At 46.6% G+C, this 141453-nt stretch overlaps 3 protein-coding genes across 3 annotated transcripts; 2 read left to right on the top strand and 1 right to left on the bottom strand.

The window, feature by feature from the left end:
* Positions 1-24898: 24898 nt before the first annotated feature.
* On the top strand, positions 24899-104933 carry GALNT10 (polypeptide N-acetylgalactosaminyltransferase 10). The gene is made up of 12 exons (XM_030229279.2): positions 24899-25152; positions 62391-62493; positions 63355-63493; positions 66541-66707; positions 82124-82309; positions 83825-84008; positions 84889-85006; positions 93039-93146; positions 94932-95153; positions 96400-96516; positions 98248-98397; positions 99180-104933. The coding sequence occupies exons 1-12, from the start codon at positions 24979-24981 to the stop codon at positions 99345-99347; spliced, it is 1836 nt and encodes a 611-aa protein (XP_030085139.2). The 5' UTR covers positions 24899-24978; the 3' UTR covers positions 99348-104933.
* Positions 104934-108326: 3393 nt separating this feature from the next.
* SAP30L (SAP30 like) lies at positions 108327-119916 on the top strand. The gene is made up of 4 exons (XM_050979692.1): positions 108327-108782; positions 110556-110678; positions 112297-112395; positions 114310-119916. Exons 1-4 carry the CDS (start codon positions 108597-108599, stop codon positions 114436-114438), a joined length of 537 nt encoding a protein of 178 aa, XP_050835649.1. The 5' UTR covers positions 108327-108596; the 3' UTR covers positions 114439-119916.
* A 7217-nt stretch (positions 119917-127133) lies between these two features.
* On the bottom strand, positions 127134-128257 carry HAND1 (heart and neural crest derivatives expressed 1). The gene is made up of 2 exons (XM_050979745.1): positions 127751-128257; positions 127134-127235 (listed from the first exon to the last, which is right to left on the bottom strand). The coding sequence occupies exons 1-2, from the start codon at positions 128255-128257 to the stop codon at positions 127134-127136; spliced, it is 609 nt and encodes a 202-aa protein (XP_050835702.1).
* Positions 128258-141453: the final 13196 nt, after the last annotated feature.

The raw sequence follows: 141453 nt of genomic DNA on the forward strand, positions 1-141453 counted from the left end.
CCCAGAGGCCACTGGGGATGAACCTTCCTGCTCTGGAGAGAGTCTGGAGTTTTTCATTAGTACCTTCTGTCTGCATCCTTTCTCTATTCCTCAGTACAGTTTAGCACTGGCCCTGGGAGAGCTGGCCCTGCCCCAGAGCTGGGGGATGAGCTCTGGGAGTCCCTTCCTATGAAATCTGCCTGTGGAAAATAAAAGTAGTGACACCCACCTGAGATTCATGGGCAACACATAACCCACAGCAGCAAGGTGTGACCACCACTCTGCAAAGTCTCCCTCCCCAGAACTGCAACCAGCCAGGCCAGCAAGACATTATTCCTTTATATTTGGGAGCAACATGAGACATCTTGTATGGTTTCCCTGCGAGGGACAAAGCAAGTAGGGCTGGGTTGGGGTTTTGGTTTGGTTTTTTTGTTTGTTTGGGTTTTTTTGTTTTTGTTTTTGTTTTTCATGGGTTTTTTGGGGGGTTTTTTTGTTTTTATATTTTTGGGGGGGTGAATTTTTTTGTATTTTTGGGGGGGGGGTGGGGGTTTCTGATTTTGGACTTTTTTTGGGGGGGGTGGAGGTTGGGTATTTTTTTGGTTTTTTGAGTTTTTATTTTTCTGGCAGAGCCACAATAAATGCCAGAGGAGGAGGGGGCCAGTCCTTGCAGGCACTGGGCAAAGTGAGGTGGAGCAAGGGATGCTGATGGAGCATGGCTGAGGCCATCTCCTCCCCAGGCCAGGTGTCTGCAGGACCCAGCTGCTGCAGGAGCAAAGCCAAGCTGGTGCAGCACCACTCAAAAATTCTATCAGGAAAATAACACCTCCAGCTTTAGCAGAGACTTGAAGGGAAATCTCAAAGGGGTGCTTGCTATCAGCAGTCAAAAAAAAAGAGGGCAAGGATGTGGGATAGAAGCAGAGCTGTAGGTGTTCTGTAACTTCCTCTTGGTATTCTTCTTTCCCAAACTGTTGGAGAGCTCAGTCTGGGCTGGGCATCTCTGTCCTTCATGCCACAGGAGAGTCATAGCAGCCCCAGGAGGAGCAGTGCCTGTCCTCAGCAGCTTGTGGTCAAAATAATAATTAAAAAAAAGAGGCAGAAAGCAATCAAAGCTCAGGTGAGTGAGGTGAATTTCATATCAGGTAGGAATTTCCCATGGTTACAGCTTGCTGGCTCTAATGCCACTCTCATAAAAATGAACATTTCTTCCTTGGGAATATTTCAAGATTGATGAAAAAATATGAGTTTCCTCTGGGAGAAAGGGTGGGAGAGCCAGAGCCATTCTCCTAGTCCCATTTCTGCCTTCAGGGAGAAAACAAAATTAATGGGCACCGGTTGAGCAGTCACATGTTGAGCTGAGAAGCCCCACTGAGCTCTCCTGAAGCTGTGCTGAATATCTCCTCCCATGGAAAATAAAAATCTGATATTGCATTTCAACCCAATTCAGGTACAAAAATCGCTTCAAAATCACATTTTTGAATATTGGGTGGGGTTTCATTTCCCAGCTGGCAGCAGATGCCTTCTGTCAGCAAGACTCTGCTCTCTGCAGCACACCCTGCCCAGCCTGCCCCAGTGTCACCAGTTTAATTAGCTGCTGTTCCCAGTGCCTGTGGCTCAGCTTAACTTCATGAGAACAAACCCTGCTGTGCTCCACAGGCTGCATTCCTGCTTGCACCAGGGAGAAATCACTGCCTTTGTCTCTGGCTTTTTTTCCCTAGCCTGGCAGAAATTAAAACTCAGCAACTGGGCCCAGTTGGATTCATATGCTTGGTCACTCAATCCTGTCTTTTATCTAAAGAGGAAAATAGATAAAAAAGGCACCTCAGGGAAATGAATCCTCCACTGAACCTTGATGTGCAGCTTTCCAGGTTGGTGGTGTGGGCCTGGCAGTGGGATTAATCCATCAGAGGGACTCATGGAGGGAAGAGCACCCTCAGCAGATGCAAGAGGGGACAGAGAGGGACCAGGAGGGCCCCGTGGAAGGCTGGCTGGCAAAACTGGGCTTTAGGCTCAGAGGGAGCAGGTTGTAATAAAGAGAGAATGGGAAAAGTGGTGGCAAGAAAGGGAAGAGCCTGTTCTTCATCCTCTGCTGGACAAGGAGGGATGGACTGAAGCACAGCAGGAGCACTGGGGCTGGACATCAGGGGAAGCCTTCCAGGACAGCAGTTAAACCTGGGGCAGGCTGGCTGGGGACAGGCAGGCACTGCCACTGTGGGCAGAGCCCAGCTGCACTCTGCTCTGGGCAGAGCACAGGGAGCTGATCCTGGCTGGACACACAGCTCTGGAGCACACAAATTGCTGAGGTTTCAATGGCTCCATTTCCCACTGGGCCAGCCCAGGGCCAGCCCCTGCCTGACTCTCTTGGGATACATTTACAGCCACTTTTTGTCACTTTGTCACCTGATTTCCCGAGAAGCAGCAGCACCCACCCATCATGGGGTACCCAGCTGGATTGGGCACCCAGGCACCCCTCCTGTGAAGGGAGCTGGATTTACTGAGCTGCAAGACAAACCTGTGCATCCCTGGCTGAGCAGTGTGCATGGCAGGGGGACAAGGACAACTGCCTGCAAATTTGTCATGGGCTCAGACAGCTGAGGGGATGGGAGAAGTACCTGGGAAAGCTTTCCTGCTGTGGGATTTTTCTTTCTTGGCTCCATGAACTGGATCAGGAATCTCAGAGCACTTAAGTGATCTCTTTCCCTTTGGATACATGACCAGAGACTTCTCCAAAAAGGTAGAAATCAGGTGATATTCTTTTTCCAAAGAAGAAGTGCAGCACAAATGGGCTAGGCTGCCTCTACCAGACTGACCAGCATCTCCCTGCCTGCCCAGCCACATCCTGCTCCTTCCCCAGGGCTCAGCCAGCAGCCAAACCTGCCCCAAGCAGAGCAAGCTCCCTCCCCGTGGCAATGAGCAGGGACAGGGTTTCACCTCGCTCTCAGGGAAGAGGAGGGGAGTGGGAGGGATGTGCAGGAGGGGGTAACCCTGCTGCTATGGAGTTTACCAGCTTTTTATGGTGTCTGATTTTTGTCATCTGCAAAGCTATCTGCTGCAAACGTCAAATTAGTGCTGTTAGTCCACTGCACAGCTCTTATCTGCGTCTCCCAGGATGGAAGACACTTCAAGATGATTATTGTTCCCCACTGCTCCTGAAATGAAATTGGCCCTCCCAGAGTGCTAAAAGGGAACCGAGAAATTGTTTGCCTGAATTTGCATGAAAAGCCCTGGAGATGCAATGAGAGCGGGTGACAAGCCCAGTGTCACCTTCTGCCAGCTAAATGACACAGGGAAAATCTCCTTTGTGTTTCTGCTTCACTCCAGGGCCCTGATTCCCCCTCCTGCCCTCTCCCCTGGCCTGTCCCCGAGCCCCTGAGCCCCCTGCATTCCCCTGGCCCATGACTGACTTGGGGCTGCCTGGTCTGGAGCCTGGAGGAGATTCTGGCACCTGAGGAAGGATGGTCTGTCCTGCACAGGGATCTGGAGCCTATTCCCAGCACAACAGCAGTGTCTGTGTGCCCAGAGCACAGCTCTCACACCTTCACCCCTGGCACAAAGAGGGTCCCCCCTGTTCTGGAACATCCCATCCTGCTGGAGCTTTTCCCCACTTTAGGAAGTCCTTGCACTGCAAAGAGTGACACAACCTCAAGTTCCAGCCATTGCAGCTTGATATTTTCCTTTGGATCCACCTCTTTGGCAGTGAGTAAGCAAAGTGACACCATCCCTAGGACAGACTGTGTGCTTCCAGAGCTCCTCCTGATTGCCACGGGACCACCAACCCAAACCTGCTGCACCCTGGATGGGGCAGGAGGTTCATGATGGGGCTTTGCTGGACAAAACCCCACAGCATCAAGGAAGGCAGGGCTGGGGAGGGGCTCCTGGCTGGGCTCAGGGCAGCATTTCAGCTGCCAGCTCCTGCAGTGCCCAGATGGGGCTCCAGATCCAAGGTTGGCCCAAGCAAGCTCATCCTTTTGTGTGTGTGCTTGCCCAGGCTGGGCAGACAGCTGGCTCAGGGAGAGCTGCAGCCAGCTTCCAGCAGGGAATTTGCTCACAAGTCACGGTTTGTGAAATTGTTCATTCCCACCAGCCTTGTGGTGTCTGCTGCCTTCTCCCTCCAGGGCTGGCTGTTCCTTGCCTTGGCTTTCCTTTGTACCAGGAGCACCTTTTGGGATTTCATACTCCAGGAGGAGGCCTGGAAATAATGATGCAAACAGGCATGAAAACTCAGAAACCCAAAGGAGAATACTGAGATCACAGAAAATGGGAATAAATGTGGAAATTCATGGTGTGCTCAGTTTGGGTTTGCTTTGTCAGGGCAGTGCTGAGCCATCCCCACCCTGAGGACTGTGGGAACTTTCTGAGAGTCCAGCTTCACTGGCTCCTCTGCTCCCAAAACTTCATCCCACATGGTTTTTCCTCTTGTGCCTCCAGCCAAAGGGCTGCTTGGGCACCAGCACAAGCTGCTGCATGTGGAAATGCCTGGAGATCCAGGGAAGAACTGAGCTGCAGAGACCTTAATCCACTTTGTTTCTCTTCTAATCCATGCACAAGGAAATGTCCTGGAGGCAGGACCAGCTTAGCTGGGACCTCCTCCTGAGTTTTCTTCCCCTCCCATCAGCAGGGGAAGGCAGACATAAGCCCCTGCCCAAAAGATGGGTGGAAACAACAGTTCAAAGATGGAGAGTCCAGCAGTGAACCCCAAAACTGGTCCCAGGGCAATGCTGGGACAGTCCCAGAGGAGCTGATACAGGGCTGCCACCACGGGGACAGAGTGGGACACCACCACATCCATTACTGTCACACACCTAACACCACCAGCAGCGCCATCCCCTTTCCCAGGGGACATCCCCCAAGTGGAGCTGTCCCAGCAGTCCCATGGGGTGTTTTCTCCAGGGCTCTGACTCCCTGCAGCAGGCTCTGTCCCTCCCTCCCTGCCCTGGGCCATGGCTGTGGGGTGCCTCACGCAGGTGGAACACAGCCAGAGCCACACAAGTGTCCTCCTGCTGCTGCCTGGAGAGGCTCTGCTGGCACATTTTCCCTCTCCCCATGCTCCCACCCCCAGCAGTGGGAGTTTTCTCACTGCCTCACCTCCCACAGCAGAGTGAAGGTGGGTGTTGTGTAACAGGAGCCCTCGGGAGGGGAAACTGAGTCACAGCAGGGCGGGCTGGGGGACAAGGGAGGGCTGTGAGTGAGTCCAGTTCACCTGAGGAGCCCTCTTGTTATGGGGGCTCAGGCACAGCAGGAGCATCCTGCATCCCTGCATCCCTGCATCCCTGCATCCCTGCATCCCTGCAGCAGAACTCGTTGCCATGGCGGGGAATAAACGTGCCCGGGGCGAGGCAGGAGGATCTGCAAACAGCCAGCACAGCCCTGGGAAGGCTCCTGTGCTCTGGCTGCCTGCGAGGGGAAAAAAATCAGGTGGAAAAATACACAGCTGGGAATTAGGAGAGATCTTTCAGAGTCAACAAGGATGGCTACAGGGTCAGAGAAGGAAGCTCGTGGGTCGGTGGTGAAATGAAAGCAGCGATCACAATGAGAAAATGTACATATGTATATATCTGGCCAAGGAAAACCAAATAGTGGTTCTTATGTTATGGAAGACATGAGATGCTAAGAATTCAAAAAAACAATGAAAATACCAGGGAAAAAGCATACCCAGAAGGGCTAAGGGCAATAAGAACAGAGTTTTTCAAATTGTATTTGTATTGTTACAGACAAATGCTTAATAGAGATGGCAAAATTGCTAATGATACATAACAGGCAGAAACAGGCAGCAAATATTTCTGTTTGGTACTTGGAAATGAGCAGGCAGCTATATTTGTCTCACGTCAAGCTGCTGAAGCACTTTCTAGTTCATTAATTATGTGGCCTTATTAAATATCATCTGCCAGGAATAAACACTGCAGAAGTGGCAGGCCAGAGTGCTCAGCTCCATGCCCTGCCTGAGCCAGATCCTGGAGTGAAGCCCAGAGCCAGGGATGCTGCAGGAGGAAAGGTGAGTTGGCTCCTGGAGAGAAAACAGGGGATGACCCAGATCAGTGCTGCCTGCTCAGCCTGGCTTTAATCCTCTGCAAGTAAAAGACAAGCTGATGTAAGATTCAATTAATAAAGAATTAAAGGATAGAAATCTAATTATTGCCAGTCCACATGGTTTATGGAAAACAATGTCTTGTCAAACAAAGCTGGCTCGTTCTGTGGTGGAGTGGTGTTGGGTGAACAGAGGTGACTGCACCAACCACAATTCCTGGGCTCTGGCTCTGAACTGGAGGGTGCCTGGTCCCCAAAACTGAGGCTGGCAGACTGTCAGCAAAGGCTGTGCAGCTGGGGTGAAATGTGGGGCTCACAGCTCACAGCATTGCAGGGACACTGCACAGGCTCACCCTGAGGCTGTGGTGACAGGGGGGGGCACAGGGACCCTGCTGCCACCCCCTCAGCTCTAATGGCTGGAGTGTCCCATGCTAACTGAGGCAGAAAAAGACTTTTGGTGGCTGCCCCTCCTGCAGGAGGGACTCTGCCTGTCCCCCTTGACAATGTGTGAGGTGAAATGACCTCACCTCCCCTCCTGCTCTTTGCACAGTCAGCCCACCTGCTGGTTTCCCCCCTTTTTCTTTATCTTTTTTTTTTCTTTTCATGATTCCCTTGTTGCTTTTCTGCTGTTTTATTTCTTTCCCTCTGTTTTAATCAGGGATAAGATTTTGGAGGCATAATAGACCCACAAACAAGGCACAAGGAAGGGGACAGGCACCTGTGCCATGTCCAACAGTGCCCTGCACATCTGTCACCCCCAGCACAGTGCCAAGGCACACGGGGCTCTGATGGGCACTGGGCAGGCATCCCCCACATGCCAGGACAGGGGTTTATCACTCATATTTCTCCCATGCTGCACATCACCCTGCTCTCACTCCCGAGGAGGAATTATCCTTAGAAGAAATGCAAAGATGTCCTACAAGGGCAGGTCCCCGAGTACCTGTCACCTCACCTCGAGGTGCAGCACCAGAGGGGGACTGTGAGAGATGTGAGCAGGCAGGGCTTGAAAAATCTCTTTTTCACTGGGAAGGAAATGGAGAGAACAGCTTCTGTTCCAGGCAGGGGAAGAGGGGAACATCGTGGGCATCCCAGCCACGAGCCTGGCTGGCCATGCTCTGCAGGAAGGCCAGGTCCCCGGGCAGGTGTCCCCTCCCAGGGCACTGTCCCAGGTGGGGAGCTCGGCGCTGCCTCTGCCCGGTTTTACAGCGCTCCGAGGCTCAGCCTCATTGCGATTCCGCGTCCTCGCGGCGTCTCCTGACACTGGATCATTTACAATGCCCAGGAGGCAAATACAATGACTCATTATTATTAGTTAATGAAGCATCCAAGCACTAAACCCACAGTCTGCCGAACGGATAAAGAGCTCCGGCTGAATCCGATTTAGCACGGCCGCATCTCGGCGGCTCCTGCGGCAGCGCTGCAGCCCCCGGCCCCTTCCCAGCCTGGATGGGGCAGGAGCAGGGAACAGGGAACAGGGAACAGGGAACCAGGGAGCAGGGAATAGGGAACAGGGAACAGGGGAACAGGGAACAGGGAGCAGGGAACAGGGAGCAGGGAACAGGGAGCAGGGAGTAGGAACAGGGAGTAGGGAACAGGGAGTAGGGAACAGGGAGCAGGGAACCAGGGAACAGGGAACCAGGGAGCAGGGAAGAGGGAACAGGGAGTAGGGAACAGGGAGCAGGGAACCAGGGAACAGGGAACAGGGAACAGGGAACAGGGAACAGGGAGCAGGGAGCAGAAACAGGGAGCAAGGAACAAGGAGCAGGGAGCAGGCAGCAGGAGCATCCATCCCCCTGCCGGAGCCCTGCCGGCTGCTCCCGCTCTCAGCAGAGACTGTTGCGGTGTGGTTTCAGGGTTTACCTCAGAAACCCGGGTCCCTCCCCTGAAGATTCCCTCCCAGGTGTGTCAGTCACCTCTCCTTTCCCCTCTCTGACCCCTCCCAGCACTGTCTGTCAGTCCTGGCATTCCAGAAGGGCACTGAGTGACTGGCAGATTCAAAGGATGCTCTCTACCCCAGGGGGGCATTGGGCCATCCAGGTGTCCTTTGTCCCTTGAGATCTCCCCTCCCTCTGAGGGGTCAGGGTGGGTGAGGGCAGGGGAGGCACGAAGGACATGGCACGTCCTTGGCTGGCAGCACAGATAATGCACAATTTCTCAGGCTGCATCTCCCTTCCCAGAAGAATAAATATTTGATAACAAATTACTTTGAAGATAATCCACTTAATCCTTTGCCATGTCTCCAGGTTTCAATATAATTAAAGCATGATTAATGTTCTAAAGAAAAGCTAAAACCCCATGCCTCTTCTTGCCCCTTCTGCCCCGGCTGCAGGGATGGGCTCAGCCCATGACAGGGATGATGAGGCCCTACCAAAATCACTGCTGGTGGCCAAGTAAAGTCCTAAACTGGACCTACACACGTCATGCATAGCTCAAACCACCAGGCTTGGAGCAAGGACAGGCAAGCCAGATGTGCTTCTGGCTCTGGGAAGGGCTGACACAGGGATGCACTTCCCAGGAGGTGCTCACACAGATGTATCCCTGGACTGGGAAGGGGCTTTTGACCCCATATCAGCTTCCTTCCAATTCTCCAGCAGCCCCTCCCTTTCATTAGCCCTTGTCCCCCACTCTGGGGCAGCTGCTGATGTCTCTCTGGTATCCCAGTTTGAGGCTGTGGTCTGCAGAGCTGGCAGGATGCTCTTCTGCATCTTCCTTGGAGTTGCTGGTGCAGCTCCAAACCAGGGCTTTCAGATCCTCAGCCCCTTAACCCCACCTCCATCGAGGCAAAAATAAATTATAGTGGTATCTTGGCAGGGATACACACGTGACAGAGCAGAACTGTGTGGGCTGGGGAGCAGCACAGAGGGGAGATGTGTGGGCTGTGCCCTGCTGATGGAGTGGGATCACCTTTCCAGTCCTCAAGCACTGAAACCAGGGTTGAGTCAGTTGATTAAAAATAGAGAGTGAGGGGAGGTGTGAAAGCCATGGGAAAAAAAAAAAAAAAAAAAAAAAAAAAAAAAAAAGGAGAAAAATAAAGAAAAGCCAACCAACCTAAGACAATCTGCATTCTCCTTCCCAAAGGTCCTGGAGCTGGGAGGGTGGGGGCCTGGCACTTGGGTAATTCAGAGCTGAAAGACCTCCAGGGAGCCATGGTGACACCTCCCTGGTGCTCCCAGACATGGCAGCACTGTCCCCATGGGGATGGTGGCAGCTCTGACTGGTCACACCTCACAGCACACAGCGAGGGATCCGAGGGGTGGGTGGGGGGTGCTGGCAGCAGGTGACACCACTGGAGCTGGAGGACAGGAGCTTCCCTCTGCTCTTCTCTTCCCAGCACAGCTATCAGGGACTCAGATATGCAGAAACACCACGAGGTGCATCCTCATTCCCAGCAGAGTCCCTGTCCTGGAGCTGTTTGCAGCAAACCCAGGCTGGATTTTCTGGATTTTGCTGATCAGTGTTGAATGAAGCTCCCTACAAACCATCACCACAATGTATCTGGGGCAGCACAGGCAGAGCCACATGTGTGTCCCCTACCATCAGGGAGGAGCAGAGGAGAGGAAAGAGGCATCCCTGGCTGCTGACACTCACATTCCACTTCCCTTGTGGCAAAGCAGCTCTCCCAGCCAGCAATGAGAGGATGGATGTTGCTGCATGCAGCTCTGCTCTTGGTCCTGCATCACTGGTGCCACCACCTTGTCATCCCCACGGGATTCCCCAGCTCTGAGCCAGCTCCTTGCAAGGCTGGGAGCCCTGAGGAGTTCCCAGCTCCAGCACAGGCTGAGGGCAGGCAGAACAGCCACAGTGGTAGAGCTGAACTGGGCTTCTTGTAGGAGGTGATCCTGTCTGGGGACACTGCAGCATACCACGGGCATGGAGCTTTGGTGCCAGGCAAGCCAAGCTGCCCGTGCCAGCCCAGGGAATGTCACACTTTGCCTGCACCCAACGAGGATATGGATCCTGGCTAAAATTAACACTGTGCTTTCACTGCTCTGGTCCTGGCAGGGCTTTCCCCATTGTGTGCCCTAGGACAGTTGTGTCTCCAGGTCAATCCTTTTAAGAGAAGCTTTGGAGCTCAGCACCATTGATCACGAAGTTAAAAACCCCCTTAGCTGAGGGAGCGTGGGAGAGCGGCACGGAGCTGCACTTATCAGACAGCTCAGCCCAATCAATGTTGGCTCTAAGGACTCTGGTAAAGCTGCACTATTCAGAATATGAGCTCCAGCTATTGAATGTCAATAGCTGGCCAGTGCTTTTAACCATCAAACACAGCAGGCATCTCGCTGCAAGTCAGGATGCTGCCCTGGAGCTGCTTCTGCAGCCGGCACGCGGGCAGGGACGTGGAAATCTGCTGAAGAGAAGGAGCCAGCTGTCGAAGCCTGCCAAACTGTCAATGGGAAAAGAGTTACACTGCTGAAGGATCAGTTATTCAGCAGAGATGGCAGTTTCATTGCTGGGATGAATCACAGAGCCGTGGCAGCCGTGGTGGGGGAACTCTGCCCGGCAGAGGCTGTGCAGCCATCGGGGTCTGTGCTGCTGGAAGCTCTCAGTGTGATGCTGGGCACCAAGAGCAGGGTGGGTTTCCAACAAAACACCAGCAGGTTTTGGATCACAAGCTGCAGGGTTGACATTAAATGGTAATGATAATGATGAGGAATAAAACTCAGCACGCTCCTGAGTGCTCACAGTGCTCAACAGAGTGCAGTCTGCAAGGCAAGAGGGCTCTGCTCCATGTGCTTTGCTTTTGCTGTACCCCAGGGTAGCCCTGAGGAAGGGAAGAAACAATTGCTTTCACAAGCCTTCCTTCCTGCCTCTTTCCTCCTTCTATTTTGAATTCGGACTCCCAAACAAAACTAGGCAAAGAAACTCTCCTGGTGGTGTCTGACCAAGCTCTCTGCAGCAAGAAGAGGCATCTTAGGAGCATCCTGCTGGCCTTTCTCTCTCCCCTTACAGGACCTGGACAGCCATAGTACTACGGACCAGTGGTAAAGGGGTTGAAATCAGCCTCAACCAGCACCTCCAAAACCCACTTGGCAGGAGCCCCAAAGTCCCTTCCCTGGCTGTCCCTCCCTGCTGTCCTCTGAGCCCTGGGATGCCCCTGAGGGCTGTGCCCACACTGAGGCACGTAAGGGTTCACCTGGGGCAATGCCAGCAGGCAAGTTTTGTATTTATCTCCCTTGAAAATATGTCCTTAACAGACAGTTAACATTATGCTTAAGTGACAAGGAATTACACATTTCATTTAAGAGCAGGCACAAGGAACAGTGTAATTCCCTATAGACTAATGGTGCATTTCTCCTCACAGACAGTCAATTAAATATTTAATCAGCACAATAGCCAGTTAAGTATTGTATATGGCCATAAATACAACCCAATACATTTCCATGCCACATTAAGCTGAAGCTTGTAGACACTTGTCTCCCCAGCATCAGGCACGACAGCTCGGTCAATGCATCCTTCGAAAGCAGATTCTATTTGTTTTCTGTCATATTAAGCAGGCATCATTTCTGTCCTGTCCCAGCCAATGCATTAACCCCTCAGCAGCACCATGTGAATCATCTGCATCAAATTGTGGACTAGGGGAAGATTCCTGCCTTCCTGCTCAGCAGCTGTTCGTGGGGTGACCGCAAATTTATTTGAATAATTTCTCTTCGGGTCACATCCTGGAGCTGCAGCAGTGGCTGGAGGGCCACTGCTCCCTGTGCTCCTCAGATGCTTTAGAAGAGATGAAAGATTCAGCAATTAAAAACACAAGCTACAAAAAGAAAGGGAAAGACAAGAATTCTGCTTCTCCTCATTTAATAGAGAGGGCTGAGGTTGGAAAAGCAGCAAAATTTAGGTTTGCAGACAGAGCATTGCCAAAAAGAGGAAGGGAGGGTGGGATGGGGCTTATAGAACCCTCCAAGGACACAGCAGAGCCCTGGGTGTGGGTTCTTGGAGGCAGCACAGCACAGGCTGTGGTCCCAGTGTCCCCCATGGGCAACTGGAGCTGGCCCCAAAGGAGAGCAGTGCTGGATCTGGGCTTGCAGGGACATTCCAGGGCAGTGTCCAGAGAGAGAAACATTAATTATTCTTTCCCACCAACTGGGAGATGTGTTCTTTCACCAGTGTCTTCTTTCAGGCTGGATTTCTGCTCTGCTTGCTTTCAGTCCCCACTTCCCAAGCTCTCATCGGCTCAATTATAACCGTAAGAATAAATCTATTTATGGTGCCTTGTTGCAAAATGAATCAATAAACCTGAAGCAAGCACAAGGCCAAATCCTCAACATCCTGAATGGTTTTGTGTCAGCTGCAGCAGGGGCTGCCTCCCACGCCCCCCCGAGTCTCTCAGGGGTGCTGTTTGAAAGCACAGGGGTCATTCCTGGGACAGAAAATTTAGCATATGGATTATTGACAGATGATTTTCTTTTCTGGCTTCTGAGCAACTTCAGATACAACTCAAAATCCTCTTTTTAGTTTTGGCAGGCACAGTGATCAGTGCTGCTAAAGCAATGAGAGGAATAGGAACCCCCTCTTGTGCTTGGAAAAGGGGTCTTTGCTTGATCTCAAGATTGCAAGCACATATCAAGGGCACAGCACCTAAGTATGGCAGAGCTCCCAAAAATTTGGGACCATGTAACTGGAGGGATGTGCCACAGTAAATCCTATAAAATGCCACTGTAAGTGGCTTTTCAAGGGTTGTGATCCACCTTTTGGAGAGCTGGAGACTGTGAAAAGGTGGTGTGTAAGGAAAGGTCAAACTCTGGGAGGGACACCAGATCTTGGTTCATTTTGCCTGTTTTAGAATAATTTCTGGAGAAATCTGTTACATTACATAAAGGTTTGGGAAAGTAAAGACTGTAACTCACTGGAGGCCAATGCACAGACAAGGCACCCCAGGCTGAGGGGGTCACACTTGCCCAGTGAGCTGTGGTGGCCAGCCAGGACTGTGACAAGTGGCTTCAGGACCTCCCAGAGCTTCATTCTGACACACAATTCCATCCTCAGCCCAGCTATACCAGCATGCTTTTGCTGACTGCATCATCTTGGCTGAAGCACAGTCAGGCTTTAAGCCACACAATGCCCTCAGTTCTGTGGCTCTTGCCTTAATTACAGCCTGAATTTCATCAGGAGTCAGTTTGATGAAATTTCTCAGGGGAGAAATGGAGCTGGGAACCTGCCCACAGGTGCCCCCAGCCACCCCCACGGGCTCCCTACTAATAAATCCCCTTCCATTAGGAAACAACAGGCAAGCACCAGGGGTGGTTTACACTTTTCTGTCTCTGTTGCTCTTTGTTCAACCTCTGCAACAGCTGCCAGGAGCCATAAATCACCAAGCACAGTCCTGGAGCTGGGGATCACTGTCTTGTAAAACAAACATCTTCCAGATTTTGTAGCACCTGATGCTGGTTACAAACTGTTGGTTGTCAAATTCTTCCTCTATCATTTATTTCCAGCCCCTCATCTCTGCTGCTCCTTGTCTGCTATATATCTTCTGTTTATTGTTATTTCTTTTCCCCCTTTGTTTTAATAACTCTTTTACCGTGGATTCTTGTAAAAACAGCTGCTCTAGCCAGTAAAAGAAAAAAATAAAAAAAATAATATCTGGAAACAGATGCCCTGGCATTGCTTCAGCTGTAATCTGTTAGATTTATAATTCCTCTTCAGTTCAATATTGATTCAGAATAAAGCAACTCAAAACACACTGGCAGCTCACATCTTTTTGTAGTCTTCTCCAGTCTTTCTTCTGCTCTGCCACAACATTTCTTTTCTCTTCCTCCACACAACTAAAATATGCAGAGGAACAATCCAGTCCAAGCTGATGAGATATACCCAGGTGCCTGCAGAGCAGAGGGTTTATGTCTGTGGAAGCTCAGAGGAAGGATGTCAGCTCATTTTTTATTGTTTTCATTTCTTTCCTCTTGTCCAGCATTATCTCCCTGCACCCCCTCAAGTCACTGCCCTGTATTTCAGGGACTCTGGGAGTCCCCAGAGCTCCCAGGGAGGCAGTGGCAGCCTGGCAGCCCTGAGCAGAGCACAGCACCTGCCAGAGCACCCAGCTGGGGCCATTCCCCTGGGCTGTGGGTGCAGGAGCCCAGGGAGTGGGCACTGAGGCTCCTGGTCAGCCTGTCTGCCTCTGAGCAGCTCCACAGGGGTTACTGAGTTCCCTGGCACCACACTGGGAAGGAAACACTAGAATTTCCCTTCCATCAAGTGCCTTGAGAGCCCCCACAGGACAGGAGAAAGCTGCTAGCACACAGCTCAGGTCTGGGGAGAAAAAAGCCCATTTGGGATGGATGTGTCAGACATAAGGCAGCAGATGTCCCTGAAGCCTGACTGTGAGTGCTTGAGCACCCACCCACCAGCACACACATTCCTTTTCACTGACCCCACACCAACAAGACTCTACCTAAGGGCTGAGTGGAAGGACAGTCTGAAGCCTAAAAGAGGAATCTGCTCTTTTGAACATCCTGCCTCTTCTATCTCAGTTTCTCTCAGGACTATTTGCTCTGAATGTTGGGACTATTTGTAACTGGCCAAGTCCAAAGTTCCTTCCTCATTCCTGAGAAAGCTCTGCCAGTCCCACCAGCTGTGTCTTCCCAGTGGAGCTCTGCTTTGGGTACTGTAAATGTATTAATTTCTTCTTTAGGAGGGGTGGCCTGAGCCCTCATTAGACTGTAAAACCTCAGATGATCTCCAGTGTCCCATCTCACCCAGATATGGTACCACCCACATTCTCCCCTTGGGATTTCCCACAGATTCTCCCCTGTGTTCTCTTCTCCTCTGGCTTTTCTTTTTTTCCTTTTCCCTCCAAGGAAACGAGCCCAGCTCAAGGGCAGCACACAAAGCTCAGCAGCCAGATGTGTCTGCACTTACCTACAGCCAGGCTCTAAGAGGCACAACTTTAGGCAGTATCAGTCCTATAATAAGGTGGAAAATGCCACTTCTAGCAAAGCCAAACCGCTGCAGGGAATTCAGTTTGGGGAAACAACTCCCAGGGGTCCCAGCCCAGAGCCAGGCTGTCTCAGCTGGGACAGAAGTTCACTGATTCCCCTGGCTCTGTCACTTGTCAGCCCAGAGCTGAGAAACCCTCCAGCAATCATTTGCATCCCTGTGCCTGGAATGGCAGAAATGCTTCTAGAAGTGTTCCCAGAGGCTCCCCATCAGCAGGAGAGCTGCTCTCCACACTGGGGTGTCCTGTCCCCAGCACAGAGCCTCTGTCAGACTGGGGGATTTCTCCAGGAGGGATGGGCAGGCACTTGTTTTTAGCAAGCTCAAAATCCATCTTCACCATGTTGGCCCAACCTGAAGCATGAGTAGCCAAGGAAAATGCCAGACAGGAGCAGCTTTGTGTGCTGAGAGTCCCTGTGGTCCCCAGCTGGATGTCAGGCACAGGCTGCTGGAACCAGCCAATGTCCCCTGCACTCTGCCCAGCCTGCATCCCAGCAGAGCAGACAGACAGCTCTGGAAAGTCACCAGGGAATGGCAGCAGGGAATGGCAGCGTGCTTCCAGCACAACAGCTTGGAATAATTGTGGCTGGTTGTGGGCCTGGGGGTGCACCAGAGTGTCAGCACATCTCCAGCAGGTCAGCAGGGTGACAGACACCAGGAATGCCTCCCTGCCTCTGTGTTCAGCTCTCAGCAGCACTGGGGGGGTTTGCAGCTTCAGTGCGTCACATTTTCTGTGCTGTCCTCTCCTTCCCAAGGGAACAGCACCAGGACTGAGCCCTTATGTGAGCTCTCAGGTCTGTCATCTGGAGAGCTGGGGCTTGTGACCTGTCTGAGGTTTGTCATGGCGTCCTTGAAGTCTGCTGGTGCAAAACAACTGGGATTTAACAAACTGGCAATCTCTGAGGGGGAAAAAAAACTGTTCTGTTGAAGCATTTCCCACCAGCTCTGTGGTCACTGTATTTTTCTTTCAGGAACTGATGCTTTGGCAGAGATGCACAACCCACACACAGTCCCCAGGGTGGCCTCTCCCTGCCTTGCACCTCCTGCCTCTCCAGCTCATTTCCAGCACATTCCACTGCTCTCCTCCACCACTGGTAGCCTCTCTGCCACTCAGCATTTCCAGGGATGCACAAGTGCACTGGTGCCAGGCAGGGACAGGTCCTGCCCAAGCCCGGGAGGGACAGCAGGATGGTGTGGGGAGAGCTTGCTTGCCATGTGCCAGGAGCTGGCAGAGCCATCACCAGCCAGTCTGGGATTGTCCTAATTTGATTATTTGTTGGCTGCCTTCAGGGTGCTAGAGGACAATGCACACAGCCAGGACACGCCTGTGGGCTGGAGATGGAGATTCATTAGGCTCACTGCATACCCCATTACACAGTTATGAGACTCTCTGTGCCTCTGACACAGCTCTCTAGAAGATTTGCAGTCACATTGCTCTTCCCTGGTCTGTCTGTATTTATTTCAGGGAAGAAAGGGGGAGCTAGGCAAGATGGTGGCTGGAGAAACAGTCCATGTGGAACCAGTCCCATAGGACAGTCCACACTTTTGCAATCTCTGTGCAAGGAGCAGGGAAATGTGATTTTCCAGATGAGAGCATCTCTTCTCCAGTGCTGGACACATTTACTGTGTTTTCCTTCCCTTCTCCCTTCTCAGACAGCCCAGCAGCAAAGCAAGATGTTGCTCTCTCAACTCTGCTTCACCCAGTTCCTCCCTTGCTTGCTTTCCTGGGCAAATCTATGAGTCAGCTCCAGGCTGGAATCCAAGAGTCCCAGAACTGACTTTCTTGCTCAGTTTCCAACAAATTAAGCAAGCAAACACCAGAACTGTACAGGAGTGTTCTGGGGCACAGAAGAACCTGAACCCCTTCCCTTTGTCTCTGTCCTGGGAGCCCCAATACCACCCCTCTGACCCTCTGACCCTACAGCTCAGGCCAAGGGACTTTTCTGCCTGCTATTTCCCCTCTGGGATATGAACAGAGTTCAGCCTGAGGTCTTCCTTGGGTGGATGAGTTTTCCTGTCTCCTCTGAAACTTTTTGATGTGTTTCCCAGGAGGGAAGGTCTGGGGGAATCCCATGGGATGTGCTTTGTCTTACAGGGCTGTGTACTGCAAGATGATGGCTATTAGCACGCTCAAAGCAGCTGTCAGTCATCTTTGATCCTGCTGTATCCCCTGGGAACGAGGCAGAAAGCTCTGCACAGGGCTGTGCTCACTGGGCTCACGTCTTTAACACAGGGCTGCTGAACTAACAATCCTCAGCAGCAGCCACAGCAATGGGATGTGACAGCCCCAGCCTGGGATGTCTCTGGTGCCTCTGCCCTGCAGACTCACCTGCCAAGCAACACAGATGGGGGACCTGCAGGATTTTGCTTCCCAGGCTTCCTCCAAAGGCAGCAGCATCCCTCCTCTGCTCCTGCTCCTGCCCCAGCCCAGCACTGCTCCTCCCATGGGGTCATCCCTGCAGAAGGAGCCCAGGGAACACTGAGAGGCTGTCACAGTGAGTGCTGCTGATGGTCCCAGGTCAATCACTGCCCCTCACACACACAGACACTTGAGGCTGTTGTTTGCTGCCCCAGGAGACTCATTACTGGCTGCCTCACGGGGCAGGAGGAGAGGGAGGAGGAGGATGGGAGAACTGCAGACTACAGGGGGAGGAGAAGAAAGGACTTTGGGATCTTCAGGATGAAGGCAGCACTGAACTTCACCTCTCCAAGAGCAAACATCTGGTCCAAGTAAGTCACTGTAGCATCTTCCCAGCCAAAGAAGGGGAAAATTCCTCCAAAGGAGAGGCTGCCTGTCAGAAATGCCTGTTGGGACAGGGCTCTCCAGGGAGCAAACTGCCTCTTCATTGACCTCCAGATAATCTCTGTGTACTTCTGAATATCAGAGTTAAAATGTAACAGAATTTCAGTTGAATTACAAGATTCAGCTGATGGGAGCTGTACAATTCCTTCCACAATGTCTTTGTGTGTCTCAGAGGCCAGAAGCTTTATCAGGCTCTGAAGAAATAGAAAGAACAAGAGCAACCCTGGGGATGTGAATAAGAAAACATGAGGTATCCAAACCTCTGATGTTAAGATACAAATTCATCTCTAAAAGATAAAAACCTGGCAAAATACACTGAGCAGCTGAGCAGCCCCATCCCTGGCTGATGTCTGCCTGCAACCACAGGGCAGCCTGGAGGAGTGAGGCTCCCTGAAGATGCAGAGGGCAGTGACTTTGAGACACAGCTGAAGGTCTGAGCTGACCCAGCAGGGCCCCTGCAGTGAGCTCCTGGTGCCACAGAGCTGCTGGCTCTCCCTGCTCATCACCAGGGATCAGCAGCACCACTCCAGGGAGCACCAGTCTCATCCTCTCATCCCATCCCACACCATGTCTGTAGCCACATTTCTCTTCATAGAGAAAAGCAAGGCACAATTCTTCCCAAGAATATTTCTGGGTTTCACATTTTCTGAACCTCAGAGAAAGGAAAAACAATTCTGATCTCATTTGCTGTGCCTGTGTTGTGCCAAAGTAGAATGCAATATGGAGATTGTTTACCCACAGTGATGGTGTTTTGTTTCCTTGGCCTACCAGGGCCAAGTGTGTGTTTGTGTCGGGATTGTTGGGTGACAGTCACGAGATTCTTGGCAGTTGAGTGCTTGGCAGATTCAGTTTAGATTTAATGTAATATAATGCAATATAATATAGAATAATAAAGTGATTAATTAGCCTTCTGATATCAATGGAGTCCGCCTCATCATTTCTCCTCCCATGGGGGTCAGCCTGTTCTGACAGATGTCTGCCTTCCTTCTCTGCTTCTCAAACACAGCTTTTCCTGCCTTTCTTTGTAGAGACAGAATATAAAGGACAGAGGTCCTGGTTTCCTTCTAGCTCTTGAACACAAGAGCCCTTGGAGAGGATCTATTTTAAGAGAGGAGAGCCTTCCCACTGCTGGCAAAGCGGCCCAGCAAGGGCAGGCTCAGTGCCGTGCCCTCCAGTCGGGCACTTGAGACACCTGCTAACAGCCTCTCCAGCTGCCAAATGCTCCTCCAGCAGTGCCACAAATCAGTGCCCCCACCACCAGCCCTGGCAGGATCCCTGGGGAAGAGGGGGGAAGGCGAAGCCCCCGCTGCACACCTTCTGCCCTGGCTCCTGGCACGGGTGGCAGCAATGCCACCTTTTCCCTGGAGTGGGCAAAAGCACCTGCAGGGGGGCTCAGGAGCCCTCCAAGGCTGATCATGTTGTGCTTTCAATCCAGAGGGCTGGAGAAGCAGATGGCTCCCATGGGAAAAGCTACCCAGGCTCCCCTTGCTGAGGGCAATCATTTTTTTCTCTGTATGAAAAATCCTGAAGCTGATTTTATGTCAGATGCAGAAGGCAGGGCGAGACCCCAGAGAAGCCACTTGGCACATTTTGTTGTGTGCTTAGAATCATAGAACCATTTAGGTTGGAGGAGACCTTTAAGATGATGGAGTCCAACTGTTAACCCAGCACTGCCAAGTCCACCACTAAAGCAGTCCCAGGCTTGTGCTCCAGGGTCACATCTCATTTTGGAAAGCCCCAGTGTGCCCACTCCAGCCTTGCCTGGTAGGTAATTCCCTGCTCTTTTGATTCTTCACTTGGGAAGTTTCTTCTTGACATCTGTTCCGAATTTGATTCTCCTCTATTTAGGTTTTATAGCCCTTTTTCCTCTCCCCTTGGTAATTCAGATGATATTATCCAGATAACTTAAGTTTTTAATCACTTCACCTAAATTTTCTTATAATCAGCTTTATTTTTCCCTTTCCATATTTTTTTTAGTGGTGGGTTAAGCACCTTTATCCTGATTTCCCCTTTCTACGTGGTTATTTTTTAGTGGTGTAAACAGAGTTTATCACACTTAGCAAATAATCTGTTAAAAGAGAGCTTGAGCATATAGGCATTCTGATCCCCTGCAGATCCACCCTAAAGAAGACTTTGGACCCCAGTGATGTTCCTGTAACCCCAGAATGCACCCAGCAAGCTGGAAGAAGAGCAGACCTATCCTCCAGGTTCAGCTCAGTGATGTAGAAAGGAATCCTGCCCACAGCAAAGCTGCAAACATCCACTGAAACCAGCTCTTCGTTGCTCTCACAAATGCACTGGAGAGCATCTTTAAACTCCTCCTTGTCAAAAGCCCTTGGCATGCCCATTTTAAGAGCTGGTACCTGTTCCAAGCACTAATGCTGCTTCAGGGAACAGAAAAGCAAGGCTGAAGGCTACGGTGTTCAAAGCTGCCTTAATTATTAGAGCGTGAGCTTCCAAATCCCTTGAGAAGCACAGGGAGTGTTGGCCTCAAAATTCACAGCCTGCTCAGAGAAGCCAGGGATCCAGGGAGGTTTGGGGACATCTTGACTGCAGTCTGTCTGCCTGGCTCCACCAGCCTTGGATTGAGTCCTGTTCATTGCAGCAGCTCTGAATTCAGAGCAGAGGGAGCAGACAAGGCTCATTGCCTATTCCAGCCAGAGAGACTGCAACAACATTTGTGGTTTTCATTTTTTTTTTTTTCTTTAAAATAAGGTTACTTGAGTAGACAGCCAGGAATAGACACTCTGTCTCCTCCTTCCTATACTGAGCCCCACTGATAATTATGCACAAACTGTCAGGGCTGCTTTGGAAAAGCAGTTCTAGAACTGAAGGAGCCTGACATGCAAAGCTTTGCCTGGAGAAGTGGCGTCCTCGGTGACCACCAAAGTCCAGCAGGGACAGCTGGGACCATTCAGACCCTGCACAAGGCAGCAAGAACTTTTTCTCTTGGCCACCAATGTTCCTGGAGATTGGGCAGCCTGGCCAAGAGGGGCATGGATTCATGTTACTCCTGAGGAAAAATATATTCCTGTGCAAAGGAAATCTCTGGATATGTAGGATATGAATCTGTTTGCAAAGTGGAATGTGTGAGGCTCCCTCCTTGCTTCACACTCTGCTCTGGTATTTATCCTCCCAGCAAGCCATCACTGCCTCATCTTCCAGGACTGTGCTTCAGCTTAGATATCAGCAATTTCCCCTGCCACAGGCAATCAGTGAAATTACCTGATTTAAGGCCAGAGATGTCAAAAATGTTACATTTTGGAAAACTCTTTCCACAGCTTCATTGCTTTTGCACATCTCCAGGCTGCAGACAGACCCTTCTTCCATTTTGCACCAGGCTGGAGGAGTGACCACTAGTGATGGCACCATTTTCCAAGCAGGACCCCGAGCATCTTCCACCAACCTCCAGCTTCAGCCACCCTCTCCTGCCCTGCACTGCTGGGCTCTGTTTGTCCAAAGTAAATTCAGGCAGATTTCCCTGTTGACCGTGGGGATTTTGCTTGCTCAGGTGGATCACCATTTTTATTTTATTTATTTTTCTACTAAAAGTCTGTTCTATGTGGATAAAACCCCAGGTCAGTCACGCCACAGGTAACTCCCAGCCAGGGCACAAGGATTCATGGATGTTGGTGCTGTCTCTTCATTTCTTGGGAGGGATGGGGAGAGGGTTGGATGCTCTCCCGCAGTGACAAGGTTTGCAATTTCTTTTTAAAAGCCTGTAATCATCTCACTTCTGTGAGCTATTCAGGCATTTACATTGTTTTTCAGCATCTTGAGTGCTGGCTGGAAGCAGCTCCAGGGTTTGGGGGAGTGCAGCAGGATGGCTGTGGGGGGCTGTGCTGACAGGCACCCCCATACTGAGCAGAGGAGGGCTGTGCTCCTGCCCACAGGTGAGCAGGTTCCTCAGCATTGCCTTTTATCAGGAAAGAAAAAAGGGGGAAAAAACCCCAACAAATCAATTCTGTTCACATGAAATATGACCTGAACTTCAACTAATAAACACCGAAGGATAAAGAAATGTCACGAAAACAAAAGTCCTGTTGTGACACAGCCATGGCTGAGGTTCATTCATTTTTTAGAGATTGTTTTTCCTTTTCTCCTCCTGGCTAAAAATGAGATTTTCAGAAAAGAGAAAGCATCACCAGCATACAAACACATATCAAAAAAGGAGCTGACTATCCCTGTGGGTGCAGCCATCTGACTCAGGGGACAGTGTGGACACAGAAGCCTGGATGGAGCTCCCTGACTCCATCCCCCACAGTGGCAATGTGTATCTGCAGCATCTGAGAATCCAAGGGAAAAACCTAGAAGGCTCTTGGGTGATATTTCTCCCATTTCCCCCTTGCAGATATGCCATCCCTCTGGCAGTGTTTTCTCCCCCTAACCTATGGTGTGAGGCTGGCACAGCAGTGGGAGCATAGAAAGCCAGCTCTTGTCTCACTTAGGACCACCTAGCAGGAGAGGGGGGATCCCATAACCATTCACCTCACTTGCAGGGATCCAAAGGACTCCCTGCTTTCCTTTAGCCACCCCTGCAGAAGCTCCAAGGTCAAAATGCAGCCCTTCACAAGAGTCAGTCCTTGCCCTGAGGAGCTGCATTTGAGACCAGAAGGCAGGAGAACACTGATTCCCTCAGTCTGTGCCATCTCATCTCCATGCTGTCATGCCATCTGTGGGCTTTATCCCAGGAACTCCTGTCACATCCACTCCCATTAGCATTTTTCAGTGCTCTCCTGCCCTTTCCCAGCACCTGCTGACCAAGTCCCTCTGGTCAACCCTGCTCCTCGTCCTTCATCAAGGCTTTTAATTTTCATGATGCTGTTACCCACTTTTGCTGCACTCTGCCCTGCAGCAGCTCAGCACACGAGCTACAAACCAGGCAACCCAGCTTGCTAGCAAAGAGAGCTTCCAGACAGGGATTGAGCTGCTGTGAATTTATCCTATATTTGTTTTGAAAAGATGCCTGGGGAAGGTACACCATTTCCCTTTCCAGTTAGAGGCTTAACAGCCACAGGCTTTCTCCTTTCTCAGAAATGTAAATCCATGTTTATTTTGCATGTACTCCATCAATCCCCAAGGCATTGCATCCAACAGGCCAAATCAGAGCTCTGTCTCCACCAAAACACTTCAGGAGAAAGAGGAGAGGGAGACATGCTCTACCTTTACTAGAAGAAACATCTATTTCTTTGGGACCAAGGCATCTGCATGGAGTATAAATTATTTTAATTGGTAAGCCCAATAGGACTCACTCCCTCTTAAAGCAGAGAGGGGAGACCTGGAACATCCATTTCCAGATGATCACTGAGGAGCAGCCAGACTTCAATTCCTAAGAGGCTCTTCAGAGGGTTTGATCATTCAGGATGCTCTCACATATACAAAATACTAATCTACCTGCAGCACCAGCCATAATCTGCTCCCAGTTAAAACTTGTGCAACTCTGCTGAAGCCAATTTATGAAGCAAACATTTAATTTAGCAAGCAGGCTCACAATCCCAAATTTAAACATATGTCAAGCCAGCTAGTGGCTTTGTTTTAATTAACTCTCAAACTTTGTGGCTGTCATTTCTTTATATAAATGAGGATGTTCTGCCAAGGGCAGCCTGCGAGCCTGTGTGCATCCCTAGGAAACCTCCTGCTATTTCACAGCCACTTTTCAAAGAGCTCTTGCAGAGGTAAGGGGATGTGGATGTTATTATAAGGGTCCATATGGCAGTACACTGGCACTGCAGCATTAAATCAGAGGTATTGTAGCTTTCCAGCCCGGATTCTCACAGTACCAGGTAATGTATACGTAGCTTTATTGTTGTACAATTTTAGTGGCTATGCATTATTCAGGAGCAGCCCGAGTCTCTGCACTGCCGGAGGTGATTCAGCGATGATAAAGGGAATAGGCTTTGCTCTAAAGCAGGAGTGAAGGGATTTCACGGGTCGCTATCTTCTCCACCCACGGAGAAACAATGGAAGCGTTAACACTTCTGGTAAAGAAATCAGCTGGCGACAAATTCTCATCGATAATTAAAATGAAAGTGCAAGCTGCCGAACATGTAGTTAGACTTAGGAACCCTAACCTGCTCTCTAAATTAAATGCTTTCCTTGATAATTTGCCTCTCGCAGCAGGCACTGAAATCTGCTAGAAGATGCCATCTAGTGGGTTATGGAAGTTTATTTAAGTTTAAATCCACTTGCTGATGTGGGGCGAGGGTGGCAAGAGCTGCAAATGCTGGGGTGCATAATGGTTTCTTTTTGTTGTCACTCCAGGAAATTCGGTATTCCCCTGCGGGGGTTTGCATTGGAAGAGAACTAATATTTATTTTCCCAGTGCCCAGCAGGGCAGCGGATTGTCAGAGCCTTGCTGTTGACACAGCAGAGCCTCACGGCTGTTCTGCTGGCAGAGCATCTTCCCGAGCGAGCGCCGGGGCTGCTGCTCTTCATCGAGGAGACGGATCCGCTCCCCGTTCCGGGGAAAGCTGTGTCGCCATTGCTTTTTTTCCCTAAAAACACCCTTCAAACACAATCCCGTGCCTCTAAATTATGCAGTTTTCATTATAGTTGAAGACAATTGCTATCCGGCTGAACAGCACTGTTTTTTAATGCGAACCAGGGATGAGGATGGATTTGAAGCGATGCTGCTGTCGCTGTGGCCGGCGATGGCATCTCCATCCCTGCTGGGGACTGGCTCGTTGTCCCCCGGTTATTGTGTGCCCGTGGGGCGAACTCCAGCCCCCTGGGGGCCACCCGGACCCTTTGGGGAGCATTTGCAGCCTTTATCCTTCAGCCTGCCCCGCTTCTCCCATCCCCGCTCCCCGCTCCCATCTAAGGGGTCCCTCCCTCATTAAGGCGTTTTAAGCCAATTAACCGCCGTGACCCCCCCCCCCCCCACCAACGGCCGCTTCGAATCCCGCTCCGCCCAGACACCCCGCCGTGCCGCGGCATCCTCGGAGCGCCGTTCTTAGAGAGTCATTAGCGGGGAGTCATTAGCGGGGATCATTAGCGGAGGGTCATTAGCGCAGGGTAATGAGCAGGGAGCGGGGCGGGGCCTCCCCGGGCGGTGGGCGGGGTCGCCTGGGCCCCGCCCCCGCGCGAGCGGAGCGGAAGTGCCGGAGTTGCCGCCCGGCGCCGCCGCCGAGCGCGGGCGAAAGTTGCGCTCCGGGAGCGCGGCGGGGGCGGCCGGACCGCGCTCCCTGCTCACTCCCCGGCTCCTCAGCCCCATCCCGCCGCTCGGACCGCTCCCGGCAGCCGCTCCGATGCGGCGGAAGCAGAAGCGGCTGCTGCAGGCGGTTGGGCTGGCGCTGGTCGTCCTCGTCTTCTTGCCCAACGTGGGGCTCTGGTCCCTGTACCGCGAGCGGCAGCTGGAGGGCGGCGGCGCGGCCGGCGGGGACGGGGCGGCCGCCGCGGGGGCAGCGGCCGGCGAGGCGCCGGTGAGTGGCCGGGCTGGGGGGGCTGAGCTGTGCCGGGGGGGCCGGTGGGAGCCGCTGGGCCAGGGTCGGGGGGCTCCCGTGGGAGCCGCTGGGCGAGGGTCGGGGGGCTCGCGTGGGAGCCGCTGTCGCACGGGGCATGTGCGGGGCTGGGCGCGACCTCTCCCATCACAGAAGGGAGAGAAGCGGCAGCCGCCCCCATAGGAGGAGGGGGCAAGGGAGGGAAGCCGGGGTGGGCTGCTGTGGTCCCCGGGAAGGAGCTGGTTTATGTGACCTGTGCCTGCTGTGGAGGAGGAGCGCGAGTACTTTCTTGGCAATTCACGGGAGGGTCTCCTTGCCTTTTTTCGGCCGAGCGTGGTAAGGGAATAAAGCAGGGTCTTTGCTTCTTGCGCCAAGGAGTGAGGCAGGGCAGCTCGTCCCAGCCGAGCACAGAAAAGAACGGCAATTCCGTTTCCCAAGGGTGTGCCTCCGTGCCATTTCTCTTTACCTGCCTTGGAAGGGTGTGGGAGGCAAACATCACCTGTTACGCTGCGTCCCCGCAGAGCTCAGGGCGAGGGCTCGCAGGGAGGACCAGGTGGAGCTTGCGGATTGTGTCAGTGGAGTGATGCTCCTTCGGGAAAAGCGGATAACTCTTCCTGAGAGGCAGAGGATGCCCGCCGGATATGTGGCCTGAGGTTGTTGCAACACATGGCTGCGTTCCTTTCTTGTCCCACTGGTGTAGTAGTAAATTTAACAGCCAAACCTGTCTGTGCAGCGTGTGAGTCAGGAAGGCTGGATCACACAAATTAGGCGTTTGGAAGCACAGTTTAGCTGCACTTACTTTTGTCTGTGTAATAGCTTTGTCCCCTTCTGGGTTTAGCTTTGTGCCATTAAGAATGATTGGGACTTGAAAGCTTGAAATGTCATTGTGTAACTATCAGTTCAGCTGCCACTCTGAAAGGCTCTGCTTGTTCAAAACCACTTAAAACTCTTAGTCGTCTAAATCTTTCCCTCCTTGGAGACTTCCTGCTGTAACTGCTCCGTAAAGGTGGAGAAACCTGCTGTGACAATTTCTGCTCTGAGGGAGAGAAGGCTCTCAAAGAGCTGTACTCAAACTGGGACTGAGCTCTTCTTTCCCCCAAGAAACGTTTTTTCAAATTCAAGCTTTTTAGTGTAAGCCTGGATAAAACCATGCTCGTGTCCCATGCTGTTGGGGAAAGGGATCAGCTGTTGCCTGTCGTAAAACATAAATTTGCAGCAGATCCTCAAATCTGCGCAGAAGTCCTTTTGACTTGATCACACAGTGATCATTACATGCCTGGAGGTCCTGATGTTACTGCCTTATGCTTGTATTTCTGTGGGATGCAGGGAATCTATTTTGCATGACTGGTAAAAACCAAGCCCTGCTCCATAGCTTCATGTGTTAGGATGAAATGAAGACCTTTGTAAAATTGTGTGTCCTCCAGGGGTAACGAGGAGAAAGTTGGTAATTATTCTTAGGAGGCTTCAAAGTGGCAAGTTGGCTTTCATGGTTTTGGTCTTCCAAAATTCTCCTTGTACTGTAGACTTTGGGTCAGTGTAAGCCAGGCAGCATCTCTGCTGATTTCTGTCTTTGCAGTGTTCTCAGTGTTCAGCTACCCTGAGCTGCCTGTGTTGTACACAATGCCTGCTCCATTTTTCTTTATGTCTCTGTAAAGTATGGCAGCTGTCAGTGATTTGAGATCTGCTTTTGTTTTGATGGTGTATGGAGCTGGGCAGGAAACGCCTGTGCAGCTCGCAGGAAAATTTGCAGTAAAGCCTCTCTGCGCTTGTGTAAATCAGAGTTGCTGGGTTTTAGGCTGAAGGCTTCATCTTCCAGTCTAATTAACGTGGAGTTATGGTCTGCAGGGGGTCTGTGAGTGAAGATATATTTGTGTTATGGGCTTATTTTTTGAATGATTTGGCCCTGCAATGATAGCTCCAGTTACATTGAGCAAGGGAAAACATAGCCTTAAGGACAACAGGCTGTCTTGGTAAAAATAATTTCAGATGAAGCAGGATAAAAACAACTCAAATGTGATTTTGTTTTTCTGTTTAGTTGTGTGGGTTTGTTTTACTGTTGTCATAGAGGTATCTGCCAGCTGACTGCAGAGGATTTTTTGGGCATCCTCACAATCAATGGCTCCAGCCTTCCTTCCTTGGTCCTGACAAGCATTCATGGGTTTTGTACTTAATAATCAACTTCTAGCTCGTAAATGAATATGCTGTTTGTCTGCTTGTTCCTGAAGCCTTTCGAAAGAGCTGACTTCTTAATACAAAAACTCCAAATGACAGGAGAGAATATAATGAAAAAAATATATTCAGAGCAGTCAGAAAAGATTTTCTTCTGTTTCTGGCTTTAATTTGCCTTTTTGTGCAGGCTAATCTTTGAATTGAGGACATTTCCTATGTACTTCAGAACTGAGCTTTTCAATGAAATCTCTGTCCAGGCTCATTCTTTCTCTTTAAATGGTGTCTGCTGTTTCAGTCAGTAGTTCTATCCCTCAGAGTAAAAGCAGAAGAGGGGAAAAGGTTTTAAGAAACAGCTGACTTAAAGCTATAAAACAATTCCTAGGACCTTGTCTTACTGCTAAAATTTTGAAGTTTGAAACCACCCAGGAGTTTTAGTGGTCGGTCTGTGCTGCATGTTACCTTCAGTAACATGGCAGTATGCATCACTATAGGTGATTTGGCTTTATTTAATCTTTCTGGTGCCTGAAACAAATGTGTCAGAAAATTAAGCAATCAGAAACGATGTAAATATGTTCTAGGGAAGATTATTCTAAACGGTTTCTGCGGAAGTGCCTAGGCAGCTAATTGCTTCTGTATTTACATGTTCAGGGGAAACATTATGGTGGCTGAAAATAGTGTCTTGCTTTAATAAGGATGGTGAGGTATCTGCTCTTTCCTCTGCCTTTAGGTTTGTTCTTTTGCAGCTCTGTGGGTGTTTCTCCCTCCACAGAGGAGAGATGGAGAGAAGTCATCAAGGTCTTGGCCTCAAGGTCGTGCTGCAGATCTCCTTAGAAAAGCTGAAGCTCTGAGTTAGTCCTCGCTTAACTGCTGTGAGCTCAGAAGTGGCCTCTGTCACTCTGTGCAGTGCTCAGCAGAGGAGATGATCTGGGAAGTTCTTTTTTCCTGGGGTGTATAACAGGTCTGGCATTAAATGGGGATGGTGGCGTCGTGGTACAGAAGTGTTTCTGCTGACAGCTGAGAAGCTTCTTTGACTTCGTGACTGTGCTGTTTGCTCATCACTACGTGTGTCTCAGTGTGCTCACGGAATGCAGATTGACTTTTCTGTAGATTCATCTCTTTCTTTTTTTAACAACTATTCAATAAGTAAAAACATACGATCTGTGGGTGTGGGGGTAGGAAGAAGCAGAAGGAATGCAGCTATTCCTTTTGTCTCTTGGATCTCTGCTGTCTGCCTCAGAGGCTGCCGAGCATCCTCAGCCCAAATGTTTAATTGATGTGGATGTAGCTTTGCAGTGTGTAAACCCTGGATGAGTTAAGCTGTGGGCTGGTGGCTTGTGTTTGGGCTAATGCAAGTGTTTATGTGGCTTTCAGTGCTCTGCAGAGCTGCTGCTCTGCTCTTCTGTGGTCAGGCTGGAGATGCACTCTGTGTGAAACCTGCTGTTCTGGGAATGTGGCTTTTGAGCTCGGAGAGATACTAAGCTGGAAGGTTTTTCTTTGAATTGCTGGCTGAAAGCACTGTAGCAAATTAGCTGCCTTCCGTGGCAGTGCGTTTTTATCTGATATGATGAATGCTTTATGGAGTCGCCCTGTAGCTTGTTGTAGCAGTAATTTGTGCTCTATAAATTAACTCAGGAGCATGATGGAAGTGTATAAATCACATCGGTGATTGTGTGGTGCCCTCTGCTGCCGGCCGGCTGGAGTGATGTGGGGTTCACCCTCCTGCTGCTTCCTTGGCAATGAGAAACCAACTAAACCAACTGCAAACTTGGGATTGGAAGATGCTTTGGGAGGGTGCTGCTCTTGGAAAGTTTGGGGAGATAAATTTTGGCTTTAGTGCCCTTGAGCCTGAAGTTTCCAGCCAGCATGGCTGAAAATGCAGCCCTGGTGATGACTGGGTGGGGAGTGATGCTGCTCGTGTCCTCCTCAGCTGAGGAAGAGGATGGGCTTTGCTCTTCGGACTTGTCAAGGTTTGTCAGCATTGTGGTGTGGTTGGCAAAAACTAATAAGGAAGAGCCTGTTAAACCTGGGGAGGGAGGAGAAGGGTTTGGGAAAAATTAGAGGAACACCTGTTCTGCTCTCTGCCAGCCTGAAGGGAATTGGACAGCCAGCTTGCTGTGCTTCACAGGTTCCTCTGGCAGACAGACTGGTCATGTCCTAGACCTTGCTGCTGCTCCTGTTGGGCGCCTGGCTCCTCACAGAGCTCTTGGGCACTGCTGTGGTGGCAGCTGTGTTTGCCAGGCACTCATCAGCTGATGTAAAGGGGAACTTTGAAAAGCTTGTGTTTGTAAATATAGTGTAAAACAATTGGCATCTAAGGACTGGAGGGCAAGTGCTACAGCTGAACAAGCCTGTTTTAATTTAAGAGTGATTGAATGTGGGCTTCTCTGAAGTTTATCACTTCAGTGAGTGCACTTGTGAAACGAGCAGGGTTACCTGAGCTAGGTAAGCGTGTCCTGCACTTGGGATTGGCAGAGTGAGCTGAAGTGAAGTGTCTAAACCATCTCACAGCTGTTAAGTGCAAAGTAAAATTTGAAAATATGTTTATAAAGAAACTGGAGCTTTCAGTGGCCTTCACTCAAGGTCTCATTGTGGTGATCTTTGTTGTAATGGCAGCACAGAGCTGAATGAACAAATGGGCTGTATTGTAGGTCTCCTATGCTGTGTGAAAATAAATGGTTTATTATACTTTGTTCTTCATCATTGAGCAGGTCCTTCTGTTAGTGGAAAAGTGGTTCTGTTTCACTGTTCAAACATGCTTCATATGCACTTAATTGCTGCAATGATGACCTTTCTTCGTGGTAGGAAGATTTCTACTGCAAAACTTTTTGGCTCCTGGCATCTGGACTGCGCTGTAGGTCACTGGTGAAAACCATAATCATGTGGTGATCTCCAGAGCCATGTGCTTTTCCTGAAAGAATATTAATCAAATTGCAAGAGACAACTGATTTAAGAGCAAACACAGTTACAGATTTCCTGGCAGATAACTACCAGGTATTTGACTTGAGAGGACTGAAAAACTAACAGGAAGTTAGTTACAGTGAGGAGGGTTGGTGAAATTAGGCAGAAAAATGTTATCAACCAGACTTTGTTATATAGTGCCACCTTCCAGTCCCTGTTTGAATACAGGTACAGGTGTTACTAGAAAAAGATAAAGAGCTGCAGTTTCCTTTCCTGTCAGTCTGTATTTGCTTCCTTGTGGAGCCAGCTGTAACCTTGCTTACGCTGTGTAGAAACAGACCCTGTCTAACTCTGAGGAAGTTGTATGCAGGTGTTAAAACAAATCTGCATGCTGCTCCTGTTTGCTTGCAGCCTTTTCCAGTGCCAGGTGAAGGCAGGCAGCCTTCAGCTTCCTTCTGGGAAGTACAGAGCTGCTGGGGTGCATTTGGAGTTGGTAGGAGGGATTCTGCTGTGTGCTGGAAATATCAGGAGAAGAAAAATTGTGCTGCAGGAATTTGTTTTGATTGCCCATGAAAGCAGCCATTTCAACCTGTGAGCTGGTTGTTGGGTGGGTTTTAGTGGAGCTGTCAGTGGTAGGTTTATATGGAGTGCAGTGTGCTGAGTTCCCTGGTGCTGCAGCAGGGTGTAAATGGTGTAAATGCTCATGTAAACAAAGCTGCTGTGGTATTTGCCTTCTGAGGACACTCTCTTTCTCTAGGGTCCATCCTGCTTCATGCTTCCATCCTGTTCACTTTCTGGAGTAACCTGAGTTAACAGTGCTTCTGTTCAGTAGCAGCAGGAATAATGCACAATTCTGTGTACACTCAGGGAGAGAGGTGGCTGCAGTGACTTTGTGAATATGAAATTTTTTATTAGTTAGAAGTCCCCTCAGGTCAAGTGACCTGAGAGTGTGTGTAGATTTATTTTTTTTTCCTGGATCACCATATATAGAAAACTGGAAAGGCTGAATGGGTTAAAAACTGTCTGCTGTGATGGCAAGCAGACATTAATGATTATTTTAAAAGTCATTCATATAAATATTATTTAAATGTTGCTTCAATCAGACTGGGCTAGCTTGGGAATAGTTACTTTCTGTTAATTTAATTTGCTCTCTGTTCCTATTCTGAAATCAAATCAGGAATAGCCTTTCTGCCTGACATTTGCACTTTGTCTTAGCCTGATCTCCTGTCCCTGGACAGAAGGATTTTGGTTAGTCCTAGTGCAGTCTGGCCACTTGGATATTCCTGCTGGATACAGCTTGGCCTGGGATTCCTGTGCTTCTGGAGAGTTGTATAAATGACATTCTGTCTTGCCTTCAGGCCCCAGATTGTTTGCAGAACCAAAAGCTGTGTGGTGGGGATTTTTAGCAGTTCAGGGATAGTGTGAAGCTGTTTATCATGTTTCACAGACTCCTGAACAAATTCTGGTGCCTGAGTTACTTCCAAGAGTGTAACAGTGTGATGCTTAATTTCTAAATGCAGGGATAATAGCCCCCACTTTCTAATTTTAAAAATTCATGTTCTGCTTTCAGACTGTCTTTTGTCTTGGTGGTGGTGAAAAAACTTCATTATTCTCTGTTCTCTCTTGAAGAGTGTGCTTGTGGTTTTCCCTTCAGGTCATGACTTCTTACATCTTCAGGGAGCCAGAATGTGCTGCTGGTCCTCCTTTATTCCACATGAAGCCTGGCCTCTCAGTGGCAGTGGTATCTTCTCTATCAGTGTAACCAACACCCGTGGTGGTATTTCCTGCATTTGTGTTATCCTGCATGGGTGATGGATAGGCAACAAGGAATGGAGTGTTTATCTACACAGCTTTGTTAAGAGTATAAGTAGTGGTGGATATCAAATTATGGCTGACTTGTCAGACTCTGCCTCTTTTGTTAGATTTACAGGGTCTGGCAAACGATTGGAGAAAGCTACAGATCAGTAAATCAATATGAGCACAAAGAGTTGCCAGGCAGTCCTCCTTTTCAAATGCCTGGGTAGAAGAGTAACTTCTACTGTGTCTGAGATCTGTTGGCAGCTCTGCACCCCCTAAAATACAAGAAACGAGTTGTTTGACATGTCTCCTTATTGTTCCTTGTATAAACTTGATAAAGCTTTAACTTGCAGCTTCAAAGAAGGGAGTTCTACCAGTTTTTGGTCCTTAAGTTTGCTTTTCTTTCTAAATAATTACCTCTCTTCCCTTTTGCAGTTCCTCCATTTTCTCTAATCTTAGCTCTGGGTTATAAGAGAGCTCCCTAGAGCATATATCTATAATTAAGGCTTTTAAACCACAATTACAGTGGAGCATCAGCAGTACTCTGCTGCGACCAATATCCAAGGGAGAAACTTCCTTCAGTAGAAAAGTTGTTGATTTTATTACAAACAAAATCTCTCCTGTCCCACTCACAGAGTTTCCTGATACTGCTGCATGCCTTCCCACTTTGCTGAGTTATCTTCCTAAAGCTGAGGACCATTAATGGCATGTCTTCTGCAGCTGACAAGAATAAAAAGGTTTTATTTTGTCCCCCTGTCATTTTCTGGAAACACAGGCTGCCAGCTCTACTGCAAATCATGTCCCTCATGAGTACATTCAGAGAACTGGAGGGTTTAAAATGGAAACCCCTTTTTAAGCAAACTCATGTAACTCATGTGGATATTTTGATTTTTTCTTTGGCCAGAAATAGAAAGCAAAGGAAGGGAAGGAGGATGGAGTCTAGGAAGGCTTGACTGTGTTGTGCTGCCCAGCTTGGTGGAGAAGCTCACTCTTAATGTCACCAAATAAGATGACTGTGTCTTCCAGTCTCAACTTCTTATTAATTTCTCAGCTTTAATACCTTTTTCCTTTGCAATTAGCACAAGCAGCAGAAAGCAACTTCTAAAAACTGTCTTTGAAAACAGTGAATGCTGACATCCTTCCCTGTTAGACTGCAAATTGCTTCTGCCCAGAGGTAACTAATTTCTGATCAAAGCATCTCCCCTCACCACTAATGTGTATTTCTCATGTGTGTGCCATGTGTAGCTGATCTAACAGTGACCTGACACCTTTCCCTGATGTAGCTATCAAAGAGAGACCTTGTCCTGTTCTTTCTGGTTGCAGATCACAAGGCAGCTGCTGAAGTGGAACTTCCAAAAGGCATATCAGAATTTTTTTTTTTAATACACAAAAAATGCAGCTGTTTACTAAAATAATGACCAGCAAAGGGGTTAAATTTCAAACAAAAAGAACTCCTGTATTAAACTTGGATGCCTGTAAATGAGCCCTGTCTTCCTGCTGCAGAACTATTTGGTCATAAAAATAAAAGATTCACAGGATAACAGTAAATCAGTCTGTCTCCTGCAAGAATTTTAGTTTTCTGGATGCATGGAATTTCTTGTTGGAATACTCTCCCTTTCAAAAAATTGGTTAGATTGGCATTTTTCTTTGTTAGTCAAGGTCTTGTGATGTTTTGGGACTTCACCAGATCTTATCTGTAAACACTGTCAGCTGTCCCTCCTCCACACAGAGCTGCCTTGCCTCAGCCCTCCTGAACTACTGGGGCTTTTTTACAAGGTTAAGTTGCTATTAAAAGTTCTGCCCTGCTTGATCCCTAAAGCCTGAAATCCTTTGCTTGCAGCTATGTGTGCAAGCTAAGGTGACTTTTCAAAGAAAAGTCATTTTGTTCTGTGTCTGCTTATGATTATTCAGAAGACCTAATATTTAAATCCCCCTAGTAGCCAGTCTTGGTTTTTCCTCAGTGGAAGATCACATAGGCTTGTTTTTCTGTAAGTTGAATTTATTTGTGATCAGATTCATTTGGGAGGTTGCTTTTATCTAGTTGATCACACTAGCAAGGAAACAATTTTTCTCCATGATGGCAAAGAACTAGGGTTTGGTTTTCTCCTTTCTTGAGCTTCCCTAATGTTTCCCAGCCTTCAGATGGAGTCCAAAGAAGAAATGTTCACAGGCATTAGTAAGCATGAGCTGCTTCTTAATAAATAAAACAGGTGAAACAGAGTTTGAGTGTTCTTAACACTTAGACCAAAGTTTTCAAAGATGTCTTAGAGTATGATGCTCCTTTGAAAAATAAGAGTCTTACTGACTTTGATCTAGAGTATGGTATAAAAATAACCACAACCAGGACTGGCATCCCGTAAGATTTCTTTTTGTTTGTTTTTTGGGGGTTTTGATAATATTTTTAAAAGAGTAAGCAGCTCCTTCACTTCTTCTCAGACTGACTTTAATCTTCACTCTACTTCCTTGGAAGTGGCTCTCTTTAGAGACTGTAATTTCAGCTCGAATAAATACAAGCAAAATATATTCCATCACTGAAGAAAATCAGAACCCCAAAAACTAGATAAATAAGACATAATGATGTTGTAAAAGGCTTTCATTGGGCAAGGAAGTAATTTTCTGTAACATTACAGAAGGTCACTTAAATTTAGCCTATGTTAGCCACTGTGTAACAGGCTTGTTCAGGATCTCAAAAAGAAGTGAACCCTGTGATTATCTTCTGCTTTCTCATTTATCTCCCTGGTGGCCTGTTGCCAGTGTTTTATGTGTGATAGCCAAGTAAGAACGAATAACTTCTTTTTTCCACTCCTGTGCTTGTTGGTTTTGCTGATCCACCAAATACACTTTGGGCTGTCACTTCCCTTTGCTTCTCAGGCTGTGTCAGAAATATTTAAAACTCCTATGGATATCTTGCTGCTGCATGCTGCCTAATTTTTTTTTTTAATGTGTGTGGCTGTTTTGGAAACTGATTCAAGGTACTAATTTAGCCTAGGAAAAAAAAAATCTCCCTTCAGAAAACCAGCATCTGCTCACAGGTCTTATTTGCAGCAGTGAAGAAGTTATATTGGTACTGTTAAAGTGTTTGGAGTGAGATTTCTCAAGATTATTTTGCTTGTTTGGTACTGAGGGCATGGAAGTAAATTGCAAAAATATCTGCAAAGTATTGGAAGACCTGGGATTTTTATGTAGAAGCTGGCAGAATGGTGCCTGGTTATGTGTATGGAGACCAGAGACCTATCCAGGTTATCATTTTTGCTGTTGCAGTTGATTTTTGGAAATGTGATTCTTGACCCATTGTGCCCCAGATTGTTTCTGATCTTCAGATGTGAATTGTGTGCTCTGCTAATGGGAGATGGGAAAAGTCTTATCTGCAGTGTGTGAAGGTCCTACTTGTTGTCCTTGATTTTGACTGCTGCAGAGAATCTCTGTAAAATCTGTATAAAACATAACAAGTCCTCATTCATTGCACTGTCATATTTTCTGCAAATAGGAACTTGAGCGTGCTGATTACAGAAAAAGAGTCCTTGGCAAAGCAATTACAAACTGACAAGAAAGTGTCTTGAATTTCAATCTGTGCCCACATCCTTTTCTGTGCATCTTGGCCAAAGCTGTTATCAGCATAAACTTACACTGGTCACCCTGGGTGAAAGGCCTGAGCTGTGGAAACAACTGATGGTTTGTGGCTTTTCAAGTGCTGATATTTTTATAATAAGTGGCTGCTCCTGGTAGAAATGCATCTGAGAAGTTATGAATTGTCATGAATACATGAGCAGAGAGCACTGGCATTGCTGATAAATTAGCTGGGAATTGTCAGTTGTGTAGTAGAACTCAAATATTGGCTTAACCTGAAAACATGAAATTAAATAGAAAAGAACAGATTTTCTCTCTGGATACTTGAAAACAATAACAAGTCATGTGAAAACTTGTTTTAGAAATTATTTCTTGAGGGTATGAGTTTTCAAGCCTAATGCAGTAAAGTCTATTTTTATAGTCCTTGAAAACAAAACCTGACAGACCATATTTGCCAGCACTTATATTGCTCTGGTGACAGTGCTTCTTTTTAGAGCATGCCAGAGGAAATACTCTGTGCTGGAGCATATGTCAGTGATTAGTGGGACCAGTGCTGCAGGATGAAGTGGAAGAAATATGGCTGTGTGAAGAAAAAGCTGAATGGACAGAACGTGAGAAATGTAGTGGTTTATGGGTCAGGTTTAGGGTAGGAATGGAAAATAGTTATTTTTAGGGATGTCTGTATGTAGCTGACATGCTGTCTTCCAAATCACTGAGGTTTAGCTGAGAGGATGACTGCTGTCTTTCTCTCTGTGTTCCCCTTAATTTCTTTTTCGTGTAGAGAACTGTTTTCCCTTTGAATCGATCCCTGTTTGCATTCTGCAGGTGTTACATAATGCAGGTATTTGTATGCTCAGGGTGAACTGGAAACCTCAGGAAGTGAGAGACTTTGGCACCCACCCCTTTTTGTGAATTTGTGGATTTAAGGGCTGAGGCAGAGAATGATGCTCAGAAGCCAGCTGAGTGTCTCCAGACCTGACACCCTGGCTCCAGTCAAGCCTACAAGGTGTGTGCTCATGTTTGGGTTTGGGGTGGCATTTGTCAGCTCCTTCTGCCCCCAGAGCCACCTTGGGAGGGATGCTGAGGTCAGAGCACAGCTCTCAGCCCCAGTTCTGCACCAGCCAGGTGGGACTCTGGCTGTTTGTGTTCCTGCTCCTGGGCTGGAGGGAGGAGGAGGATGGAGCCCTGCTGCCCTTCTCCAGGATCACTGACAGCTTTCACTCCAGAGCTGCAGTGCAGTAGCTACAGCCCTCAGCTGACTTTACCTGCCTGCTTTGACCATCCAAAATAAGAAATTTCTGTGTTCTTTGCAAGCACCAAAGCGTGCAAACAGCTCCAAGTGATTGGTGTGCAGCACCGAGGCAGCACTGTACATAAATGTACCCCAGGTGAAAAGCCTCTCCTACCCATTGTTTAAAGGGATGCTGAAAGTGCCCACAGACCCCACTGTGGGAAACACTAAGCTGGAAGTTGAGCTGCAAGATGCACAGCCTTGTGATTTTCAAGTTTCTTGTATATTTAGCCCTTGACATCATAGGTTAGTCATCAGTCAAGTGCTGTAAAAATGTTCTGCTGCCTCGCCCTGTTTTTCAAATCTTGTCACTTACATTGGAGTCCTCCAAAATTTTTGCTATTCAACATAAATGGGAAGAAAATGAAAATGCTCTGTTCCCTTTATCACAATTGATGCCTGTACTTGAACTTTGCCAGTGTTTGTTTATGAAAACTGCTTGCTTTCCCCTCTGAGATGTTTTTGTCAGAGCAGCTCAATACAGCTTGTATTAGGGGAAGTCAGAAGAGGTTAGAGAATCCCTGAAAACTGGGAAAAAGATAGATTAGATTGCTACATAGAATTACCTCACTGGTATCAAAATTAGGCTGCTGCTGCAAAGTAGATATTTGGCTATTAATATTTAAAGAAAAAATGCAAGAAGCCAAGCAACATTCAGTTAAATGCATGTTATAAAATAACTGTCTTCAGCTCACTACACTTGCGATTTACCTGATTTAGACTTTTTTTTTTGGCAAAGTTTTCCCTCATATTTAAGTGTTTTTAAAGCCATTTTAGGTCTGTTTTTTCTAAAAAAACCTGTAAAGTTCTTGCTTTTGAATAACTCTTGAGATAACTGGAAAAACAGAATTAAATTATTTGGGCCCTTTAGGGGAAAGTGAAGTTTTCATGAGATTTGATTTGTATTTCTGTAGCACACAGGAGACCTAGTCAGAAATCTGCAAGGAGAAAATAAAGCACCCAAAGGCAGACTGTTCCCATAAAGTAACCCAAACTGAAAGTATATATTTATTTTCCTTCCCTAAATTTGCTCAGTAGAAAATATCTTAAAATTTTGATTGTTTGCTGGTACTTGTACCAAAAAAAAAAAAAAAAAAAAAAAAAAAAAAAAAAAAAAAAAAAAAAGGAGCTTCTCAGCAGTGCAATAATTAGATTTTGTACTGTGTCACCAGTACTGCATGGATTTCTGAAAGGGACATCTGGATTTTCACTGGTGACTGAATCCAGTGTTTAAAGATCTTGGTGTTTTCAGTCTGATGTGGTGTCTCTAAGTTCTGTATTTGTTTCATACTTGAATCTGCTGGCTCAGGCATGAGATTTATGGATCCAGTTTCCTCTTCCTTCCTTTGTCAGAGCTGTGAAAGGAACTGACTTTGAAACCTTGATTATAGTTAAAGATCTAAACATTCAAGAGGAGCACCAGCTTACCTCTTTTGGGAGTCCCAGCCTCACAGTGACTTGGTATCTTCAGCAAAATGTTTTCAATCTCGTGGAAGCTGGATCCATTTGAAATGGATTCACATTGTGTCTGCAGATACAGTCTGGGGGTTTTTCTCCCCTTCTGGAGGGTGGTGAAAGCTGTGGCTCTTGGTGAAGTGTTATGGTGTTACTGTGGATTTGTTCATCATCTGCCCTCATCTCTGCTCAGGAGGTGGAAGAGATTATCAAAGGAAATTTCCTTCCATCCTGCTTAGGAACTTTGTCAGCTTAACATGAATGAGTTTGGGCTTGTGCTCAGTGCTGCTGGATGATGCAGTTAGGATTCTCTTCTGCCTTCCTGAACAAGAGCAGCATGTAGCACATCACCATTCAGTGTGTGTGCAACCTGCTTTGGCTCTGTGCAGTCAGCAAGAAGGGTCAGGATTTAAATAATGAGATCAGATCATGCACCTGGATCTTGTTTGAAATCACAGGGTGAAAAGCTTCTAAAGCCTCTGAAACCTCTCAGCAGCTCCTCAGAAGAGGAGACTGGTTGGCAGACAAGACCCTGGAAACTGATGGGTTATAGTGTACTCTTAACATTTAATGAAATGTAATCCAAGGTTTTAATTGCATGTCTGGGTTTGTGCATTTAATGTTGACTTTAGCAATTCTGCTTAGCACCTAATGAGGCTGAACTCTTTGTGTAACAGTGAACCTCCTCCAAAAGATTTTAAGATTAAGAAATACTTGAAAAAGCAGAGAGGGAGAGACAGCAGTTGCAAAGATATCACCTTGTTTCCTGAAGCTCCTTGAGTTTTAAGTGTCCTTTGTGGTTCAAAGTAATCTTGGCTTCAGTTTGTTATGAAAGTTTCCTCCTTGCTGGTCTGCAGAATGGCTTGGGAAACCACTGCAAGTGTGTCAGAGATTTCTGTGATCTGCAGCCAGAACAGTGGAAGCATCAAACAGGCTCTGTAGCAAACATACTGCAGAACAGCTTTCCAGAGGGATTTAGAAACATCCATTTCTTCATCTACTCCTCAGGCAGCATCCTAATCCCAAACCCAGCAGCCAGAGTGGGCTGTGATGGGCAAACACTTGGCACTAACTCCAGGAAAGCTGATGGGCTCTGTGTGCTAGAAGCTGCCATCCTGTGGATCTGACACTGCTTGACATAACTCCTGATCTGTGTTAATGGAATTGCCTGAATGGCCTTAGTTTTTCACTGTGGAGTCAGCAAGGGGGTGTTTCAAGTCTGTGGAGTTGAATATTTGCTCCCAAGGCTCCCAGCCAGCCCCAGGGTGGGAACTGTTCTCAGCAGGTCAGTGTGCAGCTGGTGCAGAATGTGGCTGCACTAAAGCAGCACTCAGAGGTGATCACTGTGTGTCCTCTCTCTTGCTTTCATGTGTCAGAATTGCTCTGGTTTCTCTCCTGGTCTGCAGCTTGAGAGGAAATGTCTGTTGTGTAAACATTTATCTTACAGTGTAAGGCAACATCCAGACACAGTGGTGTGGGTTGGATGGGCAGCTTTCAGGAAGAGAAAGGTTTCTCTGCTGTAACTTTGCTGCTCCATCCATTTCTATCATCATTTCTATTGCTGGAAGGAGACTGGCTGTACTTTGGAAAGGTTACAGTTGAAAGAAGTTACAAAACAGCATCCAGCAGGGTATAATCTCCTCTAAATAAGTACTTGATAAGGCATTTCAAGACATAAGCCTTCTTTAAAGAGTAAATGAAAGTTCTTTGGTGTCCAGACAAAGACCCTTTGGCCATCTGGACTTGACTTACTGTTGTCTGCTCATGCTCCTGGGTGGGGAAGTGCTGTCTGAGCTGTGGATATAGGGTGCTATGCAACACTTAAGCTCCCTTGACCTAATTCACTTGCTTTCTTGCTGGAGCATGGATTAGCAGTAGCTTGCTGGTGCAAAAGTAAGCAGCAGTTAATTCTTGTAAGTCAAGTCCTGTATGGCTGTGATTTGGGTAATGCCATCTTTGTGGGAAAAGCAGGGCAAATTCCTCAGATGAAGTGATAAAAGAGTGGCAGGGGTGATCCTGGAGGCAAATACCAACACAGCAGGTGAGTTGTGTGATCAGGTTTGGATGATGCTGCCTGCTTCTGACTGCTGCTTTCCCTTTCTAAGTCATGACTGATCTCAGCTCAGGCAGAACAGGCTTCCTTGGAGGCCTTAACACATTCCACAGGATTCCAGATTGTTCTGAAAATGCTTTCTAAACACTCTGTTAATTAAAGATTTCTCTAAGTCAGAATTAAGTTATTAAAATGTTCCAGGCATTTTGTAGAAGTCTTTTGAAAGCTGACTGTACATTCCTTTCAAAGTTGATCTACTGCCTATTATGAGTTACAAAGTAATATTGTGCTGCTTGTGGGTTACAGATAAGTTCAAATAAACAAATGGTTAGGGCTTTTTGCAGTAGTTTGCCTTTTCGTGAACTGACACTGCTATTGAGTCACTCTTTAGGATTTTGCAGTTGTGTGGTTGTGGTTCTTCAGCAATAATGGAAGGAAAAGTTTCATGTGCCTGGGAGGGCACTTCTAAAACCCGTGGGGATGGCAGAGCAGGTGGTGCTGCTCAGGACAGTGGACTAACAGCCATCTACAATGCTTTTGTTTTGTTTTGCAGAACCTGGGTCTGCTTCTAAAAGACTGGGTGATCATAGATGATCGATTTTGTATCATACAGAAAAATTGCACTGTGTGGCAAGTTTGCTCACTCAGCTGTGGTGCTGCTGAGGTAGTCTGAAGGTGACAAGTGCCAAAGACAGAGAAGCTGTGCTGTCCTGGGTCTGTCCCTGCCAAGCTCTGTGGGAAGAAAGGGTTCTCTGCCCCCAAAATAGCAGTGAGAGCCTCAAAGCCAAACCCTGTCCTGACTTTGGATGTATGTACTGACATGGATTGAGTGCTGTTGGTCTGGGTTTGAATCAGGCTTTTAGTGTTTTAAAGGCACACTGCAACCAGAAATATTCTGTGTCTCAAACTGAAAAAGCTGTGTATTGGAGGGAAGTGGATTTCTGTAGCAGTAAAGTGAAGCTTTTAGCTTAAAATACATGTTTGTAAGAGAGCTCTGGTTCTGCTACCTTTGCAAATTCAAGTTCTGCATAGATTGTTTTGCAGGTATTTTGGAGGAGCTTCAGTGGAGTTGTCACCTTTTCCTGGCTGGTGTAGTTAACTTCTGCAGGAAGATGATAATCAGTGTCCCCTTGACTCAGTGCTAGGAAACCTTGACTGCTGGTTCCAAGGTAAAGTCAGGGCGCTGGTGCCTTCCTGAGCCTGCAGTTTGCTTTGGCATTTTGCTGCTCAGCTCTGTGAAGTTACAAAAGGTTTTAAAAAAAAAAAGAATGAGTACCCTGTCAGTTTATATTGCTTTTGCCGGGACCCATGAGCAGCTGTGAAAGAGCTGATGAAGTTGATGTTCCACTTCTGACTGGAATTTGGAAGAGCATTTCAGGTTAGAACTTGGCCTGAAAACAAATGTGTGGTTGTAGAGAGCACCGTTGTCATGTGCATCATCCCAGAATCTTTTACAGTAAGTGAAATGTTAATTGTTTTCTGTTTGCTCTGCAGTCTTCTGCTGTATCAAAAGCTGTGCAATTATCTTTGCTTATTAGAAGTTCAGCAGTGGGAATGGATGACTGTGTCCATGTTTGCTGTGCAATTGCTGTTAAGTAATGGGGAAGCCTGCTGAGGGGTCAGTCAGCAAAAGCATTACTGGGAAACTGCAGCTATGGAGCACGTGGGAGCAGAAGACAAATCTTTAAATGTCTTTTGTGTTCTGAAAGAAGGATGGGAGGTAGCTCTTACAAACTCTGCACTGAGATCAGAGTCTAAGCAGTGAAGGCAGTGAGTGCATTAATCCATGGTGCTGAGAAAATGTTTCTTTTCCTAAGATAACAAAGTTTGACAGGGCTGTTTATCTCCCTTAAGTTTCACAGAAGGTATGAACGCAAAATACATTGTGCTCAGCCTCTTCTATCACTGTGCTAGATAATTCCTTTGTAAAACATCTTGCCCAGAGAGGTCAGGTTTTTAGCACAAGCCTTGCTCCTCTGATCCTGCTCTGGTTTTCAGAGTGTTTTGCTGCTGTGCCTGGTTTGTGAGAGGTGCTTTCTTCAGGGCAGCAGAGGTAAATGAAGTTTAGAGCTGCTTGCATTTAAAAGACAAGGCAGCATCATGGCTGTGTGAACAGTTGCTGCTCTCTGACCCACAAAACAGTTATTGGGAAGATGGAGTTTTTGGGGGAGGTTTACATAGTTTTTTAACCACTTCACTGCAATCTGGAGCACAAGTTGTGTTTGTTTAGAGGATTTCCATTTGCAGTACATCACTCTCCCAGTGCTCTTGGTCTGGATCTGGCTGGTGGGGTGTCCTTAGTGATGCTGAGCAGTGCTCAGAGGCCACAGAATTGTGCTGAACGTTTGCTATTTAAATTGAACATTTTGCCTACCTGTAGCACAATTATTTTTTTTTTTTGCTTTTACATTCAGGAGTGCCTGTTTAGGGCCATAGGAGCAGCAGCTCAAGAACCTTTGCAGCAGGAAAATCCTGTCACTTGTTTGAATGGCTTTCATTCAGAGGGAATGGAAGACCTGGGTCAACACTGAGTTCCTGACTGATTTAAAATCCCTGCTCTCATGTACTTCTTTTGAAGCAGTAAGCCACTATTTATTTGAGACGATGTTTAAATTTAAAACCCACAATGTAAATTACTTGGGAAGGGATGTCATTTTGTGCACCCATAATGGTGATAAGCTGAATAAAACAATTGCAGGAAACTTATTTCTGGGGGAGAAGCCAAGGGAGGTATTTTAGCCATGGCACTTTTATGATAACTTCTGGAGCTTGCTCCTCTTACCAGAAAGATTATGGATGTTTGACTGGTACAATCAAAACCAGCTGGATTTGGGGAATTTTAAGGGGTTGTTTTTTAAAGCATTTTTATAAAAACCCAAGAAGTCCAATTAGTAGAATTCAATTCATAGGAGTTTAAAAATTAATGGTAACTTACCTTATGAAATATGGATCACTTGAGACTAAACTAAGAGCAGACATATGGTTTTGATTTTTTTTTTCCTTTTAAACATGGGCATGGTGCTAAGGCCAGACAACTTTATTTTCCTGATGCAGGATAACCAGCTGCAGATGTTTTAGAAGTTATCGCTTCTAAATGGGCTCTGACAAATGTCTCCTGGAAGCCAGCAGCTCTAAATATTACATACACTGCATTCTGAGGAAATGTTGAAAATAAAGTTTTAGGAATTAAATGTTCAGTGTCTGAATCAAGAAAATTTACTTTCTGCCTCTCTCAGGGGGATTTGCTAGCTGAAAACATTATTTTGTGAGACAGGCACAGATGTTAGTCAAGGCACTCGTGGAGACTGGAGCAAATATTGCCACAGATGGTTTTGCAGGGTGTTATTTACTGGCCCTCTACTGCTAATACTGGAAGGTGGGCACTTGAAAAAGTACCTTAACATATAACTAAATGCTGACCTGGAATTTGTAACAGGTGTACAGCTATTCAGCATTAAGGCAAAAAATTGAAGTATTTATTAAAACTTATGGAAACGTTGTGTTTTGTGCATCAGTGAGCAGGGAATGGCCCTCTGCTACAGAAATTTTTGTGATATTTCACTTGCTCTGTTGAAGATTAAAGTAAATAGTTTTAAGTGAAGATTTTTTTTGTGCTTTTTGTCTTTTCTGCAAAGCTTTGAATCCTTTGAATCACCTAGAAAGACATTTCCCCATATATATGGGATACAAAATGTTGCTTGTGTATCAGATGTGTGGCTTTGTGGGGAGAGAGGGACCATGTGAGTATTGACATGGGAATTGCATCTGATGTCCTTGACTTGCACAATTCAGACAGCTTGATTCATCACTGCATAAACCATTCACATTCATTTTTCCATACCCTGAGAGAGAGTGGGAAAATATCTGTGCCTTGCTGTAGACACCTCATTACCATGTGATTCCATATGCAGCTCTCAGAGTTCTCAGGTCAGCACAGAAGAGGAAGGAGGTGTCCTGAGGGGACAGGCTCAGTACTCAAGGCTGTAGGCTGAAAACTGGGTAGTAGAAATACCTCTTCAGGCAGGCATGTGCCAGACAGGCACTGCATCTGACAGGGCTTGTTCATATGTCAGCAGTTCACCAAGCAATGGTGGTCCTTGAAATTTTGTTGGGTGTCTTGCCAAAAATCTTTATGGAATTTTAAAGGAAAATGGGAATTGCTGAAGTGTTATCATTAACTTTTATTTCTGTGTGTGAGAGCTGTTTTGGTAAAAAAAAATATTTCAGAGCATGGTATGTACTTATTATATGTATAAAAGGTTAATGATGCATCTAGTTTGTACCACACAGGGTGACCAAAGGGAATCTCCTTGCCTGTCTGTGTTACCCCTAAAGAGCCTTGCTCCAGCTTTGGTCTGGTTTAAATATAAGCCAGCTTGTGCTCACTGGAATCCCTGGAGTCTGCCTGGCACTGGGGAGCCATTCCAAGAGCAGATTAGGGCTGGAAGCATCAATGGGTAAGTGCTGGAGCAGGGACCTGCATGCTTTGCTGGGAGGGACATGGCACAGTGCCCTGGGAGGGAGCAGAGCCCAGCAAATGCAGGTCTAATGATTTGGATTTTGCTATTTCACATTAGTGTTTAAAACTGCTTAGATATAATCCCCCCAGCAAATCTCTCCATGCTCTGGGATGGTGAACATTGGCTGCTGCATGCTGATTTTTAAGTATGAACTGGTTACACTGAATTCTTGTGCAGCTGAACAAAGGCTCTCTCTGGTGCCTGGCAGAGGAGAAGTTTTCATGTCTGATTCTGTTTGTACAGGAGCATAAAATGGGTCTTTGTATCAACATGCTATAACAAATGAAACATTCAGGCTGAGGTTTGGTTTGATACTTGCCAGTTGTGTGGTGGCTCTGGAAAATCACAGAATGTATGTACAAAATCCTTGGCAAGGAGGAGAACTTGTACTGAGTTCAGAGTCCAGAGCTACTGGTTGCATGTGTTGAGTTGGACATTTTTCCTTGGCTTACAAATCATTGCTAAGAAAGTTTGTACATTGAAGGTTGATGTTTGTAATATGAATCTTTTCTTAGTGGTTGCTCACCTAAGCCACAAAGAAGTTTCTTCCTCCATTCACCCAGGATATTTTCACCATCTCTTGAGCATGCTCTGGTGTCCTGACACAACTCCATCAGAAAAAAATCTCAAAGATAGTACGTGCCCCCTCAGCTGCAGCTGCCTGAACATAATTATGCTCAGAGGTCCTTTTTCTCTACTGTGTGTGGAGCCTGAATCCCCCACATTGCAGATTAAAAGACAAGCCACAGTTCATTTTCTGAAACATCAGTCAAAAGCACACAGTATTTTTGTGCAGCTCTTAGAAGATTGATCTGAATACTCTGAAATCCATAGGAGCTATGAACTTTGGCTTGCATCTTCTTAAGGAAAAGAAAATGATCCTACCTTTGATGGAATCTAGCAGAAAGTTGGCTTCCATTTAACTTGAAGGAATTTGGGGTGGTTTCTCACCTCTGTGGTCTAAGTGGAAGATCTTGGCTTGTTCAAAACAACTGCTGCTTTTTAAAAAATGCATTTAAAGGAATTTTGGAGGTTAAAGTATTTGATTTTCCCTTGTCACTCATCATGTACTGTAGTTTCTTCAGACTTTCCCCCTCTTGGAGGAAATGTTCAGCTTACTGCAGTGAGAGCTGCTGCAGAAAGTGTTCCAGAGTCAGGAGAGTTCTTACAGAGAATAGAGGATTAAGTGATGAGAGCTTTTATGACTACATGAACATTAGGTTAGTTTTGGGTTTTTGGGGTTTGTTTTTTGTTTTTATTTTTTTTTATGCCAAGGTCTTTCTGAAGCTTGCAAAGAAGATTAAATATAACAGTGTTACTGTGGAGTTGATGTTTTAATCGGGCTCTTCTTTGACTGTCACTGAGATTGAAAATGTTAACACAGGCTTGATGCAGTTCTAGAAACTAAAGCAAGTGCTTGTTTAAAGTTCATAAAGGGAAGGTGGCTTAAATTGCAGCAACTCATTAGATTCAACTGTTTGGAGATGTTAAAACAGTTGTACTAAGCAGACAAAAATGTGTGGAATTTCTCACCTACTAATAATCATTTATTGATTCCTTTAAGGCTGGCACTGAGGTTTCCCTTTCCTTTTGACAGAAGTAACTTTCTGCTTGAAAAGGTTTTTAACCTCTTTGGTTTGATAAACCTAAAAGTTTGAGGGAGGTGGAGATTGATACATGTTCCTGTATGAGGAAGTCTAAAAGAGTTTGATTTTTGGAGTGGTAGAGATGGCAGAAAGAATAGTAAATTATTGCCTGAATGTGCTTTGCTGCCTGAAAAATAAGGATGCAGTAACCAGGGCCTGTTAAGGAGGGCTTTGACAGGGGCAGTCTCAGTAATAGAGGCAGTTTGATGATCTTGCCCCCATCTTCCAGTTTACTTTCCCCTCCTGTACTGTGCTGGTACAGCCCTGGATGGGGACTTAGTGCAACCAGATCGATGAGAGGAGCTGGATTTGAGACAAGAAAAAAGCCTTTAAACTGAGCTCTGCTTCCAAAGAGATGAGTGTAGAGCAGCAGTGTAATTCAGCAAACTGGGTTTGCTCAGCTGTGTGGAGTAAAAAGATTGTTGGTCTCACCCCTTCAAGGAATTTGCAAGGATTTACTTCAGACCATGGACAAAAGTGTCAGGATTTATCAATCTAAGATTAGTTTTACTTGAAAGTGCAGAGCAGCCTTGATTTTTGTTTTGTTATGCAAATTGGACACTAATTCCACCGAATTGCATGTACTAAGAATCTTTCTTTTTACTTTCTGGCAAGATTGACATCTCATCATTACAATAAGTGTTATGGTCCTCCCTCCAGTAATGTAATTTGTGAAAATCCAGTCCTATGTAGGCTCTTCTGAGCAGCTGTCCTAAATGGGATTACTGAAACATAGACATTTATCTGAGCTTTTTGCTTTTATAATTCATAATAGTCAACAGCTCTGGCTTAGGCTTTTTGGGATGGTGAACTTGTCCTGCCTCTTTGCACAGTAGTAAATTTATGGAAATACATAAATATTTCCTAATCTGGGAGCATCATGTGGACGCTTAAATCTTGAAGTCTCTTTGCTTACTTCAAGTTTCAGAAGCTGTTCTTAGAAGCAAAAAAGACTAGTTCACTTTATGTGTGGCCTCTGGAGTGTTTTGTAACATGAGGCATTGGAAAGTAGGTCTGGTTGAAGTCATCTGTGAAGAAGTACTGAGAGAGAAGTGGCACTTCTCTCTGAGGTGGATACTGAGGAGGGGTGAATGTGTTTCCTTGCTCTGTCTGCGTGGTGAAGTGAATTTAGATGCATCTGAAAGACCACTCTGCTTGGCATCTTGCTGTGAAATGCCAAGGCTGACTTTCACTATGTGTTAGATATGAATTATGAAGTGATCTCGGTCCATATTCAATGTGCATCTCTTAATAGCATAAAATTATTCAAAGTTCACTTGTTTCCATGCATGCATTTAATGTCTGGCATATTTATGATTCTCTTGCCTTTCTAGGAAAGGTGGCAACTTCCACATCTAACATTTAGCTTGTGCTTTGGGAAGGCAGGTGCTTTTCTTTTTTTTTTTTTTTTTTTATATTACCTTAAAATATGTAGCTTGTCTCCCAGTGGTTTTTGTGCTGACACCCAAAACTGGCACTGTATGTAATGGATTTGGGATTCAGACTAAATGTGTGTTGGGCAAAACACACTCACCATACAGCATCAGGTTTCATGATCTCATGGGGAGAGACTGCTCCCAGGATTAGGTGTGGCTGCCTGTGGTTTAAACTAAATAATCTGCCTGCTCATTACTGCTTGTTCTGGTAACCAGTGTGGTGCTTTTTTTCCCCTGAAGCTTGACAAGCAGCCATCCTGTTGCAGTTCCACCTTTACTTAAAAAGCCATCTTTCTTACCACAGCCTGTCTCATCCATGAATCCTTACCCTGAGAGCAGCACTGCAGAGGGGATGTTTTCCACAAGAGGTTAGTTGATTAAATGCTATGACAAATTATTACAGCTACTTGAAAGCAGTTGCTTCTGTCTTTAATTTTACAGTGTCAAGTTACTCTGTCTTACTTAAGTGCCAACACTCTCCAGCTGCCTTTTGTCAAGGTCATTGTACATGGCTCACCTGTAAATATGTTCTCTTCTCTGGGAGGGGAGAACAGATGTTTCTGCCTCCAAAAGATGCTCCAGGCACTTGCTGCAGGAGATGGTCAGCAGGCTGTCAGAAGCAATCTTTATGGGCAGGCTGGTCTTTCACAAGGAGATGTGTTTACAGAGCATGAAATGAACATTTTTGCACAGAAGCAAATAATTGCTTACAACGGAGACTTTAGTAGCAGATTTGAAGCGTGAATGATCATTAGTAAGGTCAGCTGGAGCACACACAATGTCCATCTCCTGAGCAAAGTCATTCAGGGCTTTTTAGCTGTTCTTTTGTGCTGAAAGATTTTAAGATATTGTAATGTTCACGCCATGAGCTTGTCACTTTTGATAAAAACTCGTGACAGGCTGTGTTGCTACATGTGTATATGTAGTATAGTTTCTTCCAAACCATTCTTGAATGGAAAACTATTTTTTGGCTTGCAGGAAGAGAGGAAGGAAGCCCATGCCCATTATCTCAGTCTTAAATTAATATTTAATAGTATTCCAGCATTGGCAGGGTTTTTAAGATTCTCTGCATGAAGTGTGTGGGAAGCAGGCTGTTGTTGCAAGCAAAAGGGATCTCTGTGAAAGCTTTCTGTGGTCAGGAGATGGGTCTGAAGGGCAGCAGCTCTCAGGCAGTGTTGGCTGCCCCAAAATGCTCTGGTTAATGCTCTCACTCCTCAGGTCAGAGCTCCTTCTTGGGCAGTAATGAAAAATGGTTTCTGAAGAATGGCTATTGGCAAAATTAACCAGATTGATTCTTCACTTATGACACAGATCAGGACTTGAACTTCAGTCTTCTATGGTAATAAGACCAGTTCATCATCAGTAATTGCATCTCTTTGTTCCCAGCAGCTTCTTCAGCCTCCTTACTCTCCTCCAAGGTCACTTCCTCACTCAACAGATGTGCAAGTCTGGCAGAGCATTTAAAAACCACAGGGCTTGAAGGAGATGAAGTTTTTGTTAAAGCAGTTCTGTTTGATTTCAGTTCACCACGTCACAGAATTGAGGAAGTCTGACTGATGTCAACTGTGAGTGCAGACAAACATCAGAGCAGGGGGAGCCTCTCCTCTCTGCACACCACAGTTGGAAATGCTGAAGGCTTGGAGTGCTCCATTTTCAAAACATCTGTGCTGCTTCAGGGAGGGAAAAAATTGCCAGTGTCACAAAGGCTGTTCTGAAAACCTCTTTAAAATGCTGTGTGTTACACCCATGATCTTCCCACTGCTTTTCTGTAGGACATCATTCTCCAGAGGGCAGTGGCCCTTCTTCCTTCATCCACGTTGTGCAGAACAGCATTAACCATAACCCCTTTCAGCAGAGTTATCCTTGTCTGTGCTGAAAGCCAATGAATGTGGCTCTTAAAAGGAACATCTGAGCATTGCCTGAATACTCCCAGAAAAACTGTCCTTGAGTCCAGGGAACACACAAAATTTAGGATACAAGTTGTGTCTCGCTCCCTGTCCCCATTAAAAGGAGGCTTTAAAATAGTTTATGCTGCTCTGTACAAGGCTGAACAGAGATTCACCTTCAGAATTCCTCCAAAGAGCTGAAGTGGAGCTCCCTGTGTGAGCAGAGCAGCCAGCCCTGTTTTGCCAGGGCTGTTTTTGCCATGAGGTGTTACACCATAAATTTTCAGAGGACTCCAGAGAGATGAACACACAATGAATTCGTCAGGCACTCTGTAACACGACCTGCTAATAGCCTGCCCTCTCTGAAACAGTCCCAGCATGGGAACTTAATTCTTTTTTCCTGTTTAATGAGACTTGGTAGAACAAACACCTAAGCAAATTTGAGGGTTTTGTAGCTGTCATTCTCTGCTGCATCTCATGTATAACCATGCCTTTTATTTCTTCATTGATTTTTTTTTCCCCCCTTTTTGTCCATGCTTAAGCAGTATTCTTTCAATATGGAGCAAGACTCGTAAAAATACCAGATATAACACATTCTAGTCAAATTGGGTGCTTCTTTATTCTAGTATGAGAAGCTACAAAAACTATATTTCAGAGAATGTCCTGCTGTACAGCAATTTTTCTCAGTCCCATGGAGCTTCATTATAGCGAGGTCAGACTATGCCGTAGAGAAGAGAATTTATATTTTATCATAGGGCTAACTTCTATGCTCTTGTAATGACCCTGAAGGACAGTAAATGCTCTAAATAATTCAGCTTCTTTGGAATTTAGTTCTGCTGTGCTATAGGAGCTAGAATAGATCTAGGAAAAGAGAAAATATTGTGGTATATTTTAATGTGATGCCTAAAAGATGCTCATGAGGATGTTTGGCTGTTATAACTCTATCCAGGAAGTGGACATGTGTATTCACAAGGGAAAGACCTCCCTTAAGATCCTTGTGGTGAAATGAAACTCCTCAAAGTCTAATTACCTCTTGGACCAGGATGGAATATATTAATTTCTCACGTAGTTGAAAAGCCTCTTCCATAATTCCATGTGTGGTACTTCTAATTTCATGGCTTGGCCTTTTCTTCAGCAGTGTGGAAAAGTGTGAGGGCTATTTGTAATGCATGCCTTTCCTTTTCTGCCCAGTCATCTCTGCCCTCATCAGCATCCATTATTTTGCATTTTTCTGCGTGTGATGTTTTTGTAAATATCGCAGGATGAAATTAGCTTTTATCAAACAGCAGGACAGAGTTCCATACAGTCATCCTGATAGAACAGCTGCTGAACAGCTGCATAAAAAATCATTGAAGTCTCACATTTGTGCAGCTAATGTCTTCTTTACCCTTTGAATTGTATCCTAAATTTTTGATGCTCTTTTCTGTGGCCAGGACTGCTTTTGAATTTTAATCCCATTCTCCAGTTAGCGACATCAGCAGATTTAACAAGCCTGTTTTCCATTCCAGTATTGAAATCGATTGATAATTTCTCAGGGTCTAGAAAGATTCTGGCAAAGATTATTTTGACACATGACCTGAATGTTTGCATCAGAATGTGTAAGTTTTGATTAGATTTGAGTGAATTCCAATCTGGATATTAACAATAACAAGACTCAGTGTGCTTAGTTTTACATCACTGAGTGACACCTCTCTTTTCTCTCCTGCCTGCCTGGTCTGCTTGTTTCTTCCCTTTTAATCCTGACACTGCTGTAGTTAGCAGCAGTTTGTCACTTTTAAGATGACATCCAGAAGTGATTTGTCACCTTTTAGACATATACCATGTTTTGTTGTCTGCATCCCCAGCCCTGCTCTTCCTCAATTCCCCAGAAGTGTTCAGCATTTTTCAGTTATTGGAAATACTATCTGCCTTCCACAGGCAGCCTAACACTGTCTACCAGCTTCTTCCCAGACCCAATTAATTTGTTTTTCCAGCCTCTGATTTCCCCTATTGCACCCAAACCAGGTGGGTGGTCACTATTGAGGGCATCTCTAGAAGGGACTTGATCCCTTCCTGTTCTTGGCTGAGCCTCAGCTGACCCCAGGGTGCAGGTGTGGACAGTTAAACCTTGGGGTGGCATAAAGATGTGTGATATTCCCAATTCCAGGCAGTGTTTGAAGGGGCTGGAGTGAAGCCTCGTGAGCAGCTTGCTTTGGAGAGGAGTATGAAACTTGGGAAGTGTGAGGAGATGATGCATACAGGGTGCCCAGGAACAGGAGTGCTGCAGGGAGCTCTGCCAGCTTTCCTGGGGAGGGAGGAGTGGGGAAGGGGTGCCAGACACTCTCCCTTGCTGGGTATGTGTGCTTGGCACTTCATTTTTTAACTGCTGACAGCCCTCTGAACACCTCTGTAAATCCAAGTTATTTTTAAGGTGATCAGCACTTGTCCATGGGATAACCTTCCCCCAGTGGTTCCTGGTGGGTTTTTTAGTCCATAATTGTGTGATATGTGTGTTCTCTGAGTCATTTTTGCCACCCATCAGTGGTGACCTGATCTCCTAGAAGAGGTTGATGAATAAATTTGGGATTTTTGTGCACTCTGATCTTTGAGAATTTGTGCATTTGCTGGGTGAGCAGCAGTTAAATAACTCCTTGGGAAGAAGAGCCCTGTTAAATGTTTCTTTTCAGTGCTGATGTTTTCAGTTTAACATTTAACATAACACTGTCAAGAAGCATCAAGTTTGCCAGGATGGTGGTAAGGAATTCACTTTAAAATCTTTACACAGCTAAAAGGGAAATAGGAGTATTCTGTTGATGAAAGCCAGAAAATTGTGGGTTTTCTGCATTGCTGCTAAGAAAAAGCTGTGCTGAGGGTGATGCTGTTGGTGGGAATCAGGCAGCAAACCTGTTTTGGAGCACCACCTGAAGTAATAGTAAAAGTTTATTGAAAACAATGATTTTTTTTTTTTTCTAAACTAAAGCTGTCAGAGTGGTTGTTGATTTCCCAGTGTCAGCACTGAAGGTACTGCCTGAAGAGTGGAAAATCAAACAGAAAAAGGCTTGTGGTTCTTTTTGCTTTACTGGAGTTACCAGGAACTATTTGGTTTAAGATGTGTGTATTATGTAGGCAGTTTAATTGTTCCTGGTAGCAGGAGATAAATGGGGGAAGAGTGCACTCTGAAAATATCTGTAGGCTTCTTGATGGCTTAAGTTCTCCCTAAAATCCTTTTGGCTGAGTATTCACTGTACACCTGTCTGCATTTCCAGGGACAGTTTAGGGTTAAGCTGCAGTCATGCTCTGCTGAGCAAGGTGAGCTGGCAGGGCAGGTCTGGGGATCATTCCTGTGCTGGTGGATGTTCATAGATGTTCTGCCATCCTCTGGTTTTGGGTCTGACTTTTCCACAGATAACAGTCAGATTGTGTCTCCTCTTAAATATCTAGAGATACTTCATTAATTTCATTTGTAACTCCTAATGATGGATCAAGGCTCAAGGAAAAAAACCTAAAATGCAGATTTTTTTTTCCTAGTAGCTTTCAAAATTCAGAGAAGAAACAGTTTCTAGGCATGATATGCAGCTTGCTGTGGGAAGCACTGTGCTGACATAAAACACATTCTCAGTACATGGCACACAGCAAAGTGGCAGCTACAGTTCTTATTCCAGTTTTTGAGTCATATCTGTCATGTAGGTTTTGTATAGATGGAATATATTTTTCCATAGTGCTGAACATTGGGTCTTTTTTTACCTTTTTGGAGATTTCAGAAGAGCATTAACCTTTCTGAAGCCAGTGTACTGTTCTTGCTGACAAATCTTTGCCCCTCACTAGGCATCAAACCTTCCATAATGTGCCCTTGAATTTTGTTTGTGTAAGTTTGGCAGCAGCCCAGTTTCCATGAGGAAAGGTAAATATCTGATCCACACTGTCAGCTGTTGCAGCCTGCAGCAGCTCTGTCAGGCTTATGGATGCCTTATGGTGCTCTGCCTGCTTTTTTGGGTAAAATCCTGAGCATTTCTGTTTACTATTATGAACTATAACTGTTGGCAAGCTTTCAAACTGCCTCGCTCATCTTACCTCAGAAAACATGTTCCAGTGCAGTCTCACTTGTGCCTTTATCACAAAGTGCAGAGTGTCCTGCTAGTAGACTTTGCACCTTGGTAAGTCCCCAAAATTAAGAGTTATTCTCTTGAAATGTCTGTCTCTGTGGAAAGTACTTAGCATTCTTCTTTTGCATGTCTAGCAGCTAGATTTTTTGTCCTGTCCTTGCTTCAGTGATTACTGGAGCATTAGCAGCCTTAACTTTTTCTCATAATTTGATTTCTTTTTTCATACCAGGACTTATACCAGGGTTTCCCAAGGACCCAATCAAGTGGTTTCCACTGAATGAAAGACACAAATTACCATGTTTTATCATTCAAAGAAATACTGTACATTTTTTTTCCTGTAAACTGAAAAAGTCAGATTTGCAACCACACATTTGCCAGCTCTATACACGCAGCACCACCTGAGTTGTCATCTTGTATTGGATGAGTGCTGGGAATTTCACCTCTGTATAATATTTCTGTCTTGAGGATATTCAGGATGCTCATTTTGATGTATTTTTAATGAGAATTCTGCTAATATTAGACAGAGTGTGCTTCTATGCTTGTGTATAAAATATTGGGAAGTTGTGTTCATCTGAGCAGTCCTTGATTGGTTTAACATTCCTATAATCTGATCTGGAGTTTATGGCTTGAGTACAGGGAATTCATCAAAATGATGGAATTAATAGGTTTTGTGTCCTGCATCTTTATTAAATCTTAATACAGATTATTTGCCTATTTTTGCATATGCAGCATAATCTGTAAGTCTTGCAGGAAAGTCAGATTTCAGAAACAGTGCTCCAAAGTTTGTCCTTGTAGAAGCCACTACACCTTGTGGGCTGTTCAGCTGAGTTCAATGGAGTGTGGGTATGTGCAGACATGTGCCAGGTTCTGCTTCAAATGGTCAGCACCAGCTTGCTCCCTCCTCCTGTGAATGTAAGGCTGTATTTAAGACAGCTTCAGCTAGCACTATATTCTGTGAAAAACAAAATGCATCTCTCTGGATTTTATGCCCATAGCTTTTGCAAGGAGTTCAGTCCAAAACCAGCTCTTGGACGTGTGATAAAACACTAAATGTGCCCTGGTTCCTTGGGAGAGCTCCTCTGGTTTTATGTTTCCAGCAGAAAGGGAGGGTGGGAGGGGTGGGAAGTCTAATCTCATTTGGAATGGCAGTTGAGAGATTACTTCTGTCTGCATCTTCATTTTGTATGTTTATTGTCCAAGCCCCTCCTGGCTGATGTACCTCAGGCAAGGTGAGGAGGGGATTGTCTCTATCAACCAGAGGCTAGCCAGGCTATGAGATACTCTTTGGGAATTTTATAGGGTGTTGCTGTACCTTAGAGCAAGGTCAAAGAAATGTTCCCATTGCTTGAGGGGAAAACAAGGTGGTTTACCCCAGCTAAATGCCTGCAGGAGCTTATTCCAGGGTGTTCAGGAGATTCCTGAGCCAGGCTCAGTGTGGGAGGTGGAGCTGTTCTGGAGATGGAAAGGGCTGTAAACGTTTTAGTGAGCAGAAAAGATGAGAAAGCTCTTGTGGGCAAATGAATTCTAAAACTAGGCCAGCTGGGGTTTTAACAGCTGAAAGGAAAGTCTGAGACTGAAACTGCTGTGCTGTCACAAGATGTGCTTAAATTCAGGGAGGAGAATGCTGCTTGGTGCTCTGTGCTGACCTTGGAAGGTGCTGTGCCCCTGCAGGCCTGGGCTGAATTAGTCAAACAGTAAGTTCAGAACAGCAGACATCACAAAACTACAATATTATATCAAGGTAAGCAAAGAACAAAGTGTGAGGTGTTTGGCAGAGATAGATGACTAAGCTGCATGTCATATCACTGTCCTCAGCTGATGTCTGCAGACTTTAATCCACTGATGATCCAGGACTTTTTGCAAGATGAATTTTTTTTTTTTTTTTTTTTTTTGTGCTGAGGGATTTTCAGCAGTTGATGCTGAATAAAACTTGTTAACTGAAGGAATTTAAAGGGAGGGGGGGAGTTTCAGTTCAGACAAGTACTGTTCTACCACTTGATCCAAAAAACTTACTGCATTAAAAAGCAGAGTCAGCTGAAAGCAGCAGGCTGTCCCATCCACTGAGTAGCTGGTGTTCTGCAAGGAACATATTCTTTAATAACTCTGCAGCTCCCAAATGTCCCTGGGTGTTCTGCACAAAAGGCTCTGCTTTGTGCCTTTCTGCACTGATCCCTTCAGCTGGTTCTGGTCCAGCTGTGGTTTCATTCTCTGACATGGGGGAAGGACTGATCCAGGAGTGCCCACAGTTATCTGGGGTTCTACTGCTGTAGGAATCAGGATATTTCCATGCTTGGCCTCCTCAAAAACAAATCAGAAGTCTGAATTTCAGTATTACTGGTGTTACAGGTGGGAAAGAAAATGACGGCCAAGGTATAGCATTGTGCAGGAAAAGTTCAGGTCTGGTTCAAACCTGTTGCTTGGATGTGAGTCCCAGCAAGCTGTGAAGATGAGCTTGGCTTTTTTGTCTTTGAAAGCACTTAAAAATTCTGCATGATGGGGTACCATTTAGTCCTGTGTGTCCTTATAATAGTTCCTGAAATGTTGAAGGTATGAATTATGTTAATGTACCTTTTAAATTTTTTATGGACTGAAATAGCTTCAAAAATTAACCTTTTGAAAACACTTGGGTAGATCACACAACAGGCTTTTAGCAGCCTTTTTTTCCAGTAGTGTGCTCCCTCCTGTTCCAGTAAATGAGGAGCTTTGATTGACTGAGGTTATGCTCAGCTTCCTGACCCAGGAGCAGCCTCCAGCTGATGTTGGTGATATTTTTATTTTTCATTAGCTCATCTGAAAGTCCCAGCTGTTTTCCTGCCAGTGGAAAGGATGGAGTGTGTTTGTGCTGCGTGAGTGCTGTACCAGTTTGTTGTTCAACACTTGCTGGTAGAGCTCTGACAAACCAAAAAAAGAATTTAATTCCTTCATGGTACAATAACACTTGCTATCTATTTATTTATGAAAGGGTTACTTACATTTGGCATGGATGGCCCCAGGATCATTAAAACCTGAGTTTGCTGCAGTGAGAGGGAGGATTCCTCCTGTTTTCTGCTAGACCTGGCTTCCCTCACATTTTGCTTCCTGAAACACTTCAGGTACTGCAGGTTTTGGAAGACTGGAAAGAATCTGCCTATGGATGTTTTCTCCTTCTGCTTTGCCAAGTCACAGAATGTGACAACTGGTTTGTTCCAAGGTGTGTGCTCTTGAGTGTTCCACCAAGTTCACCTCAGGTTGAAAATTCCTTTAATAAATAGAAGAATGGTTCTTATTTGCTGCTTTCCCTTTCCCTGTTATTTTTCTTGAATCATTTTGGCATCTTCAACATCTTGTTGCAGGATATAAGTGCAAGACAGGCTTGCTGAGGTGCTGGGATATATGAAGAGGTCTGGAGTGAAGAAGATGCCCTGTTTGACACTGTCTCCAAAAATCATGGGTCTGATTATATATAGCTCCTTGGTTTGAAAGAAAATAATAAATCAGCAAAACAAATGTTTGAAGAGGGTTGGAGATCTGTACAGCATTATGGTTAACATAAACATTTCAGCAAATCTTTTTTCCTCATGTGTAGAAAACTCTTGGCTTATGTCTCGATCTGCACTTTTTTTTTTTTTTTGTATTTTGGCTGCAGCCAGACGCACTAAATAGTGATTAAACAAAAAATTAAAATTCTGGTTTTGTGCATTTGGTGTTTGAACGCTGATCAATTGCTTTGGCACGTGTTAAGTAACAGTGTGGTAGACAACAGAAGGGGCTTATTTACAGCAATCTGTCTAAATCCATTTTCAATGTATTGCTTAATATGCCTTTCTACTTTAGTTCATTTTCAGTTTTTAAAAAATGAAGGCTGGAAACAGGCAGGAGAATAGTTTAAGATATTGCTGGAGAAGTAATCACTCCTTAGTGGTAAACAACTTTCAGTTCTTAAGGGAAAGAAAATGTGCTTGAGCTGAAATAGAACTTATGGGCTTGTTGGAGGAATTACTGGATGGAATTCAAAGGCTGGTGCACTTATGAAGCCTGACTAGATGATCATAATGAACCTTCACACTTTGAAATCTCCTTTTTACGTGTTGTTTACAATTGACCACTTAAAAAAACAGCAATATTTTTGCATAATGGGAAGCTAGCACAGAGCAGAAGTGAAAATTGCTGACCTCTTTTATAGGGATAGAAATCCACATCCATAATGTGAATTTATCCTAACCATGCAGAATGGACAGCTCCAATGTTCAAACAATGGTCACTGCATTCCACAGATAAAATGCACATGAGGGGGGATGTGGTGGAGGGTTTGGACAAAAATGTTCTACTTCCTGCTATGCAGTTAGAATTAGTGAGAAATTAGGATGAGAATGGAAATTGAGATGAAATACAGCATTACATGTATGACATAACTCCCCATAAATGAGATGCTTGTTTAAGAGTTAAAGAAAAAGTCAGTCCTAGGAAACTTGCTGTGTTTTGCAGATTGCTCTGATACCACAGTCTAGAGCATTTGTTGAAGGAGTATCAGCAAGTTATGTAATTTGCATAATTGAGTCAAATCCCATGCAGCATCCCTGAAGGAAACCACTAAAAAAAGCAACATTCTGGTCTCTGTATGCTGTGTCTGGATTTCTAGAGCCTCAGACATCTTTTACAAAGATGGGCTTGGGGGGGGGAAAGCCAGAAAGAAGGAGAGGAGCTTCCAAAATCACATCAATGTCAGCAACCTGCCCATTTTCCCAGTGAGAGGGACTTTGAGGACATATGTGCACATCCTTCCTCTGCCCTGGTGGCATCGTGCCTGCAACCTTACCCACAGCTCTGCTGAGAGAGATGGCATGAGATAACTGCAGTCAGGGAGGGGGAAGGCAAATGTTTTATAGTTCACACTGACTTTTTGGTGGTCTGAAATTAATTTAGTGTTGAAAGTGTGGTTTTTAACCAGAAATATGATGCTGATCTGGCTGCTGCAGCTGCACCTTCCCTCCAGGGCTGTGTGGATGGTGAGGGCTGGCAAGGTCACCGAGGCAAAGACATTGATATTCCTTTTCTAGCACTGCAAGTCACTTCAAAATGAATGTTTAGACACTGTTGACAGAACTTGTCAGTGACTCACAACAGACTTTTCAGTTATGGTGTATTAACAGCGACCTGCAAAACCAGTGTAAGCATTGTATGTTTGCTTGCAAGGGATACAGGAAGAAATATTCCAACCTCTTAACATTTACCCAGGCTGAATTAAATGTAATGGAGGACTCCAGTGTTGGATGAACTCAGGTAACTTCTCTGCCAAAAACCAAAAAAAGCTCCAGAGTGCAGCATGTCTGCCATGACCTGGAACTGTGTCTACCCTTCAGGATTCTAAAAGCCTGAGATGGAGGTTTATGTTGATTCAGCAGAGGTTCATACTGTGCTTGTCCTGTGTGAATAGGACAGTTTGGTGTCAGCTGAACAGGGCAGAAGCACCATGAGCAGTGCAGGCAGAGGAGCTGGTAATGACTCACCCTGCAAGTCCTCATTTCATTTTGTCAGTGCCAACCTGAAGAAGTGGTGCTCCTTGTTAGGCTCCAGACTGAGAGCAGTACAGAGCCTGTTCCCAGCACTTCAGGATCAATAACTCTCACTCTGTGCACCTCTGAAGTCCCACACTGCAGTTCAGAGAGGGCTGAATAACTGATGCATGTGCTTCATAGTTTTCCCTCTTGGTTAATTTAAAGTTTTCAAATTACTGACGTGTGTGGCCCTGACAGGCTTAGCTTAACCCAGCTCACAGATGCTTTTGTGTGTAAATTTATCTGGGACTGAGAAAAATACATCTATGTGCTCGACTTTCTACTGTCCATCTGCCTGCTTGGTGCAGTGGGTAATGCAGTGGCAATCTCTGTGATATTTTTTTTCCTGTTTTTGTTTTCCTTTATTTTAACAGCCCTGGAGGATGGTGTGCCTGCTGTCTCAGGGTTTAAATTGCTTGCTCTAAGGATGTTTACATGCACATTGCTGACCCCTCTGAAGAATGGCTTGAAGCTGTGCAGAAAATTTACTTCCCTGTACACATTATCCTGCACTGAGCACACAAACACAAGGCTCAGTCCAGCCCAGAGCCTGGGGCTGCACACACTGAGCAGGGATGGCTGCAAGTGCTTTTTTAATGGCTTTTGGGCTGCTGCTGTGGTGGGACAGCTGTGTGATGGTGAGAGATGCTCCTCCTGCCCCAGCCCAGTGCTGTGGCTTCCCTCAGAGGGGGGTGGAGATGTTGGTGTGAATCCTTTGGGGTGTATTTCAAACTCCTCTCCTGTCTCTTGGGAGCTGTTGTGGAGGAGAGCTCCAGATCCATCCCATGTGCATTTCAGTGTGTTTCAGAAGGAATGTGTCCTGGTTGTGTCCCAGCTGGCAGCTCACCCCCGCCGTGGGGTGGGGGTGAGAACTGGCAGAGTTAGAAGTGAGAAAACTCATGGGTTGAGAGAAAGAGTTTAAAAAGTAAAGCAAAAACCCCACAAAGCAAAACAAACCATGGAATCCATTCCCTGCTTACCACGGGCAGGCAGGCATTCAGCCTTCCCCAGGAAAGCAGGGAAGGTAAATGTCATCACTCCAAAAATGCCTTCTTCCTCATCCTTCCCCCAGCTTTAGGTACTGAGGGTGGCACCACATGGTCTGGGATGTCCCTGGGGACAGCTGTCCTGCCTGTGTCCCCTCCCAGCTTCCCATGCGCTGCCACCTCTGAGGGCAAAGCAAAAAAGCCTTGACTCTGCCTAAACCCTGCCCAGCAGCAACAAAACCATCCCTGTTTGTCAACACTTTCCAGCACAAAGCCAAGTCACAGCTCCACACCAGCTCCTGTGGGGAAAATGAACTCCAAACCAGCCCAAACCAGCACAGAGAGCAGTCCCATGGGTGCCTGCAGCAGTGGACAGGGGATGTCTTCAGAGGGAAGGGAGGTGCTTCTGCAATTGTAATTTTAAGTTGCCCAAGTCCCAGAATGAGATGAGATTTAACCTTAGCAATGCTCTGTTAGATTTTTGCTGGTGGCTCTGAGTTTTCCTCTTTTTCTCCAGGTTGTCTGAATTCCCTGCTGACTTTGTCTGGGTTTGATTTGGGGTGCTGGGCTCCCACAGGCCCAGTGGATGTTCAGAGGTTCAGAGTTGCACTGTGTGTTCTTCCTTCTGGGTCCAGTCCCTGGACACTCTGGCCATGCTCTCCTCTGCAGTGGTGGCTGGGGTTACCACAGCAGCTGCTTTTAAGGGATTTTCACATGTTTGATCCCAGCAAATGGCAGGAGGGACAGTGGCATTGCCAGTGACTCTCCTGCTGTGTGCAGTCAGTACAGAACACTCTAAACAAGAGACAAAAGAGACCTAAAATACAGAGATTCCAGTCCTGCCAGTTGTTCCTGGGCCCATTGTGATACTTGTGCAGAAGGCCAGTGCTCAGAAAGTTGGCAAAACTCTCCTGGCAAAGAGGTGCTCTGGTCTGTGAGAGCTTTCCAGGACTTTTCCTGGCAGAGGAGGAGACTGGTCAGTGAGCTGGCCTGGCAAAGAATTGTTCTTGTAAAACAGAGGCAAAAATGTCACAGGATGGCAGTGTGCTCTGGTGTGGTTGTTTGGTGGGAATGATTAGAAGGGGTGGCATTCTCACCAGGCAGGAATCTGCAGGAGAACAGTGGTGTTTAATGGGACAGCTGGAAAACCACAAAGCAGGTTAAGCAAATTAGTTTGATATTTATGTTTGGTGAGTTCGGGTGAGCCCTTCCATGACAGGAGTGTGTTGTTTTTCACCAGCTCAGCTGCTCTGGGGCTGCACTTGCCTTCTCCTGCATGATGTGAATCAATAAGGCTTTTGCAGTGCCTCTCATGACTCCTCTTCCTTTCAGCAATTGTGTGTCTCCATCCTGAGCAGTCAGAGGTGAGCTGGAGACATTGGATTTCTGGGGATCTTCATTTGCTGAATTGTCTTCAAAGCACCCATGGCTTGAATTTCAGGAACAACATAATGAAATAGAATCTCTAATTGGGTTCAGCAGCAAGAGTCTTAATAAATGACCTTTTAAATCTTATTTTGATTTTATTCAGGTGTGGTAGTGTCTCATTAATAATGATCCTGCAGTAGGTCTTCCAATACATCCGATTTAATTAACAGAAAGGCTGTAAAATGTATTGGAGGGGTTCAAAATGAAAATGGGAGTTTTTAGTAGATTCTCTGATTAAGAAATAATGTTCTGCATATGTGATGGTGCCTGGAAAAATATCACTTAACAGACAAAGTTCTGAGACAAGCAAAATTCACTTCTTCCCTCACTCCTTTGAGGCTAAAAGCCACTTGGTTGTGATGATCTTACCTAAAGGGAGATGTTTAATTTCCTCTTACAGGAAGGGGAGGCTGTTGAGGAAAGGTTTCATTTGTTGTGTATTTATTATATATCAATTTTTTTTCTTTAAAAGGCACCATATGTGAGGCAAAAGAAGGACCCTTACTTTGCTGATGGACAAAGGAAAAAGGACTGGCATAACAAAGAAGCCATAAGGAGGGACTCAGAGCGTGTAGGTATGTAAGATTGCTATACAAATGTTTTAATACAGATTGTAACTTTGGTTTTATTTGGTAGGCTGAGTGTAGAACGACATGTTCGACTTTAGGGTCAAGGTGATGTTCTTGACATGATGCAGCCTTAAAACCAGTTCATCTGTTAATCTTTTAACTGTGTTAATCCCAGTTTAATTCCTTTTTCCTCATCTCCACAATAACTATTTTGAGGTGCAAATGTATCACTTAAATCTTGGTGGTTTTATGACAGGTGGGAAATTGATTTTTAAAAAACTTACCCAATCCCTCAAAAACCTGTGCATGTACCTCTCCCTAAAAAGGGGAAATCCAGAAAGGGGGGATAAGAAAAACATTCTGGAGTATAACATTCATGCAAGTCCATTCCATAATTCTGGGGTTTGTCTTGCATTGCAAATAAAGCCCATTTTGAATGTCACAGCTTTACAGTGATGTGTTTGCAAGGGCTCTGCCCCTCAGTGCAAGAGCACAAATCCATCTGTGCTGAGAATTCCAACAGTGCTGAGATATTCAGACCACATGGATTCTTCCCACTGTGAAACCAAAGGCATTCTGTAGATCTTCCAGAGCATTGCCAAAACCCCTTCATCTGTTTCTGGTGTTAGGAGGAAGAATTTTACCTTGGATTTGCACAGCTGAGTGGTTTGTAGCAAAACTGCTTATCAGATAAAATTGTTAAATTGACGTGCTTGACCTGGTGCTAAATGACACAGAGCACAAAACTCATAAAGTAATGTTCAAAGGACTATAAGATGCTCTTTTTCCTGCTGTATGGATTGATTTCTGGCCCGTTAAGCACTAATTAGCAGCAATGATCTTTATTTACTTTCTGTCTATCCACAGGAAATGGAGAACAGGGAAAACCTTACCCAATGACTGATGCAGAGCGAGTGGACCAGGCATACAGGGAAAATGGCTTTAATATCTTTGTGAGTGATAAAATTTCTCTGAATCGTTCCCTTCCAGACATCAGGCATCCAAAGTAAGTATACAGTTTGCATTCCTGAGAGTGAAGCTTTGCAAGCCCTAAATCACCACCTCTACAGGAATGTGTTCTTTTTTATTATGGGCTCTTGTACCTTTGTTCATAAAATCCAATCTTTGCACAGTTGGGTCCTGCTATTTCCCTAATAAAGGATGGTGTATAGTAATTTAAGTGGGAAATAGAAGAGATCAAATCTGGGGGAAAAATTGTTTTTTGATTTCAAAAGACTTAAAATTACCACAAACTTGCAACCCTGCTCATAAAAAATCTTTAATGCAACCCTGAGGTTCCACTTATGTTGGCCACTAGCTGGAAATGACTGTGGAATGCTCAAGAGCAGAAAAGTATGTGAGCAGCTTCACTCAACTATGTATGAAGAGTTTTACCAGGTTTATGAATTATTTTTGTGGACATCTTCCTCAAAAAAGCAGCCTCATCAGGGTTTACAAGTAGAAACGAGTTCCAATTGAATACTGACTTTAGGGTTCATCTGGTTTTGGACATTATGCTGTTGGATGGTGTTGAACTGGATTTTGGTCAAGCCAGAAGTTTTTCTCTTGCAAAAGTGCATCAGTTAGGAGTTAGCCCTTGTTTATACAAAGCTGAGAGGTTTTTAAATACTGTTTGTGAGGTTCTTAATCTGAAAGCATGGTTAGACATTTGAATCTAAGATTCTTTTGTGTAAAGCTGTGTTTATCACACTTTAGTAAATCTGAATTCAACATCTCCTTTATTCACAAGATACAGGTTCCAGAAGTCAGGCTTTATAATTTGTTAACTGCACAATTGAAATATTACCTCTTCAGCTGTCACACCAAACTAATCAAATACACTGGCTTGACACCTTTCTCAATATAAACACATAAAAAAGTAGTGAGTGTAGCTCCATAAATATTTTAGCATGCAGCTGAAATGTTTAAACACAGAGATAAATCAGGTAACTGAAGATGTTTGTGGATCAGCCCATGCTCAAGTTTTAGGAAATACAGTTTGAGTTTGCTAATCTAAATTCTACCTGGCCTCCATTTACAGGGTCTGCCTTGGGCTCTGGGAATTTAAACATCAGATAATGCCAGTATTTTGTTATCTGAGGGTTAAATGTGTTACCTCACATGCTCCAGTGTTTCCTGAAATTGCCAACGCAGTGTTGCTAATTCTGCTATTTAAACTTTTGTGAAATGTGAAACTTCTAACTCCAGCCCCAGATAAAATTAGTAAGTGAAGTGAAGGGACACCAAGGACTTAATAGTCTGTGATTAATGGTGCTGCTGCAGTGGTTTGCAGCACACTGTAATTGTGGGGGCCTTGAGGAGTGGATAAACAGCAGGTGCCTAATGGGTGCTGGGATTAGCTGGGCAGGGAGCAGTTACCCAGAGTGGGGATGTGCAGAGAAGGAATTCAGGACTGGAAAGATCTGCTGTGCATTCTCTGTGGCCATTAAAAAAGATATACATTAAATGGTATGGTTTGTGTTACTGGAGAGGTTGAGAAGGGCAGTTTATAACAAAGTTAGGCTGAGACCTAGCCATAAAGTTACAAGTCCATAAAGAGTATTGCAGAAAGAAGGGAGCTGTGCTTTAGAGCCTCTTAAATGCAGAGAGGAGAATGTGTGCTGGGGAAAAATCCATCATCTGCCTTGCCCTAAGCTTTGGGGCCACAGCTGGGCTTCTCCCCAACAGCTGCCCTGGCTGGGGAAGGGCAAAGAAGCAGCTGATGTGTGAGATGGTTTGTGGGCTTTAATATACCAAACAGTGTGTCTGCTTTCTGTTAATTGTGGGACTCAGGGAGCTGGGGCACAGCATGTACTGGATCTGCCTGGTGCACACATACAATTGTTTGTTTCAACAGTCATGTCTTCCCCTGATAACAGTTCCTTTAGGCTCCTCTAGGGTTTTTAATATTAAATACTAATTTTGCAGGTCTTGTAAAGCAATTGTAGATACAGTAGCTGGAGGGAAGCAATTTTTCTCCATGCTTAATGGTTGAACTTAATAGCTAAAGTTTTCCACTTGTTAAAGTTAGTCAGAAAATGAGGATTCCAGTTTAAGAAGAGTTAGAAACAATTCAAGGTCTCTTGGTTCATATTGGAACAGAACTGTAGCTAGTAACTGTTGGAAGAAGGTTAGAGTGGCAATGCCAAGGGCTGGATGAAAGCAGTCCCTGCAGCTTCAGTTTGCATCTTGCATCTGTGCATTGCAGCCACAGCCTGCAGGCTCTTGGCAGCATCCCAGGACAATTCATTACACCCAGAATAAGTTACTGTCCTCTCACACAGGCACCAGAGTAACTTCCTGTAGGCACAGATGTATTGAGCTTGTGTAACATAGGTACATCCTTCTCTGTGCCCTGGGAAAGGTACCAGGGAAAAGCTGCTGCTGCCAGAGCTGCTCTCATTCCTGTCTGCCCTTCCGGGGGCCAGGGCAAGGAATTACTGCCTGTGTGCATGGGATTGTGCACAGTGACAGCCTCCCAGGGCAGGGCACAGCCTGCACAGCAGCCTGGGGGCTCTGCAAGGGACAGGGAGCAGCGTGGGACCTCCCTGCCCTGCTCCTGGACACAGGGCAGCTTGTTCTGCTGGCACTGTCGTGGTGCCCCCCACACACCTCCATTCACACAGCACACACTGGTTTGGTCTGGACACAGGGGGCTCCAGGGATGGAATAGATTTTTGGCCCCTACTGAGAGCTACTGGGTGTTTTTTAACTACATTGGGTCACTGTGTGGCCTTAGAGGTTACCTGTTTAACCAGGTTTAAAGTCCACTTATGGCCACTCCTGCAGGAAAGTAAACTCTACACTTCATACTGCAGAATTTTGTTAATGAAACTAGCTTGATACCAACCCTACAAGGCAAGAGTTTGTTGCCCCTATTTCAAAATCAAGAAAATTAATGCACTCTGCATCATTTTGAAGAGCAAAGAAGTTTACTAAGTTTATTTTACTTTATTAAGTTGCTTGCCAGTAATTAATACGGAAATGCTGGTGTTTTTTGGTGTGTCTGGTGTGTTCTGGCAGCACCTTTTGACTTGCTCTGTGTGTGTCCAGCTGCAAGAACAAGCTGTACCTGGAGAAGCTCCCAAACACCAGTGTGATAATCCCATTCCACAACGAGGGCTGGTCCTCCCTGCTGCGGACGGTGCACAGCGTCCTGAACCGCTCCCCGCCCGAGCTGGTGGCAGAGATCGTGCTGGTGGATGACTTCAGTGACAGAGGTAGGATGGTTTCATGTGACATCCCCACCAGCCTTCCCTACCTGAGGCACCTGTGCACTTGTAAATATGTGTGTAATGACCTGAGGGTTTTTACTTGCCAGCAGCAGAGCTCAGGGCAATCTTGCTCCGGTGCATTTGAAAGCAGAAAATTCATGTTCCATATTCAGGGTGTGCTGGTTTAGCTGCTGCTGGCATGGACTGCCCTGTGTTCTGGGCAATATCAAAAGCCAGAGAAGCTGGTTTAAATATTCAGTTAAGGGCCTGTGTAGCCCTTAATGTAAAATGTTAAATGTTGACTCTTGAAATAACCAAAAAAAGCCAAGAGATGGGAATAGCTCACTCCTTACATTCTACTTTTTTCTTTCTTTTTTTCTTTCTTGATGCAGAACATGTAAAAGAATCCTTGTTAAAAGGTTTCCATCTGGGACTGCCCATGATTTGGCTTTCCTGTCTCATGAATTTTGTGCTCCTGAAAAGTAAATGTGCAGCGTCCAAACCTTTTCTCTCCCTTGCTTGAGGGAGATGGAACTTCCCTCAATATTCTGTACTGCACTGCCTGATGCAGTCACTTTGGGTTGGGTTGAAGTGCTGTCTGCAGAGGTGCAGAGTCACTGACACCACACATCACCATGAATGGAGCAGCACCAATGTGTGCATGTGGTTGCTGAGATCTTTTTCTCTGAGCCATTTAAATGGTGCCTGATGCAAATTAAGCTGCACTTTGCATTTTGCACTCTTGCTGTGGTGGAAGAGGCAAGTGAAGGAGGAATCAATGCCTCTGTTGTGTAGATGTTGCATAGGTGGAGAAATCCCATGGGAAGTCCTCTGACTGGTGTTGAAGAGGGCACTGTGACTTTGAGGGGTTATGGTCAGATCCAGTAACTGTTTTCTCCTTTAAAGCTGCTGTTTAGCTTTATGAGCTGCAGAGTTCAAGCCACTGATATTACTCAAGTGGGACAAAAGAGGTTTCTGTACATATGCTAAAGGATTCATCTCCAGAAACCTGACATCTAGGAAGCTCCTAAGTGAGCTTGGAAACAAGTTTGTGAATATTTAGTGTTCTGCCCTATACTGGCTTCCAAATAGGCACTACCCAACAGCTGTAGTACTTGGCCTGAAGTTCTTCTCTCATTAGTTTGCAAGCAAGGCATGCTGCATTGAACAAATCAATGTGACATGAAATAAGTATTTCTTAAGAGAATTTTCAGGCTAAGGTGAGGAGAAGGAAAACCCACCTTCCTGACAAGGTCTTTTTATTGCTACTCAGTCTAGAAGCAAATTAGACAAGCTCATGCTGTAACCACAAGTGAGTTGTACAAATGGGTTTCTTTTCAGAGAAGTGGAAATAATGAAATCTAGTTTCCTGTGGGTCTGTTTTCCCTGTTCTTTAGATGTGCCCTGACCAGGTGAAAGAGAGCCATCCTCCTGGCTCCACCCCTGCTCCTCAGTCTCTACCTGTGCTGTTTGTCCAGCTCTCTCTTCTCTGTTCCACCTGCCTCTGATCAGACAAATTCTCTCCTCCCTTGGTCATCCATCTTTCATACAAAGGTTGCAAGAAGTAGCTGGGATTCATTTGTGTGCAGCATCTATTTATAAATGGATATAAAAGACTCCAGGTGCTGGACAGTAGGTTAAATTGTCAAGGGAAGAGAATAACACTCATGGAAAGAGAGTGTTAATAAAAACTGGTGTGGGGGTTCTCTTTGGGGTGGATTTTTCTTGTTCGTTTTTTTTTTTTTTAAACCAGTATTTTCCTGCTAGCACAGTTGATTTCTGCACACTGGGACAATTGCTGGTTAGGATAAAACATCTTTCCTTCAGTGCTGTCAGTTCTGTATCTGCACTTTTCTTCCTTACCCTCACTGGGGTTGGCTTGCACATCCCTCAATGGGCTTAAGTAGATCCTTAATCTTAGGGGGCTCATAAATCCTAATCACATGATCTTGACTTGAAAGGCTGATGGTTACAAATTTCTGGTTCTAATTTATCCACTGTTAAAACAAAAAAAACCTCCAAAACCTAAACAACAAACACTTCAACCCAGTAACTGAGAATTGATAGTTTAATGCATCTAACTGAAATCATGAAGGAGCAGAAGTTCCAGGAAAACTTTAACTTCTATGTTGTATGTTTGAAAAGAGCACATTCTTGGATTTGGACTGTTAGGTAACTGCTCTGGTTATCTGTTTCTTATGATTAAATTGGGCAGATAATAAGAACTCCATGTCCCAGCTGATGATCATCACAGCTGTGCCACAGAACTGGAGAGCAGTAAAAAGAATGAGAAGAAATTTCTTGATTTTTCTTTGCAAATCATAAATGATTGGTCCTCTGCATTGTCTGCAAAGTATTCTGTATTGTCCTCAAGAATTCTGTGCTTTTGTGTGAAATAACAGTCCCCTAAATTTGTAGCTGCATCTTTTAAAGTTACAGAATCACTTTTGGATGTAGTGGGAGTAGAGGCCAGGTCTGAGATCAGAGGGGCATAGTAGGAGCAGTAAATGTTATCTCCTTCCCTGAAAAGATCAGTAAATAGTCACCATAAACTGCAGTGAAAAGCCAAGGATGGAAAAGATAATCACTCAATAAAAATCTGTTATTAATTTTTTTATGGAGATGTTACTCTGACAGGATAAAACATTGGATATCTCTGCTGTATCTCATGCTGGCCTTTCACTCAAGGGTTATCTAAACAGACCTCCAGAACTTTAACTCTTTAAAGAATATTCCTCAATAGCTTGACCTTCCCTGGCAAGGAGACTCTCCCTCTCTCTCCTGCCAGCATTTCTTGTGTGCTGACCTGTGCTGGGGTTAAATGTGCTGGGGTTTGCCAGCTGCCCTTGAGGTGCTGCAATGTTTCTCTCTTGTTCTGCTGTTTCACTGCTTTCTGGGAATGGTGATGCTGGTGCTGATCCATCAGCCTCTTTCATCCCTGTGTCTCATACATGGAGAATCTTTGCTGCACATGAAGTAAAGAGGACTTTGGTAATAGAAGAAATAGTAAGTGTGGAAACCTGGCTACTGCAAGCAGTGTTTTTCCTGACAGATGTTATTTTCATATGTTTTTCATCTGGTTTTAAGCTTGAGTGTAAGGAATTTTTGGTGTGTCTACGAAGAGGGCTGGGAAGTTGGCTAACAGAGTGACAGGAGAGTGAAGACAGATTTCTGGGTTAGTTGGTGGCTGCTGTGGTCTGCAGCAAACCTGGGGGGCAGCTGTGGCTGTGCATTATTGGAGCTCCTGGACAGATGAATCATCATCTGGAAGTGTCAGCAGCCATTTATTTCTTAATTTGTTTGAAAGAGACAACTCTGTGACCTTTAGCAATAAACATTTTTCATCCCAAAAATGCTGTCCTGATGACAGCAGATCTTAACAGGGAGCAGCAAAAGCAGCTTTACAAGTCATGTTTTTTAAATGTTTCCTTTGCTTTGTACTTGGAAAGTCAGAATGTGCTGGAACAACTTGCTGTCTGGAATGGTTTGATTTTTTTTTTTTTTTTTTTAATGCCTGCAGTATAATGCAAATGGCCCAAATCTAAAAAAAGGCTAGAGCCTTACCTCACCCAAATTTTGTGCAGGATTCTGTGTCAGGCAGAGTGCTGTGGGAAAGGCTGCCTGTCCCTGGGCTCCGTGGGTGTGGTGGCTCCATCTCCTTTGCCTTGAGCTGCAGTTATTGTCACCTCCAGCAGCTCCTTCTGACACTTAAATCTTCCTCTGTGGGGATTCCCTTGGTAGGTTGGGTTGATTTAAAAGGAGCTGCTTTCCATCATGTGCCATTGGTCACAGCAGAGTGAATACTGCAGGGCTGGGTTTTACTTTCTCTACTGGTACTCTCTGCAGGCAGTGTAGCATTGCATCAGGACTGCTATAATGCTTTTTTTCCCCCACAAACTTGATTGGGAGCGATGTAAGAACTTTCTCCCCTGTTCAGAACACTTGTAGGAATTTTCTGTGCAGAAGAAAATAGGTTTTATTGAAGAGGGAGACACCAATTCAGCAAACTGTTGTTGGAAAGTAAGAATTAACCTGCCCAGCACTTGCTGCTTCTTCCTGCATGGTACAGAGAGCTGCCAGAGAGCCACAGGCTGACCTCCAGGGTGTGATGAACCTCAGCTCTTGCAGGGTGGTCCAAAATAATGCCTCCCCTTCTGGATAAGCAGAATTCTGAATTCAACTTGTGAATTACCACTCTGCAATTCCTGATCATACAAACTTCTAGCTGTGGCAGTCCACACTTCTAGCAGTGGATTTATGGCTTCACTTGTAATGTCTGTAGCTATTCTTTCAGCCTGATGGGTTAAATTAAACCTTTCATATGCTGGCTTGCAGGATACTAATTGCATCCCTCCAAGCCTGTTGTTACCAGAATGGCCCTAAGTAAACTAAAATGTTTTTTCCATGTATATCAGTTTTCTCCTGGGGACTGGCATGTGAAATTTGTTTGCTTTTTGAATATCTAATTACCATGCTGCTGAGTGGGAATTTGGTTGTATTCTATCATAGAAATGGGAGGAGGAGACCTGAAGTGGAATTGCAGGTCAGTTTGTAACACTGCAGGTTTTTCTGTCAGCTCTGATGGCATTTTGTTATTGATAGCTGGCCCCAAGTCACAGGCAGGCAGTTCATGGTTCTTCAGGGTCTGCTTCAGTCCCTGGGCCTGCAGCAGGATTGCTGTGCTGAGAAATGGAGCTGTTCTGCTCTAGTGTCTGTCTTGTACTAAATGAATTGTTGGTCTCCACCTAATTCTTGTAGCTTGTGGACACCTCTGCTGTAAAAGCTGTCTCTGTGTCTGCATGAACAGATGTAAAGCTGTCCTCTGTCTCAGTAATAAAGGATCAGCCCTGAGCTGGGGGAGCAGGGGATGGCACATCCCTTTGCAGGGTGCTTGTCAGAATGTTCTTTGCTTTTCACCTGGTACATATTTGGTAGCCCAGCACAGCAGTGGAACATCAAACACTCCTGGTGAAAGGCAGACGGCAAACTCCTCTGTTTTGGAGGAGAAGTCTCTTACAGGTGCAGAATCACAAATAGTTGAGTTTGGGAAGCAAATCTGGAGATCATCTAACCCAGCCCCTCTGCTCAGCTACAGCAAGTTTCTCCAGATCTTATTATTCACTCCAATTTTGAAAATCTCTCCAGGGATTGAGACTCCCTGATGTCTCTGGGGAGCCTGTTCTGCTGTTCAGTCACTCTGCCAGTGACCTAGTTTAAAAAAAAAAGTAATTAAAAAATACCCTATGCTTAACCAGCATTTCCTGTGCTTCAGTTTGTGCCCAAGGACTCCCAGGTCCTTCTCTGCAGAGCTCCTATAACTTATCTAGGAAACACCTGTAAAAGAATACCTCTAAAACAAACTAATTGTTTGCATTTATGTGCTTCTGGAGCAAGCTGATATCATGGATTTTTCAGCCTTTCCCCTAATGTCAGGCATGGTAGGATTTTTACTTTTTCACCCTTTGCAGCAATGGAAATTTAGAAATTATTCAAGACATTTGAAGTTTACTGTGTGCAGGAGGCTGTGACTTCATTGCTGAATGTCATTAAAAGAAACATCTTGTGGTGTACTTGGGGCTGGCTGTGTGCTCAGAGGAAAGGGTACACACCACACAGGGTTTATCTTATTTTATGGCTGAGCTTGACAGAAATCAGTGATTGTGGCTAAGAGCTTGAATTTCCCATAAAACTCACGTTTCAGCATTCAGTTATTTGCATATTGAGTGACAGCCTGTTCTTACTTGTTTTCAAGATTACTTTGGTAAAAATGACAGTGTTTTAGAACAAATGTTGTCCCTTGTTGAAGAAGAGAACTGCAGCATCAGTCATCTCCAAAGCATGAGTTACATGCAAAGCACTCTGTTGGTACAATAATAAAGCTGGATGTGGCAGCACTGAAAATACTGCAGTCTCCAAACATCAGGGTTGTTCTGGAAGTGTTAGCCCAGCTGGGCCCTCTGCCCAGGGTGTTGCATGTCTGTACAGTGGCAAGATGTGAAATCTGAGCATCCTTCTCAGAGCAGCCAGGCAGAATCTGCACCTGGCACTGGGAGGCCACAAAGCTTTCAGCCCAAGAGTTGGAATGGGTTTGACCCAAGATGACAATGACAAGCCCAAATGTTGGAATGTGTTTGACCCAAGATGACAATGGCATTTGCAAAGTGAACCCTCTGGCCTTTACATTAAACACCCCCTGGTTTAGGGAGTGGCTGTCCAGGAGGCTCTGTAAATGCATCCTTGGCTCCAGTGGATTTCAAGGAGACAATTTTGTTCTGAGGAATGTGTATGGGAACTCATTTTCCCTTGGGGGGTCATTATGGAGATTTTGGATTTCAGCTTCATCTTCCAAGACTACTTTGTTACCTTGATCCTCATCTTAATTTGTGAAAACTTTTTTTAGGAGTCTATTCTATTTTTATGTTCAACCATTTTAATTTTTTTTTAATTCCTTCCCTATCAGAGGGGAGACAGAACCAAATCCTTCTTTTTCTCTTGACAGATAAATCCCTGTGACATTTTAAACCTCTCTTTATATTGCAGTACAGATAATTCTGGAGGTATGGGATGATATGAATGGAAAACCAAATGTGAGTGAGGTAACTTGGCTGAACCATGAGCAGCATAATTTGGTCTGGAGGGCAGAAGTCACTGAGTAATGTAGTGAGGGAGAAGGCCAGGGGTGATTAATGTGTCATTTGGTGCAGCAGCAGGTATATAACAAATACAGCTCTGTTCCATTAACCACATCTGCCAGGCCTTAATTGAAAGAAATCATGTTCTGAGTATCTGAAATAGAAAAAGGTTTAATACTTGAATTCTTTTTGATCTTTAAATGGAACAGTAACAGATTTATACAGCTAAAGAGATTATCTTTTCATCTACAGGCACATGCACTGTAAAAGTAATTTTTTTTCCCTCTTAAATGCACTGAAGTGCATCTGGTTAGTGCATCTCAGAATATGGAGTGACTGTGCTTAGGACAAAGTGATGACAGCCTTTCTTGCTGAATTATCAATATTTTCATCTTAAAGCTTCTTACCAGAAAATATGGAGAAAAGAAGAAAAAGCCAAGCTCTTTTGGGCCAACTGTACTTTTCCACAATCTTTAAGTGTTGCTTTCAAGGTCTCTCATAAAAGTTGTGGTAAATATTGTCCCAAACAACTGACAGATTATTTTTGTAAATTAAGTTGCAGAATAAAGAGGATTTGTTTCCTTGTTAGAATTCATTGCAGACCACTTCAGATCTGTTTAGACTCATGAAAAATGAAGGAACAGCCAGTGAGACAGCTCTCCCTTTGGGTAAGTGGGAGTTTGGTTCTTCCTGGATGGAGAGATGTGACATTCTGTCCCAAGCTGCAGCATGACTCCCAGGGAGCAGAGCAGGGACATGAGTGTAGGAGTGAATTTGTGAACTCACCAGCATTCTTTTCCATAGTGAGCACCAAAGGGAGCAATAAAATAAAAGCTGGTGCAGACATCCCATTTTTGTTTATGAGAAGAGAGTAATTTGTTATTCTCCATTTCTGGCAGTGTCTTGTGAGTGTGGGATATTTTAGATAACGGTGACAAAGTCTGCTTTGGATCAGACTGAGATGTGGATGAAATTCAATTTTATGTTTTCCCTTCTCTGAGTATCCATTTTTAATGTGTCTTTAATGTCTGTACTCGTGTATTCCCTTCATAAAGGGATGTCTAAAACCTGCACTGTGCATTAGGCAATGGCTGGGGAACATTAAAAGTTTATTCTCTTGTGTTTTAAGTGTGAGGCCCTATTGTAGTTGTTTGCTGCAGTTTTGTTTGTGACAGCCTAAATTAACCAAGCATTTTATTTTTCATCATCTTATATTTATTTCTCTAAGATCAGTTGCTGTGGCTGAAAGATTCTTCTAGAAAGGAAATGAGGTGGCTCTAAAAGGTTGAGTGTACTGTGACCTCTTTCTCAGCTAATTATTGTGTAGTGAAGGATGTCTGGCAGTCTAAAGTTTAAAAAAAAATAAATAATTGAGGAGCAGAGTTTCCATTACAGCTCATTAAGTAAATCTCAGTGTATTGCTTGCTACTAAGAAACCCTACACATGTAGCTTCTGTTAGAGGAGCTTTGCAGGAAAAGAGCTTTAATTTCATTCTCCTCACCTTGAAGTACATGTCCTCATCTGCTAGGAGTCAAAAATCTAGATATCTGCCAGCTGCAGTGCAAATCAGCATTTTAATGCTTTACAGCTGCTTCTCTATAGAAGTTAATTAGAAATGTGATTCAAACACCCTCTGCCCATATATGATATCTATTACTGGTAATCATAGTTTCTGCTATTTAAACCTGCATTTGGAGTGGTATTAACAAAGCAGCTGTTCCACACAGGGACTTTGATAAAGGTGGAAACTTCTTCACTCTTCAAAAAGCATTTAGCTTCTTTAAAATTGGAAGCTAAATGCTGCTTCAACTGAAAAATAAAAGTGGATAAACCAAACCACGTTCCTTTTCTAGTTTTAATTGCAGTTATATTTTCTTAGTAAAGAAATGCCACACAATGCTCTCAGTGCAGTTCTGAGGAGCACTGCTGCCTGCTCCCCACAGCAGGGATGCCCTGATGGAGCACAGCAGTTTAACTCTGCTGGGCAGGGGGAAGCCAAAGCTCCAGATTTAAAAGCAGGGACCTTCAGCTATCAGTCCTGCCCTGTCCTCTGTCATCCAGATAAAATTAATGTGTTATTTGAGAATGGTGTTGCCCACAAGATGGCTTAGTTTGGTATCAGTACAGCTGTAAACAGGCCTGGATTTGTGCTTCAGGATTTAATAGATTTATTGACCTTTCTAGCAGATGTCACTGACTTCCTGTGATAACTGCATTTCTTGTGAGTAAAGTAAACCAGAGTGTTGGGAACTGATGGTGAAGAGGTCTAGAAGAAGAGTAAAGTGTGAGTTTGTAAATTATCCTTCTGGCATGGCAGAGTTTGTTACTGCAAGTCACTTGTTCTCCCTGCAGCTGTATTGCTCATTTTTTCATTTGCCAGATACATTGTTTTCTGTTCTCTGACCCACAGACAACAGGACAGACCTCCTTCTGCTTTGTCATTCATGGTTGGTAATGTTCAGGCATCATTGTAGCACTGAAGGATTATCAGTGTTTTCCAATATTCCAAGTTGGCTGCAACCCCAGAGCAAAAACTTTCTAGTTCTCTGCTATTAATTTTAGGCTTCATAGTTGTTCTTCCTCACTTAGACACTGGAGATCAGAGCCTGTGGGACCCCAAGGGGTGCATTCCTACCAAATCAAAGCCACTTTCAACTGAGTTACATCTCAGGCCTAATGGACTGTTCTCTAACAAGACAAAAGTCTGGAGCAGATTTCTCTGTCAATCCTTGTGGTCTTTCTGGAATATTTCCTTTTCTGATGATTTGAAAGCAAATACTTTCAGGCCAAGAAGTTCTTTGCCTCTATCATGTACAAAGCCAACCCTCTGAGGACTGGTTTGTTTTGGCATCTTCTTTTCTTTTCTTTTCTTTTTCTCCCCAGCAAAACTCAGTGACTTTTAAGGCTTTAATCTTGCAATTTTGATATGTTCCAAAATGTTGCAGTAAGAACTGTCTTAACACTTCATCTGCCTGCATCTCTTCAAGTGATGGCAAGTTTTGCCTTCCTGTTGGTCATGGGCTTTTGTTGGTCATGATACGCCGTGCAGAACATCAGTGGCAGCAGTGGCTGTGTCCTGGCACACTCCCTGGGCACAGAGGAGGCTTTGGCACAAACTTCTGAGATGCTTTTGCACCCCTCCTTGTCTCTCCAGTGCCCAGAAAGCAGCTGATGGGGTAGGTTCAAAGCAATTAAAGATTTTGAGAGTGCTGGCATTCCTTTGCTTAAACAACTGGGTAGTCAGAGCTGTGGCTGATGTGGCCTTAAGAGGAGTGCAGAGATTGCTTGGGTTGAAGGCAGTAATTTGGGACAGTAATGCCCTTCCTTGCCAGTCACCATGGCTACATCAAACTTGAGCTGAATATTAAGTGTACTGCAAGGAATTCACCCCTGTTTTGTAGCTACAAAGGCTGTGTGGGCCAGAACCTGCATCTCTCCAGTGTGTGTGTGCCAGCACAGCAGCTCTGAGGTTAAAAGCAATCAACAGGAAATCACTGAGAGTCACAAAATTCCCTCTTTAGATGAAATGTAGTCAACAGAAGAGGAAAAAAGCTAAGTGGGTGCTTTAATCTTGATACATATTTAATGAAATGGGAAGGGAGAAGAGTAAACTAATGAGAATGACTTGACTGTTTCCCCTGGGAGAGATGGGTTCTGGCAGAGGGGAAAACTGATCTTGTGTGTTGGCCAGGAGGTCAGTGGGCAGGAATTAAGAGGTGATGCACACACCACAGGTTGGCTGCACTGCTCCCAAGAGCAGGAGGTGTTTAAACCTTTACAGCATGAAGGAAAGAGAAGTAAATGGATTTTTCTGGATTTCCTCAGAAAGCAGCAGTTGGAACAGACTCCTTTACAAATTAAACTTTCCTGAGAGATTGAGAGGTTGTGCTGTCAGTGAGATGATTGCTCCCTGTATATTTCCCTGCTTGGAAATGCAGCCTACTAAACTTTCTTTGGGAAAACCTGATTTTATCACAGCCCAGGCTCACACCAGAGGTCTTTTCCCCACTAACTCACAACCTGGCTTATTTCTTGGGCACCATTCTTCCACTTCTGTGCACTTTATTGTGCCTGAAACAGAAGCTTGATTGGAAACCATTTAGAAAGAGAACCAAACTAGTAAGGTTTTCAGCAAACCCTTTTGATCTTTGTTCAAGACCAAACCATGCTATCTTACCATGTGGGGTGGTACACATTCAGCTGTTGTCCCATGCACAGAAACCCTTTCCCCCCTCAGTTTCTGTTTTTAAAGTTGTGCTGAGACCCAGCACTGATGCAGAATGGGCAGTGGAAACTGGACCCCCCCCTTTTGGAGTCCACCCCAGAACTGTAATCAGTGAAGCAACAAATATTAATTCTCTCCCTTCTCAAGCCTTTTCCTCTTTGCAGGAAGATTCAGCTTGGAAAGCTGTGATCAGCCTAATCAGTTTTCTATTACTGAGACTGGTGCTCATAGTACAATTTGTTAAATCAATTTATTATCCTCCCAACCAACTTCAGTGATCAGAGCGTGAAAACATTGAAAGAAAATTAAAACTAGTGGAAGTGCTGCCTGTTTGGATAACAGCACATTTTGCTGTTTCAAAGGATTACTCATCTGCACCAAAACAGGGAGAGAAGTTAATTTCAATGATTTAGAATCTTCTATTTCAGGGAGGCCTGGCTTGCACATTATGATGGATTCAGGAAGAAGTATAATTCGTTCTTAAATTGTTAAACAGCACATTGGGGCCAAGTAGCCAAGTAAAAATGAATGGATTCATTTGTAATCTTCAACAAGCATGTCTGTGTGTGGGAGGGTGGGGATGGCAGGCTGGGGTAACCTGTAAACAAATGCCAGATGCATGCTGGCACTTCAGGCTTTGGTGGTGGAAAGCAGCCAAAATAACCTGCAGAGAAGGGAAATTGTCCTTTCCTGCCTAAAATGGAATTCTGCAGATCCTCCAGTCCTGTCCTCCTGTGCCCTTCAGTGGGAGGGGGAGGTTCCCTGGATTTTCAGAAGGCTGTGGCTGTGGCAGAGTACAATACTGGAATGAAAAGTCAACTGGCTATGAGGAATTCCAGTCTTGGAAGGTCCTTGCCATGCTACAAAAGGTCACCAGACTAGAGGGATCTGAGGGCAGCTCTGCTTGGATGAGGCCAGTAAGAAGAAGTACATTAAGACCACCACAGAAATTTGACCTAGGGGAAAATAATGCCTTCTTTTGGAAAGTTTAGGGCTGCTTCTGTAAGGCAGGCTGCTTGTTAAAGCTCCTCTGCTGTCTTCACACAGCTTTATTTACAGCTCAAAGTAAAGCAAGCAGTGGTTCTTGACTGGTACTGTTAATGTATACACTGTACATCAGCTTTATTGCAAAGTGTGTTAGCAAGCTACCAGAATCGTTTTTAATCTGCAGATAATCTTACTCTCATTTATGTTTTTGGGCTGTGTTACTTTGCCCAGCATAGGCACAGCCATTGGAATCCATCCAGTTCACCTAACAACTTTCATTAAAGAAAATTGCCCTTGTAATAAAAATTACTCAGTGTGACAAGATTCCATAATATTTTTTTTAAAGCTTCATTAAATTTTGTAGCAGTTAACGACACTTGTTTGGGTTTTTAAAATTTTCTTTTAAAAGCAAAATTTGGCTTAATTGGGACAATATTTGAAATGGAATGAAATAACTATTTTCTATCTGTGTGCATAGAAGCCAGGCTGTGTGGCAGGAGTAGCACAAGGGTAAGGAAATAAAAAAATCTCTTTGAAAACCACATTTTACTGGGTTTTCTGTATTGTGAGGTTGCTCATATGTCTATTACTCGTCAGTTAGGCAAAGGAGATACAATAAGCTTTGCCCACTTGCAGTTCATGATAGAGAAGTCTTAATCTTATAAAATGCAGTGCCCAAACATGGATTTTTCTGCAGCAGTTGGGAGGAGCAGCTTGCCTGAGCATCCCCCTGCAGGACAGCCCTGCAGCAGTGTGAGTGCACAGGTGCTGCTGGAGCACCTGCAGCTTTTCCTTGTTCTCCCAACCATCAGGGACATGATTCCTGATGTGTGAGGCACTTCAGCAGTGCAGCAAACAGCAGGCTCCTCTCTGCAAGCATGCAATGCTTTGGTATGTTCTTACAGTGGAAGTGTAGTAAAGAAGTGCTGAAGAGCCAAACCCAGCTCTTGGGAATGCAGTGAGAAGTCAGAGGATTAGACCTTCTGCTGTCTCTTTTCAGAGTACTTCCCTAAGAAAACTCCATGGCTCCTGTGCCTTCCTTTCCCCATTACACTATGAAAATGGGGGAAATCTCCATTTTTAGCTGCTTGTTCATCAATAGGTACAAATCACCCTGTCCTCAGTCAGTGTAGCAGAGCAGCCATCATCATCCTCACAAGTGATGTGGCCAAGTCCAGTGACTCTGTGTTCACCTTCTGGGGTGTGTCAGACCAGATGCCAGGGCATTCTCAGGTTTGGAAGCAGGCTGAGCATGCTGTGCTTGTGCCCCTGGAGGAGTCACTTCAGCTGCCCTAGGTGTCACCACAGATGAAATTGCACCACAAACCAGAACAGTTCAGAAAGGCAGGTGATGCTAAAATGGAAATGATGAACACACATGTGGTAGGCAAACCTCTGGAATATTTCATAGTCTTATTTTCTCATTTTAATCAAAATAAAGAGCTGAAGAAAGGCTCTTTATATTTTCCATGGGTTTGGAGCTGTGGATTTTTTAAGACTTTCCAGTGCTTTTTAGATTTGGCTTGAATAATGTAAGTATTGTGTAGTCTGATCTGCCAAGTGTCTTCTGCTATTATCAATCAGACTGGGAAATCAGACTGAGAGTGTCTGTGTGACAGTTCCCTCCTTTATTATAACGAGCACCAGCAGCCACTCTGGTGTTTATCTTGTCTTGGGTACATTAAGTAAAGCCTGCATCCTGGTTTGGGCTTAGCTGATTTATGCTTGAAGTGAGGATTGTTTGTTCTCTGTGATGAAACAATCTTTTGTGACAAACTAACAATGGCAAGGGATGAGCTCTGATGTTAAACAGTGGTAGCTTTTCTTTTCTTTCCTTTTTTTTTTTTCCTCTTCTCGTTTTAAGTCTACCCACTGCCTCAGGAGGAAGGCAGCTGCACTAATAATATGTCTAGTCTCTGTGGAAGGCCCTTATTTGAAAAATCTGTAATTGAGTGGACAAAATTTCTGGTTGCTTGAGACGATCTATTCAGAAGAGACCTGAAAAGGATGAGGGAAAAGCACACTAGACATCAAGAAGTCCTAAGGGCTCTATTGAGAGGGAAACCTATGTAGATATTGTGAGACAATTACACTTGTCAGGCAAAACACTAAAGTGGATCTGTGAAATAAAATCCTGGGGAATGTTAAACAAAGCTTTGAACAGGGCAGAGAGCTTGCTGAGAATACCTCAAAATCAAGGAGGTCTGTTTGGGTGATGTTTGAAGGAAGGCACATGATGGCTGCTTCAAAGAGCAGGCACAGAGTGTGTGTTACCACAGGGCTCCTGACCATTCTCACAGCTGCCAGGTCAGCACAAGGGGGAGAGCTCATAACTAGGTTAAATTTATTTGCTCCTTTGCTCTCTTCAGTGAGCTGTTCCAATGGCCAGCCTCCCTGGTGCCCTGATCAGGGACACTTTCCTGCTGCTGGCCTTTCCAGCCCCTGCCTTTCGTGCCTCCTTTGGAAACTGAGGAAGATGTGCTGTACAGAGTAGAGAGGATGTGTTCCTAGAGAAGGCAAATGCCCTCACAGGGTTATTTGTATTTCAGTGATTGCCTCTAGTCAAGTTTTGTTGTGTGAGATTTTAAGAGTTACTTGTTTAGATGTAAGATATGAAGTTTTCTCTAGTGAGGCTTCTTTCCTACATTGGTTGCTGACTGCAGTGGGTGGTGTGGGGCATTAATGAACAATCTCTGGCACCCTCTGAATGGGCTTTGCTGTCAAAACTTCAGATGCCTGAAAGATCAACCCATTAGTGATGAGGCCAGCGTCAGCTCAGCCTATTTTTAGGTTTTTCTTTGCTGCTTCACTCTTTGATGTACAGACAGCTGTGTTCCCCTCTCTCGTTATGCAGACCAAACTTTTTATCTCCACTTTGGAACAAGCTGTCCCTTGTTTTGATCACTCAGTGATCTTTCTCTGCAGCTCTCCTGTTTGAATTCTTGTTAATCATGGTGACTGCCACTGTGTTAATTCAGATGTGGCTCCAGTCCATGTTCAGTTGTGTAAATATTTCCATATTTAAATGCAAATCTCCTCTGATAAGCATTTAAGGAAGCCATCCCCATACCCACTGTGGCTGTGCCTGCCTTGCAGCTTGGAGGAGTGTCTGACTAGGCTTTTTCCTGGTTTTTATTTATGCATGAGTAGATTGTTATGTTGTGTGTTTTGAAGAAACCACACAGAACTTAAATGCCCTGAGTGTGGTTTACTTCTGAAAACGAATTCTCCTGCATATTTTCTAAATTACAGTGGTTTTCCACAAGTGTCCAAGAACCCTGGCTCAGGGTCTGCCAGCTGTCTTTTTATTCCTTTTCCTCTGCTTCTTTCTTTCTCATCCTATACTTTTTGTTCCTTCTTTTTTTCCCCCCCTCCTCTGTTTAATTGCTCCTAAAGTTTTGGAACACCTTCAAAAGTCTCACTTAGGCAGTTAAAAGCAGTAAGTTTTATTCCTTTTCCTTGTTAGTGCATTTGTTACCTGTTGAGGCCACACTTCCAAAAGACATCTCCTTCTGGTCAAGCCAGCCTTTTCAACGAGTTGTTTGTTGCAGCTTTGCAATGTCTGCTTTGCCCCCAGAGCACCTGAAGAAGCGGCTGGAGGATTACATGGCGCAGTTCCCCAGCGTGCGCATCCTGCGCACCAAGAGGAGGGAGGGGCTGATCCGGACCCGCATGCTGGGGGCCTCGGTGGCCATCGGGGATGTCATCACCTTCCTGGACTCCCACTGCGAGGCCAATGTCAACTGGCTGCCACCTCTGCTAGGTGAGTGAGGGCATGCTGAAATTATTCCCACCTGCTGCTTTCCCCTCCTGCTCTAAGTGGGTAAAAGAGAGGGGAAATACCGTAAAAAAGAGAGAGCAAACCAACCACAAGACTCAAGTGAATTGTTGGCAATTTGTAGTGGTTAGTATGAGATTTTTTTTCTGTTCTGGAGTCCTGCACTGTGCAGTAACCTTGTCATATGGTTTTGTTAATTAAAGAGCAGAAATCAGATTCTTCTGTTTCCTCATTAAATGAAATAATTTGCATCTTGCTAGAAGAGTAAACTATCACATCAGCTTGCAGAGGGGAATGGCTTTATGATACAGAAAAGATCCTTACATACAGTTTTTCAGTAGCTTTTAAGGGTTTTATCTCCTATATAACTATATTTAACTTCATAGTCTGCAAGGCTGTGAAAAATACTTCTTGTGAATGAGAGCTGCTGGTGTGTATTTGTAGAACATGGGCACCCCTTTCCAAGGCAGCACTCCATCTTTGAGAAGGTGTCAGTTCCTTTCAAGGATGACTAATTGAAGGGACAGTGCCTTCTGTTTCTGGTACCTGTCTGCCTCCAGCCAGTACCAAACTCCTTCACAGCCCTGCTGCCAGTGACCTGTCAGAGCTCTCTGAGGTGTGACTTTCTCAAATAGGCTGTGGCAACAATAGTCAAGCTGAGGTTTAAGAAAGAGTCGGATTTTCTTGCAGGATTGATGGATTGTTATCCTGTTGCTTTCACTACAGTTTATATTTGGCAATAGTTGGAAACATTTGCAGCTTTATGAACCCCAGGGAAGGAGGACAGAATTAGCTCCAATGCCATTTAAATGAGAACACGAGGAGGATGCTTTGGTTTTTAAAGCACAGAAAGGATTTCTGTGAGATGTATTTTGGAAGCTGAAACATCATTTTATCACCTCTGCTCTGAGAGCTAACTTCCAACAAGAGACCATCTCAGTAACAAAGTATTTAAGGAATTCCAGATGTTTATGCAGGAATTTATCCTGTGTTGTATTATTTGGTTGGAAGAAAAGGTTGGAAGGGAGGAGGTAACACTTGCATTTCTTGAGCCTGCTGAGAGTACTTTCGCCATTAGTCTGAAATGCTTCCTGCCAGATTCTGCTGTGGCAATTAGGGCTGGGTGGTGCAGTGGGTTATTCCCTGGATCTGGATCTCACAGAAGGGGTTCACATCCTGGTCACTTGTGGAAATGAGGAATGCTCACTGAGAACAAGAAGTCTGGTTTTAGCCTGGCAGTCAGTTCTCTGTGATGGTGTGGCTGTGTCTTCCCATTCTGCTTCTGGGTGATGGGTGATGGCCTGGTGTTTTTCTCTCAGTGACTGCAGAAGTAGCAGATAAATTGATATAAATTGGAGCATCTGCTTATGAGAGAAGGAACAGGAAGAAAGGTGTGTCATTCTTGGACAACTTCATATTTTGGTGCTCTTTTTTTTTTGTAATTTCATGGTGAAAGGCACCAGCTGGTGCAGGTTTTCTAACGTGTTTCTCCCATCTTAGATCGCATTGCCCGGAACCGCAAGACCATCGTTTGCCCAATGATTGATGTTATTGATCACGACCACTTTGGATATGAGACCCAGGCTGGAGATGCAATGCGAGGGGCCTTTGACTGGGAGATGTATTACAAGAGGATCCCTATTCCCCCTGAGTTACAGAAACCTGATCCCAGTGATCCCTTTGAGTAAGTTACTGAAACTGCTAAGAGCCAGCTAATGAAATAACACCCTGCTGCAGGGCTGGTTTACACCTCAGCATAGCAAAAGCCAGAAGCTGGTGTTAAGCTACTTGCTTTTTTGGCAGCTGTTTGCTTTGCTGGTTTAAAAGAAATGCATTGTATAGTAGCTGTGAACACTCTGCTTTTCATTGCTGGCTTTTGCCACGTTAATTCCTGCAGAAGTTAACATTTCATTGAAAGCTCTAATGTGTAACAATTAATACGGTCATTTATTACTGAGATCTTTCAAACATAACTTAGTATCCCTACTGCTCTGCCAAAAACAACAAATCAGTGGTGGGTTATGTGTCGTTCCCAGGTGGGGGAAGAAGAAAACTTAGCAGAATAATTACAGCAATTTTGATTATTACAGTGCACTGCAGAAGAAAATCTGTGTTCAAGTTGTGCTTGCTGTTGCTGTGCTTGCCAACATTGAGACAGTTCTGCTGTCCTTTGTACTCTGCAGTGTTTGAAAAAACCAAACCAACAAAACACTTTTTGAGGTCAAAGACTCAATCCTACAACAGAAGCAGAGCTGTGTGGAGCATACAGGTCCCTTTGGCTGAGGTGGTGGCCTGTCACTTAATGGTCAACTCCCTGCCTGCTTGGAGGAGAGGCACTGGCAGGTTCTGAAGGGAGCCTGGTCTGGTCCTCCTCGTCTGCAAGTGGGAAATCAGTAGATAACACCAAAACAACTGTTTGATGCACTGATGGGGCTGTAAAGGCACTGGGAGCATTGGGTGGGGAAAAGAATATTTGTCAAATCTTGCTTTGTTTTTTAAATGTTTAGCTAGAGATCTTTGTCTTTATAATGTGTTTGTAATATGGAGTCTGGTTTTTCCTTAAGGTCTCCTGTAATGGCTGGAGGACTGTTTGCAGTCGATAGAAAGTGGTTCTGGGAGCTGGGAGGGTATGATGCAGGTCTGGAGATATGGGGAGGAGAGCAGTATGAAATATCCTTTAAGGTGAGCCATGTTCTCTGGAAATTCCTTTTGTTTTGAAAAGTAAGAATTTGTTCTGAGGTGCAGAATGTGAATGATCTGTCTTGTCCTTACTTTTGTGTGTGACTAAAGGTGAAAGAGCTGGGAGTAGTAAAAGGAGCAGGATTAGCTGGGGTGTGCCCATTCTGTGGTCACAGCTCCAGTGCAAGCACTCTTCCCAGCAAGGGTAAGTCAGCTGGTGTGGAGCCTCTGCCTCTGGGGCTACTTAGTGCTCACCCCTGGCAAGATGGTGAAATACTCTTCTCCTTGAGGGAAGGAGGATTCCAGTTCCAGGAGGACCTCAGTGCTCAGCTTGAGTTCTCAGAGAGAACAACTTTGTAGTCAATCCAGCTGACCCTGGCTGTGAGGAACTCAAGCTATTACTTACCTGGGAAGAAATCTTCAACAACTGGGGTCATTACTGTTGCTGGCAAGGACTTTGGGTCATTATCTGCCTGGCCTGGGGACAGTTGTGCCACTAACTGATTGAGCTTGTCAGTGGAGAGCTTTAAGACAGCCAGATGATGAAAAATGCATACAAAGAGTAACAAGTCACTGTAATGCACCAAGACTGCTGGTACCTGTGCTAGGTGGGAATATGGCACTCTGAAATCCAGTTTGGGAAACCCACCAGAATGTCCCAAACCCCTGAAGCCAGGTGCCCAGTCTTCTGTTCAGTGGGGGGAATCCTTCCCATAGCCTGGACCAAACTGAGTAAAGATGTCTACATTAAACTCTGTTTGAGGTTTCTTTCAGAGGTTGACTATTTGATTTTCCAGGTGTCTGGATGCCACTGATCTAAGCTAGCTGACCTTAGCACAAGGCTAGAGGATAGCAGGGATGTAGTGCACAGTTTGGATCAGCAGCTAAAATTCTGCCTGTCTCCCCTGACAAGTCATGGCTGGTATCTTACAAAACAGATTCCACAATCTCCATGCCTCTGTGCAGTTCAGGGGATATCAATCCTCAGCAAGCCACACTGCCATACACACATCCCATGTGCTGCTGGGCAGCAAACTGTGGGAGAAAAGACTGGTTTTGAGACAGCCTTTTGTTCCATCATTTCCCCACCAGAACCCATAAGTCACCCTGGATGTCCCTTGTCCTCTGTAACAGTGGCAGGAAGGGAGGGCTTAGGGGACCCTCTCTGGGGGTGTCAGTGTGCTTAGAGCCATTTCACCTTTGTGTTGCATGTAATGAGATTGTGTAAGGTACTCATTCTCTGCAGGAGGGGCAGCATTCAGGCTCTTCCTCTCTGAAAATGCTGGTTTCCAAGAGTGATGACAGTGGCTGGGCAAGCCCTTTGTCTCCAGTGCCACAGCAGTCAGTCACACTGCTTGATCTGCAGGAAATAAGACTGCTTCATTCATCTGTTTGCTTATCCCCTCTGAAACATGCTGTGTTTTATTTCAGTCCAGAGATGGTAATTTATGGAGGGATAAATTTGCTTTAATTAATCTTTGCAAAGACCCCCTTTTTTCTTTCATTGTGCAACAGAAAAATGAAGTTTTCACTGAAAGAGGCTCAGTGTATTTTCAGAAATTAAGATAAATTGATACATTCATCTGTGGCTGATAGATTTAATAATTCTGCTGGAATTGCAAGAATAGAAGGTTTGTTCACAGAATTTATGAAGCTATGCCATTTCCTGGTGAGCTTGGAGCTACGTTTTTACCTTTAGAAGCAGACTGAGATTTTGTAGTTAAAGGTGCATAGTCAAATAAAGTTCTGGCTTTAGGTGTGGGGTACCTGCTTTCACATTATTTATTATCTCATGGGAATTCAGATTCTAAGCATGCCAGATTTACAGCCCAGCTTTAACAAAGAATCTCTTCCTGTCCCTGGCTGTTGGGGGTGCAGGTACTCCTCTGTACTGCTGGCCTGTGATCATCCATTGTATTGGATCTGGCCTTCTTGAGCCTCACCAGGAGTACAGGACTTCTGGGGGAGAGGGTTTTTTGTGGTTTTGATTTTTTTTCCTCCTAAGCATATTCTTTTTTTGGCCATTCAAGGACTGTGCTTTCCTGGTTTTGCCTTTATTTTAAAATACAGGGCTCTGTTGCTGAGAGACTGGAAATAAACAAGTTTATTTAGGAACCTCTTGCCTTTCTTTTTAGAAATCATAAGTATTTCTGTTATCAGCTGTCTCTGCTTGCTTCTGAGCAGAAATTTTCAAGCAAGCCAACAGAGAAAGTATCAGTGTTTAACACCTCAGAAAATATTTAGCTAGAGGGTAGATCAAACTCTAGAAGCCTTGCACTTTGTATGAAACGTGTGCATGAAACATCATTAGGAAACATTGCATGTAGGAGGGACAAAAAATTGAGGTGAACTTTCTAACCTTAACTTCTGGTTTGTTGTTTTCTGGGTCTTAGCAATCCCTTAAACCAGAAGTTTCTGGTTCAGAACGGAAGGAGTTGATCTATCCCTTCCATATTCAAGCAGAAAAGGGGCACTGCTTCCTTCTCTTGCCCTGTCTGCATCCGGAGCAGCTCAGCACTGCTGCAGGTCAGGGGTTCCTGCTCAGGTCACCCCAGACACAGCAGGCAGATCACAGTCTGCACTGGTGGCTACAGGTGAATTCCCAGGTGCTGACCTTGAAGTGTGTTCTTGTATTTTGGAAAGAAGGTAAACAAGCATTCCCAGCTGTCTCTGTGGGGCATTTGTCACCTTTCCTTTCTGCTGCCTCCTGCTTCCTCTGTTCAGCAGGCTTCATTCCAGGGGGTTCTTTGCTTTTTTGGAGTCACTTCCTCACCTCTCCTCTCTTGCAGTTTTTCCTGGTCTTTTTTTTTTTCTTCCTGATTGTGGAAACAAAACTCAACTCTTTACCCAAAGTTATAATGGAGCATTCCTCTTCTAAACACAATTTAACAGCTGCCTACGTAACCACTTCTTTTTTTTTTTACATAAGTGCATTTAATTTGGAGCAGTATGTGTGAAGCATTTAAACTGTTCCCTTCTGCAAGTGCTACTTTGTACAGCACTTATCTATGCTCAGTTTTATTTGAGATGGTGTTGCCTATTTACCAGTATTTTTGTGGCTTCTATTCTGTTTGGCTTACATAAATCTTCACTAAACTGCTTCACGCCTCTCTTCCATAAATACACAGTCTCTGATTTTTTTGGGTTTTTTTGGTTTTTTTTTGTTATGGGGAAACAGAAGAGTAAAAAGGGAAATGTCTGACTTGTGTAGGCATAAATAGAGATGCACTTTGTATCTCAGATCTGAGTTGTGTGGTTCTCAGTCCTTTTTAATTGCATGCTGTACTTGAGGAGCAAAGAATGAGAATCCAGAATGTCCCTCTAGGTGATAAATCATTTCAGTTATACAAACGTTTGTCTTGTAATTTGGAGATTGTAAAGCCTTCCTAAAATGCAAAGGGCTCAGTTCAAACAAGCCAAATGGACAGTTTCCCTGAAAAGAACAATTAAAAGGGAGACAAAAGAGCTGGTTAGTACTTGTGGTCTTCAATTCTTGCTGCAGCAATAGGAAAAGAGCCATTGCACTTATTCTGGTCATTGTAGGCCAGTGCATTTTTCCAGATCCTTTTCCCAAGCCATAAAACATGTTACATATTTTCCAACAAATCCAAGTGCTGCACAGCTTCTGTTCACATGTCTAATGCCTGCCTCTCCTTTGCTCCATGCCAGCGCACATTTCTGATTCCCATTTTGCCACTGGGCTCTGGCAGGTGTGTAGTTTGGGTGCAGCTGCCAAGGGATCCCTTCTGACAGCATTTCTACTTGTGTTGCTGAAGTTTGTGCTGATTGTGAGCCTGCACTGCTTATTCCAGGCACATCCTCACTCCACTTTCTAGCAGCTCACGTTTGCCCACACTGGAACAGGCCAGGCATTCTGCTGCTTTTTTTTGTGGTGTTTTTTTTTTAGCCAGCACTTGCTGCTTAATTCTAAGGCTCTCAGCTGCAGTACAGGGTGGCTTCTTTCTCCCTTCCTATCTGGTGATGCACAGATCAGATTCAGACCATTGCCTTGAATTTTTTGCCTCTGTGCACCCTCTTCTTGGTTCAGGTTCCTGAGCAGCCTCCCACCAAGCAGCAGCAGGGAAGTGCTCCCCTCCACTCCCAGGAATGTGATTATTAGAAAGTGCTGTCATTACTCTCAAATGCTGCAGGCAGTGAGGAGGGGCTCTGCTGGTGTGTGGTGTGTGAGAAGGTGCTGTGCAAACACACAGATCCCAGTGCCTCATGGGCTGCCTTAATCTCTCAGAGAGCACCACGTCCCAGCAGCAGGAGCAGCTGATGCTTCCACTATAGAGGATTACAATTTCCCTGAGTTATTGCCCTTGTTTTCATCCTCTCACGTACTTTGTTATAAAGAGAACCCCCCTGACTTATCCTCTGTGCCCTTTTCTTCCCACCGTTCAGTGTGTGCTCACACAACCAGCCAGCCGCTCTCTGTTGGTCCATCCCTTGGTCTTCATTTCTGTTGTCTCTTGCAGAAACAGCTTTATTTTCAAGGCTTAACTATCCTTTGTGTTTTTTCCCTCTCTTGGGAAGCATTGGCTCATCATGGTGCAGTCTTTGGAAACCATAAACCTTGTATACCCAGATAATTTGTGTTCACACACCAACTGCAGCATTGTATTGTGTGTTTGAGAGGAGAGGTTCAGCTGTCTTACCTGACATTGTTTTCTGAAATTGCAGAAAGGGAATTGGATCAGCATAACATTCCCATGTAGAGAATAGGTGGCATATTATCTGCTGCTTTCACAGCATACTGACTGAATCAAAGGCTCTGGAGTCGCTTTATGAATATGGAGTTACAGCTCTCCAGGCTGCTGGGAAGATGGAAGCAATATCACCAGTGCTAGTTTATTTCCCTTGTGTAGGTTTTATTATTAGGGTGAGATTGTGGCCTTAGCTAAATCAGCTCTGTGTACCCGTTGACCTCAGTGTAGCCAGGTTTTCTCTTAATTCTAGCAGATCTGTCAGCTGCTGGATTCCAAGCCCAAAATGAAGATTGGCAAAATTGTGCCTGAGGAGGAAGAGAAATTTCCTGTCCTCTCTTGATGAGATCTGATTAGATTATTGTAAGAAGCACTGTCTGCCTGACCAGCTTTAATTCTTGTTCTTGCAGCGTAAATGGCTGTTTAAAATCAGGTGCAAGTTCAGGCTCTGACGTTTTCTGTCATGTCAGCTGAGGAGTGAGGCAAGATGTGTAAAACACCTAGAAGAAACAGGCCTAGAGAAGGCAGTAAGTGCCAGTCAGTGTTGTGGGGAAGGCATGAGGTGCTGCCCCACAGCCCAGCACCATGTCAGCTCTCTGGCAGCACGGTATTTTTAGCAGTGTATGTTCTGGTGTGTCATGCCTGGGAACTGTACTCTTGTTTAAAAACAACCAAATATCAGTAACTGAGTGGAAGCATTCCCTCAGCTAGCACACAGCTATTTTGGGTTTGCTTCTCTTGCATTTACTCTTTGACAGACCCCTAGATGCGATTCTCTGACCTTTAGCTCTGGCTTTCTAATGCTTTTGTTAGCTGTGTTTTACCAATGCATATCACGCTCTTTCCCTCTCCCCTTTCTTCCAGTTGTATAGATAAGGACTGGTAATTGTCTTTATGGAGGTTGTAATGAGTTCTGTCACCACACAAAGCAGCTCACTAATAAAATAAATCAAAGCAGCAACGAATGAATGGGAAGCATGCCTTTAAAATTAGATTTGTACTGTGGGTGCCATACTGTCACTTGCAGTGTGAGACAACGTTAAAAAGGCACAGAGGTGGCAAAGTACCTTGAAAGGGTCACTGAGCCCTGCTGGTAGGGATTAGGAAGCTTTGCATTTCCTCCACTGCAGCATTGTTTGCAATATTTAAAAGCGTGAGCAAGAAAAGAGCAAGTCAAACTGATGTTAGGTTTTACTTATTAAGCAACTCAGTTAAGGAGCTTTTCTGATCACTTTGCATGTGTTCATGTGATGTTGTCAACTATGCCTGGAGTCTTGTACCAGCTTGGAGCTCCTGGCCCATCAGTTCTGTCCAGCTTCCCACTCCTGCTGCCTCTCCAGCTCTGCAGCACAAGGACAGCTCTCTCCTCTCCAGCTGTACCAACTGCAGGGCTCTGCTGCTCAGCTTACACAGGGACATCATGTTCCAGAGAACTGGATTTGGGGTGGCCTGGCTGAAAGCTTTCCTTAGAGACAGGGCAGGTGAGGCATCCTTTGGGCAGGCAGCAAGGAACAGGCTGGTGTTTGCAGCCAGGCTTGTGTTACACCCAAAATGCAGCTGCTGTGAACCCCTCAGGAATCTTGCTGCAGGGTGCAGTGCAGGGTGTTGAGGAGTGTGTGTGTGTCTGTGCAACTGAGCTCTGGGCTTCTGCTGCTGCTCCTGAAGGTTTTTATGGTTCCCAGGTCTGTTGCAGCTCTTACAGCCTTGCACAAACCATTTCTGTCCTAGAAACACAAACCATGTCCAAATTCTTGTTTTCTCAGCCTGTTAATTTCCCAGCAGTGAAATCATGCTCTGGCCCTTTGCAGCCAAAAGCACAGTCACTGCAGAATAAAAAAAGCATTTCTAATTCCATAAGAAACTTCACAGAAGTTGAGTGCTAGTTTCTTTTTCATCTCTTCTGCACTAGCCTCTCAGGACACAGCAGGGACAAAAGGAATGAAATTCTGTAGGAGTGTTTGTCAACTTCCTTCTTGTCTCTCTCACCGTAACGACATGTAATTAAGTACCTTGAACTTTAGAAGTTGCCTGTGAAAAATATTTCTCTAACTGAGAGCAGCCCACCTCCATTAGGTTATATGCAGTCAGCAAATGACTGTAATTATTAGGGCCAGCAGACAGAGCTGAAACTCCAGAGGACTTTAGTGTCAGAGCTAATAATTATGCAGCTGCCTTGGCCAAATATTTCTCTTCCGAGCTAAGTATTTAATATTGTCACTGTAGAATATTAATGGAATTGCCTGCTATGTGTAAAGCTGTTGACTAAGCTCATTGTACAGTGAACTGTGGTGGCTCAAATTAGCCCCAGTGAACAGGGAAACCAAGAGCACTGCACCACCTGCCCAAAACCCATGGCCTTTGGGGCACTCCCATGGGATCTGGGGACAAACAGAAGGGCAAAGGCAGTGCCTCCCTTCAGGAATTCAGGAAGTCATTTCTTTGGTATTCTAAAGGGTATTTTTATTTAATTATTGAGTGGATATTTCTGAGAAACACAGAAATATTTCTTAAACCTAATGAGGTAGATTGGCTGATTTAGAAAATGTCTCCTTTTGTTTCACTTGGACAAAATTACTACACCCACACTACAAATAAAGAATAAAAGAAAGTTGTTGCAGAGTGCTGGCACAAAGTGAAGCCTTCTCAGATGGGGAAGGAAGCTTTTGGGCCCACTCTAGACATTAACCAAGCATCAAGGTAGTCATCTCCAACTAGCAGTGTGTTCTAGTGACTTCCTGAGGTCTTTTTTAAACTCTTTATGTGTTCACCAGGCAGCGATTTCCACTTAATTGTAAGGCTGCAAAAGCAATGAATGAATGTCAGCAATGAAACCATAAAAGAGCAGTGATAACCACGGGAAAAAGTAGCAGTTTCTTCTGATTTCTGGCACTGGAAGAGGCTCATGAATTCCCTAGAGCCTTTTGCATAACACATGACCACCTGTACTATGGAGATGGCCTCCCTTTTACAGCCTCGTTACACAACCCACACCCAGGGTTTTTTATGGCAGCCCAGTTTAACTGTTGTGGTTACTAATAACATATATCCGTTTAAAGCAAGGTGTGTGCTGTTTTCTCATTGCTTGGATTTTTTTCCCTGTTCTTTTCTGTATAGAAGGCTTGAGAGCTCTTTTGCTAAATCAAAGCTTGCTGAATGGCTCTAAGTGGGTTGTTAAAGGATTTGGGACTAAGGCAAGGAGGGGAGGGGATTTGGGGAGAGTGAACTTTAATGTAAAAATCTGGGTTAAGTTTTTTTCATACTTGGAAGTCTTTTCTTTTTCATTTTCCTCCATAAAGCTAAGACTGAATGTGTTTCTCTGCTGTTCACAGGTATGGATGTGTGGAGGTCGCATGGAGGACATCCCTTGCTCTAGAGTTGGTCATATCTACAGGAAATATGTTCCATACAAGGTTCCCACAGGAGTCAGCCTGGCAAGAGTAAGTGGCAGTGGCATTCCCCACAGCAGGAGTCTGACTGCAGTGTGACTGTGCTGCTGTCTATTCTCACCCCACAATGGGAGGCAAATGTAGGGGGTTTTGTCTGTAATTTGCACTTGTACAGTGCAAGCTGAGCAGTTTTGCAGTGGTGGATGTGTAGCACAAAGGGAAGAGAGCCCAGGGAGCTGCAGATGTGTGTGTGAACAGCTGCCATGCTCCAGACATCACCCACTGCTGGGTGCTGGGCAGGGACTTTGTGATCAGGCGCTGGCTATAAAAACAAGATATGGCTTTATTTGTATAATAACTTCAGTCATTTTATAGCTGTGCTCTCTAAGAGCAGCAGGCTTCAGCATGGTGATTGGTTTTGGTGATTGAAAGACCTCTCAACTTCAAGCATCACAGACTACTGAATGGGCAAGCAGTAATTTTCCACAGTGGAATGTTCTGTGCCATCTTATTTCTTAATCTAGTGTAGCCCAAAGAAGAAAGAGCTTTCTTCTATCCTGCACTGGGTTTCTCTAGCTAATTTTCAAATTGAGGAGGGATTGCATTGCCCTCTGGTGGGAGAAAAACATCCTAGGAGCAGGAAGGCTGCAAAACTAAAAACCTCAGAGAGGTGCCCTGCTGTTCTGGAATCTTAAGGCTTGCACAGTGTTACAATGCTTTAATGGCCTCACCCCAGTTATAGATCTGGATTTATTCCTCAGCCCAGCAATGACCTGTCAGAGCTACAGAGCACCCTCCTGTCTGTGGCATCTCTTCAGGAGGGAGCTGTACTTCTTTTGATTCATAGTATTTTGATTTCAAGTATTTGGCTCTTGTGTACTCCCACAGTGCTGGAAGAAGACAGCAGAGAGGCAGGAAAGGCTGTTTCTTGGCATCTTAACAGCCACCTTGAGGTAAACACCTGCTCCTGTTGTGTGCAGGTTGCACTTGGGGCAGGATCAGCACACTGCTCACTCTTAGCTTCCTAACTTTTTTGGTAGTAAATGATCACTGCTGGATGAGCAGCTTCAGGTGAGGAGTCACAACTGCACATGGCACATTTCCAAGGGGCACCAAGAATGTGCCTGGTGTTGCCAGAGAACAACTCAAGCTCCAGCACTCTCAAGGGCACTGTGACAAGCAGGTTGTCTTGAGTGGGTGGTGTTTGTTGCTGTCTTGGAGGTGCACAGGGGATTAAGCTTTACAGTAATAGATGAAATGTGCTGCTGCCACAAGGTAAAACCCTTTGCTTCTGTTCTGAAGGGTCATCACCTGAAAGCTCTGTATTCCTGAGGTATCTCAAGAGTTTTACCCAAGAAAATGGAAAAATAGTGCTAAGAAAGAGTATTGTGAACTAGAGCTTTTCAGAAGGGAGTACTTCAAATCCCATTCCTAGATGGATATAAAAGATGCAATAAGAAGGATTTAAGAAAGCAGCTTTTTGTCAGAGACCTTTGAATGTCCTGTGGTATTTACCAGCATCATGCTCTGACTAGTTTCCTTACAGAAAAAAGGAAAAAAAAAAACCAACTTTTGATTAATGTTGTTTTTCTTAGCCACAAGGAACTAGATATAATGGCCAAGTGCCAGGATTCTGTTTTGACCTCAACTGAAAATATCTTTCTAAAAGTCCCTTGGAACTACAGAGTAATAAAAATAATCTTTGTCCTGAAGCTGGAGAGAAAGAGTGGATGTGAATGAAAATCCTTTCTGAGCAAAAACACGCGAGCTGCTCTGAATGCTAATGGTGGCTTGTGCAGCACTCTCAGGTTGTTTCCCCTCTCACTCTCCCCCCAGAACCTGAAGAGGGTGGCTGAGGTGTGGATGGATGAGTATGCAGAGTACATTTACCAGCGCAGACCCGAGTACCGGCACCTCTCCGCAGGCGATGTCACCGCGCAGAAGGAGCTTCGCAACAACCTCAACTGCAAAAGCTTCAAGTGGTTCATGAACGAGGTCGCCTGGGACTTGCCAAAGTTCTACCCACCAGTGGAGCCTCCAGCAGCTGCCTGGGGAGAGGCAAGTTTGTGCTCTGACATCTGCAGTTTGGTTTTTTAAGGCTGCCCATGTGCCTCAGTTGCTGTGAGTAAGGTGCGAGCGAGTGTTTAAAGATCTGCTTGATGTTTCAAAACCCCAAACTCCTCTACCATTGCACTGGCCTGATCAAAGCAGGCAGCTGGGCAGGCAGCTGCTTCTATTAGTGCACAGCTCCAGCAAGAATAGAGACTTGGCTTGTTCTGCATGTTGTGTATCTAGTAGAAACAGAATATGCCAGAGGGAGGATTAGGGAGAGGCAGCAGCTGAGCAATAGTGAAATCTTGTATTTCCAAAGGGCTTCACAACTGTGTTGAGCTACTCTTGTCCTTAGCTTTCCCAGGTGAAAGGCAGGAAAACCATCCATATTTTTGAAAGTCAGCTGTGTTCTGGGAGTAGAACCACCACAGGAGCTAGGCTGTGAATTGTTACACACAACTCTGATGGCTGAGTGTTTTGGGTCGCTCAAAGAATCACTGACAAAGGTGTTGGCAAAAGTAGGTGTAATATAAAAGTGAAAGCATGACAAAATTTATTGGTAAGGTTCACTCTACTACTTTACAGAGGGTTAAAGCACACAGAGAAAAAGCAAACTAAAATCTAAAATCAATTAATCTAAAATTGAAATCAACCTGTGTGAAGACTGGGGATGGAAAAGGGTAAGGATAAAAAAGAATAAGGGAGATCCTGTCATGGAGTCACAAGGTTCAGAGTGGACCCCCTTACTAAACCTAGCTCTGAATTCAACCAACAGTTTAAGCCGAACAGTTTGACAGCACTTAAACTTAACAGCATTTAATCTATAGCTTAAGTTAAACAATTCAACAAAAGCTTCATGTAGAATTTACTGTAGCACAAGAGTAACTCACAAATCTAAAGTACTTAAGAATCCGGAAGAGCAACATTGTACAGTTGCAACAGCATATTCACACTGGCACAGACTAAAGGGAGGATGTACAAGGTACAGACCTGTGAAAAATGGCACCACCAGACAGCCCAGCCCACAGTGGGCTCTGCAGTCCTGTCACTGCGAGGTTGTGCTGTGTGCTGGGGGTACAGCTGGGTCCCATTTTGAGTTCTGTGCTTTCTTCCAGCTGTTACTGTCCAGCTCAGACTCATAGTTGAGAGGAATCTTAAACTATCTTCATACAAATACTGCTGCAATTTGAGACTCTTTGAGCTTTCTTTCCTGGTAGGAGTAGGAGATTCAGTGATTAATTCACTATTTCAGATCCGCAATGTGGGAACTGGACTGTGTGTGGATACCAAGCATGGAGCCCTGGGATCCCCACTGAGGCTGGAAAACTGTGTGAAGGACAGAGGAGAGGCAGCATGGAACAATGTGCAGGTAACAGCCTGGGGAATCATCAGCCCCTGAGTCTGGGCAGGGACAGGTTCCAAGGACCAATGCTGAAGGAAAGGCCATTCAGAGCTGTCAGGTGCATCCCAAGGCTCACCTGCTGATTGTACTATGGGACAGGATGTGGCTTGTGCTTGTTGTACAGGGGGGTCTGGAGCCTGGCAGACTGTGCAGAGCTTTTACCTCTGCTTTGAAGTTCTCCAAGTGAACAAAGGAAATGACAAGAAAACAGTGTGCCAAAACAATAAACCAGTAACAAGGCAGCTGTAATATGTAACAAAGTGAATATTAACTTCAAAGGTTGTGCTGAAAGAAGTGATAGAAGAGCATCATGCATATTAATGAACCTGCAGGAGCATTCAATAACTGTTCACTATCATCCTCCTGACAGGAGGCAAATGCATTATAAACACCCAACCATTGCTGGAGAGATGAAACCAGCCAGGTTATAGATTCACCCTCTCAACATATGAGGTGCCAGAAACGACAGCTTTATTGTAACAGAAGGGAGGAAAATATTAGTTTGTCTAAACTGTAGCAGCTGAGCTGAGAAAGAATCAAGAAAACAATGCCTCTATTACAGAGCCATGCATAACTCTTCAGGGAATGGCTTCAGTAGTAGGAGACAGAGGGTTGTTGCATATCAATTTGATGCGTGAAAAATAGAAACAAAACCAATTTACTCAGGCACAGTCCAAAACTAAGCCTCTGTTGTGTCAGGAGGATCTTGAAAATTAGTTTTGGCTTATGTTTAGGAAGAGAATGTGGTTTGAACTCCTGAGTAGCGTTGAGCCTAAATGATTGTGGTAATTTCTGTCTCAAGAGGGATTTAAAAGACAGCCAAGAACAAAGTAGTTTCTTTGTGCAAAAGTTTTGGCCACACTGCTTCAAATAGCAGTACCCTAATCATTACTTGCCTTTCTGAGTGTTCCATGAGAGATCTCTGAGGAGAACTATTTCTCCAGCTGACTCCAAAGGAGCCTCCAGAACAGCCTTTTCCTTAGGGACTGGAAGGGAGGTGTGCTGGCTGGCAGCCCTGCAGAAGCACATGGGCCAGTGCTGCCCTTTCATCAGGGCACTGCATTGCCAGGCGTAGATGTGCTCAGTTCCTGGAGTTAAAACTCTTCCTCTGCTCTCTGAAGTCCCTCCTTCATTTCACCTGAGAGTGCTGAGAGTTCATTGCAGGGTCAGTAGAAGGGAGCACCAGGAAGCAACGCCCAAGTGTTTGCCCTTCCTGCACTCCTGTGGGTGGGGTGGGAAGCTGTGGCTCCTGCTCTCTTGTCCCAGGAGTGTGGGACAATTTCTCAAGGTGACTGCAGGCTGTCTGTGCAGACTCTGGTGTTCACTGCCAGCGTTAACTCCGAGCTGCTGGAGCTCTGTCTTTTTTGCTGGCTGGGAAGGGCTGTACTTGGTCAGCTGCTCACTTAATCCTTGATGTATGTCTGCATTGCAGAGACATTCAGGGCTGCTCTAGTACCCAGGCTGACCAGCATGGCTGGCTGCAGCAGCACAGTCTTGTTTCAGATGCTGTGTGACAGCTGGTACAGAGTCCCCTGGTCAGCAGTCCCTGTCCCCAGAGGCAGGAGGAATTTTCCCTCTAGAAGATACTGTCCTTTCCTTGAAGCCATTCCCACCCTGTGGGCACAGAGAACAGCATTCTGCCAGTGAAAGTATTACACCCAGTACCAGCCATCATGAGGGTCCTCTTTGTCCTGACAGGTTTTCACCTTCAGCTGGAGAGAGGACATTCGTCCAGGGGATCCTCAGCACACCAAGAAGTTTTGTTTTGATGCCATTTCCCACAGCAGCCCTGTGACCCTCTATGACTGCCATGGAATGAAGGGGAACCAGCTCTGGAGATACAGAAAAGTGAGTCTGAGTGTGTGGGCGTATTCTCAGCTAAGGTGTCAAATTGCCTGAAGTGCTTACGTTTCTTCAAAATGTCACCACAACATTTTATTCCTTCTCTTCATGTAGCTGTAATAAGGGAATCTGCAGGCAGCCTGTTGTCATTGTACCATTGGTTAAAAAGAGGTGACTCCCTGTTTCACTCTTTAGAAAGGTGAGGACCCCAGGGCTCCTGAGCAGGGGACAATCTCTATGCAGTGTCCCCACAGCTGACAGTGCAATGCCCTTGAGTTTGCAAAGAGGTGTTCTGAGAGTTGGTTTGTTCTGAGCACTGCAATGTCTTGCGAAAAGTAGATAAGGATTTATTCATCCTCCTACTAAGCAATGCTGTTGCAGGCCACAGGTAAGTAAATTCTTGTCTGAGTGTCCTAGTCCTTGCAATCTGCTGGCATGGTGCCCAAGAGGGATGCAGCAGGATTCCATTGAAAGCCCCTGGGAAACTTCAGAGAATCCCAGTGCAGGTGAGGGATTGGGCTGCATTCTATTGGAAGGGGTGGCATGCAGCAGGATTCCAGCAAGAGCCCCTGGGAAGCTTTAGAAAGTCCCAGTGCAGGTGAGGGATTGGGCTGCATTCTCTTGGGAAGGGATGGGAATGAACCCAGACACTTGTTAACCAGTTAAGTGTGGAAGAACTTCATATACACCCAAGTGACATAACTGGTTTTTAAGACTTCTTTCTGTTGGTTTTAAAACAACTTTTCTTCTCCACTTAAGCAAGATCACATCAAATTTCTCTCCTCCAGGACAAGACCCTCTACCACCCAGTCAGCAGCAGCTGTATGGACTGCAGTGAGAGTGATCGAAAGATCTTTATGAATAGCTGCAATCCTTCATCTCCAACACAGCAGTGGATATTTGAACACACAAACTCAACCATCTTGGAAGAATTTAACAGAAACCTTGATCTTTAAAAGACTGAGAGAATATATATATATATTTTACAATTATAGTTTTTACTGGGGAGGGTTACAAAAAAATTTTTAATACTTTTTTTTAAACACTTAATGAAGGTAAAAGGGAGAATCTCAGGAGAAGGTTAACTAGCAGGCCAGTCTTTATTGTGAAGATGCTGCATCCTTCTCTTCTGGGGACGGTGGAATTTTAAAGGCTTTGCCAGAGCCACTTCTGTGCTGAGACTGAACAGAAACTCTGTTTTTAGAGGAGTCTGAATGTGTTTCAAATGGCGCTTTTTATTTTTTACCTTTTTTGTTTTGTTTTATTTCCCACTGGGTCTGGTGTTAAATGATTTTGTTATCCAGGACCCTGCAGGACTTTTTGTAGCTGCTATACCACCCACTGAAGCATTCCCACACAGGTGCTTTATCTTCCAAACTCCATATACGTAAAATATTGAAGACAAGTTTTAAGCCTCAAATAAAAAAAAAAAAAAAGAAAAAAAGCAGCCCATTATTGTAAAATGAAATGTGTATTTTTTTTTGCCCAGAACCAAATGTATTTCAAACAGGTTGAGTATTATTACTTTCCAAATCATAGCTCTGATGAAGGAATGAGCTCTAGTGGAAGTGCAGCCAAGTGTTGGGAATATGGCTGTTGTTATTAGCCATGAGGAATCTGGGTTTCTGGTCCATTCACTTTGCAGTCAGTTTGTCACTCACTGTTGAATCTTCAAGGTGAAAGATTAGCAGAGGGTTTTTAAATAATCGCAGTTCTTTCAGGTAAAGACTTCATGCTAAGAGCCTTTGGATATCAGGTTCCAAATTTGCCTCTTATAACCTTTTTAGCACAGACATCTCTAGGATTTCTGAGTTAAGTCTGCTGCAGGAAGACAACTTCCATTCTTCCTTGAGAGGTTTGAAGGCTAAGTTAATTTACAGTTGGTGTGAGCAGATTAATTCAGGATAATAAAGTCAGGGCTGAGATTAGCCATTGGTCTTTATCCATTTGTTCATCAGTCTGTAGTTTCTTGAGTCCTGTGGTCAGTGGTGTTCTAGCCTTGTGGAAATGTGCTATTAATCTCTCCTCATTTCGCAGCACCCACAGCACTGTACAGTTTACTGTCACTGCAAATCTGTTTGCTTTAGCAGAGATGTGGGACTGATGGACCCATTTTCCTGGTATCCTCTCCTTTGTGCAGTGAGTGAGCAGTGCAAGGTGTTACCCCTTCCTGGTTTGGCTGTGGGATCTGCCAGACAGTGAACCAGGATTGTCTCATCCCAGGAGCTGGAATGTACTGACACTAAAGAATGAATGGAGCACCATTGGTTCAAGTCTATCTGAAGCAAGTATTTTTAAAAATCTGGTTTAAAATGAAGTTGTTGCAAAAACATATTTACTAGTTCCCCTGACTTAGTCTTGTACTGAAGGGAGCAGTGGCATTTTCTGGTAAAAGCTGGGAATGATGATGCTGTGAACAGATGCTGTGTAAATTAGTGAACAGGATTCCTTTGCCAGGAATTGCTCAGCTCCTTGGTTTGTCTAGCTGCCCATGCAGGGGTGTTGCAAGAGTAGCTAGCATGCAGCCAGTTCTGGGGTGATGAGGGAGGGGACCTCTGTGGGATGCTTGATGAGCATGGTTAGTACATTGCCCCTCCTCAGAGGCACGGGGAAGCTCTGCTCTAGGATGTCTCTCATGTGAAGGCAAGGAGATGCTTCCCTGGGGTCCCAAAACAAGCAGGGTAGCTCCCTCTGCAGACCTCCAAAAGCAAAAGCCATTTTGTTGCGAGTTGTAGGGTTGTGTCCCATGTTTCAGATGTGTTGGAGGCCATGTGGTGCTGTGCCTGGCAGCTGGGAGCAAACAAGAACACAACTGTCTGTCCCCAACTCTCCAGTCTGGTGTATTGTGTAGGAGGCTCAGAATTGTTTCCACCACTCTCATCCACACAGCTGAGGCCATGTCTGACCTTTCCCGCAAACTTAGCTGGTCCCTGCAGTCATGGAGAACAGGCAACATGGCCACTGCATTGCAGCTGGAATCAGGCTTTGCAAATTTTGGTGTCTTAAGATTTTGGGAGTGAAGAAAGACAAAACAGTCCTAGACTTCCCTTGTGACAGTCTGCAGCAGTATTGGATGGAAGTGAGACCAGCTTCAAGCAGAGTTGACATCTTATGTTCTCTGTTACTACAGTATGTCTGTCATCCCTTTGCATTTCTGTGGGAGCCAGAGTCACCTTCCAGCACTTTGTGTCTGACTGCTGCTTTCCCTAAGTTATTAATGCTCTCATTAGCAGAGTAGTGCTGACTGTGGAGCCACTAGATGGCCTGACTAGATGTCTTTATGAATGTTTTAATGCCTGTGGAACAAGAAGCTGTTTGTCCATGAACAGTGCTAGTTTTTTTATAACTGGGACACAATCAGCATATTCTATAAATGGACTGTAGGTTGTTCTGCTTGCAGGTTGCAGCTTTGTGTGTCTTAGTTTTCTAATGAGAGGATTAGCTACTGTTTCTAAACTGCATGGCTTGCTTTGTACTTGGGCTCACCTTGTGAAGGGAGCCCTCACTTGGCTCACTGGATTCTTGCTTCAGAGAGAGCTGCAGCAATGAACAGGTCTTTTACCACTTGGTAATCTTAATTTGTAGAGAAAGGTCAGCTCTTAGCAGCTTGCACCAACAGATTAGGCAGTAGTTGAGGCAATTCCTGTTTGACAACCATCACCAGTACACAGAAATCAGATTTAGTGTCAGTGCTTGTACCAGGTCCATCTCAGTGTGGTTGATCTCTTTTCTGAAGGTTTGGGATCTGAGTGTGGCAAGAGCCTCACAAATTCTGTATGCTTCTGACTAGCTCACTGGGCTTTGAGCTATTAATTATTTGCATCACTTACACTTTTCAGTACCCTAGAGGCTTTGTTGACTAATGCAAAGACTTAATATTAGCCAGCCATCCACTGATTGAGAGATATAAGCTGTATTTTATCATCTGCATCTTTAACTGAGCCTTTGCAGGGCAATCTCGTTAATTATTCCAATTACTTTTGGTTATTTGTAAGCAAAATCACTAAAGCATGAGTACATAATCAAATCTTCACATCTGCATGCAAGTCAAGACTGAAGATTAAATACTGGTGATTATCTAATGCCAAATACATGTTTGCATATTTCCCCCCCAAAGGTATTGAAATACCCCTCTCTTTGAGGCTGCATAAGTTTTGCTGCTTTTAAGTATCAAAATCCCAGACAACAGGGTGTGTGTTATGTTGCATAAAGATTCTTTGATTTGCTCTTGAAGCTGTTGTTGATCTATACTGGTGCTAATCTCTAAGGCCTACAGACAGTAAATAGGTTTGGGGCTCTCATGTGTGCAAGGTGTCTTTTCTCATACCTAGGAAATTAGTTATCTTTTCCAAACCACAATAGAAGAAAGTGTGAGCCTTCCTGAAAGGGGAATACAGCATCATTAAAATAAAGATGTGCCTTTTTAAATGTAAATGTACAGCAAATGCTTAAACTTGAACCATTTCCTAGTGCCTTGCTGGACAAGAGAGGAGAGGGGAAGGGATTGGGGGATAAAGGATGTAAGAGAAGGCTTGACTCCTGCAGGGTTTGTGTGTGGGATTTTTTTTTTAATGTCTGATTTTCAGTGCAAAATTTGTGTGAACGACAGTAATTCAGAAGCTCCTGGGTTCCCTCTGTTAAATCGATATGGTTAATGACTCTGGGGAGGTTTGTCACTCCTAATAGGAAGACTTGGAAAGGTTGGCAGCTTCCTCTGGGTGTGCTCTAACAGCTGAAGCTGTACTGGAAGATGTCTTGGTGAGCTGCTGGATGTTTCACCTCATGGTGATGGCTCATGATTTCACTGGCATGCAGGATCCTGCATTTTATTTTCTAAGTATGCAAATCACAAATAGTCCCAAAAGCATATAAAATCTATAGCAGAAGTGTCTTTCAGAAGAAGCTGATGCCTTCCATCACTGGGAAACTTTTTCAAGAGTGTATTAAAATCTCTAATACAGAAGTAGCAAGAAAGCAATTTCTCAGCCTAACTTCCCTCGTGGTTGGTTTTACAGCAGTCTGTGCACAAGGCTTTGCTTTCCTTTACCACTGGAGTGTTCCAGTCAGCAAACTTTCCTTCTCCCTGAGAGTCAAACAGGCACCAGCAGCATTGCAGAGCACAGTGCTCTGGGGCTGCTGCAAGGATGTGACAGCAGCTCTGCTGGCTCACATCACCCAGGGGAGACATCTCCTAACAGTCAGACTGGGCAATCATGGAACTGCCAGGTGAAAAGGGAGAAGATTTTATTCTAAATTGTCTTTCAGGATACAGACAGGGACTTAGAATTTATTGGAGAGAACAGCCAGCCTCTGGCAGTCAGCCTGTCATGCTTGCAGTCAAAGAGCCCTGGTAAAGCCATATGTGAAACAGCCCAAGTGATGCAGGTGTACCTTGCATCCCACAGCCACTTCCAGCTGCTGGGGCTCATGGATTCTGGGTGGTTTCACAGGATACACAGCAAAGGGGAGCTGGCTTGTGAGTCAGGAGCACTGGGTGCTGCTCCCAACTGCCATGGCCTTTACTTATCTTAAGCAAGGAAAAGTGTGTGTGCTGCAATTTCCCAGCTTGTGTAGGATTCACCTTTAAGTGCTTTATTTTCTGACCTAATGAGTGTTGAGTCCAGATTTTAAAACAAGCTGGAAATCCTCACCTGGTTCAAGTGGAGAAAGATGTGGTGGGTGGAGAATGGGAAATGAGATCTGAAATTGCCATCAGCATTCAACACAGACTCATCAATTCATTTCACATTCCTCATTAACCAGTCAGATTGATTTATTCACATTATAAATTTGAAGTGTAACCAAAATAAGCTCACCTCCTGCTTTGATTTCTACTTTGTAGTGCCATGCTTTAGCTTGGAGAATCTGTGTGTAACTAGGCAATGCTAGATAATGGAAACCCTAATAAAAAGTCTGTGTCTGTTTTTGACTCTGCCTCTGCTAGCTGAGTATACTCCTTAAGTGACTGCATTTGAGCTTTCTTGATGCTTCTGTATGACCCAAAAGGCTTCAATGATTCCAGCAGTTGTGAGTGATTTGGGAGTTTATATAAAGCCATTGGATCAATGTGGTTTTAAATATACTAGTTCAACTCATGGAGAAAAGTCTTAATCCCTGGTAGTGAGCAAACAAATGTGAACTTCAGCCACAAAACAAGATAAAAACTGATCAAGCTAACAGCCTGAAACCTTAGCCCTTATGATAACAGCAACAAATAGCTTTAGCCTCTAGGGTGGAGAAGGGAATTGGTTTCAAAATGCATTCTCTAGGATCTCGGTGATTAGGTCTAAGTTTGTCTGTACCTTGTACTGCATGCATTTTCTCTGTAAAACTGGATGGTGCCTCTTGAATCAGTGTGTATTTATTTTGTGCGTATTAGGACCAACAGCCTAATATCTGGGGGTGGTAAAGGACTTGTAGCACTTTAATGTAGTAGCTTTCATAAATTGGGAATCATTGATAGAATGCCTAGTGTTTTTAAAGTTGAATGGACTTCCTTTTATAATATATTTAAAATAAATTTTTAATGTGTTTTCTGAAAACTGTGTATGCAGACATGACTGTCCCTGCCTTGTTTTGCTCCAGTGATTGATTTCTCTTCTACTTGTGAGAATAAACTCAGCTGCCCTGGTGTGGTGTTTCCCCAGCACAGGTTTCCTGTCACTCCATGCCCAGTGGTGCAGTCCTTAAGGAACCATGGCTGTAGTGGACAACTTGTGCCCAGGTAGGAACCCCCTGGCGTGGACTGGCCTTGGTAGGGCACAGTGGGGAGCACAGAAGAACTGAGAAAACCCAGCTGTGACTCTTCTTTCTCTGCCTGTTTGCATTGGGAGTGACTGCTGGGAGATCCATCCTCACCCATTGGTTTGCAGGGGAGGGCTTTAACAGCTCATGGCCTTGTTTGTGTTCTGATCTCCATGTGGGGAGAGCAGGCTCAGCCCAAGACAAGAAAAGTGTATCAGCATTGCTCATGTTCCCACTAGCACCCTCAGTGCTTCCTGCTGTCACCACTTAATTTCTTCAGTGGCCTTCTCAATACTCCTTTTTACTCAGCTCCATTGGGTGAAAAACATTGGGGGGAAAATAGATGGGAGACAAACAATGAAATGTATGAAAATGTGTGTGTGGGAAAAGAAGCCTTTCTGGGGGGACCAGCAAGGCATGATCCCCAGGGGAGACTGAGCTGTGATTCTTGGCCACGGGAACATTGCCCAGGGTAAGTATGTGCCAAAAGCTGTGACAGTTTAAGCATTTTAGCAGGTTCAATATGTGCAACCCTAGAAAAGTGCTGAGGAGAGTGGGAGTCTGGGGGAAGGTGCCAGAGCAGTGTTTTCATTGGCCTCCCCAAAGTACTGTGCAAGGAAATGGTCTGATTTCTGATGATGAAAAGTTTAAAAAAAACCTTCTTCCCAGGACATCTCAAGCAGCACAGACCACTGGGAGAGAAGTATTTCTGTCCTGAGCCCCCTGAATGGCTCCATTAAAATACTAAGTTCCACATGCCAGCAACACCACTGACTTCTCTTTAGAGGGTAGTGCTGCTCCAGGTGAGATTTACAGGCCTGCACAGGCTCCCCTAATTTGATTAGAGGCTGACTGGGATGGCCAGGCTATTACTGCTTCAGAGGTACTAAAGCTGCCTGGGTACTGATGGGTTTATGAAACATTGTTTCTCACTTCATTGCATCTCCCACAAAGAATTATTGGATCAGGTTAGTGATAGATACCTAATAAAGAATGTCTCGATGAGGCAGTTTATTTTGCAGAAAGCTTGTTCCAGACTAGCAGACTGTGAAATCTGGAGGTTCCCATGAGGATAAATATGCTGAAATAAACTGCAATTATAAAAACACCTCTGTGGTTTTTTTTTTTTTTTTTTAATTTATAAGACTGAAAAAAAGGTGTCATCGTGTTAGCCTGAGCAGGAGGTAATTAGCATTGAATTAGCAAACAGACAGTGACAAAAGCTGGTGTTTTTCCTTCTAGGGAGCATTGCAAAAGGACTTAAAACCTTTTTATCTGCAGGGATGAGAGGTTGCAGCCCAAGATGAAATACAATCTGATGGTCAGTACCAGCCTGTTCTGACACTTACGGTGCCTCTTTCTTCCCAAAATATAGTCAGGGAGCACCTGCACAATCTCTTCCTCAAGGGGACAGGAAGAAGTTCTGCTTGTTCCCCTTTATCTCCTTGCTTGCTGTTATTATCATCTGTCCCTACAGTCTGTGAGTTTGGCTTCCTGAGTGTCAAGATAATCCTTCTGCAAGATTTCCTCAGCCAGCCATTTGATTTTTATTGGTAATGTTAAGATAAAGCCAGAAGGCGTGTTATCAGCAGCTCTGAGATCTCTGTCAGCCTCTTGGTGTTTTCCCTTTCCCCCAAACTAGGGAATAGCTGTATGGCTTTGCCAGGAGGATATTACTTCAGGCAGGCAGATTTCAATCAGTTTGGTCTGGGGCTTTTTATAAGCCGTAGTGTTTTAGTGTTTTAGATCTCTTTGCTCTTTGCTAACTGCTTGTTTGCTCTGTGGGTAGAGCCATTTGTTTCCACCAGCTGCCCGTGAGAACGGCCGGCTCCGAGGGAGCGTGTCCCCAGGAGGGTGCACTGTGGTGGTTCTCTGCTGGTCACATGCACAAACAGAAATTACCATTTGCCCGAGGGCACCCGCAGTAAAAGCAAGACAAGAGGCGGGACTGTTGAGGAGTATGAAGTCTCTGCCCTCCAGATTCTGAGGCTTGTTTGGTATTCTAAGGAGTGCTTGGAAAATACAGATTTTGGTTTTTCTCAGTTGTCTTGTGTAGAGCATGCAGAACTGGTTGCCAGTGTTGCTGTGTGGAGCAGCCTGAGCCGATGACCAAGGGCTTTAAGGAGTCTCTACTTGCGAAGGTATTTGGTGTGATTCAGCACAGCTCACCCAGTGCTCGCTCACAATGTTCCATGTGCAGGATTTTAGGCTTTGAAGTCATTTTAGTCCACAAAACCTTTCTTCTATCTGAGCAGAAAGTCATTTCTTCAGGAAGATGAAATTCTTTTCCTTTCAGAGCTGCTGAGGAACCTATGGCAACAGCATTTGCTGTCTGGTATTTCAGAAGTCACAGCATTTCCAGAAGTTACATCTTCTCTTCACAAATCAGCAGGAATTTCATTCTTTCCCTGCTCTCCCCCACTTTGCCTCCTTTTTTCTCCCCTTTTATTATTTTTGGGGAGATTTGGGGGGTGCGATGAGGTTTTTTGTCGTTTTTGGGGGGTTCTTTTTTGATTTTTTTTTTTTTCTGAAGATGAAAAAAGATGCAAAGTTTAAAGTCACATTGCTTGGAGAAACGCTTTTCCAGGTCCCATCTTTTCACTATCCCTGCCTTGTGACCGGGGGAGAGGGGAAGAAGAAAAAAAAGAGAAATACTGTATTTCTTATAAAAATTACATTTCAGCCAGGAACTCCAGCTTGGGTGATGACCCAAGAACGGGCATTTGTGGCTGTGCAGACCCGAGTTTTATACGAAAGCCGGGTGGGAGCCGCAGCTCCAGGCCTGTTACGGGTTCGGGTCTGGCACAGGAGCGGTGCCGGTGCAGCCGCAGGCGGCTGCAGGAACCCGCGGTCCCGCGGCTGCATGCGGGTGTCCCGTGCGCGTCTGGGCAGCAGGGGAAGCCCGAAGGCCGGCGGGGCCGGAACGCCTCCTCCGGGCGGTACCAGCCCGGCACCTGCCGAGCAGCGCGGGGAGCAGCCGGGTCCCCTCAGCGCCGGCCGGCCGGGGGCGGCCGAGCCGCCGCTCCCTCCGCGCGCCCCTCACGGCGACCTTCCGGCTGCGGGGGCCGGGCGGCGGCGGCAGACAGACAGCTCCTGCGGCCAATCGGTGCTCGGAGCGGCGCGGGGCGCCCCGCCTCTCCAGCCGCGCGGACCAATCAGAGCCGCGCCTGCGGGCCGGGGGCGGGACTTCCGCGGCCGGGGAGGCGGTTTTGTGTGTGCGAGCGCTGCGCGGTCCCGGCTCCCCGCGGGCGGCGGCGCTTGGGGGGCCCGGCCCGGCCCGACCCCGCGGGCAGCGCTGAGCGGCGGCGGCGGACGGGGGGGTCCCCTCGCCTGCCGTAGTGGGGGGCCCCCGCGGAGGCGGCGGGGTCCCCCCGAGGGCGCGGTAGTGACGGCGGCTCGTCCTCCGGTTGGTCCCCCGGTTGTCGGCTCCCTGCGCGGGGTGAGGGGCGGGCAGGTGGGCGATGAATGGGTTCAGCACCGAGGAGGACAGCCGGGATGGGCCGCCCGCCGCCCCCTTTTACGGCCAGAGCTGCTGCCTCATCGACGACGGGGACCGCTGCGTGCGCCCCGCCGGCAACGCGTCCTTCAGCAAGAGGATCCAGAAGAGCATCTCGCAGAAGAAGCTGAAGCTGGACATCGACAAAAGTGTGAGTACGGCCTCGGCCGGGGCTGCCGGGCGCTGCCGAGCCTCCCGGAGGGGCGGCCGGGCCGGCCCCAGCCGCCACCGCACTGCGGTGCCTCCGGGGAGATGCGGATCCGCCCGGCGAGTTGAGCTCCCGGGCGGCCGGGGGGGTTCGCGCTGGCGCTGCGGGCTGGGGCTGCGGGGCTGCGTGCGGCACACACGGTGCCTCCGGACCGCGTCTGCCTGTCCTCAGCGCTCGGGAAAGGGAAGGACGTGCCTGGGTTTACCCGGCTGTTCCCCGGGTGCAGAACCGGCTTTTCCCTGTGTCTCTGCCCGCCTGCTGAAGCATAATGTAGCCAAAACACTAAACGCCGTGTTTGGGAGGCGGGTGGTGTGCGGGGAAGCAAAGGAGCGAGCTGTCAGTGCTTGGGAGGCAGGAGTGCTGTTCCCATTGCGGTCTCGGGTTGGAGAGGCTGGTGCTGTCAGGTGAAAACAGCGCTGTGGTTGCTGCTTCAGTCAGGCGGCACTGACGTTACTTCTTTAATTGGTAAGAATTGGTGTTGTGGTGAAGCAGGTTAAAGACCGAGCTGGCAGTGAGATGTGCTGCCTCTTCAGTAGGGTTTATTCGCACACAGAACAGCCCGGTTTGCTGCCTAATGACATTGACAGCTGTCAGCTCGAGATACAAACGGGTTATTTGCCCAGCAGAGAAATAGGCAGAGCAGAGCAGATCACAGAAGGAATTTCTCAGAAGTGACTTCGTTAACGGAATTCAGCTCTGCACGCTTTTTTTCGCCTGATCTGTAAAGATCAAAACCGCTGAAAACAAAGCAGAAGCAAAAAAAAAAAAAAAAAAAAAGGTGAAGTTTTGAGTCAGTCTGTTTGGCAGCTCCCCCAGTTGGTTGGGTCCCTTCTGCACAGCCAAAATGCATCGTGTCACGGGAAAAGTGACTCAGTTTGAAACATATTCTTAAAAAATAGAACATTTCTCCCAGTTGTAGTTCTCAGCAGATTTGTCTAGTGGCGTAGTAATTTCTTGCATTTTAGAAATGAGTCTTTGTTGACAGATGCTAGGCTTTAGAAACAAAAAGGGGAAATGAGACTAATGCAGTCAGAACAAAGGGAAAGTGTAAAGCAGGGTGCATGGAGTGATTTTGGTGCCTGTGTTATCTGAAGATATTTTGCCTCTATTATAGATACCAAATAATTTTGATCATTTGAAGTCCTTTGTTTTACTAACTCTAGTGAGATTATATTTGTTAAAAGGGAGATTCCATTGCTGAACAAGCATTAGGAAGGAGGCTATTCTGCATTTGATCTGTTTGTTTTAGTTGAGATGATCAGCCCAAGTTTTATTTGTCAAGGTTTTGAAACACTTGCTTTAATAATCTTCTGTACTATTCAAGCCAGAGAGTTCACAAGAATGGAATAGAATAATACATTTTTTGGTAGCTACCTGCTAGTAAGTCCTGAAATAAATGCACTTCCTCCAGACAAGCACCCATTTTTTTCCTGACATATGATTGCAGCCATAAAAAAGAAATATATTATCTCCAGAGGTTCAATTCAGCTGGAGCTTGAGTTCTTTGTTTTTTTTGCCTTTAGTCTTTGTAAGGTGAGTTATCTCTGAATAAAGAGTGTGATATCAGGGCTGGGATGTGAGATTAGAAATTCCTTGCTGTCAGTCGGTCACGCCAGTCTTGAGGGATGCACCTGACACTGGCGTTGAAGTGACTGCTGTTGGATGCTGTTTCACAGTATCTTTTTTGATTGCTTTTTCACCACTTCTGGTTCTCAGGTGAGACATCTGTATATTTGTGATTTTCACAAGAACTTCATTCAAAGTGTTCGGAACAAAAGGAAGAGGAAGACGAGCGATGATGGAGGTGACTCTCCTGAGCACGACACAGATGTTCCAGAGGTTCGTGGGCTGCTTTACCCCTTCTTAGCATCTTGAAGTTTCACTTGGATGTTCTCATATTTCAGAAAATATTTATATTTTAAATTGCAATGCCATTGAAGCTGCTGTGGAGTAACTTTCACTTTCCAGGAAGAGTTTTCTCGAACGTGTGGTGTCCTAATTTTCTTCATTCCCTTCTGAGTTCTTTGCCCATGTAAAGTTTTCTATAAAAAGAGGCATGATAAGGTAACTTCATGTACATACAGTTAAAATTGTATTTTATACTATTTTTTAATGCTAAAAATAATTTATTTTTGGTGGTGTCTGATGCCCCAACATAATTTCTTGTTACCTAATATGCATAATTTTGAAAGTACACTACAGTATTCAATAGGTCACTCTCTTTGATTGGGTGTTTGATACCCAGAGATACTGAGCTGCTCCAGATATTTGCATATATGGTATTTTTTAGCACTATTTAAATCTACCTTTAAATAGTTTGTGACACATTTTTATTTTCAGGAGATAGGCCTGGGGGAAGTTTTCTGTGATAGAGAACTCTAGAATAATCCTTTCTCTGTGCTACTGCGTGCTGCACTTGCTTCAGTGACGCTTCTGGTACTGTTGACATGGCAAAAGTGGTGCAGAGGTGATGTTCAGAGAAGCAGAGCATGGCCACAGTCAGCAGAGCCCTCTGCTGGAAATGCCAGCCCTATTGGCAAAAAGCTGTTTATTTCTGAAAGAAAAAAAAAAAGCCACCAAGAGTCATTTTGCCAGCAAAGCTGTGTCTTGGTGTAAAGCTGGTGCACACACCTCTTGTGTGGAGGTGTTGAAAGAGTAGCAAGTTTTTGGTATGTTTTTTTTTTTTAAGATAACCTGACCTTTTTTTATCACTGTTCATGTTTCCATTCTACAAGCTTCTCCATCAAAACTTTCCTGTTCAAGCTCTGCAGTAGTTGCCAGGGTGATTGCTGAAGACCCAGTTGGCATCTAAAAATGTTGGTGCTGTAGAGCACACAGAGTATTTGGTGACTGAAACCTGACGGATGCACGTCACCCAGCTGAACTGGGAACTCTGCACCGTGTCAGCTTTAATGTCATTTCCCTCTCAGTTTTCAGCAGAGATTCCTTTTGTCTTTGAAACTTGGCATTTCCCACATGATCTTCATCTTCCCTGCTGTAACCTCGCCACCACCCCCTTTGCTTCTAAACTCTGCACTTCCTATTTAAGTATTTGAATTTCATTTCATCTCTGTACTCTGTTTTATGTCACAAGCCGTTTGTTCAGTGCCTGCTAAATTGTTATTTCATGTGTGAGCTTTTTAAACCTTGTGGGAACAAAAGGTTCCCCTTTGCTTGGAGGTTGCAGAGGTGTAATTGAGAGCAGAAATTGGCCAGCAATTCTGTTGACAGCATGTGAACCAGAACAAAAATTTCTATTTCCCTGAGGCTATTTTGGTCCTTTAGCATTAACAAATACAAAATATACTTAGGTTTGTCAGTAAGACAAGCCAGCGTGGTTCTGAATGCAAGCAAGGAGAAGTCCTATTGAGGAAGAAGTAGTTATTTTTAGATAAAATAACTACTCATAGAAGCTAAAGGTAGTGTGCTCATGCCCTCTTCTCTTTATCACTTCCAGGTTGACTTGTTCCAGCTCCAAGTGAACACCCTGCGACGTTACAAGAGACATTATAAATTGCAGACTAGGCCTGGACTCAACAAGGCTCAGCTTGCAGAAGTAAGTGAGGACAGTAGTGGTGTTATCTCTGTTGCAAGAAAACTTTTTATCTCCTCTGTTCAAGGGCATGTTTTGTGGGCATTAACACCTGTGGGACTCACTGGTACAGACCCAAGTGCCCACTGGAAGGTTTCAGGGAATGATGCCAGCAGAAAGCTGCCTGCTTGCTTTCACCTGGGACAGGCTTGGAATGCACAGACAGTGGCTGTTCAAAGCCTGTTTTAGTAACTTGCTTGTCTCTGCTTCCTTTCCCACCTTTTTCATAGTCCCAGTTGGTGCCCTTTAGGGAACAGAAACAGGATCCAGTTTTTGGGTGTTATCTGGGGAGGGCTGCTCAGCTGAAACTCAGACTTAACCCACTCATTGTCTCTCTAAGTGCTCCTGTTAGTTTCTCTTTCCTCACAGGCACTTGAACTTGTTGGAATTGCTTATTATTAAAGGCAGCATCACTGTCCATGGATTCAGATTCTTCATTTCCCTCCCTTGTCCTGACAATTCTGTGTTATAAAAGGCTTTTTTCTTAAGGGTCTCTGCTGCTTTCTCACCATATGGGCTATTTGTTCAGAAAGAACTCTCTGTATCTCTCTGGTATTTGGGCAAGTTGTGCTTGCTGTGCTTCTGCTCTGCTCTCTTTCCTGACTTGATCTGAAGCTGTGCTGTGGGAAAAATCTTCTCTAAACTAAAAACCTGCAGTAGGTACTGATTAGTACTGAGGTTGATTTTGTAAGTTGTGGCTTTCACAACTGTCTGCCTAAAATTGTCTGGTTTGCTTTTACTTTTGATTTAAAGAACAAAAACCTGACAGACCAAAAAAGTCGGCAAGACACTGTCTTTCTCTCTTTCAAAGTCATCCAGGCAGTGAATATATAGAAAATAGAGAATCTAGAGAATGTGCAGTATAGGGCATGTAGGAGTAAGTTGAACAAAGTAGGGTGGGGTTGTTCCTCATTAGTAGTCCTGATTTGTCATATTTTAACTAACCAATTCATGTCTGTCAGCTGCCTCCTGCCATGAAGGACTGCCTGCTTAAGGAATTTACCATGAATGTACCCAAGAGGAAAAAAAAGATCAATTACTGTGCAGGCAGAAAATAAAGGGAGCCTAACTTAAAGCTGTCACACAGTTCCCAGTTTTCCTGTGAAGCCTGAGCAGCTTTGACTCTATGCAGGATCCTCGTCCAGCTCTCACTGCTGCCTGAGGCTCTTTCATTCCTCGTGCTATCCCACTGTAAGGGAAACACAAGCTTCCATAAATCTCCTTGGAGTGACTTGTTGCTCAGCCTGCATCAGAATCCTGTTCTAGAGATGTGTTGGGTACCAAAAAAAGAGTTGCTTCTATGTGAGGAGCAGATCTTGTCCAGCTCCAGCATGTTTTCTACGTTCACTTTCTGAGGAAAAAGCAGCTAATGTTTCAGGGCAAACCCTAACACTCCCATTGCAAATTGCCTGATGTTCCTTTCAGTGAAAACTTAAGAGAGCAGAGGAAATCTTTTTGGATAAAACTTTGCTCCACCTGGTTCACACAGCAAGGTACTGCAGTGTCTCTGACACTCTCCTTCAAAGCACGGAGGTGCAGGGAAGACTCACTCGCCAAATAATCTCAGCACAAAATGTTGCTGAGGAGAAGCTGTGCTGCTTTGGCAGGAGGACATTCTGGCTTCCAAATTCCTCTTGTAGGTTGGCTGGAAATCCTGCTGACATAGCAAGGCTATGCTGTGTTCATACACACATTCCAGCTGTAAAGAGAGAGGGAGGTAAATGAGGACTGACAGTTGGAATTGGTGCATGTTTCACTCAAAGGATAATGTGCTCAGTGGCCATAAAATCGTTTTTGGAAAGTGAGGAGAAACCCTGTTCTGATTATTTCTAGTTTTTAATGCCAGCATTTCTGTCTCTTTACCTGTTGTCCTTCTAGACTGTCAGTCGTCATTTCAGGAATATTCCAGTGAATGAGAAGGAGACACTTGCATATTTCATCTACATGGTGAAAAACAACAAGAGCAGGCTGGACCAGAAATCAGAAGGCAGCAAACAACTCGATTGAAGATTAACAAGGCTTGGAATAAGAGAGACCTTGAAGGAACATGTGGTATTGTGCATTTTAGGTTTATAAAAACTGTTAAAGTATATTGTAAATTTTTTTAAAATGCAGTGTCTGGATGACAGAAAAAAATATAGACATTCTTATGAGGAGTATTTAAAAACATGTGCCCAGCATGTTTCCGAAGACTTCTTCCCCTCATTTCAAAGTCATATTGGAATAAAGAAATGAGGATAATGGGGAAACCAAATAAATCTGTAGAACTGTGGAGTTTGTCAACTTGGTGTTTTAAACCATTTCTGGAAATCTACATCTCAGTGCAATTCAAATGCCAGATGGATTTTTTTTCACTGAATTAAGGCTGCATCACAAACTACCATGCAGTTTGTCTTGGTACAGGACTGGAAGAGCAGCAGAGATAAAATTCATGATCAAGGTGCATGGGTCAGAAGTTTGTCTGGAGCTTGCTGCTCACCTACACATGCTTTGTCTTGCCTTGAGTCAGTGCTTCAAGTCCCAAACTTCTGCAAATGCTCCAGCTCACAAGATCTACTCCAGTGAATGCTACTTGACCAGTCTGAAATTGATGGGGGTTTTTTTGCCAGTTTTTTTCCTTCTGACCCCATCCAACACAGATGCCAACCAACACTCTGCAGTGTCTTTTCTAATTTCTTTTAAGAACTCACTAATTAAATTTTCTGTAAGCATTTAAAAATTTCTGCATTTCTCTGAATATGGTATTAAGGCAAACACAACCTGTTTACTGTGTCTGATCATGTTGGTAGAATGCATATTTAATTGATTATGCATACTTCAGTGATGGTAGGTGAAACAATGGCTTGAGACATCAGTCTCTTCATTTCTGTGTCAGGTCAGTATCGGTCACAAATGATGTGCATTTTATACTGAAGCTTTAGCAGGTGTCACAAAACTGCTGTGTGCATTCAGGGGCTCTGTTTTGTATAAAGCAGATTTATGGGTGAGGCACCATAACCAGGGCAGTGATCTGACTGGAGCATTTCATGATACATTTCATTTCCCTTTGCAATGGGCAAGAAGCATCAAAGCATTTGCCTTTCATGAACATTACATGTGCTTTCATGAGAGCTGTGTGAGTGAGGGTGGCACACTGGTGCTCCCTGGTAGTGCACTGTAGGAGGAGATCACCCTGATTTTATTTAAAGCCAAGGTGTCCTTACAGATAATACAATGATTATTTTGGCAAAAGGAGCTTTTAAAAGTATTGGTCGTGACTGACTGTTCTCCAGTGACCTCAAATTCTCTTCAGGGGATCTCATGATTTAAAGCACTGCTCTGTTTCTTTGCTGTCCTGACCAGTGTCTCCATTCTGGTACAAGATGCCAAGACTCCACATAGAGAGGATATTCTTAACAAGCCTTAAGCAACGAAATGAACAGTAGAAAACTTCAGCTAGCATTTTGTAGATGGCAGATTTTATTATTTCAAAACTGGATGAAGATTTGTTTAAGAGCTGAACACACTGGTCATGGTCCCAGCTTAGTACTGCATTGTGTTTTGTAAGGCATGAGGGGTTCACTTAGTGAAGCTCTTCTTAAAGCTCTCCCAGGGTCTCTTTAAAATTGAAGTCACAGTTTAAAAGCAAGTCATTCACATCACTCTGAATTGTTTGCTAATACTCCAAAAACATGTTCGACAAACTTCAACATGTCTTAAGTCCTGTATCATAGGCAGAAATACTTTGTTATGGTACATGTCTCATTGTGACATCTGGGAAGTGTGATTATTTCAGCATTTCCTTGTTCAATTCTGTACGGATTTTTAGAACATCATACAAGAGAGAGGTTCAAGGAACGAGGAGAGAATGTCTTGTGTCAGTATTTCATGAATGTTTAAAAATTTGCTATTTGTGCTGGTCCTTTCCTTATTGAAAGGGTGGAGTAGTTCCCACATCAGTCAACATGATCTGGCTTCTCTCATTCAGGACAGATGGTTAGAAGGGTGCCTTCTCTGGCTGCATGTTAACCCACAAAGTGCTCATGTAATCAGAGGATGCTACCAAGGGAAAATGAGTTTCTGAGTTGAGGTTATGCCTCATAGTGATTCTTCCCCTCCACTGGGCACTGGTGAGGTCACACCTCGAGTGCTGTGTTCAATTCTGGTCCCCTCAGTTCAGGAAGGACATTGAGGTGCTGGGGCAGGTCCAGAGAAGGGAAACAAAGCTGGTGAAGGATCTGGAGCACTGGTCCTGTGAGGAATAGCTGGGGGAGCTGGGGTTGCTCAGCCTGGAGAAGAGGAGGTTCAGGGAGCACCTTCTCATTCTCTGCAACTCCCTGACAGGAGGGTGGAGCCAGGTGGGGGCTGGCCTCTTCTCCCAGGCAGCCAGGGACAGGACAAGGGGAAATTGCCTCAGGCTGCACCAGAAAGGTGGGGTTGGACATTTGGAGGAATTTCTTCACAGAAAGGGTGATTAATAATGGGAGTGGGCTTCCCAGGGAGGTGGTGGAGTCACTGTCCCTGGAGGTGTTAAAGGAAAGACTGGCACTTGGTGCCATGGTCTAATGGACACGGTGGTGTTTGGTCATAGGTTGGACTCGATGATCTCAGAGGTCTTTTCCAACCTTATTGATTCTGTGATTCTGTGATTCTAGACCAAAACTGTAAAAATATAGTTTGTTTGGGATTTACTTTTTTTTTTTTTTTTTTGTGGTTGTATTTTATTTTGTTTTATTTTTAAGAGTAAATAAATCTGTTGGGGTGTTTTAGTAGCCAGCAGCAAAATTATTCTTTTCAAGGAAATATGGTGGCAGGTTCCATCTGTTCAGGTGTATTCACTGGAATGCTTTTGTGCCGAGGTGGTATTCAGGAAACTTTTATTTTCTTTTTTTCCTGAAATAGTCAGTTGATGTTAAACATGATCCTTGTTGGTTTCACTTCTAAAGCAATTCTACTTTTTTGAAAAAAAAAAAAAAATTCTTAGTGAAGTGCGATGATGAAGAGATGTTTACCAGCCATTAGCAGTTGTTTATAAGGTGGAAAGCTTGGAGGCAAGACACCAAAGAAACAGAAGAATCTTTGGCTGTCAGACCCCATGGCCTTATAAACCCCTTGCAAATGCCTTATTACCTTGTTCTCAACTTAGCTAGAGCAAAACACCTTGAGCAACAGAAAGCTGATGGTCTTGTTGGAAGGGTCAGCCACTTGCTGGCTCCCGTGCTATGAACTGAAACCACATGTCAATTCAGTAGCAATATCCATGTTCAGGGTGCCTGTGATTCTTGAAAAGCATTTAGTGTCTAATAACCAGAAAACGCAACAATGCAATTGTCGCTGTGTACGATACCGTGGTGTGTGTTTGATTCCTTATGCTGCATGCCAAGTAAAAACAAACAAAAAAAAGACTTTCCAACTTTTTATTTTAAATGTCAAATTAAATGTGTTTGAACCTCACACTTGTGAAGCCATGAGGTGGGACATTTTCTCAGCACTTTTAGATGGGACTTGTTGGAAAGGTGTAAGACCCAAATCGCTTTGGCTGGTATGATAAGATATTTTTTTTGCATTTTGCTTTTCACAGATGGGCCTTAAATTCTGTCTAGCTTTGAACCATGGAGCACAAGCCTTGGGGGCATGGAGGATGACCAGATGTCATCTTCTATTTATAAAAGCTTATTTCTTACAAGCCTGCATAGGTGACGTTCACCCTGGGGCAGAGGAATTGTCTCTGAAGGTCTCCAGCCATTATATAGCCTAATGCAATTCCATAGCCTAGCTCAATTCTCATTGCAGAGTTCCATTAACTTAATTAGAGTTCTGAACAGATCCAAAGCCATTAGTGTGCAATCCAAATAATGCAGAAACATCTCTTCTGGGGTTAATTTCATCATGTATGCTGACCCTCTGCTCACTTCAAGGGAAGAAGAAGAAATCATTGCTGGTAGTTATTGGCTTGAGCTCAACTCAGGGGAGTTGGAAGCATGCAAAGACTCGAGTCAGTAGCAGCCTGATGGCTGAAAAGTGCAAACACATCCAAGGAGGCTCTGTTAGAATGCAGTTTTCAAAATTTCATAATCTGAAAGATTATTGTTTATCAACCTGAAGTAAACAATTGCAGTAAAAAGTAATGTTTCTTTTGCCAGGCACTTTAGATACTCAGCCTGAGAAAAGCAGAGCTTTGTACCACTTCTCTCCAGTATTCTGGTGTCCCAGTTTTCCTTAGAAATGTGGCTGTAAACCACTAGATACCCCAGGGTGCAAGAATTGACCAGAACATGTCAAGCCTAGCATTTCAAGTGAGTCTAAAGTGCAAGCTGGGTTCAGAGAGGCTTTGAACACAAGAGCTGAAATAATCTACAGTAAAATGGGAGTTTTCATGTGGGTCATGGTGGCACAGGGAGGATGAAGCAGGACATGGCCCACGGGGAGACTGAACAAAACACAGTTCCACAGCAGCAGCAGTGTGGAGGAAGATGAGTTCTGTGTCAGCTCTTGTGATGGATGTTTTATGAGAGGGGGAGGAGGGCGAGCTGTGCACTTTACATCTTTTGGTTGAGCCAAATGTAAATACCAATGGGAGATCTTCAGCAGGAACTGCAGTTGGAGGGGAGAGGAGGGGTCTGCTGAGGGACTCTTTGTTTAAGTTTGCAGATCCCTGGATTGCCTGGAGCACTAGAGTCACTTTGTCTCTAGAGTTTAGAAATGTGGGTAATACAAGGTGGCCTCCCTTGCAAAAGGAGTCCTTGTGCTGCCCAGAGTAAGGACAGAAGAGTCCCAAAGGTGAAGGAATGTTATTGATGCCTCGCTCCTCGTGTCACTGATGCCCTTTAACCATGTCTTGCTTATCAAGTTAGGGAGTTCTCATTTTCCACTTTCAAAGTGCAAATGAACTGTTAGGATGTAAGATACTCCTTGCACTTTTCACAGCTATCCCTGGTCTCCTGTTTTTGACTTCCTTGTGAACACAGCTGTTTGGGATGAACTAAAGGCTTGAACAAAGTATGGAGAGAGGGGGAGGCTCCTGCTTTAAACCTGAACTTCCCTTGCAAGCAGCTCTGCAGGCCGTCCTGTGCATCAGCAGGCTCCAGGAGCCTCTGGCTCACCTGAGCCTTGCCAGGGCTGGGTTTACTCCTGTCCTACCCACCCCTCTGCTCCACAGCTACTGCAGAGGAGGTGGGTAGCAGGTAACTTGCAGAATGGTTTGGAGTCTTTTGGCAGGCTTACTGGGAGAGAAAACTGTGTTCCCTCTTTTGTTTCTTGCCTCCATGTGTTGTGCTGATCTTATGCCAAATGTTTTGGACACCTTGTATTTTTAACTGTGTAATATAGCTGTGTATTGTTAAAGCAACTTAGTAACTTATAGCAAAAACTGTAGAACTCATTTCTCTGAGGTGTAGGAAATGTCCTGCTTCCACTGTGTATGAGACTTTAACTCTGTACTGTCTGAGAAAGATAAAATTCTGAATTTCACTTTAATAAATGATCTATCTAGCAACCAGGCCCATATTCCCTTGTTTGCCTTTCTGCCCTCAGCACTGATGGTTCCAGAGCCAAGGGAGTCCTGCTTTGGGTGGATGTTCAGTGCCTGGCTTCTCAGATTCACTGCCTTTTCCCCAGGGCTGAAAACACTGCAGACATGGAGCAGAGAGTGGCACTGCTCAGTGGGAATGCCAAGCCTGCAGTAGAAATCTCAGTTGATATATTCTGACAAAGCCAGGTGGGTTGCACAGGTGCAATTCATGGAGTCTTTTGAATGCAACAAAAATACAACTTGCAAAAAAGATGGAGGCTGTTGAAGAGCCACATGCCCTTGCATTTTGGGGAGTGTTTCTGTGATGGGAATTCCTCCCCTCCTGTATCATGAAGAGTCTGTCAAGTGCAGCTTCTCATTTGATTCATGTTTCCTATTGAATCTTCTTTATGTCTAGTTCAACCCTGTGCTTCTACTCCTTTCTCAGGCACATCCTTGGCTTCGTTTCATGCATGATTTATAGCTCCTGTTGTCCAGAGTCAAAGCTGCATGCCCAGCTGACAAGGTGGGCACTGCTCCAGAGCAGTAATGACATGGACCATCCCAGCATTCAAGATCCTTTGCCATGAAATGCTTTGTTTCATTTCTTTTTCTGATATTCCTCCTGACCATCAGCCTTACAAGCAAAGGTGCCTCACTTTTTTTCTGCACTAAGGAAGCAAGTAAAAAAAACTGGGATTTGAGTATTTGTCTGAACTCTGTCATGGTGTTTTTAAAGGCTCTGCTGGCACTGTTTGAGTTGTGCTTTTAGCCTTGATTTTTAGCCAGGAAAGAGGTTGTTGTGTAGCATTTCACACACTTGGGTTCTCACAGAGGAGGATGATCAGATGTCAAAAGCTTTACACCCGAAACAGATCCTGGTGTCCCCAGTGCCTGCCTTTGTGGATGTGTCTGGAGGCCTTCATGAACCAGGATACTTTTGGAATATGCTGCTGTGCTACAGGAGGTTGTCCCTGCCTCGGGGAGCTCTCAGTTGAGGAAGGCAAGACCAGAGGTGACACATGTGAGCACCAGGGATGGATCAGGTCACACATCCTGTGTAGTGTCAAGGGTTTTTAGGAGGTTTCAGGGGAGGATAAGGGCAGCATACCCCAGTGGAAGGGGAAAACTGGGTCATTTATATTCCCAGATTGATGACTGGGGGCTCTTCTGCCTGCACAGTGAGAAGAAGAGGCAGCAGGGCTGAAGGAAGACAGCTGTAAGCAGCAACCTGTTGTGCAGGTGCTGACTTCAGTACAAGAGGGTGTAAGGGAAATTTGTGACAGAAATAAACTGCCAGTTAATCTGTTATTTGTATAGAGTAATGAATAATGCTACTTAATCTCATGTTTGCTCCCTGCTAAGAAACCCACAGAAGATTTCAACCTCAAAACCAAGGCGGAATCTGCTCAGTCCTTTTAACATATTGACGCTGACAGACAGAGGAACCAGCAGATTGATCCGATGGCCGAGAACTGCACATCCCTCTCTGCACTCCCGGCTGCCGTGCGAGGGCAGTGTTAGCCCAGGAAGGCGGAGGGGGGATCGCTGCCCCTCCGAGCCCAGGGCAGCCGCGGGGGCACCGGGGCCGTGTCCCCATCCCGAAGGAGTCTCCTTGGCAGGAGCTGCCTGTGCCTGTCAGGGACCGGAAGCGGGATTATGCTGTGCTGGGATGTGGAGATCATAAAAACGGTTTGTTTGGGTTTTGACGGTTTTTTTCCTGGTTGGACATTGAAATTGAACACGTCCGATCCTCTGCGTGAGCCGTCCCGCAGCCTCCTTGCAGCCTTGATGGAAACCAGGCATTGCTTCCCTGCTCCCCCGGCAGAAAGGGCAGCACGGAGGACCAGGGAAAAATGTGAATGTGGATTTAATGGTTTTGTGTCTTAGAGATGTGGCTGTGCAGGAGGAGTGTGGGGGAAGAGACTCAGGGCTTGCTTTTTTTTTTTTTTTTTTTTTTCTTTTTTCCCTGGTTCCACCCCCTGTCCTGAGCTGTACAGCTCTGGTCCTCTGCCACTCCTTCCATTCTGGGCCCTAAATCCAACTGCTGCATGAGACACAGGTGGGCTGCTGTGCCACCCCACACCACCCACCCTCACCTGAGGCTGTGCTGAGATGTCGTGGCAGATTACTGGGAAATTGGTCAGCAAAGTGTCAGCACTGCCAGAGAAGGTGTTTGCTGTGGGGATTGCTCCACACTGAGCAGGACAAGAACAGGTAATTCTGCAGAAAGTTGTAGGTCCTCTGCACTGGAGAGAGAGCCTTCATGGAGTAAAGGAGCAATGCAGGCTGGCTTTGGAGAGACAGGGATGTGGGATGGATGATGAGTTTGTCCATTGTTTAAAGGATGGTCTTGGGAAGGTTGGCCCAAGGTGCAGGACTCTTGGTCTTTTCCCAACAAAGACAGCTGCATGGAATAATTTACCCTGAGCAGAGTTCAGTGCAAGCAGAGGCAAGCAGGAACTGCCACAGGGGTGAAAACCCAGAGAGTTTGGATTTGGTTTAGAAAATAAAATCAAAGCAAGAAAGTTTTAAAAAGTCAGTGTTCATCTACCTTTGGCTGCAGTCTTCCCGTGCTTGGCCATCATTCCTACAGGTAAGGACTAGAAATGCATCATCTCTTTAGATGGGTCTGGGCATCATGTGACTCCAGGAGCGTGGAGGTTTGAGGAAGAGCCATTGAATGTCATGAACTTTGCAGCTGGGCGGGGCCTCGGCTGGGCAGAAAACCTTCCCACCTGAGCAGGGCTCCCAGGAGCCAGCCTGACTTAGGAGCCAGCGACTGGCCTGAGAGGCTCCGAGTGTTGGGAGAGGATCAAAAAGCTCCCCTGGCAGTAAATCTTTCACCTGCCATGTGACTCACTGGGGCTTGTGGCCATTCCTCCGAGGTCGGCCCCGGGTCAGGATTTCTCCTGTCTCTTTTGCCCCCAAACCTGGAGATTTTTGTCTTATCTTTGACGCCATCTTGACACCGAAAACAAATTATGGCCCAATTACCCTTACTCAGAGGGGCTGGGCTACCTTAAATGGCCACAACTCCCAGGCGCTTCCTTAAGAGCGGTAATTAGGGGGGCGTGGGGTGGGGAGGGGGCAAGGACTGGGGGTACCCCTGGCATGAGCCTGCCCTTGCTGCCCTGTTTGCCAAGGCAGGAGGGGACATCTGAACCAGCCCCATCCCATCCTCTCCCGCCCTATCCCTGCTGCACTTTGGGCTCCGCAGAGGCCGAGCAGAGCTGGGGCTCCCTGCTGTCCGGGGTGGGGGCTGCCCTGCCCCCTGCCTCCCCCAGCTCTGTGTCACCGGCTGGGCCAGCCCAGAGGGGCCCCGTGACGAGAGGCAGCAGCCCTGGCCCTGGCCGTGACCTTCGGGACGACCTCGAGTGAGTCCCTGCTAGGGCTGGGGACCGACTGTGCCTCTCATTCCAAGCTGGGACACTTCTGTGCTCACCCCGAGAAACACGGGACAGCAGCAGCACGGCTGAACCGCCATAACAATCGACCTGAAATTTCTAAAAAATTATTTTTCTTCCCATCTTTCAGTGTCATCACCCTGTCCTCTTCTCTGCTCTGTCCCTGGGCAGTTTTTTTGCCCAGGGTTGTGCTGTCTGCCCGACCCCAGCAGCTGTTTTGGGAGCTGGCAATTCCAGCCTGCAGCCTGGACAGTGCTCATGGGTGATCGGGTGGCTGGATCTGGGTGTTTCTTTCCTTCGCCCCCCCCCCTTTTTTTTTTTTGTCAGATTGGTATTTTATTTGGCTCCATCCTGTCTACCGAGCTGTCCAGTGTAACCCTTCCCTTGCTGCTTCTGAGATAAGAATAGGCTCCCCCGAGATCAGATAAACAGGCCCATAAATACCTACAACAACAAGAAGCGGGGTCTGGGCTTGGCAGGAAAGGAGGGGGGAAAAAAATAAAGTCAGAAAAGGAGCCATTCCTTTGCATGCTAAACCAGGGGTACAGAGCAACGGGTGGGAAGCGCCCGACAGCCTCCTTTCCCACAGCATCGCCCCCTTGGGCAGACAGGGAGCCAAGGGCCGAGCAGGGCTGGCAGCAGGGTCCCCTGCAGTGTCCCTGGTGGCTGGATTCCAGCGGCAAGAACCTGGCACGTAAGGTGCTGCCCCAGGGCCAGGCGATCCCTGCGTGCGTGTTCCTCTGTCCGGGCCCCCGCCTGCGTGCCCCGAGCCAGCTGCTTCCCAACGGCATCAAGTTCACGGCAGGGTCGAGCCGAAGGTGTGTGCAGGGCCATCTCCCCTGACCGATGAGCTCGGCACTTCGGTAGCCAAAACCTCAAAGCTGGTGGCCAAACCGTTCTTCCAGTGAGCTCTGGTGCCGGCGGCACCGGAGCTCTGCCGCTGCCTGCCGGGCGCCGCCGGGACGCCGCTCCCAGCCGTGGCTCGCTGCCCGAGGAAGGGAGGCTGTCCCTGTGCAGGGCTCCCATCCCCTGCAGCTCCTCTCCCTCTGGGGGTGAAGGGGTAACCCCATCCTAGGCTGGAACAGGCGCTGAGCTGGAAGCTCGACTCTCCGTCCCGGCCCCGGAGTGGCTGAGCTCCGGTGCGGAGCTGGGCACGGAGCTCGCTGCTGGCAAACGCAGCCCTTCCAAAGGGTTTTGGGGAGCGGGGAAGCCCGAGGCTGCAGGAAATGTTTAGTGGCTTTTTTCCCCCTCTCTCCCCCGCAAACGCTGAGCCACTGCCTCACAGGAAAACCCTTTTGCTGGGCAGGGAAATCCTCTGCAGCCGTAGAAACGGAGAGCGCTTTCACTTGCAAAATCCCGAGGAACAGGGAAGGCTGGCACTGGGGACGCCTTTCGCAGCAGTTTGCAGCCGGCAGGTACCACCCCCAGAGACCTGTGGTAAGAAAAGAAAAAATCCTGCGGATGCAGGCAGAACATCGCCCTGGCTGTGCAGGGTGCCCCTTCCCAGAAGCAAAATTGGAAACACACGAGGTAAAAACTAGCGGAGGTTTCTGGCGGGGTGAAAGGTGCGCAGGCTGAGAGTGATGTACCATGGTGTGCCGGCACCGGGGACGCGATTCCCGGGCAAAGTCACCTTTGCCTCACAGCAGAGCAAGTCCCGAGTCCCCATTTAACCCTTTCCCTCATCAATGCCAAAGGGCAGCCCCGATTGGCGCTGTATGGATACACGGATACCGGCTGGCACATATGAACAGGTCTGCGGTCACATATATGGATTGTGGTGTCGGTGACAGCTTGGGAGCTTTCCCATAAGTACCCAGCCTTTAGGAGACTGTGAAACTTAGACATAAAATAGGATCTTTGAGGCTGGCTTTCTGTACGTTTTCTTTTTTTTTTTTTTTTTCCCTTGAATGCATTCGGGTTTAGAAGTGTCCTACTCCACTCATGGAACTGGTATCATGCTAAACCTCTTATAGCTCAAACAAAAAAGTACCACGGCGGGCGGGCATTGCTCTTCTCTGGCAGTCAATTTTCATCTCAGCCTCGCTCAAAGGGATCAGAAAATAGATCAGGGGCAGGAAAGGCAGCCGTGCAGCGGCTCCGGAGCGCGGGAAGGCTGATTACGCAGCCAGATTCTTCTTCGCCGAGAGTTAATTACATTGGCTGTACCCCCAATGTTTGTGTGTCCCTCCGTCTGTATTTGTACACATGCACAAAGTGGCTGTAAAACCCAAGCAGCTTCCCGATGGGTGAGCTGGGGTATTCTTGGTGTGTGCAGATTAATCGATGTGTCAGTATTTTACAGAGGTTGCATCATTATTTCTATACCTTTCAATCGCAATCAAAAGCTTGGTTTGAAACAGAAAATGTAAACGTCCCTGCTGTGAGCCCGCAGATTAGCCCTAGAATAATGTACACATTTTCTCGTGCTGTTTTTTTTGCCCCAAGCAGCCTCCTGAGTGTCAGGGTTTATGCCGGTGTCTCTGGGAACGGCGGCGTGGCCAGGCTGGGAAGGCAGGATCAGGCTCTGGAGCCCATGCACGCACGCCTTGGAACTCTTTGGTAAGAGCACCGTGTGTGCACAGCGGTGAGGATTTGGCTTTAATTATTAAGGATTATTAAGGATTTATGCCTGAGTGTTGACAGTATTTGGGCTGTGAGCGTTGCTGTGTCTGAGGCCGGTGGCATTCATCGTGTTCGGATGACGAGGAGGGGACGCTGCTCCTTCGAAATGTGACCGAGGCAGCGCCCAACAGGGGATCCCTGTCACAAAGTGCTGCCGGTGCCAGAGCCGGGCGGGCTGCCCCGGCAGGACAGGGGAGCCGAGCCCTGGCGCTCTGCATGGCAGCAACAAAACCTGGGGCTCCACAGCTCTATGGTGCCATCCTGACACTGGAAAGGCCTGATCCTGCCATCCTTCCCCAAGCCAAATACGAGTCCAGTCCCTCTAGCTGGGCTCCTGGGGAGGGAGAGAAGGGGTGGTAGGGCAGGGGCAGCGTCCGTGCCCTGGAGGAGGTCGCGGGTGCGTTTGCAGAGCTCCACCAGCTCCTGCGGTAAGCAAGGACGGCATAAACAAATCTCAAAGGATCCCGAGCTCCCCAAGGAGGAATTCCCTGCCATGGATCGGCCCCACAGCAGAGTAATGACTTCAGGGATGTCTTTAATCCCGAGCATCCCCGTGGGCAGCGCAGGGGACCCGGCCAGAGCAGCGCGATTACCGGAGCAGGGAAAAGCAGAGGGCTCGGACCCGAGGCCGTTTGCATAAAGTTTAAATTTTATTTTATTAAATTTTTTTTAGCTATTCAGTTTTAAATACGTGGTGTGGCGCGCTCGGTCCCTCGGAAAGTGGTCATGCAGATCTGAGGTAGAAAACCCGGCACAGGAGTGTTCCGAAATGCACCTCTAGGTAGTTTCACCGCAGCCACGCGTCGGTCAGGCAGCGGACGGGGAGAGGGGATCGGAGGCTCATATTTACAACAGCAAACGAATCGAACCGTCCAGTCCGGCCCGGCAGGGCAGGAGCCGCCGATCGCTGCTGGCAGCAGGAGGGAGCAACGATTACTGCAAATGCGGGAAGGGGACGGGGGGAAAGGGCTCGGCTGGTCCCCGCTGCCGACGAGGCGGGCAGGAGCGAGCCCGCAAAGCGCTCTCGCCTCTCTCCCGCGGAGCATCCGTCCGGGCGGGGGGCAGCCGGGCCGGCTCCCCGTATCCTGCGCCTGGATGGGCTCCGGGGCCGGGCTGGGCTCTCTCCGACATTGCACATGGAGGGGCGGGCGGGGAGGGCCGTCGGGGCGGCGGGGCAGCTCTCAGGGGTTCAGTTCCAGAGCCCAGACCTGCTGGGGCCAACCAGTCCGGCCCTTCAGCTTCTTCTCGCCGTGACCCAGAGGTTGAGAATAGACCTCGGGCTGCTGGGGATGAGGAGGGAGAAAGGAGCGGTCAGGAACCGAGCGGGGTCCCGGGCCGCCCGCCCGCCCCTTGCGCCCGCCGCAGGGCTGCAGCCGGGCCCCGCAGCTCCGAGCGGCTTTGCCAGCCCGAGGACAAAGAGGGGCTTTAGAGGTCCCCACCCGCACCCTCCCGCTGCAGCACGGGGAGAAGCGTCCCCCTTGCTCCGAATCGCTCCTGCTCCCACTCGTCCTGGAAGAGCTCCCGGCAGAGGTGAAGGACAGACCGGGGGAGGCTCCAGCCCTGGACCCGCAAAGCGCTCGGAAGCCCACCCGGCCCGTCAGGCGGGCTATTTTTCTACGAGTTTTCCTTCACAGATTTGTTATTACTGTTATTATTGTTGCTGTTGTTACTACGCTGGGAAAAAAGGCTTCAGCGAGGCCGGGAGAGTTTAGAGGATTTTTCCCCCCAGCCCCAGGGTTTTTCCCGCCCGCTCCTGGCCCACGGGGAGCAGGGACGCGGGTCCCGATTCGCCTCTTACCGTCTCCCTTTTCCTCTTGTTCTCCCTGCCGTCCGCCTTCTTGAGTTCGGCTTTGAAGCCCTCGGTGTCCCCGGGCTGGCTGTCCTTGGCCAGCACCTCCATCAGGTAGGCGATGTAGCTGGTGGCCAGGCGCAGGGTCTTGATCTTGGAGAGCTTGGTGTCGGCAGGCACGTTGGGGATGCACTCGCGGAGTTCGGCGAAGGCGCTGTTGATGCTCTCCGTCCTCCGCCGCTCCTTCTTGGGTCCTCCGACACCTTTTCGCCGTCCCAGGCGGCCGCTGAGAGCCTCCAGCCGCCCCGGGCCGGCCGGGCCGTACTCGGCGGGGCCGTAGTTAGGGCTCTGCCCGGCGAGCTCGGGGGTCGCCTCGGCCGGGTTGAGCACCCAGCCGGGGAAGTAGGCGCGCTCCTGGTGGCACCGCGCCGCCGGCCCGAAGAGGAAAGGGTCGTGCAGCATGTGGTGGTGATGGTGATGGTGGTGGTGATGCTGGTAGCCCCCCACCAGGTTCATGATCCGCTCCGCTGGCCCCGGGGGCCGCTCAGCAGCGCTCCATGGCCGGGCGGGAGGCGCTCCCCGCCGGGCGGGCGCGGCGGGCTGCGGGGAGCGCGGCTCCGGTGGCGGAGTCGGCTGTGGGGTTTAAGGTGGGGCGGTCGGGGTTTGGGGTTTTGGGTTTGTCGTTTGGGGTTTTTTTAACCCCTTCTGGAGCCTCCCGACCCTGCCTTTATATAGGGCTGAGGCCCCCCCGCCGTGGAGCCAATGGGCAGGGGAGGATGCGCGGAGGCCCCGGGGGGAGCGGAGCGGCGGAGGGGGCGTGCGCCGCGCTCCGGGCGGGGGCTTGGGGCTCACACCTCCGCCGCTTGCCCTGGGTCCCGCCCGCTCCTCGCTTCCAGGGAGAAGGGGGTGAGGAAGAGCCGAGGGGCACCCCACCCGCGCCCCGGAGCGCTCCGATTCCCGCTGCCGGGGCGGGGGGGTCCGAGCCCCCCAGAGCCGCCGCGCCCTGCCGGGGGAGGAGAGCAGGCAGCGGGACCGGGGAGCCGCGGCTGTCCGGACCCCCGACGGCCGGGCCGGGCCGAGCGAGCGGAGCGCGGCGGGGTCGGGAGGGCAGCGCGGGGGGCTCGGGGCCGCGCTCGGAGCCGGGGGATGGGGAGAAAAGGGGGCGAAGAAATCGGAGTGAGGAGGGCTGGGCACCCCGGCATTGGGGCGGCAGGGATGGGGTGTGGGCTCCCTCCCTGCATATGGGGCTCCTGGCCCACGCCTGCGTTGCACAGCTGCGCAGGGATGTGCACTGCACGCGTGTACAGCACACGCCCACGCTGTGCAATGCACGCAGCACAAATCCACACTGCACTTGGGTTGGTTACACCATGCACTGCTGCTCACACCTAGGTACTGCACACGTTGCCCACAGGCACCACACAATCCCCTGTGCTGTGCACGCACTCCACAAACATGTCACACTCGTGCACCCACCTGTGTTACATACAGCAGCAGCATGGATGTGCCGCATATGTCACTATAAGTACATGACTCACACACGTGTGGCGCATGCACACCTATCACACACATGGCCTATAAACACACGTGTGTGTGCTGCTCACCCGTGCACAGACGCTGCATAGATCCATAAATATATGAAAATTATACTGTCCATGCGCACAGATGTATTTACAATAGGGAGAGGGGGATCTGCCCTGTGTTCTTCTGTCCCAGCCTGGCCACGAAAGGGCTGGGGGGAACCGCTGTGGTTGGGGTCATGTACTTCAACACAGCCCCAAACCCAGGCCCAGGGAGGGGCCCTGAAGTGGACAGCACATCCTGCTCGCCTCTGCACCCATGGGTGACGATGTCTCCCAGAGCCCGGGCTTCACCCCAGCCCTGCTGGGCGGCACTGGGGCTGACCCCTGTTCTGCTGCAGTGACTCCAGAGAGGACAGGCTGGGCACGGCAGCGGCGATCACAGCACGGCGGGGCAGGAAGGGGCTTTGGGCCCGAGGTATGTTAGCGATTAACGGCGCTTTCCAGCGATTCATCTTGCAGCGGAGGGTGGAAACGTTGGAGGGTTGTTTGCAGGCGCTTGTATTAATCATCCGGGCTAACACACCATTAACGTCCTCCTGCATTTTAAAGATGACAAATTTTATTTGACTTCTCTCAATCACGGTTCCCGGGCGGATTCGGGAGCCACTTAAATGCCTCGGATTTTCCATCGTTAGTTGTTACAAGGCGAGTTGCAGAGGCAGGAGCTGGGGGGGCCGGGGCAGGGTGCAAGCAGGTCTCCGGTTCTGCGGCTCGGGGGGGACGGCCGTGCCGGATCTGCCCAGCTTTGTTCCCCCCCGCTTTGTTCTCAGCTGCTGCAAAGACCCCGCTCCCCCACCCCCTTTAAACAAGCGCCCTGCAAACATTTGCTAGTGATTACTCTCCTGTTGGAGCCAGGCTTGGGTAGGGTAGGGCATCGTGTCCCCAGTTTCCTTCAAAACAGTCGTGGTTGGGTGGGATCCCCGAGCCCGGCTCAGAGCTGATGGGAGCCCAGTGCCCACCTGGCAGAAGCTCAGGGGTCCCACTTCATGCCTCACCTCTCCATGCTGGCAGAGCAAGTGGAGCTGTGGAGCTCTTGCTCCTCTTACAAACCACCCAGGCTCCTAACTGAGCTTCTCCCCAGCCCTGCAAACTGCCAGGTTAGAGTCTGTGGCACCCAACCCCAGCTCTAGAAATACCTCCCAAACATACCCCTGTCACCCCCACAGCCCTGCATTGCACAGGCCACTTACAGCCACATCCAGCTGGGAGCTGTCACCTTGAGCCGTGCACCAGAGTCACCTCCAGCTGCCAAGCCAGGTAAGTCCAGCCCAAGTCCGGGCATTATCTTGCTTAATTCACCCCCTGATGGAGCTCCCTGGACCCTGCAGAGTTGGGAAGCGCTCAGCTGAGCAAATAGTGGGACCAGAGGGTTGATTTTTCCTTTGGAAAATCATTCTAATCTTTCGTGTTTTAATAAAATAATAAAACCAGAGCCCTTTTCATGCCGACACCTTCTAAATCAAACCAGACTGCCTTTGTCATGGCGTCCAAATTTAGCACTTCTCAAACTTTTGGTGATTTTCTTTAATTTCACATCTCCCCACTCGCATGGGGGAGAAAACACAGAGCAGTTTGGATTAGGAGATTTATGGCTGGCATGGCAGGAGGAACCCCTTTTCCCTCCACCTGTTTTCCTTCAAACAAAACATTTCCTTCCCTCACGGCCAGGTGATGGTGAGGGGGCCAATGCTGCATGTTGGCAGTGAGGTTATCCCAGGTCTCTGTGAATCCCAGTACCCCAAACCCAGCAGGGGCACCAAGCCCTGCATCCATCCCCGTTTCTGGGACAGGAGCTGAGGTTTTGGCCCTGGCCCCTCAGCCACCTCCTTATCAGCGCCCAGCCAGCGGCAGCCCCGGTGTCCTGTGACTTTGACGCCAGCTCTGCTCCCCCCCTCTGGCTCCCTTATCTAAATAGGAGCGTAAATCAGGGCCTTGGCAGATGCCCTGGCAGGACAGGGACTCCATAAAAAGGGGCTCTGCTCCAGCTCTGTTTACATTGCAGCCCCGTAAAATATTCCCCTTGTCTTCCTTGTTAGCATCTCCCTGCAGCATCCCAGCACCCTGCTGCACCCACATCCCCCCACCCCAAGCTCCTCTGAAGGCCCAGGGTGCAGCCAGGAGGGTCCCAGCCCTGTCACCCCCAGCCCCACACCGTGTCCCCCATCAGGGTATGCCCAGAGTACCTCCTCACTCCTCCAGTGCCTTCAATCCCCTCCTGAGCCACTGCAGGCGCAGAGCAGGGCTGAGCCAGCTCCCCTGGGCAGCTGGGTTGTGTCTAAAGGTGCCCCTGGGTATTTATAGCACTTGCCTGAAATAATGCAATAATAATCACTCAGCACCTTCCTAACAGTTCTGCTCTCAGAGGCCTCGGGGGACGGTGGCAAAAACCCTTGGGAAACTGAGGCATGAGCAGAGTCTGCCTCAAGGAGAGCTGCAGAGAGCTTCTCTGGGGGATTATTTTCCTCCTGGCAATGTGAGGAGTGAGAGAACCTGCAGCAGTGAATGGAATCAAGTCAGTTTGATCAGTAATGAACTCAGCTCTGGGGTCACAGCCAAGGCTGGGCTGCAAAAGCCCACTCAGGGCATCTCTCCTCTCCAGCAGGGCTTGCCACACGTGTCCTGCTGTGCCAGGATGGGTTTCATAGGGGTGAGAGGTGCTGGGGTGTGCAGAGCTCACGCTTGCTGGTGGCTGTGCTCTTCTGTGCCTACACACTGCCTGAGTCCCCCAGACTGCATCACTGGGCTGCTTAATTCTGCATCAGCCCCACGGAGCAACTCCCAGTGAGGTGCAGTCTGTCAGAGCCCCAGGATGGAGCAGGAGGAATTGAGGAACTGGGGGTGAACACAGGGCTGTGCCTGGATGTTCCTGTTCCCAGCTGCAACCCACAGCATCTTCTCTGTCCACACCCCTCCTGTGCAGCCCCTATGGCAACACACAGGATGACTGCAACCATTGCCCCTCAAGAAATACCATCTATTTATGGCCAAACAGCCACTGTCTTGCCTGGATAAATCAAAAGGAAAACAAAGCTTTACGGAAAAAAGTATTAAATTTTCCATGTGCTCCTGAAGGGATGGGCCAGGCACTCGCTGTTTATTTTTTGGGCTCTCTCTTTGCTAGTACTGTAAGTGACATTGTGTTTACAAAAGTTTTTATGTCATCAGAGCAAAGTCACAGCTCAGCTTCCTCTCCTGTGTATTTTATGTAGATGGATGTGTCTGTGAGGAACATTCAAACTAAACAGAGAGCTGGTTTATAGGAAAATGTATTTATTTGAAAAATCGTAACTCACAATTTCGGCAAAACCGGGCTCCACATTTATTGCTGCTAATGGGGTGTGGCGGCCATAAATTAACCTGGAAAATTGCTGCAGCCATTTCAACAATGGCTCATTGTGCTGATGGAGCAGCAGCTCCTCAAAGAAGGCTCATGTCAATTGGCAATTAGGTTTGGGTGCAAACAACAGGTTAAGGGAAGGTAACAGCAGCCTCGCTGCTGGAACCTGCCCCAAAATCATCACCCTAGGCTGGCCATGGGTGCTCTGAGTCTCACTTAAAACAGAACTGTTCCCTTGTCTGATTGCCATGGAAATCAGTGGAAGGAGCTCCACCTGCCATAAGGGGAATTTATATTTCTATTAAATTACCTGTCATAGACACGTAATTGTAGATGACAGAAAAACCCAGTCCATGAGCTCTGACTGGCAGCCCAGGTGAGCCACGTGCATGGAGAGCGGGTCCAGTTGCTCCCTGGTTGATCTCTCTTCTTGAAAGAAGTTTTGCACCGAATCGGGAGTGATGCTCCTACCCTAAAACCTCTTCTTTCCCACTCAGATTCCTTGCGGAGACAAGCACTGATCCCCAAAACCTTGAGGCTGGCTGCTGGCCCTGGGATACAAGCTGCCACTGCCATTGTCCCATCCTTGGTCACCTGGCTCAGGGCAGGGTTTGGCTGCTGGCTCGTGATGACAACTCTCCGCTCCTGGGGAGTACTGGAGAAGAGCTCCCGGATGATTCAGGTCCCTGACAAAAACCAGTGCCTTTCCCTCCTCGAACCACTTTCCACTCCTGAAGCAAATTTACAAGGGCTCTAAAATGTCCAGCTCCAGGGCATCAGCCAGCTGCTAATGGCTGGGGATTGGGAAAGACATTTCCTCTGCTGAGAAGGATTGCATAAGCGCTTATTAAGGCAGCTCCTGGCGTCTTCAACAAAAGCATCTGGTTTGGGGCATAGCTGGAGACAAACTGCTGGGTCTGGGTGGGCAGAGCTGGACTTGCTGCTTCCAGCCTCTCCCTTAGTGCAGGTTTGGGTCATCTCCTGTGTGCTGCTGGGGAAAGGGAGGTGGGTCATGACATGTCCTTCTCCCTCTCCCCTGCTCTCCATTAATCCTGGTGGTGCCACTGTGGGGACTTATCTTCCCACTCCTTCCAACTCCAGGAGCTCAGGGACCTTCCAGCCCCAGGTACCATGAGACCACGTGTGCATGAGGGATTTCCCTGCTCCCTGTTACAGCAGCATCCCTTGAAAGAAGGGCTTCCCTGCTGTCCCATTGCTGCTGTGCCTGGCACATGGACTGGCCTGGCTTGGTGGCTGAGCTCCTGTTTTGCACCCTGTCTATGTGACAGTGCAGGTAAATGGCTTTGTGGTGCGAAAAGGCTGCTGACAGTGTCCTGACCACCAGAAAAGGTTGGGATGCTTTTAACAGGGCTCTGCTGTGTCACAGGCTCAGTGTGATGTGCTGGCACTGCAGAGCAGCCAGAGCCAGGGAATAGCATCCTGTCCATGTTTCCCCGTGGTGGGACCATGTCCTGGCATCCCTACTTCCCTCCTTCCTCTCTGTGTGGATCCACATGGGGTTTTTAATTCATTTTGTCTCGAAGATCTTCAGGGCAATTCCAGTTCTCATCACACAGTGTCTCATGCCAGGTCTGGCCATGCCTTCCCAACTCTGCCAGGGTAGGAGGATGAGAACTATTAGTGGTGCCTTATTATCCTGGTTATACTCAGCTCTCTCAAAATTACAGGTTTTCTCTCTGCTCAGGTGCAGGAGTTACTGCTCACTTCCATGGGAGCAGAGGGACTGATTTTCCCTTGGTTCCCCCCACTGCATCCTGAGATGTCTGTGCAGCTGCTGGGCCATTACAGTGACTCTCAAGATGGGTTCTCCAAGGTTGGATTGAGATGGTTTTAAGAATTAACAAGCATCTGTTAATACTTTTTTTTTTGCAACAGAAAATTATTTGGGAATTGGGGGTCTTAAATAATTTTAGTGCTTTTTCCCACCCTTTTTTCCCCTGTTTTATAAATGGGAGGTTGAAGAAGCCTCCCAAGAGCTCATTACTCCCCATCCCAAACTGGGATCCAGCACCCAGCATGGCTGTGCTGCTGCCCTCATAGGCATGGGGGGAAGTGGGGGGATTTTGGGGCAAAAAGGCACAGAGACACTGAGTGTCCTTTTGTCAGTGTGGTCCATGGTGTCACCATGGATATTGTACCTCCTTGCATCCAGGCAGTCACAGGATGGGGACATGCTGTAAAAAGTGAATCCAGACCTCCAAAGAGTAACACTTTTATTGTATATCAATATACGCAGTAAATATGTGACTCCTCCTAACATGCTCTGGAGAAAAAAAAAAACTGTCTGAAATGAGCTTATTGGAAGGAAATAAATTGCTCCCATAAAAATGCTGATCCCTGCCTACTTCTCAAAACTGAAACAAAATAATTTGCTGTGAGCTGAAGACCTTTCTTCTCTTGGCTCCTGGTTTTCCAAGAAGAGAAGGGAACATGAAGGAAAAACAAGCCTTCCCCATTAAAACCTGCTTAAGTGAAACTCCAGTTTTCTCTTAAACTTTGCTTGGAAACATTTGGAGCAGCTTCGTGCAAACCAGTTCTGCTTTTTGAAAGGCCATTAAAATAAAAAACACCCAACCCAAAATAGCCACCTCTGCAAGAAGCATCTTGTTTGGACAAAAGTGGTTTGTTTTACACCCTAAATCCAAACACTCCTGGGGAAATGTTGTGAAATCCGCCGGGCTGGCGGTGCAGTGGCTCCAGGGATGTTTTGTGGGACAGGGACAAAGCTGGTGGGTGCTGGCACAGTGATGGCCACCAGCAGCACTTCACTGCTGATATCCCAGCTGCTGGAGTATCCCTGACCTCAGCACAGAGCATTTTCCATCAGGATGAAGGCTTGCAGGGTGAGCTCTGGCAGGGAGGGATTTTGTACCAGGGTTCAGCCCCACTCTGATCTTACCCCCAGCTCCTGTGGCCTCTCTGAAGGATCCATCATGTGCAGGAGCTGAAAACATTCCCCCTGGGACAAAAAAAAAACATTTTCCAACACGGTGTTAAAGCCCATATTTTTTTTTTTTTTTAAATATACTCCATGTTATACCTAGAGCAAAAAAAAACCCCCACAGTAATTCCTAAGCCAGCAATATATGCACCAGCAATCCTGATACAGTATTTATACCTATATATAAGAATAAACTTGCATATAAAACCCAATATTTTAATATCTAAAAATAAAATAAATGTAAGATAAATGTGAATAAATTATACAAATATAATTACAATTGTATTTGTAAATGCAAAGAATTATATATATATATATATATATGGTGCTGGTTTTTTTGCTAGTGGCATCAGTCTGTGATTTAGGAAATCACAAATATTTCTATGCTAGGGTCTTTGGCAGTGAAGCTTTGCCATGCAGCTGCCCCTCCTGTGCAGCAAGCCCAGCCTGGTGAAGCCCTGACAGGAGAACAACACCCATGGAGTTAAGGAGAAGTTGTTCCTCATGGATTGGCCTGAACTTGCCAGTTTATGGGGGAGCTGGGATCCTCTGGGTGGGCACTCCACCTCGCTGTGGCTCTCCAGAAGGAAGCTGGCCCAGCCTCATCTGCTCAGTGATGCTGAAATCGTGGGGTGGAGGGTGGTGAGCCCCCAGTGCTGTGTCCTCCCACCCCAAGAGCTGCTGCCCCAGCCTTTCCTCTGGAGGGGATGGGGGGAGAAGGGGCTACACCACTGAGAAACTGCAGTTTTAGAGGGCGGTGATTGTTTTCTTGGGCCAAAAGGACAAGAAACATCATGTCTAAAGATGACAGGCTCGATTTGCTGTGTCATTAACCAGAGCCGAAACTCTAGATGGGCTGGGTCTCCTGCGAGCAGCACGCCGCTTCCCGTGCTGCTGCTGAGCTCTGATTCTGACAGATAAAGGCCTTTGTGGGTGCATTGCTCTTGCTCAGACCTTGTTTTAATTCCATGGATGCTAATATGCTGTCTACGAGATGAGGAAATTGTTTCTCCCCCACTCCCACACGCATCTGAATGTGCCCCCTAAAATGCACTGGCTCCCCAGCACACATGTGCTCCCCAAGGTTCTTGGAGGGGCTTCAAACAAGCACAAAGCATAACCCTCCTTCTCACCAGGGGAAAAACCCTCATTCCCAACCTTCCACAGCCTTGAGATCTCATGGCTGGATCCCCAGGATCCGACCCAGGAGTGGTGTGGTGACAACAGTGTGTGAGGTGCAAACGGGCAGCAGAATTGGGAAGTCCCACAAAAACCCCATAACCACTCATCTCTTCATCCTGGCTGTGGTGACAAACCCCAATCCAGGTTAAAAGCAGCTGCTGGGACCCAAATGTGGTGGATGAGGAGAGCCAGGTGAGCTGGGCTGCAGCATTCAGCCACACCAGGGGCTCTGCTGGGCTTATGGACACCAGCACCTAAACACAAAGCACTTTTTAAAGGAGCACGGGTGCTCTGGGCTCTGAGCAGCCCCTGCCTTTGCAAGCAGAAAGCTGGAGGTGACAGGGCTCACATGGAGGTGGCTGGAAAGGGGGCAGTGGAGCTGAGTGTGCATGAGCAGGCTCAGAGCACAGTAGGAAAAAATACCGCAATAGGCAAAGCATCTCCCGTTTGCCCCTAAGCTCTGGCTCTTCCTGTGCTGATAACAAGCTCAGTAAATCTCCTTACAGCAATGAGACATTTTTTCCCCCTCTCCTTCCCTTCTCACAGCCTTGTCAGACCGTGCTGGCTGCAGGAGCTGGGGTGGGACCGCCCTCCTCACCCCTCTGTGGGGAAGTGTCCCAAAGCATGCAGCCCCCCAAGCATCCCAGCAGGTTCCAGAGGTTTCAAGCCCTGCCCTGAGGTGTGGGAAGGAGCTGGGTGCAGGCAGGAGCTGTCTCCTCTCTAATTGCCCCTGGAGCCCTATGGCTGAGCCACTTGCTGCTATCTCAGGCCATCGCAGCTGGTGCTGGGCTGAGTCAGGAGAGATGGAGACTGATACTGGCCCTCTGTCCGGCTGACAGGGGTGCAGGGCAAGAGTGCAGGAAGAAAACCTGGGATGTACACGTCCAAAATCTCCCTGGCCTTAGTGCTTTGGCTGAAATAGGGAGCTTAGGCAGTGAGCAGGTTCCCATCAGCAGTTTGGTGCTCAGCCCTGGGCTGGATGAGCCCCAGTGACCTGTTAGATGTAGCTCCTGACCTGGGAGAGTTTGAGCCTGCCCAAAACCTGGCAGAAAGAGAATCACTGTTCTGAAAAAGCAGCTCTGGATATGTTTGGCAGCAGGATGGGGTTTCCCCAATTTAGGAGTTGTGGTGGGACACAGGGCCATCATTTCCCATGCAGGAGATGGCCACAGAGCTTCCTCCCAATTGACCTTTTTATGGCTGAGGGCTGGGACCCCTTTCTGGTCCCACCACGCTGCTGTTCCCTCATGGCCAGGACCCTGCCACTGAGGTGCCCCCAGTAAATGCCACCACGCCGTGGCTCAGCTGCTGCCCTGTTGGGATTTTCCTCCCTCGTGCATCAGCAAACTCTGCTCCTCTTCCTCTCGTGAATTCCTCATAAATTTCCCGCTGCCGGCTCCACCAGCGCCGCGTTCCCATTAAACCTTGCAGGCTGATTGCATCTGTCAGTGTCACTGTCTGGGGCTGGAATGTGTCACCCTGCTCCAGAAGAGTCATGTATTCAGCCGTGGCAGAGCATTTCAGGACAAAGCACTGGGTTAGATCACGGTGGGACAGTTTTGCTGCGGTGGCAAGCGCTGATCCATCTCACCGAGCGGGAGGAAAGCACCGCCTCTGGATTCTTTCCTATTTATTTTTCCTAAACAGAGGGCTGAGAAGTGCGAGAGTCACCTACCAACAGGATCCTGAGCTTTGCTGGAGCAGCCTAAAGAAAGGGAGTTGTTTTAAAAAGCCTCCAAACCCCATGAATTTGAAGCAGACATTTTTTCCCACTGTCCCTGTCATGTCTCACTGCTTTTGTCTGGATTCTTGGGGTGCCTGGTTGGTGGCCCGGGTGGCCCTAGAGCTGCATGTACTTTGGGGTCCCTGCTGAGTGGTAGCAAGGGCTGGGGCTTCTGGGGTCTGGGATGTCCACAGCAGTGGAGGAAGCAGGTACAACCATGACTCAGCACCTCGCCATGTCCCTGCAGGCAGTGGGACAGGGAAACTCTGGGGGTGACAGTGAAGTGACCATGGGGAGCAGCCCCCTATGACACTCCCGTGCCCACACCAGGTCCCTAATAGTGAGGAGGGTGGTCTCTTGAGATATTAAATGTGATTATCAGACATTCATGGTTAAAACATAGCATGAAATTATGCTTCTGCTGTCATTATCCATGTAAGTGTGCGCTGCATGCTGGAGCCCCACATGCTGGGGAATACTTCATCCTGACCATCAGGAGCTTCATCCCCTGTCCCTTCTTGGGGAAATCTCATCCCTGTGTGTTTGGGTGGGGCATGGGGTGAGATGAGGAGATGAAGGGACAGCTGTAACCTTGAGGACAGGCACCCTTGCACAGTGGCTGTGCAGCAGGAGCAAGTCATTCCCTGCACAGTGATGGACTCAACTGCCTTCCTTTGGGACACATATCCTTGGATGGTCCTGTGCCACTGGTAGCAGGTTTCCCATTGCTTTTCCTCAGCTACCTGTGCTGGTGTCCTCCAAGGGAGACTCAGATGCGCTGGGAAGCTCCTCTCCCCAGGGTGCTGCCCAGTGACCTGCGTATGGTAAGGGTGGAAGAGACAGTCAGTCTGTGTTGCTTTGTTTATAAGAACATATTTGCAGTGATTGATGTCTGAGCTGGGGAAGTATGCTTGCAAGTGAGACTTTAAAACATGAATCAAACAATGTTTGGAATATGTATGCTGCTCTGTCAAACATTTCTCGGCGTTTGGAGTCTGCAGAGCCTGCGCGTCCAGAGGTACGCAGAGGTGTCTGCAGGGAAAGCATCCACCACGCTGCGAGGACGAGTGTGGGCATCCTTCAGCCTCACCATCACCTCTCCACACCAGGAGGCTGCTGGGAACAGTTCAGGATTTGCAGCATGGCCAGGGGTGCACGTGGAGGCGTCCCGTTAAGCGCCGTCCATCACGGGACATTCCTTCAGGCGACGCTCCTTTCTGCCAAATCCTCCCCTGGGCCTGCTGAGGAATGAGAGCAGTCCTGGAGGACAGAGTCGGCTTCCAGGCTTCCTTCCCCTCCAGATAACCCCACTGCCCGTGGAGAGAAGAAAGGTCTGGAAGGGGAGGGCCACATCCAGATGTTCACTAAGTGCATTAAGTCCCTCAGCCAGAGGAGCACATGCTTCAGGTTAAGCCCCTGAGCAGTCCCAGCTGTAGCAGAATTAATAAAGTCTTCACTTAATCACTCACTGAATGCTCTCCCTGATAAGGGCCGGCGTAGTTTATAGTGGACAGGGAATCTTCTCAGGGTTCCTCTTTGCATGTCCTGCTTGGGCAGTCCTGTATGGGCACCCCTCCACACTGGCATCCCTGCTGCCATGCCAACTCCTTTGCCCATGGAGCAATGTGGGTTTCCCAGTTCAGAGAGCTGCCTGCACTATTATGCTGGGATTGTGGATCTCATCCCATATTTTCTGGAGCTCTGCTTTCTCTCCTATTCATGGGGATGTTCCACTTCCCATTGCCCATGGAGTGGGGCTGGACATGGCCCATCTTAACAGAACCAGCTGTGGAAATCACTGTCAGCTGTTGGAACAGCTCTGTCCCAGCTGCTCCATCCCACTTCCTTCAGGTCCCAGGGGATACCTTGCTCTCCTAACCCCAAAATGGTCCTGGGCCACCACCTTACTCCACAGAGAGGATCCAGCTGAGGTGAGTGATGTCCTCAGACTCAGGAACTTGCAGACATGACCTGATGGCACCAGGTGTTGTGTCATACTCAGAGAAGCATCATCACCCCAATAAGCTGTCCTAGTGGGCAGGATATCCCACCAGGATATTCTGGTGCCAAGCCCACCTTTCCTGGGAAAGGGATTGGTTGGGAACAGTCTGAGAGGGGCGGGTGCCAGTTGGCTGCCATTCACTGCCCATAGATGATGTATCCAGCCCCACACTGGGTGAGGCATTTGGAACAGAGAGGGACACCAGAAACTGGGCATCCCTCCAAGATGGGCAGACCTTCCTCCTCCAGGCTCTCTGCACACTGCTGCTCATGGGGACAGCAGGTCTGCCTGTCTTACTCCTCCTCCCAACCATTATTTACTTATTTGTTTTCCCCAGGAATCCCAAGAAAACCATTAGAAAGTCTCCTGCTCCTCCACCCAGGCACACCACCCTTGTGTGAAGTCTCTCTAAGTGCATGCATGGAAAACACATCCCATGAGCAGATCCCCTTCTCACGGGTCCGCTGTCGTTGCCTTTTAGCACAAGGGAGATTTATTCACTTCACGGGTATTTTTAAAAGGCATTTTTTTTATAGCTGGGCTTCTCCTACTTAGGGGAGATTAGGAGATCGTATTTCATGACTTCTTGTGGATCCCCTTTGGCAGGCTCTAATGAACTATGGATGAGTGACCATGGTAATCCAGTCTGTGCAGGACCTCATTAAAGTCACCAAGGCCCTCATAATAACTGGCTACATCTGATCACATTACTCCTTTAAATGGCTGATTCCACTGGTACATGAGAGCCTGCTCTTAGCCCAGCACAGGCAGCAGGAGCTTTGCTCTGGGCTCTCCCCTCCTGTGCTGCTAACGAGGCACAATTTGATTCACTCACATTGCAGAAAGGCCACAGGAATTCCCTTCACTGTTTTGCTCAGCCAACCCCAGTCAGAGCAGGTGGTGTCCCATCCTGCTGGAAGCAG

This window comes from Serinus canaria, chromosome 13, assembly GCF_022539315.1.
Source record: "Serinus canaria isolate serCan28SL12 chromosome 13, serCan2020, whole genome shotgun sequence".
Lineage (NCBI taxonomy): Eukaryota > Metazoa > Chordata > Aves > Passeriformes > Fringillidae > Serinus > Serinus canaria.

Excerpts from the sequence above, each read along its gene's own strand:
- GALNT10 (XM_030229279.2), top strand. The coding sequence starts at position 24,979 with ATGCGGCGGAAGCAGAAGCGGCTGCTGCAGGCGGTTGGGCTGGCGCTG. Across the intron at positions 82,310-83,824 it reads CTGGCTGCCACCTCTGCTAG|ATCGCATTGCCCGGAACCGC; the intron begins GTGAGTGAGGGC and ends CTCCCATCTTAG. Across the intron at positions 96,517-98,247 it reads CAGCATGGAACAATGTGCAG|GTTTTCACCTTCAGCTGGAG; the intron begins GTAACAGCCTGG and ends TTGTCCTGACAG.
- SAP30L (XM_050979692.1), top strand. The coding sequence starts at position 108,597 with ATGAATGGGTTCAGCACCGAGGAGGACAGCCGGGATGGGCCGCCCGCC. Across the intron at positions 110,679-112,296 it reads ACGACACAGATGTTCCAGAG|GTTGACTTGTTCCAGCTCCA; the intron begins GTTCGTGGGCTG and ends TATCACTTCCAG. Across the intron at positions 112,396-114,309 it reads ACAAGGCTCAGCTTGCAGAA|ACTGTCAGTCGTCATTTCAG; the intron begins GTAAGTGAGGAC and ends TTGTCCTTCTAG.
- HAND1 (XM_050979745.1), bottom strand. The coding sequence starts at position 128,257 with ATGAACCTGGTGGGGGGCTACCAGCATCACCACCACCATCACCATCAC. Across the intron at positions 127,236-127,750 it reads ACAAGAGGAAAAGGGAGACG|CAGCCCGAGGTCTATTCTCA; the intron begins GTAAGAGGCGAA and ends CCTCATCCCCAG.